General features: G+C 36.4%; 1 protein-coding gene across 1 annotated transcript; it reads left to right on the forward strand.

Annotated features, from left to right (window-relative positions):
• The first annotated feature begins 3,285 nt into the window (after positions 1–3,285).
• Positions 3,286–70,741, forward strand: LOC139731506 (receptor-type tyrosine-protein phosphatase S-like). Its single transcript, XM_071642389.1, has 29 exons — positions 3,286–3,382; positions 8,208–8,516; positions 13,811–14,098; positions 30,447–30,584; positions 32,390–32,542; positions 33,733–33,870; positions 35,169–35,204; positions 36,427–36,723; positions 37,160–37,474; positions 39,129–39,202; positions 40,148–40,391; positions 41,039–41,135; positions 42,087–42,178; positions 43,301–43,383; positions 45,452–45,539; positions 47,566–47,642; positions 48,999–49,035; positions 49,708–49,805; positions 51,751–51,876; positions 53,077–53,249; positions 55,132–55,267; positions 55,888–56,037; positions 56,812–56,923; positions 57,811–57,881; positions 61,400–61,534; positions 62,426–62,554; positions 67,837–67,985; positions 69,056–69,191; positions 70,676–70,741. The coding sequence occupies exons 1-29, from the start codon at positions 3,286–3,288 to the stop codon at positions 70,739–70,741; spliced, it is 4,044 nt and encodes a 1,347-aa protein (XP_071498490.1).
• The last annotated feature ends 73,438 nt before the right edge of the window (positions 70,742–144,179 follow it).

Genomic DNA, 144,179 nt, shown 5'->3' on the forward strand with positions numbered 1-144,179 from the left:
TCCTTATATTGTTGTTCAGAAATATTTGTATGTGAGATGATTTGTTATATAACTAACCTATACACATAAGAATCAAATGTGATATCTCGAACATTTTTTTTTCCGGATTAACGAACCTTCGGAATAACGAATCTTCGAAATAACGAACCTTCGGAATAACGGATCTTCGGACTGAAGAACCTTCGGAATAACGAACCTTCGGAATAACGAGCTGTAACCCTTTCTCTTTGCCACAGAAGTGACGATCAGGAAACTATAGATCAACACAAGTGAATTCAACATGCTTCGCACAAGTCCTTTAACGGAAAGTTACTAACATGCATCATTCTCATCAAGTGTTTTCCTCCTGAAAACACTTAAAAAGGATATTGCATCTCTCCAGGCAAGTTACTATTTACTTCCAGATAGATATTTGCAAAACAAAAATATTTGAACACTTCAATGAAACTATATAAAACAAAGGTTAATCATCTGGGTGAAAGTAAAAGGGTCATCGTGGTGAAACTAAAACTAAAAGGGGAATAACATCATGAACTAGAGAAGCGTGACTCTGAGAGCGCAGACCTCCGGCAAGCATGCAGCCTATTTCCACCACTGATCTTGTTCTTCCATAGAGATATCGCCCGGTTTCCCAATATAGAAGTCTTTTGAATACGTCATAAACCCTCAGCTGCACGGCGCGCCTAAAAAGTTCTTGGATTACGACCAAAAGTTAATTCTTTGTTACTTGTGCCATTCTCAACCTTTCCTGCAAGTTTCATTCCAATCCGTTAACTACTTGTTGAGTTATTTTGCACAGGGACGAACAAACAAACAAACCAACGGTAACGGAAACATAACCTCCTCCCTTGGCGGAGGTAAATATCAATGAAAAGATGCAAAAATCAAGTCCAGCCTTGTTCCACATGAACAACAACTTTATTAACGGTACAGCAGGGGATGGAAATCAAGAAATTTTCATCGCAGGAAAAAACAGATCTTCGATATGAAAAGTGTCAAGGCCTTTTTGGCTTTATTCAAGTTCTCATTTTTCATTTTCACTGTTATATGTAAATGATTGATTATCAGTCTTTTTGTTCTGTATTGTAAAATTCAATACTGTTGTATTGTTTTATCCGAAAATGAGATGAATAAACGAATTGAATTGAATTGAACTGAATTGAATTGAATTTCCTCAATAGTATGAAATCACGGAAAGTTAACTGAGCCTGATCATTTAAATGCTTTCCTGATACATGTTCAAAGATACTGTAGCCTACGTCTCTATTGGTAAAATATGAGTGAAAAGATGTAAAATCAATTCCAGCCTTGTTCGTCATGATCAACAACTCCACCTAGGACTAAAACACTGGAAGAAATCAAATAAGTCTTTTCACAGGGAAATATCCTATGAAAAGTGTCATATCCTTAATAGTAGTTGTTTGTCCTGAAAGCCGGAGAAAGAAGTAATAATTTTGTATTTCTCTATTCAGAATTGCCATCTATTTCCAATTCTATCAACTATATATTTTACAAGAAAAAAATCAATAACACTAAATAAAGCTGGAGATTACAATCATGAAAATCATAAGGGATGTAGCAACATGATATATCAGTGCAGAAGAGACGCAAAATCAATCTCAGATACGAGATAGATACGCAACTTCACAGGCAGTACAATAGGAGCTGGATATTAAAACATCTTTTACTGGGAAAAAATGAATACATGAAAAGTGTCAAAAAAAGAGGGAAACAACGTATCAAAGAAATCAATATCATCCTTGAGCCATTCATCCTTATCATTCGTTTCTCTTTCATTTCTCATTTCTCATTCATTCTCTGTCATTTCTTTAACCCTTTCTCTGCCAATGAGTCAAATGTGCACAAATTTCACACACAGGCCTATGGACAGGTAATTGATACGGCATGCAGAGGGTTAATAGTATCCAGTCACTCTGTTATCTTGTTCACGTCAAACATTATTAAACAAAAGTGACTACATGTGATTAGATGACAATTTGAGAATGGTTCTGCATGCCGAATCATATTAAGCCCCCATGCAATCAGTACACATTAAGTAATCTGAGCCAAGTTCCAAAGAGTCTGGGTTTTACTCGAAATAATGCCGATACTCGTATCTAAAAATTAAAATACATACAAAAAAAGTTACGATCATGATTCATTTCTACACAGTATAGTTATGGTGCTATTACAAAGAGAATAAAAAAGTGATATACCGATGAAAATATTCAAAATCAGCTTCAGCTACGAACCATCGGATGCACGTCACGAGTTCCATACTCAAGAGTTACAAAGCCCATGACCCCGACAATAGGCAAATAGGGCCCATGAGTCAGACACTAGGCACACAAGGCCCACAAGTTTGACACTATTAAACAAAAAGACCCACGAGACCGACACATTATTAAGTCCCGTGATGTAGGGTAAAGACTTCTTCCTCCGCAAATAATTTTATTTGACTATTAAGATTGTACGGACATGTAAGATAAGCAAGTCAGTCAATCACGCACAAAAAAAAAAAAGAATATTGCTTTTGCGCCTTGGTACCTTTAGATTTTCGCGACAGGGACGTTCGGAGGGGAAAAAAAAACTGTTCTGAGCATGCGCAATATCGCTTATCAAACTCGATCTACAATGGATTTAGAGCTTGTGTCGTCTCACTTTGTACTACGCTTTCTGAGCTATTTTACGTCCGTCCACTTCACGACGCTGAGAGCTACTTTCATGTACCAATCATGGGGGCGCCATTTCATTTTTTTTTTAAGGCTGCGTCTCCGCGTAATATAAAGCGTCTTTCAGTACGACGCAGGGAGAGAGGAAAACGTCTAACGTCTCAAACGTCCGCGCTGTAAAATCTAAACTTCCCTAATGATGTGAAGTTGACGAGTCATACTCTTTTTTTCACTTCCTCATCTTTTTTTTTTTGTGGGGGGGGGGGGGGAATGGGGAGAAAAGAAAGAAAAGTATATTCCCTTCTGTAAGTTTCCGCGTATGGTGATATGTATACTTCCTATTGATTTATTCATCACTATTGATTCTGAGTTAGTATGCTATACCAAAGCTTCGGATGTCGGAGTCTATTTGCAAAAGTATAGCCGGACCTCTTGGTAAGATCATATCAAATACCATATCCAACTAGAAGAGGACAGCACTTTTAGACAAAAACATAAGATTTCTGATGCACCTCTGGCACTGTGACAAAAATCCTTGTGACATTGGAAGAACTGCACATTCTTGATTCATTATTTGGGGTGCGGAGACACCTTCTCTCATCCACGCGCAGCAATGTCGCATGGAAACATCCTAGACTTCCCTGTCAAGGCTTTGGCATCACACGCGATAGTTGCGACGGTTGCAATCTTGTGTGTAAATGTGGTACAAGGTAAGAAGATCAACCCTATTGGTGTTGCTCAAATTTGTGGTCAATCCTAACGGTGCTATAACCCTGAAGTGTGCGTGGTTGTGCTGGTATAGCCGTGGTGAAAGATTGATGATGGTGGTGACGATGGTGAAAGAATAATAATATGGATTATTGTTTGGTGATCGAATGATATTGACGTTGATAAAGAAAGATTGTAATGATGACAATGACAGTATTAATGAAAGAAATGGTCGGAAGATACTCATTGTAATAATTAACAAATCATAGTAGGGGAATTAGTGGTCTTGATAAACATAATGATAGTAATGTTGCTTTTAATAAAAGAGATAAAAAAAATCAAGTGATGATGCTAATTGTGATAAATGATGAGTGCTGATGATGAATGTTATTGGTGATTGCAATCTTCTTCGTTGCATGTCACAATATGCCTGGCATTAAATCATTAGACCTATCGGGTGCCGTTCGTTATTCCAAAGGTTCATTATTCCGAAGGTTCGTTATCCACACAAAAACACAAATTTCCTATACCTATAGAGGTTCGTCAATCCGAAAATGAAAAAGGGTTCGTGAATCCGAACATTTGTGGCGTTATTCCGAAGGTTCGTCAATCCGAAAATGAAAAAGGGTTCGCTATTCCGAAGGCTCGTTTATCCGAAAATGAAATAGGGTTGGTTATTCCGCAGGTTCGTTGATCCGAAATGATGTAGAGTCCGTAACGAACCCTTCGAATAAAGAGCTTTGTTTCATTTTCGGATTGACGAACCTTCGGAATAACGAACTTTATTTCATTTTTGGATTATTGAACCTTCGGAATAACAAACCTCATCACATTTTCGAATTAACGAACCTTCGGAATAACGAATCTTCGAAATAACGAACCTTCGGAATAACGAATCTTCGGACTAAAGAACCTTCGGAATAACGAACCTTCGGAATAACGAGCTGTAACCGAACTATCAATACAATTAATAATACGATCACTTATACAATATGATAACAGTCGGATACAGTAACCACTAGTTCTATGATAACCCATGTAAATGTCCGAATCATGATACTAGACAGATGCACACCTGGGGGGCATTTCATGAAGGAACTTGTCGGATAAAATATCTGACAAGTCAATTATATCCGACAAGTTTTGAGAAATTCTTTAGTCTGATTGGCTGATTTCTCTGAACTTGTCGGATATAATTGACTTGTCGGATATTTTATCCGACAAGTTCCTTCATGAAATGCCCCCCAGAATGATCCTCGATGTGCTGATGATTAATCCTCGATGCACAGATCAATAATACGCTCAATGTGCACAGGTAATCCAGCATAAATCCAGCGAGTAGAGTTGACCATAGCTTCTATGTATAGCAATGCCCATAAGCACGTATATGAAATGGATTCGACCACAAAATGTAAGCGGTTCAACTCTTCACAGTCAATATGTCTTCCGGGCCTTATCCCCACAAAATAATATTTGTATATAACAGATCAGCAGGCAATGTAGGACTAACTACCAGGTCTTAACATTTGAACTTGCGACTTGCGAACTTGATGTGCTTCTATGTTTATGTGGAGCGGTGAATCGGCTTGACGCTTGGATGGTTTGCCCGTTTTGGTGTCTACATTTTGAGAAAAGCTCGGACCTTTTGTAGAGCGCGTTTATGTTTCGAATGATAAAATGACCTTCTCATCGAGGCAGAGATTGCACAGGCCACTCTTTCTTAGGGTTAGGTTTGACTGTTTTTGGATGTCCCACGTCAGCGTGAAATTTACTGCAGCCTTTCAGGCTGCAGATCTACTTTGGGTCTCATTTCTGTATTTTTTTGTGTTTGATTTGACGTGATTTAACATGATTTAACATGGTTCCTGTATCTATCTTTGAATTTACCCATGCCAGTCCGTAGTAGATTTTCCCCTTCTGACGGTTGCATTATACACAAGAGCCGTTTCTATTCATCTTTCTCTCAGTGGGCATTGATCTTTTTGGTATTTTTTGGTCTTTTCCGTATTCTTATATATGATATATGATATATATGATTATATATATATTTTTATATATATATATATACATAAATACATATGCTATATATACATATATAAATAAATACATATATATAGGCCCTATATAAATATAAATATACATATATATATATGCAGTATAGCCTATATAATATAGATATACATAATATACAGTATATACAAAATAACACGGTAAAAATGAGCTACAGCTGCATGAAAAACATGGATGCAGTCACAAAATCCCACAACCAAAGAGTTGTCAGTAAATCCAAGTCACATGACACGCCATCCAAGCCCAAATGCAACTGCTGCCAAAAAGACCAATGCCCGATGAGAGGAAGATGCATGGAAACGGCTCTTGTGTATAAGGCAACAGCCATATATTTGCATACGCAGGACCCATGTACATACGTGTATGCAGGAATGTATTCATTGTACAATGTACTTTTTTCTAAAGAAGCACGTGACAGAAGTGTGCATTTGATTGACTTGTTTAGTTGTTTTTTGTTTTTTTTTACAAAGACCACATAATATTTGTAGTGCAAAATATCGCAGCATCATGGCCGAAGGATTGATTTAGGATTCCATTCATAATGCACAATTCAAAATGTCACAATCATACAGGTGTCACATGGTATGATGGCCAAAGGAATAGACTCCTGCACTACAGGTCAACGATCCTTTGGGTAATATTAATCACTTCTGTTTTGAGTTCTTTATTTCATATGACATTATATTTCTATTCTCGTAAGAATTTCTCTCATAGATACTGTCACAAATGTACACACTAGTAATTATGTACATGTATGATGTACTGTATGCATAGTTGTTTTAATGTGTATGTACACAGGCTGACCAGATTAGTGGAGAATTTTCTAGGTGGTATACAATGTAGCTACAGTACATGTATGTAACAGGAAATACATTACAGCTCACTCAATTTAGAATGATTTCTCACCAAGTCCAGAATGTTCTAGGAAGTGCTTACATGTTTGGCTGAGTGATGCACTGTCCCTGTAACCCAATGTGATTGGTGGTTATTTTTGGTAGGCTGTTATGTACATAGTTAGGCAGTGAGTCAGCTAGGATTTCTGGAACAGTCTTGAACTTGCAAATATGTGCAAGTAGGTAGAAGAATGTGGCTCCAGGTTGGCGCAGATTACAAAATGTTCAAAAAAGGGGGTGAATGGATAGTATATAAGCCGGGGAAATTCTGAGGTAGGCAGAGTACCCAACACCTCTGCTCTGAGAGTTACGTCACTTCTGGCTCTGAAGTGACTTGTTATAGTCAGTCCTGTGTTACCTGGTGACCTGTTATGTTTGTGGAGATTCTAAGGCCTGGGAGACATTTTGCCTGCAGAGAATTAATTTGCCTACATTGGAGATAGACTCCATTTTTATGTCAATGGACATTGCTACGGCAAAGCTGTGACGGGCTGGATTCCTCGCTGAACATTATAGAGTGAATCATCATTCAACGCATCGACTGGACGCGATCGTCAAAACGTTCGGATTCTGCACGCTTCGCTGTGAACGTATACCTCGGATCTTTACCCTGGATCTTTACCGTGGATAACCTGCGCCTCTGGATTTACGTCGGAGGAATCACTCATCGGTGCATCAAGGATCATTCATCTGTGTATCGAACATCATATTTGGACATTCCCAGGGGATTACATGGACCTTGTGATTTAAGATTTGGCTGTAATGCGTGTAAGTGATGCCATTACTGATTTATAATTGTTTCTATTCATCATTATTATACTGATGTGAAAACCGATTTTACACGAGTCTGTACCCACAATATCACTGTTAATAAACTGCCTGAACATGAGTTAATTGTTTCTTTTGTGCGATCATTCTCAGAGTGATTTTGGTCGTAACAATACATAATTTACTGATATTTGTATAATGACATGATTTTTACAACTTTTATTCTTGAGTGCTGTTCTTCATAATTGATCATCATCATCAGCTCAATCGACAATGTTTCCGGGCCATTTTTAAAAATAATAACCAGAATCAATAGTGCAAAGCGTCAAATAGACGGCGACATCGTACACTCTATATAGAGATGTAACTGAAATTGATAAATATGGACAGAAGTCTTTCAAGTTAGTTTTCCCAGGGTTATGAAAGTAAATTTAGCCTTGCTTTCATAATTGTATAGCAATGACGTGGTATCTATAGTTTGCTTCTCTTCAATGGCACTGTGCTTGGCCTCATAAAAGCAAGAATGCTGCAGGGGCGGATCCAGGAATTCTGTAAAGGGGGGGGGGGGGGCGCAACTGTTATTTCTGGTGCCACTTCCGGGTTTCATTTCATTCTTTTCTTCTTATTTCTTTTGTTTTTAACGAAAAATAAAGGGGGGGGGGGCGTGCGCCGGTTGCGCCCCCTCTGGATCCGCCACTGCTGAGGGGAACAATCCCGGATCTGCCATGAACAACACGTCAGTTATCAATGTTCTCATTTACAGTTGTATTTTGTTTAATACACTGTATACTCATGCAGTACTGAAAAGATTTTCAAAGATTCCTTATATTTGGGAGGATCGAAGGGATGTCATGTATCCATTTGAACAAACTGAAACCTTATTTCCACCTGGGGATGTTATCTGCCAGGTATAGATAATATCTGTCTAGGTAGGTTCAGAAGAAACAGAAATTATATGACATGCTCATGTATGACGTGCGACGCACATAACGCACGCCAGACGATGAATTATTTTGCGAACGCTCACTTGAGCCTTGGGTTCAGGCGAGCTAAAAACCAAACCAGAACTGATTTGAGTGTATTTTTCACCATACAGGTCAGTCACCTTTCATATCAACAACCAGCCGATGGTTCACAAGTGCAGAAAGTAGAGAGTCGTACTTCGCCTGTTATCGAAGTGCACCGGATCTTGATGCAACTGTTTCTACTGGTCGCTATGTCTACACGATGAATGGACAAGAGAACAATTTCATTCCTCCTGCTGCAGTGTTCGTTCGTTCAAGACAATATCAACTGACACGTCTCTCAGGTACTAGTAACCACAGGTCATTTGGAGCATTTTATTGTTCAGCTACTAAAGATGGACAGTCCACGGTGGTGCCAACAATATTTCTGAGGTCTGCTGGTAAGTGTGAAAAAGTCACCATATATTCTCTCACATTGACAAAGGATTCAGCTGATATTACAATACATACAACGATAAACAACTTGTCGAAGTGGACTGTACTCATGTTTTACAGACAGGTATGGCTGTTAGAATTCGTTTAAAAAGGGTTAGATTTCTTGTATAAAAATCAAGGAAAAAAAAACACAACAACAACCCAAAACAAGACTGAGAAGAAAATGCAACCCATCAACATTAGTTGACATCACAGTCAGATAAATGAAGTATATTATTACCTTGATCAGGAAAGTATCATAAAGAGCAGGGAAAGAGAGAGGAAGAGAAAGAGAGATAGAGAAAATCGATGTTTTCATTTGCTATTATTAGCATTGCTACAGCTCATATGTCATGTTTACTTCAATTTGCTTGATACTTCGTAGGTTTTTGTTACCAAGTACAGGAATGATCAACGGAAAACTCCAGATGATTTTCAGACTTGTGCATTTGAAAATCCATGATTAGTTGTGGGTACACAGCTGCAGAATTTATAACGACTGGGATAAGTAATGAAAATAATTTCAAAATTTATAACAAATCACAGTGAACAAGGATGGTGACACAGCAGCTTCACATGAGGAATGTAGAATTAGGTGCTCATGAAAGCAGAACATAAGAAGAAAAGGACATGAAGTCTACACAGGTGAAGTTGTTAAGCAAGTGGTATTGTAGTAGATTTACATTGCTAAATCACTGGAACATGTGAGTCTCCTACAGACCAATTCAGTTTGCGTACTGGTTTTTATGGTAATTTATAACTCGGGGGATTCAAGTATGCCTAACAAAAGCGAAGTTATGCACTGATAACCAATTGACAGTGCTTTTGTTCTTCTTTTGAAGTTCCCCAGTTATGGCCGCCATAAGTTACAGTGCTCAGAAGTCAGATTCATTTATATGTCCTCATCCTTGTTCAGTGTGAGTGTAATTTGTTTTCTGTTTTTCAGAGTATTGGTTTATCTGTTCATGGACCACAATGAATTCCACAAATCTATGCACAGCACTGTTGATTTATGTACTTCATGATATGAAGTATATCGGCTGGAATTCCCCTTTAAGGAAAGATGTTGCAACAAGTTGACATTCTGTCTTGTTTACCTTGGTCTTTATTATTATTACAATTCAGTGGAATTATATATATATAAATATATATATATATATATATATATATATATATATATATACTTAAAGAAATTAGACTGAGGCGGACGTTGCTCTCGATCTTGAATCTCCCTTTTAATCAGTCGAGCTTTCGGCCACTTATCAGGCCTTCCTCAGGATCTAAAAACAGAATAGTTATTATCTTGATAACCTGATGAAATCATGTCATAATATGTAATGCAATATCATATAATGCCAATCTTCTGAAATATTACCTTTATATACACAAATCAGAAATTCAATTCAATACAAAAATCTAATCTAACCTGATCTCATCATCAAAATAACATCGTATATCAAAAAATGTATATGAATAGATTCTTATATCGAAGTGCTGAAATGTAATAACCATATTTTCTCATAATTCTAAGCATAGTATAATTACAAACAAAATAACATTATAAATATAAAGATATACATAGCTCATGTGTCTATTTGCATTGCATATGATATGTATACATATAAGTACACACACACACACATCCACATGCATACACACATATATTCACATACACACGCACACGCACACACAACTACGGTTAATATAATACTATCTAAATCAACATATCACATATATTTTCATATTACCGAAATATAATAACCTTAACCACTGCCAAAATATATCAACTCTTATATCAGATATATAAACAGCAGTAACATTGTACAAATATTTCGGTTTTTGTATTGAACTGAATGACTGATTTGTGTATATATAAAGAAAATATGTCAGAAGATTGGCGCTATATTATTATATTACATATTATAACATATCAGGTTATTCAGATAATAACTATTCTCTTGCCAGATCCTTGATGACTGGGCGAAATCTCGACTGATTAAACGGGAGACTCAAGATCGAGAGCAACGTCCGCCTCAGTCTAATTTCTTTCAGTATATGGGCAATTCCGCCATTAGGTGGACATGTCATGGATAAAAGAAATGTGCCTGGTTATCTTACTCTTTAATTTAGGTAACAACTTATGCCATGGATGTTCACCAATCATTAAGGTCTCTCAAATTCAGTAGATTTTATTTTTCGTATTTATTGGTTTTGCGAGATCTGAAACCATCATTTAAATGTATATATGGGACTAGGGATGCTGAAATTCACTTAACTGTAAATTACAGTGGGTTCCTTACATTTCTTTTCTCAAAGTTTTGCTAAAGGGTAAAAGATAAATACATTTAGATACTCCAGAAGTCATGTGATATTTCTTCAATTACAAAAGGGTGAAATGACCTGCGGAATTACTACGGACAAATGTAACGTACGGTTATTACTAACCATTGTTTTTGGGGTCTAGCTAATAAATTATCGGTCGAACTGCTAAAAATATTTGCGTGAACATTTGTCATGATGCAATAATTGAAACTAATGCAACACTTTGTTTGAAGTACCTTGAATTTTTGAACACTTTTTGTTACAAGACACTGATTTTTTTGTCATGTCTTTTTTTTAGGTAACGTTACTAACCTGCCCTTTTAGTTGCCATAGCAATTCTGATATTTATTGGATTGTATTCATTCTTTTCTATATCATAAACATGGGAAGGATGAACATGTTTTTAACAAGTTTTTGACTAGAAAGGAATAAATGGGGATTTAGTAGTAAAAATAAATATCTAAATTTGTTTAAATGTAACGTTACTAACCGCGGAATTGCACATATGCTACCCACAATAAGGCACCGCGCACGTTTGGGAAGGGAACTATCTCTCGCACTATATGCATATGTATATATAATATATATATATATTATAGATGTATATATATATATATATATATATATATATACATTTATATACATATACATCCAAAAATTAGTTTTGAGAAAATCCCTCTCACCCACAACCAGTCAGAGTGAAAGATTAACAAAATTTGGCTAAATATTGCATTTCAATTTTAACTTCAATTATCAGCAACTTTATTTAACAAGAATCTACAAGTTTTGCCTTTTATTTCTTATTTTTCGTTTTTCCTTATTTTGTTGATCAGATAAGAAAAAAAATGTCCTTTTTTCATAAATCATATGAAATATACATTATTTACGTCACAAAATAAACATTTAATAGCATTCAATGATAGCAATAATAACCGGCCGTCTGATCCCTTTTCGGACTATATTCTCTAGCACACGTTAACATCAATAACTGTAGAATCGTATACACAGAAAACGAGTTTTTAGGTAAAAAAAATATCCCTTATATTATTCTGCACTCAATGTTTTACCCTTTCAATTCTTACCTATAGTACAGTGTACCCTGTTTTTTTGGTACTACTATTGTCAGTATGTTTGGATCTCTTTCCTTTCATTCAAATTGTATGTATGTGCTATTTATAATGTTTGAGATGAAGTAAAAGTAAACGAACTTTCACTTTAACGTAAATTGCATTGGAATCTATAATACAATGAGAAGAGAAAAGTGAATATAGGTAGACAAGAAATTATAGTGTGAAGGGGTATATAGGAATCAGCGTGATGTTGGTCGGGCGGTCGGTCGGGCGGTCGGTTGCAAAATCTTGCGTCGCGAACTCCTACAGTTTTGAAGCAATTTAATTAAAATTTGAAGTTAATGATGATATTGAGGTATAGATATGCAAGACTTTTTTTGTGTGTTTGTCGGACAATGCGTTGCCATGGCAACCATAATTTAACCAAAACCTTGTGGATTGAATAACTTCCAAAGTATTTGAGCAATCAATTTCCAAATTGGTATCTATGATGATCTATAGGTGTAGTTATGCAAGACACTTTTTGTGTTTGTACTTGACAAAGCGTTGCCATGGTAACCGCATGTTTTTTTTTCGAAATCTTGTGGAGTGAACAACTTCCAAAGTTTTGAAGCAATTGAAATCAAATTTGATTAGGCATTATGACCTTGAGGCATAGATGTGAAACACATAATTTTTGTGTTTGTCGGACAAAGCGTTGCCATGGTAACCATAATTTTACCAAAACCTTGTGGATTGAATAACTTCCCCATCATTCAAGCAATTAAGGTCAAATTTAGTATGTCTGATGATCGGGAGGTGTAGTTATGCAAGACACCAATGTGTTAATATAAGAAAAATGTGTTGCCATGGTAACCACTCATTTTTGTATGAAATTGAACCGTTTAGTCTATGAAAGTGAAATTTTGTGTGTATGATGCTCTTTAAGTGTAGTTTTGCAAAATGTCCTTTGTATTTGTATCGGACAATGCGTTGCCATGGTAACCGCGTGTTTTTTTTTAATCCTGTGAAGTGAACTTCTTCCACAGTTTTCAAGCAAATGAAACCAAATATGGTAGGCATTATGGCCCTGAGGTATAGATGTGGAACACATAGTTTTTGTGTTTGTCACACAAACTGTTGCCATGGTAATCACAATTTTACCAAAACCTTGCAGATCGAATAACTTTTCCATCTTTCAAGCAATTAAAGTCAAATTTAGTATGTATCATGATCTAGAAGTGTAGTTTTGCAAGACACCAATGTGTTAGTTTAAGGAAAATGTGTTGCCATGGTAACCACTCATTTTTGTATCAAAAGAAACCATTCAAGCTATGAAGGTCAAATTTGGTTTGTATAATGGTCTTTAAGTGTAGTGATGCTCGGGGAAAGCATGTTTCTATTTGCTGTAAGTTTTTTACTCAGTGTCAACTCTGCAATTGTACAGTAAACTAAAATTATTCTGTTTCCAATTCGACAAGTGCACAAATTGGTATTAACGTCATTGCCCTCACGACACACATACTATAAAGCAACACTAGGGGCGGAGGTATTAATCACCTTCAGTGATAATTCTAGTTAGTTGTTGTCCACAAGGAGACTGCATTCCAAACAATTTCAGTTTCAGTGTATAGTGTTCAGAAGGGGCACAGTATTTATTGTCAATTTATATTTTTATTTGCCTCTCCTACAACATCGTAATGATTTTGTGTTTGTATGTGTATGTAAATGTTTTGCACTGTTTGAAATGAAATGAAATAAAGTGAAATGGAAGGAAATGAAATGCGTGACAGTGCAGCCATCCCAGTTGATAATATAATAATGGTGATGTAGAAATTCTCGAGGTCATTATAATAATTTGTCGAATGCACATGCTTGAATTATTGCAGCTAGGTTTGTTCCAGCAGAAGGAAGATTCTCAAAGACTGTGAATGCTGGAGATGTGAATGTGATAGTGGACTTCTCACCAGTGGGGCCTATCAGTGATGAAGCGGAGAGAAATTGGAGACATAATGGAACGTACGATGTCTTTGACCTCCTCTCAAGATACACTGGAGCAGCATCGAGTTATACCATTGCGGGAGAAGTCACACCAGCAAATGGAGGGGTGTATGAACTCCATCTGGCAGGCGAGAGAGCTTCGGCTAGAGCTGGCTTGTTGCGACTCATTGTGAGAGGTAGGGCTGATCTGATCATGGCTGCAATGCCTGATCGCATAAGCATAGTTGATCGACCCCATTGCGTACAAGTTTGAGAACCAACAAACTGAGACCATATTTCTATACAATGTACAAATATCATAACACAGGAAAGTGTGTAAGAGCAAGTGCCATACCATTGTTATCTTCAAGTTGGTGAAGTTGTGTCCTCGTGCCAGTCTTGTCTCATGGATAGCTGACTCCCTCACTGACGCAGTGTGTTCGATAACGTAGTAACCTTTCTGATTTGACCACGGTAGAAGGAGTATCCTTGGGGACCAAATTGTGCCCAGTGCTCTTCCTTGTTTTGATCAATGATGTCCTTTAAACGTCATAGATAGAGCACTGGAAGTATACAGTGATGATATGAGTATCCAAATGGAGGACGCGGGGTGCGGTCAGTGAGATATAACCTACACTAGACAATCTCAACGAGTTGTGTGAAAAAAAATGAACATGGTTACATTGAGCACTGACTTGTCCATACCCTTTTCTTCTCCAAGTTTGTAGAAAAAACTAGAAATGTCGCTATGGCGACTGGTATGCCTCCGCCATAATGCATGATTCTCCTTATAGGTCTAGATAGTACATGTGGACAATGTGTGATTACATTTTCATAAAATTGGCAAAATAATAAAATGACAAGTTTGTCACAAATGTGTTAAATGTTCACCTTCCTTGACCTAGGTTTAATTGGATGAATAGGAGAGCATGTATTTGGCGTTTAAGGACTTTAACTTGACTTTGACCCATTCATACGTTCATGCATTGAGTAATTTTCAACAAAGTGCAATTTCTGTATTGAATAGTAAATTGTTGCCATTTTCATCTGGCCTTTGACCCTAAAATTCATGAGATAATCACTGTCAGGCAGAACATGCATAAATATGTAGTACGTTTCAAGATAACTTGAGCCACTTCCAAGATAGGGAGCAAAAAATTAGTTCAGCACTTTCACTAGATCTTTGACCTTTTGACCTTTGAGGCAAAAACAAAAGAAAAAAAATCCAGAGAATCTCTATTAGGTAATACATGCATACACCAAATCCTGCTGGCATTGCGTAAACATGAGGGAAATAGTAAAATTTTGAAGTGTTGCCTTTGACCTTTGACCCCATGAACCCTAAATTCTCTAGATAATCACTGCCAGTCAGTACACGTACATGTTACTATGTTCCATGAAGATACCACAAACAATTTCCAAGGTACAGAGAAAAAAGGTGAAGTTTCAATATTTTTACTTGACCTTTTGACCTTTGACCTCATGACCCAAACTTTCACCAGAGAATCTTAATCGGGTAATACATGTATACACTAAGTTTCAAGAAAATATCTTCAGGCATTGCATAGATATGGTGGAAATACAGCACTCCTTGTAGTGAAATTTTATGTATTTGACCTTGACCTTTTGACCTTTGACCCTTTGACCTTTGACCATACGACCACACGACCTAAACTTTCACCAGAGAATCTTAATTGGGTAATACATGTATACACTATGTTTCAAGAAAATATCTTCTGGCATTGCATAGATATGGTGGAAATAGTGAAATTTTATATATTTGACCTTGACCATTTGACCATGACCTTTGACCTCATGACCCAAACTTTCACCAGACAATCTTTGGGTAATACATGTATACACTAAGTTTCAAGAAAATATCTTCAGGCATTGCATAGATATGGTGGAAATAGTGAAATTTTATGTATTTGACCTTGACCTTTTGACCTTTGACCTTGAGCATGTGCACCCAAAAGTTGATAGGCACAAGTTCACCCCCTAATACACATACATACCTAAGTTTCATTAGGATACCTCAAAAGGATTTGATAGTTACCCTGTCCACAAAATTCATTACGGACGGACGGACGGACAACCCGAAAATATAATGCCTCCGGCACCACTTCGTGGCGGAGGCATAAAAAAATCTTGACGAAATCCCACATGTGCCGGATCTGTTAGGCATCATCTATATATATATATATATATATATATATATATAGCAATAATAAAGTCACAACAGAGGAATGCAGGGAATGCATTGATAGCCAATCTTGATTTAATGAATAATCCGAATTTTCGAGGAACCTTCCTCTTCTTCAGGGATGACAGTGCGAATATTCACAATGAATATTCACAATATTCGCACTGTCATCCCTGAAGAAGAGGAAGGTTCCTCGAAAATTCGGATTATTCATTAAATCAAGATTGGCTATCAATGCATTCCCTGCATTCCTCTGTTGTGACTTTATTATTGCTATTTCTAGTACTGCCAATACGCGGAACAACTACAATATATATATATATATATATATATATATATATATATATATATATATACATAAAACAACAACAACAACCAACAGGACGAACCTTACACACTACCTCTTGAAGCTGCATATTGCTTAGGCCCTAGTTGAGTTGGTCTGTTGGTCCTCAGTGATCAGTGATACTGGGCACTGGTTTGATTATGTACTTGCTGAGAGCACCAATGAATACCAAATTAAACGTAAGTGTACTTGTTTTAAGTAGAATAAAGCCAGCTCGATCAGTCTCACTCAGATGATGTCATCCTGAAAAATGTGAATCTGGAAGATTTTACTTTTTTAAGGGGGGGGGGGCAGGTGGAGCTTGGCAGGGTTTACAAAATTGACAGATTTTTCAAAATGCGTTATTCTTAATAATCGTATCCATTTTAATGACTAAAATAATAAAATGTAATTTTTATTGACAGGGTTCAACTCGTGCATTATAGGTCCTCTATAATATGATTGTTGTCCTTTTGTCACTTCTGGATGAATCTGACCAAAAAAAAAAAAAATGAATTTTGCTGTCATTATCTAAAATTAGCCAACAGTTATTGCTAGCTATCTAACATAGAGAAGCAGAGCAATCCTTTGATCACTTTTACATTTAAAGGACAAGTTCACCTTCATAAACATAAGGATTGAGAAAATGCAACAATATTAGTAAAACACATCAGTGAAAGTTTGAGGAAAATTGGACAATCGATGCAAAAGTTATGAATTTTTTTAATTTTTGTGTTAGAACAGCTGGATGAGGAGACTACTACAGCTTGTGAGTCATATGCGTACAACAGTATAAAGAAAATGTAAAAGAAAATTCAACATATTTTCACTTTTTTCGCATAATAAAAGAGCACTTGACTTGCCTCTTTCTAAAGGCAGGGGGAATAATATTACCCATAACATTTGTCGGTAACGAGTCAGGGGAATGTGTACTTTTTTCAAAAGATGGAATTTTGTGAAATTCTCTTTATATTTTCCTTATATTGTTGTACGCATGTGACATCTAAGTTATTCATACACTGCAGTAGTCTTCTCATCCAGCGGGTACTACACAAAAACGTCAAAAATTCATAACTTTTGAACGGATTGTCTGATTTTCCTCAAACTTTCAATGATGTGTTCTACTAATATTGCTACATTCTCTCAATCCTTATGTTTATGAAGGTGAACTTGTCCTTTAAATTTTATACAATTGATTGGATATTATTATGTAAGCTTGGTCAAAATACCTCTTCACGTCGGATGAAACTCCTTGCTGTTTCGTTCAGTCTTGCCCGCTGTATGTGGACTTCTGTTACCCTCTTTCATCCAGGGGAGACATGAGGCAACGCCTGCAGTGCTAAATATAGCTCTTCGTTGTGTCTGAACCACATTTAAAAAAGACGAGAAACTAATTCAGGGTTTAAAAAGAGACCTCCAGATGATTTTCAGATTTTTACATTTGAACAACTATAAAAAAATCGGAGCTTAGGTATTTGTTCCATGTTCATCGTGTCACTGCCGGCCAGCAGGGACAGCCTGGTGGTAGTGTCTGCCCGGAAAGCAGTAGATGACAGGTTCGAGTCCCACTATAGTTCCTTTTTTCCGACATGTTTGTTAATTTATACAGATCAGCAGTTGCGATCTAAACAGATTTAATTTGTAGAGGGAGACAAAGTGAAGAAATTCGCATCTGAACCTTCACCACTGGCGTAGCCGGGGGGGGGGGGGGGGGGGCGATGGGGCGATCGCCCCCCCCCCCCTAAGATTTGGACCGGGGATTTGGGAGGCGGAAAAAAAATGCGTGTATACTGTATGCATGCACATGAAGCGGGTCTCCTTTGCAACCTTTCATCAAATAAGATATTTTTTTTTAATATTTCACTCAAAGTGTGCACCAGATCGTTGAATTTCAATTCAAAATATGCAAAAATTATGAATAATTCTGAGTGCACAAGACTTATCACTTATATTCCGAAAACTCAGGGTTTCCTCATGTATAAGGGGAATTTCCCCTTTTAATTGACCCTTTCCTCCCTCAGCCCCCCCCCCCCATCAGTCTTTTTTTGTGTGTGTGTGTGTGTGTGTGATTTCCCAAATGTTGATTCCATCAAATATGCGTAGACGAGATATCTCAATTTCAACCTTAAAAAGGCAAAAGCTCCAAGGGTGGGGAAAGGTGGGGATAACACTCGCCCACGCCTTCTCCCTGCTCGCCCGCCCCTCCCCCCCCCCCCCTTCTGCCATGCATAGAAGTAGACTGTGGCTATACCCAGATCGCTTTATTTCAATTCTAAAAACGCAAAAGCTCCGGGAGCGGGAGGAGGAATCCCCCTTCCCCTATAAGCTCTACCTCACTAGACTTTATACATACACACAGATGGTGCACATTCGGAATAAGAGCTTAATTCCGTGATTTTATCACTTCGATGAAAAAGTATTGCACCAAAAATTTGCGACAGATCGCTGAATGTCAGGTCTGAAAACGCAAAATCACCTTCGTGTGGGAGGGGATATGCCCCTATCTACACCCTCGTGTGCATGCTTTTTCTGTTTGACTGCTGAACAGACAGTGTTCATGATATTCAGTGTAAGAATTAATACAAGAAGATTATTTAAATGATACCATTTTATAGGCAAATTGTTCAATAATAATGTACACTAAAATATACTGCAACTTTAATTAAGTGGGACTGTTTCAACTCGTTAAAACACGCAAAAACATGCATCAAATTGCACAATTGCAACATCAAAATACAAAAAGTTCTCACCGTGGGAGGGTGGACATCCCCTACCACACCCTCCCCTCCCCCTCGCTCGCTCCGCTCGCTCGGGTTCAGTCGCGTTCATGATATTCAGTGAAAAGAAAATACAAGAAGTGTATTTAAATTGTACCATACTATAGGCAAATTGTTCAATGATAATCTACATCAAAATATACTGCTACCTTAAACAAGGGGGACTGTTTCACGTCGATAAAACGCGCAAAAACATGCATCAAATTGCACCATTTGCAGCATCAAAATGCAAAAAGTTCTCATCGTGGGAGGGGGGACACCCCCCTCCCACACCCTCCCCTCCCCCTTCACTCGTTCCGCTCGCTCGGGTTCAGTGGCGTTCATGATATTCAGTGAAAAGAATTAATACAAGAAGTGTATTTTACTTATACCGTTTTATAGGCAAATTGTTCAATAATAATCTACATCAAAATAAACTGCTACCTTAAACAAGTGGGACTGTTTCACGTCGATAAAACGCGCAAAAAAATGCATCAAATTGCACCATTTGCAACATCAAAATGCAAAAAGTTCTTACGTGGGAGGGGGGACACCCCCTCCCACACCCTCCCCTCCCCCTTCGCTCGCTCCGCTCTCTCGGGTTCAGTCGCGTTCATGATATTCAGTGAAAAGAATTAATACAAGAAGCATATAACATTTTATAGGCAAATTGTTCAATGATAATCTACATCAAAATATACTGCTACCTTAAACAGGTGGGACTGTTTCACGTCGATAAAACGCGCAAAAACATGCATCAAATTGCACCATTTACAACATCAAAATGCAAAAAGTTCTCCCCCCCCCCTCGCTCGTTCCGCTCGCTCGGGCTCGGTCGCTTCGCTCCCTCGCAGACTAACCGCCCCCCCTAAGATGAAATCCTGGCTACGCCGTTGACCTTCACCCCTCTGAATAATATCTTTCTTTCTTTCTTTCCACTGTAAATTAGTTACACTAAGGACAGAGTTTCAGAATTAGTGATGATTGAGGTAAAGGATATAAGAATATCTTTAAAATGTAGAACAAATTGCAATGAACAAGGATGATGAAATGACAGAGGGTGCGTTTATCAACTCCTTTTCTCGGCAGAAACAGGTTATCCAAACAGCTTTCAAGGAATTTTTAGGAGTTGATAAACGCAAAGCTGTTTTGAAAGCCCTTTAGGAAAGCCTTTACGAAAGGGTGCGTTTATCAACTCTCCTTTCTCGGCAGAAACAGGTTATCCAAACAGCTTTCAAGGAAATTTTACGAGTTGATAAACGAAAAGCTGTTTTGAAAGCAGTTTCGGAAAGCCTTTTCGAAAGCCTCAAATTTGTGGCTATCCGAATAGGTTTCCTAAACAGGTTTTCAGAAACCTGTTTGTAAAAGCCTTTTGGAAGTTGATAAACGCAAAGCTGTTTTAAAACGGCTTTGTAGTCTTGTACTTCAGTACTTGTACTTCTCCTCGGGTCGAATAGCGCAATGCAGCTTTGCAGTGACAGGCCAGTTAAAAAATCGTGTTCGCGAAGAGAGTTGATAAACGCAACTATTTTGAAAGCAGTTTCTAAGGGGCTATGGAAAGGGCTATCGAAAGCCGTTTAAACAGGGGAAAGTTGATAAACGCAGCCAAAGTCTCATGCCGCCACTCAGAAATATTTGAAGTATGTGCTAAACTGGAGCAACCTCACAGATGGGAAGACAATTTATTCATGTGGCATTGCATCATGACTCGTCACTCTCAAAGGAAGATATGTCTTTATGATGGTAATTGCTTTTCGCCGTCCCTTCTTAGAAAACAAGCGGCACATTAATAGTACAGGCAGTCAGGGCTTTGAAAAAGGGCTGTGGAAAGGGCTGTGGAAAGGGCTTTCGAAAGGGCTATAGAAAGGGCTATCGAAAGCCGTTTAAACAGGGGAAAGTTGATAAACGCATCCAATGTGAGCCAGGCGACCAGATGATTGGCATGCTGTCCACAAAAATGTGAACCCAAATTGGCGAATGTCCCTCACTGAAAATCTCTGAAGGGATATTCCCTCATCTGACAATTAGCACGGCATGATACTTTATTTGCATGATTATTTTACGCACTGACGCGCCATTCTGGAATCGAGTCAGCACAGTGAAATGCCCACAAATCCTAAAAAGACCCAAAAAGAAAAACAACCTTCCTGGTGTTTGTGTCGATTTATAAGAGCTATTATTCTGTACATTTGCCAACCAGTATTATTTGTGAAATTATTATTTTATTATTTTAATCTTTGGATTAGAAGTATATTAAAAGAGGATAGACAGTAAATATGTAAGAATCTGAACGAAGATCAAAGACCACACGTCTCTGAGCAAAATTGAAAAGGTCTTTGAAAATTACTGTTTCATGAAATAAAGACATCCACTATACAAATTATGAGAACATTAAAATAAAATTAGCTCTATATGGGCGTGGTTAGTTTAATAGAAACAAGTTTTAGTAGAGCAAAGTTTGCACGGGCGTATTATAGTATTAAGAAAAGTTAAGCTTCCTGAACGATGTAGAAAATATGTATAAGAGCTTCAAATTTAAGGTTTACTGTTGATAAGAGCAAGTGTAAATGCATTACCAGGACAGAGCTTTGTTTTATAACTCGAAATAGGTCAACAGTCTATGATTATGATTCAGAAGTCACTTTAGTTTACATCTTTTTATTTTTTGTGAGAGAAGCGGAAATGTAAGAAAAACAGGTTTAGATCAGGGACATTCTCTGTACAAATAGGATCTGTTCTCAAACCAATACTAATAACTCATCATGGCGAATTGGTGCCTACGTTTGTAGCACATACGTTCCTCAATCCAAATATTAAATTATAATGCCAATATCTTGTGAAACCAAACCCATTAAGTACTGATGAGCAAAGATGTTTACGTCAGAGGCGTTATACGGGACGTTTTACATACTAGGTGTTTCAAAAAACATTTTCCACTTTTGACTCTTAATAATTCATAAACTATATATCAAATAACACTGTCATTGATATGAGTGATAGCTGAATAGTGTAAAATTTTGTTGAAGGTAGTTTAAATATGAAAGCATAAATCAGTTTCATGAAATCCATGATTAATTTCAGTTAGGTTTCAGATTTTGCTCTATTTTCAACCCTCTGTACAAAACTTTCACTTTGCACAGGGGTCAATGGGTGTGTATGGGAGTGTGTGGGTGTGTGGTTAACACCCTCACATTGGTCCTGAACAATGGCCAGGGTTTGAATGCTTCATTATTTATTCATGAGAAATTCCACCATTACGACTAGTCTTTATTCAGCCTATGGCAGTATCTGTAAAGTCAAACGCCTGCAGATACTGTCGTTGAGTGGCGAAAGTGCTCTCCCTACTTCTGAAAAAACGAAACTACAATGAATACCTTCTGTTCTAACGTAAACATGGTGACAGGAAGAAAAGAAAATCAATATAGAGTATACACTTGTGTATATATATGGAGCCTTAAATAGATATACTGTGAAACAAATCGCCCAATGAAAAATGCTGCTGAGCTCTTTACCAAAAACGATCTCATTTTATCAAAAAAGGGACAAATTTGTCAGATTATTAGTAGACAGTTGTATTAAAATAAAGAACTCTAGATTATTTATGCTTATTTATATCCCAGATTTAGTGATATGGTGAAGCAATATTTGAAAATGATTGCCAGCTGGAATGAAATGTGATTGCGAGCACATGGAAGCATGTGCTTACTTTTTCCATGTGCATGCATTTAACCCGTTACCGTGAATGAATTCAGACTAGCAGTGCCCAGGGCAATCCACATGAATTATTGATTAAGCATTCATGTGCCTGGGGCGCGAGACTGACGCCTGGTCAACAGGTGGTTCAGGCATGTCCATTGTTTAGGGCCATTGTCAGCACACACTCACATACACATCATTGGTTCCTGTGCAAAGTTCATTTTTGTGCAGAGGGTTAAAATTTGACCAAAATCTGGAACCTTACTTCAAAATCAATGTTAGATTTCATGAAACTGATTCATGTTTTCACATCCACATTACCTTCAACAATATTGTACACTATTCAGCTGTTACTCTTGTCATTTACAGTTTTATCGGATGAATAGTTTTTGCACTATTAATGATCAAAAGTGGAAAATGTTTTTTGAAACACCCAGTATTTTCAAGTACTACAATTAGGAGTAGATCTTTCATTATTACTGACATCCTTGGAGGTGTCATCTGTTTATGTAATAATGATTATCCCAACCCCGGTTCCAGCTAGCAAGCGACGCTGTCGGTACCATGCACTGGACATTGAATTGAGGACATCGAATACCAAGTGGAGAAGAAATTGAGTGTTTTTAATGCACATCACTACGTTTGCTTTGAACATGTGAAATTTGAGGCTTACACGATAAGAAATAGAGATTCAAATGTGCGCACAACTTGAAACAGCAGCACACCTTCAGTGCACACTTGCACCTTTAATTGTGCTTAATTGCACCTTTAATTAACTGCCTTTTCGAAGTTTTGCTAATTTCTGCAAACAAGTTCTCGTACAGTGGATAAGATTAGGCCTATGCAAATGAGTGAGCTAACCATGTCATAATCTCACAATTTTCCATTGATCGTGTGCAAAAAATAACGAAAATTCAATGTCTCTGCAGTTAAAATCTGAAACATGATGCTATTCCCGGTTGATTTCCTTCAAAATAGTGATCAGCTAGGCATGCCCTGATTTAAGCCTCGGGCATAATTATGTTTCAATGAAAAACTGGAAATTTCAAAATGTTTATGTACAAACGTTATGGCAAGTTGTGAGGGGATGACATTCTCACTTTGCCATTTGTAGATTCATAATGACCATTCAAAAACTCTTTCCTTAAAAGTTAGCTAAATCACAGAATTTTATAACTTTCTTACAGTTTGTTGAGCCTGTAAGATTTAATTCTTTCTTACTAACTTATATTTCGGCTGAATTTCCCCTTTAATGAAGCTTTTTCCATAAGAAGTAAGGTGAGATATTCTAGTGATATTTCTGAGGTTTGTAAGCCAAATACATGAGACAAGGAAGAATACTAACGTATGTGATGAGTTTGCTGTACTCTACTCATGTATCGCCTTTTCGTAGAAGGATTAATAATCCCCTATAATGTGACAGGTAAAATGTGATATTGTAATGTTATCATTGTCAACCTCTTGAAACAGGTTTTCAGTTCATTTTTGGTCAACAAGCAGTTGCTATACTACACCGTTGATATTCTTTTGAGCATGGTGCTGTGGCAACTGCATTACATTGTTTACCATTCATATCTGCCATATAGTATACAAAAAAAAAGAGCAGCGGAATTTGATGCTTCTAGGATGAGTAAAGGTTAATTACAGCTTTCTGAGACGACATCATAACAGTGGCCCGGGTACGGTTCCTAATAAAAATCCGGACTGGCCTGACATACACATGCAATCACAATTTTAGGCATAGTGGTCAAATCAAATTAGTATTAGTAAATTCGTGTTTACCTTTGTTTTAGATTTGGACTACATTTGAAACCAAAAATATAGCGTGTGGGCACACCTGCGTATACATCGGAAGGTAAAATACAAAGTAGTGGCCATCATAACCAAACACAATTCTTGACATATAGGCCTAGGTAAATGATTTCTCAATGAATGTGGAATGTTGAGTTACGAGCATATCTAAAAAAAGGGAGTGTGATGTTTAATTCTAGTGATGACTTACAGCCGAACCGTCCCTAATGGAAAAGCAAATGTCTCTGATATAAACGAGGAATTCCGTAAAGTAGTCAAAATTGCAAGTATTTCATGTGATTTTGTTGTCTGTCATTCAGAAGTGTTGTAAGATCTAAATCATATAACAAGAACAGGTTTGTTGTTGATTTCTGGCGTAGAAATCGAAATTCCTCTTACAATTTGGAGGTCTGTAGTTACACTCGATTAGTATGAAAAACAATTCAAGTTAGAATTATCATTCTCAATTGGTGACAAAGATTAACATGTGTTTAATAAAAGAGTAATGTTGTTTGTTCACAAAACTCTTAATTATAGATCAAAGGACATCGTTTTAATTGCCTAAGTCTGAGGAACGCCTGAGTGAAACCTGAACGTCTGATCAAAACATGGCTTACTTTCAGCATCTGTATAGGGCTTTTGTGGTGATTTGATCAATGCAATGTAATAAATTCATTATTAGTATCTACTGGACATTAACATTTAAATAAATGAGACCCCTGTTATATGTTTTGTTCAAACGAGGTGAAAGCGCAGATAAGAATACGAAAAACTCCACTTTTTCTTTAACTTCCGTGTGTATTAGCTTTTGTAAACTTCACAGGAGGTAAACAATATTTTAGGAACAAATTAACACAGTATTCGAAAGGATGAACAAGATCAAAATATCTTCATTCGAATGTTTTTACCCTTCATTTGAATTTTCACTATATCAATGTTCATTTTAGTCGGAGACACTCGCCAATATGTCACAGTTCCATTTAACCTTGAATAAAAACAACACCCTTGGAGATATCCTAGTATAATCGGGTTTGCAAGAAAGCTAACATCAATGATATTTCACTGAGATAAATTTATATCAGTGAGTCACATGTTTTGATTTTGACCCCTGATTTGTCAATTGTTCATCGTTCAACGTTTTCACCCTTGTACTATAAAAAAGTCACCAGTTTTCTTATGCCTATTTATAATTGATAGAGTCTAGGCCTACACAAGTAAAGTCCCAAGTGTTCAGGGAAATTGAAATCACCCATGATAATATGCACTGCATTACGGTACTATCTAACAAGTACAACTCAAGGCCCTAAGCCTCTAGTCTGCGTGTAGGACCTAACAGCGTGCTAAAGTAGAGTAGAAATTTCTAACGTTCGTAGCAGCCATGCATAAAAGCATTGCATTCACCAATGGTACGATCATATGGCAAGCCTTTTTTACAATTAAAGTTAATTTCTGATATCACAAATTCCATTTTGTGATATCAAAAAATCAAATTTTTGATATCAAGAATTCAATTTGTGATATCAAGAATTAAATTTGTGATATCACAAATTCCCGTAAGTGTAGCACATGAACTTAATTTGTGATATCAAGAAATCGAATTTGTGATATCACAAAATCCATTCTTGATATCACAAATTCAATTTGTGATATCAGAAATTCGAATTCTTGATATCAAAAATAGGTTTCACGTGAAAAACCAATGGTAATTCATGATATCACAAAATGATTTTTTGATATCACAAATTCGAATTTGTGATATCACGAAATAAATTTGTGATATCACTAATTTGAATTTGTGATATCAAGAATTCTTATTTGTGATATCACAAATGCGAATTTCTGATATCACAAATTCCATTTTGTGATATCACAAATTGAATTATTGATATCACAAAATCGAATTTGTGATATCAGTAATTCACAGGGAATTCGAGCGTTAGTTTTGCGCTGAAATTCAACTGTGAATTCGAGCGTTAGTTGAGCGCAAAAATACACGGGGAATTCGAGTGTTAGTTCAGTCAGTAAATCCCTGTGATTTCGAACGTTAGTTGAGCGCAGAAATACAAAGTGAATTCGAGCATTAGTTTTGCGCTGAAATTCAACTGTGAATTCGAGCGTTAGTTGAGCGCAGAAATACACAGGGATTTCGAGCGTTAGTTCAGCGCAGAAAATCGCTGTGAATTCGAGCATTAGTTTAGCGCAGAAATACAAAGTGAATTCGAGCGTTAGTTTTGCGCTGAAATTCACCTGTGAATTCGAGCGTTAGTTGAGCGCTGAAATACACAGGGATTTCGAGCGTCAGTTTAGTGCAGAAAATCGCTGTGAATTCGAGCATTAGTTTAGCGCAGAAATACAAAGGGAATTCGAGCGTTAGTTTTGCCCTGGAATTCAACTTTGAATTCGAGCGGTTTTGTTTGTTTTTATTTTAACGCAGAAATACACAGGGAATTGGAACATTACTTTTGAGCTGATGTTCAGATGGACGGTAGGCCTATACTACTGCTAGCTTTTTTTAGAACAATGTTCAAAATACCAATAACTATATATGAAAGATTTACACATCCATCATTCCCTAAATGATCGTCAAGGTATATTCGATGAATTATTGATACAAATCAATTATTTTGCAACATGTTATCATGAATTCAGTGATACTATGTTCACTTAGGGCCTACATTTAATTCATCGTTTTGGTCCTCAAATTGTCATCTATTACTACATTATTGTTAATTATGATACATTTTTCATGTGGTAATCCCCTTTACAGTAAGACTCTTCCACCAAATCGATGATAATTATGTGTGGTTGTATGTGTATGTGTGTTATAAAAGCATATACCATGTGTTTGTATTGCGGAGGACCGACCGAGGGCAATCAACCCTCTGGTCTGTGTATGCAGGGAGGTTCACCTCCCTGGTATATGTCAGCAGCGGAGAATAAGAGAGAGAGACTGTGATTCATGCGGGGTGCGTGAGGGAGTCGTAAACTGGTGTCGGCTGGTGGTCACATAAAGCAACGTGCTTTTCCTAAAGACATTTTCTCACTCCTCAAAATCAGTCCTCCAGAACAAAGGGGTGTATCCATTAAGACCAATAGTGTTGGGTATACAGTTTGCCTGCCCCAATATGTTTATGATTTTGTAAAATGATTTAAAGTGTAATCATATAAGCAAGTTTATTCAAGAACCAAAATCGGGGAGAACAAAACTGGAATGCACAAGCCCAAAAGTCTTCAGACCAGATCAAGAAGAGTGAAGATATCCAGATCTTATGAGGAGTTTATGCAGCAGTATGCATGGCAAACAAACAGTTAGAATTTGTAGTAAGAAAAAGCAGTGGTACGAAGGACTTTAGTTTTGTTAATCTGCGCAATGAGAAATCTCTCTTATTAACTCGGAGGAGTAACAGGGGGGGGGGGTCGGGAGAGAGTATCTTTCACATGACAGAGTAAACCTAAAGAGAAACGCAAACAAAAGTTGTAAGTCAACCAGTCTCTGCCATATCAGTGGCGAGAAATGGAGAAAAAAAAAGAATATAATAATGACTTTGAAGTAATTGACAACATATCAATAATAGCATTTTAGATATGTTGCTAAATGATTTATTTCATCGATTCTTTTAAAACCAATTCCTAATCACTTTAAATGAAGACGAGTTGGCAAAACTCTTCATTTAGGTTTTTTTGTAACTATCGTTATACCTGAAATTCCATAGGAATATCTGCGCTAAACTAATGCTCAAATTCCCTGTGTATTTCTGCGCTCAACTAACGCTCGAATTCACAGTTGGATTTCAGCGCAAAACTAATGCTCGAATTCCCTGTGTATTTCTGCGCTCAACTAACGCTCGAATTCACAGTTGAATTTCAGCGCAAAACTAATGCTCGAATTCCCTGTGTATTTCTGCGCTCAACTAACGCTCGAATTCACAGTTGAATTTCAGCGCAAAAACTAATGCTCGAATTCCCTGTGTATTTCTGCGCTCAACTAACGCTCGAATTCACAGTTGAATTTCAGCGCTAAACTAATGCTCGAAATCCTTGTGTATTTCTGCTCTCAACTAACGCTCGAATTCACAGCTGAATTTCAGCGCAAAACTGATGCTCGAATTCCGTGTGTATTTCTGCGCTCAACTAACGCTCAAATTCCCGTTGGTTTTCTGCACTGAACTAAAGCTCGAATTCCCTGTGTATTTCTGCCCTCAACAAACGCTAGAATTTACGGTTGAATTTCAGCGCAAAACTAATGCTCGAAATCAAATTATTTCTTTGCGAAAGATATGTGCTGAAATTCCATGTAAATTAATGATATCACAAATTCGAATTAGTGATATCACAAAATGTATTTCTTGATATCAAGAATGTGAATTCGTGATATCTCGAATTGAATTCGTGATATCACGAATTGAATTTGTGATATCACTAATTCGATTTCGTGATATCAAAAATTGGTTTTACGTGATAAACCAATGGGTATTTGTGATATCAAAAATTGAATTTGTGATATCAGAAATTCGAATTTTTGATATCACGAAAGGGAATTCGTGATATCAGAAAATCTTTTTTAAAAGTAATATGGCTTGCCACACGATCATAGACTTAACGGTTTGACGGGGAAGCCAAGGGGGGGGGGGGGAGCGTGGTTCCACCGTTTTTCAATTCAATTCAGTTCAATTTTATTTATTTTCATATTTCTCAATGGAGGAATGTAACATCAAAATTAAACGAAGGTAATCATAACATCTAGTTTGGATGCACAATAAATTAATGTAAACATATAAATCATGGCGGTCAATCTTTGTAGGTTTGACGCTTGGTTTATACAACATATTGTTTACCTAAAATTTCATCTAAAAATTAACCATAATAAGGAAATACCCCAAGCAGGCCCTACCGTTAATTGGCCTTCTTGATATCAGCAATGAAAGGTTGTCCCATAATACGTGGAGGTTTGATAGGCCTATGTCATCTGCGCTAGGCCATTTAAATTTGCATTGGCCATTGCACACTGCAGACTGCACAGGAGAGCTTTGCTCCCCTAATAATAATGTTCCCGATGCTATCCGATCTATAATCAGGGGCGGATCCAGAAATTTTGTGTAAAAAAAAAAGGGGGGGGGGCAACTAATATTTCTGGTGCTACTTCCGGGTTTCATTTCAATTTTTCTTTTTATTTCTTTTGTTTTTAACGATCCGCCACTGATAATGTACGTCGCATTTTAACGATCTATAACCAAATATCACCCTGTTCCCCCGTCCAGAAGCCTTAAAAATTCCCCGTTGTGTCCAGAAATACCCCGATACGACTGCGATTCTTAATCAGTTATATATTATTGGCAGAACACCTCGGAGAGACTCCTCAGCTGACGGGTCTTCTGCAGCAATTTATTATTTACTAAAAATGTGTTGATCTTTCCAAAGATTTTTCTTGTGTTGTCCTTGCTTTTATTGTCAGCCTTCTTCCTGTTGGACGTATCTAGATGATTTAATCTATTCTAAAAAATTATACCATTCCCATTTCCCTGGTTAGCCACATACTCCATTAAACACTTTTCACTTATATTCATTTTTGTTCAGTTTTGAGTATTATATTATTACACAAAATGCACAGAACAAGAATCATCCAAATCGCATTATCGTGTACAGTAAAAGATGGCAGATCACATCGAATATGATACTAAGGTATAATAAAAAGATTTTCATTGCATTGACAAGCAAAAATATTTTTCAATGTGGAAACTAAGTGTTAACATTGGTATGTGCTTTAACTTCAATAGATTGTCCAGCTGGTCGCTACGATGTACTCGGTGGATGCCTTCAGGCCTGTAAGTCATGCTACAATGGAGGCATCTGTCACAGTAAAACTGGAGAGTGTGTTTGTCCCCCTGGTTTCATGGGAGATCAGTGTGAGCAGAGTAAGTAAAACTGCTAATATGTACTTTTTAAAACAATTATTTCGCTCATTTCATGTGTCTTCTGTCGCAAATGATTTGCTTATATAAACTCATATCATGTGGTTCGGTCTAAAGTTCAAGTGATGGACAATGACTTGGACATCGCGATCATGATAATTCAATCATTCATAGGATATTGCACTGTCATGCTTTCTACAAATTTGTGGGTTTATGTGTATATTAGCACTATTGAATAGAATGTTTCTTAACCGCTTTTTTATTCACTTATGTCGATTTTGTTTTCCGCTTGAGGTATGTTGGCTTTAATGGTGAATTGTAAGGGTACAATTAGGAACTTGTGACAAAAATATTTGGCATTTCGTAACTTTGTAATATCTCGTTACTAGATCACCTTGGTTATCACTGCTAAGTCATTACACCGTGGAATAATGAAATGTTCAGGACAAAATTTCTTTCTGTATGATTAATCTTCAAGAATCATGATCACTGCTACCATGTTTACATGCAACTTTAAGAACCTGTTACCTCCATGACAGCATGTGACTGTAAGATGTATTCATTGTTTTGTTTGTTGGTTCTGTATTGTTTCTGTAAGTCGACTAGGGTATGGAGTAGCTTATATATCTGTTAGTTAGAAAAATAGTACAGGTTTGGCAATTCTTGTCTTGTTAAAGGACAAGTTAACCTTCACATACGTGCAGATTGAGAGAATGCAGCAATATTAGTAGAACATATCTGTGAAAGTTTGAGGAAAATCAAACAATTCGTTCAAAAGTTATGAATGTTTAAGCTTCTTCACAGTCACTGCTGGATTAGAAGACTACTACAATCGAGATGTCACATTCAATTCAATTCAAATTCAATTCAAATTCAAATGTATCTATTTGGAACTTTCTGTATTTAATATACATATTACAATGAAATACAGTCATTTCTTTTTATTTTCATGAAAAGAAAACATACAGTGTGTACATCCGAACATTAATTACTGAGATATACTTGTACGTGTACCTATTGAAGAAGAGAGTAAGAGAACACGTCAATTGAGAACCACTCGGGATTTATAAGTGAATCAAATGATCTGACAGAATTACAGCGAATGTATTGGGAGTGTGGATGCAGAAGACTGTCGTCAATTAAGCATATCATCTCCATATAGCGGATTGATGAATATGAAAATCATTTACTTTTCATATTTTCAGTTTAAACAAGAGGATTGGTACGAGCTAAATAAGGTGAATGTGTACAAATTCGGACGGCTTTTTTTTCTGCAATGAAATAACAAATCAATTTGGGATCTATTACAGTTGCCCCCATACAATATTACAATAATTGATATGCGGTAAAGCTAAAGAATGGTACATAAAGTTAATGAACGTTCTTTGTAAAATTTGGTTTCAACCTATAAAGTATACCAATCGTCTTTGAAATCGTAGAACGATATGAGGAAAACATAAAGGGAATTCCACAAGATGTAATTTTTGAGAAAAAAAAAACACATTCCCTCTACTTATCACTGACGTATGTTAAATGTAGTATTATTCCCCCTGTCTTCTGAAATAGACAAGTGAAATACTCTTTCATTATGTAAGAAAAATTAAGTATGTTGAAGTTTCTTTGTAATTTCTCGCCACATATGTGACATCACAAGCTGTAGCAGTTTCTCATCCGGCGATTAAACTTCAAAAATTCATAACTTTTGAACGGATTGTCCGATTTTCCTCACGCTCTCACTGATGTGTTCTACTAATATTGCTGCATTCTCTCAATCCACATGTGAGGTGAACTTGTCCTTTAATATACAGTGTGTGGAGGTAATCGTTTTGGGCGTAATTGTGAGTATCGCTGCAAAGATAACATCGACGACCAGACAGCATGCAGTGGTCTTCAGGTGTGTGTTCCAGACCCCTATGGGTGCTCGTGTACGCCTGGATACAAAGGCATTCATTGTACAGAAGGTGAGGCTAATTCTAACTACACGAAATGAGTGGCTTTGCAGATGTCAGCAATGATTTCTCACACATAGGTCAAGCGACTATAGTCAATCAAAGCCTTAAAAAGAAATTGGTGGTGATAATCCATATTTGTACTGCTTAGAATATATAGCTGATCAATTCAGTGCTTATTTATGTCGATGTAGGGTATTTTGTCAATCAGTTGCAATGAAAACATCTCGACGAAAGAACTTCATAATTTGAATTAGAATATATAGCTCTTAAAAAAATTGTTCCACGTTGCTTTCATTTCTAAACCACAATAGAATGTTTTTTCGATTGGTCAGTGTGGATATTTTCCAGTTTCGCATTACATTAAGGGGAAGCTAAAATTCAATCAACATGAATTCAATACAACCGTCGTCTGACTTTAGAGAGACAGGACCTATATCTCTTCCACACTGTTAGGCAACAAAGCTTAGTAGTTTGTACGCAGTCTCTTGTGCACAAAGAATATCATGACATGTTCAGAGTATATTAAATTAAACAAAGTCTTTCCAGGAAGAAATGAAAACATATACAAAAACTACCACTTACATCCTACCACTGCCATTTGGTGTAGTTCAAAATAACAATCACACTGAATATTATAGTACTAATATGTGAACAAATGCACATAAACTTTTCTTTTAAAAAACTGGTATATTTTCACCTGGTCATGATGATTCGGTACTATGAATGATGACTTATTTCCCTGCTTCCAATTGAATGAATGTGATGGATTTCCAATGCTCTACACTGGCAGCGCAAGAAGTTGGGAGAGCTATATTTCTTCGCGGAGTTATCACGTGATTGTTTTGTGGAGTAAAGAAGCTGACTCTTCATTTTTACGTCCTGTCTTTTCGTAACTTCAGTTATTTGTTTGATATCACAATTAAGAACCGCACACTGATACAAAGATGTACAGATTTTTGTAGTTTACCTCTGAGGAAGGAATATTAATCAAGAAAGGAGTTAAATTCAATGCCCTGCATTATACGTAAAGCATGTCATTGGAAGCAGTTGCGGGGGTGCTTGAAGATAACATAAGTTTAAATGTGTGTTTTCTGCAAATGTATGTGTGGCATGATATCGACACATGGTTAAGGGGTGTGATGTAAAATATCTCTTTGATAATTATCCTTTGAACTGGGTGCACCTTGTCGTAAAATTAGAGTGTGGTACCAATGAGTTTGGAGCCAGCTGTACCCAAACCTGTCACTGCGTGTCGGGCGAATGTGATCCATATACTGGAGCTTGCACAGGGAGTTCAACTGAGTGTCGGCCAGGCTGGACAGGCTCAAACTGTCAGGGTGAGGATTGCTGTTTATGTAGAAGTCCATTTCCTAAAAAGGATATCAGGATATGATGCCTTGTAGTAATGGGTGATCGACTTACCATCATAAAATATAATTGCTCCCTCTCAAAAGAAGACATCCAGGTTAATGTACGATATCAGTAGTTTACTGACGGAGAGTTGATTGCATAAACACACCCTTTACTCAGTAATATGATGTTTAATGTCCATGTGTGCCAGTGTAAGACCTAATCTAGTATCAAAGGTACTCTTACGTTAGTTTTAGGTTTGTGCCCTACCCATTTTTTTAATGTTCCTATTTTTTTTTTTGGGGGGGGGGGGGGGAGGGAGGAGAGCAAGAATTGTGACACCAACAATGCCCCTAAATTTGTGTCATTCTTACACAGCCATAACTTCTGTTTCATTTAGTTAATGATGAAATTAATTTTGATATGCGTCACATAAAACAAGGCTTATGTGTTGCTTGAAGTTTTGCATGGTGAAGTAAATGAGACAGAAAGGTTTGCGATGACACCATGTGTATAGAGTCCTAGAAAGAGGAGAATTGAAGAGGGAAGCGACATATGGGGGGTTGTAAGGAGGGCAAAAAGTGAAGAGTGGGGGACAGTAATGGGCTGGAAGTTGAAGGTGCACTCTTGAAGACGGTAGAGAAGGGAACAGGGAGAGTGGTAAGGAAGAGTAGAGTGAGAATCAAGTAAGATGTTCGGACATCGTTTAGGAGGAGAAATGTGAAATAGAAGGGAAGAGGAAGAGGGAGGAGTTGAAGATTGGAATATCATGGAGATATGAGAGAGAAGTGAAGATTCATTACCACTCTCTCTGTTCCCTTCTCTAGCGTCTCCACTAATGCAACTTCAACTTTCAGCCCACTACTGTCCTCAACACTTTACTTTTCGCCCTCCTTAGAACCCCCATTGTATATCGCCTCCCTCTTCAATTCTCCTCTTTCTAGGCTCTTCTTCTGCGAAGCAACGATCTGGTTAGGGACTACATACACATGGTGTCAAACTTTATAACAGATACGTAAGACACTACCAAGGACCCACCGGTATAAATGCATACAAATATGTATATACATAAACATGTTTATTTATCTATTTATTTTTTAATCTATATATCTACTTATCTATTCATCTATCTATCTATCTATCTATCTATCTATCTATTATAGCTAGTATAATTATTATAGCTAGTATTGAGTATAGCTTGTATGTTTCCTAACCAATCTACCTCCTTCCGTTCTTTTTTAACTCCTGATTTTTCCCATTGTTTCTCTTCTTCACCAACATGAAGAATGCACCGTGGGAAAATACGGCACGTACTGTGCAGGTAGACTGTTGCATTGTGCATTTTCCAGCTTCATGAATTTTCCATCTGCTTTCTACTCAAATGATGACTGATTACACAAGCTTTATGACTCATTCCAAGCAACGTGTGGGCATTGCTATAATTGCTAAGTTTAAAGAACTAGAAAACAAGGATATTGATAGATTCAAGACGGTTTACTATACACCATGTCTTTTCATAGTCCATTTTCTACTCCTGTACAGAGGATTTCTCAATTGACTATTTTCCAGTTTATTGTGTCATAGAGTAAGAATAACTTCTGACAGCTTAGTAAAGTTAAAGGTATAATAGCCTGAAAAAGGCCTCCCGGGTATATTGGCAATGAAATCATAATTGGGCATTCTCATTGAGTTGAATCGTTGTTGATGATAAAACTAGATTTGAACTCGTTCCGAATTTGAGACAGCATTGTGCGAATCTGTTGCTTTTCAGCTACATCCATTGAATAGTGAGCCATATTTAACAGTTGACACCACGGCTCGTTTAACTATAGAGCATTTCCGTGTGTGATAGGTATTTCAAGCTCTATTGAGATAAAGGCCCATATTTTAGCTTAAGAGGAAATCTTTAAAAAATCATCTAGCAAACGTACGTTGAAGTTTGTTACTTGTAGAACTGGGGATAGTAACCTTGGTACCAATAAAAGAAAGTGCACATTTTCGCTTTCATGTTCCTAAAAACGCGCGGAAATTTTCACCAAATTTAGCAAGTGATGGAATGACAAATTGTCATGGACACCATGCCCACAATGGATGTCCCCGGAAACCACATAAAGCCCAATATTTTCTGAAGTTTATAAAGCACTAAAAGAATACGCCTTAAAAAATCTTTCTGTAGAACCAGAAATGACAGTCAATTTCTTTGAGTATATGCATTAGTAGGTATACCTTCAATTTTATGGTAGACCCCGTAGTGCCCCCATTGAGGCTAGGAGCGAATTGGGCTGAGTTTTCACATTTTAATCTTAGTTTTTAAAACGCATGGTCACATATTCTACAGACTTGGCAGGTATTTCTCCAGTGTGATAACAAGATGCTTCATTTGTTCGGTTTATTTACTTGTTTTTCTTGTTGGATGAATACATACCCATTGCAGTCTACAAGGGGCAGATAGCAATGACCCACTGAGTCTATTGTTTTAAAGAGGAATTTTATACACAGTAGGACCTAATGATTCTTGCCCTTCGCTGCCACCATTTCTTCAGGGACTGTAACAGTCAACTACGAGAAGCCGAATCAAGGGCAGCCAGCAAGTGTGACCTGTTCCTTATCTGGAAGCAGGTTTCTGTCATTAGCAGACCCCATTGTTAAGCTACAGAGAAAGCACAGTAATGAGTCTTTCCATGAGAGAGACATCGAGCTGGCGGACCGTGCAAGACTTTACTCAGATGGGTACACTGCAGTCTTTATCGTGTCAGATGTCCAAGATGAGGAAAAATTCCGATGTATGATGTCAGACGTCACCACTTTCATGAGCCATGAAGTCATAGAAGGATTCTATGGTTTGTATTCCGAATGTATGAATGTTTTTAAGTAAATGAATACATCATTCGTTATCTGATTTACACTTCTGAGTTTCAAGATGACAATCGTAATATATGCCATCTTATTAAAGTAATTCATGTTTATTAGCACTATCTTAGAATCTTGACATGCGTATCATGCATAATTATGGTTGCTCTGTATTTCAGTCAAAAAAGACAATTTTTTTTTTTCAGATCGAGTTTCATTTTCACAACGGCAATGAAGGTATCAAATAACCAGATTTATATTTCTCACAGAACTTCTGTCTTCTTTAGCTTTATTTATAGGTCTTTGTTCTGCAACTTTTATTGTGTTAAAATCTCATAATTTTGCGTCGAAAGTGAAGGAATTTTACTAATAAAGGTAAAGGTGGAAATATCTTGATGTCTTTACATTTATATGTCATCCCGCAAGTTTTACCACAATTGCCGAGTCCCCCCATCGTGGATGTGGCAACTAACAACTCGGTAACCCTCGCCTGGGATGCCTGGAATGAAGAGACAGATGTTGGTGATCCTCCACTGTCTGGATACCAGGTGTACTACAAAGAGAAGAACATTCCTGGGGACTTTATTCGGCTTGAGATGAGAACAGATAGGCTGGCGCCCTCAGAAACTATCACAAATTTGACACCAGACACAGACTTCATTTTTGCTGTCTCAGCTGAGAGACCAGGTGTCGGTGGCATCGGCGATAAGATGGAGGTAGAAGGCAGGACACTCTGCTCCCGTGAGTCTCTAAGACAGGATATATGGACCATATTGTGTTTTTCTTCACCAAGTTGTCATATTTTGTGGTGTGCATAAAATAATAACAATAATAATAATAGCCAATATTTGTATAGCGCTTTTTCTAAACAGACACAAAGCGCTTCAACAATTGTAACAAAATACAAAAAATCAACAGTATTTACAAATCAAAACAGAAAAAGTACAAAGCAAAACAAATAAACAATGACTTCACACTTGTCAGATCACTAGCAGTGGAGGCCTTACTTCTGGAACAAATAAGTTTTCAACAGTTTTTTTAAATTGATCGGTGTTAACTGCTGATTGGACATTTGTAGGGAGACTGTTCCAGGATTGTGCCATGTCCCTTGATTGAAAAGCCATGAATAAGCGTATAATCGCGTAAATCCCTGATATATTCACAACGTGCCTTTCGCTGAAACCCACTTATAAAGTCAACATCTCAGCGTGCGGGTTATCATGCGTACATCATATTCACTCTACTCAAAGAAAACTGATTTTTTTTTCTTGTAGTGATTATTCACTCTTGTAATGTACGGATAACAAAGTTCTGATTTCCCTCCACATTTCCCTTTCTTATGTCATGATAATATATGTTTTCTTTCAAACCTGATACTTGCATACATGTATTTTCTATTCAGTTTCATTGTATTGTCTATATCATTGTATGTATAACACTTAGTCCATGAAATGGAAATATAAAGGAGCACTATGTCTACAATGCCTATCATACAATGGCATGTGCTCATGTCTATCAGATGATTTTATTCTGAATAGATGAATGTTTTCTCCTGTGAATGTACATCAAAGCTTATGCATACCTGACTTTTTGAGTTATCGATTTTGTAATCATACTAGGGGCATAACGTCAACAATACATGTTGCCTCATAATACTCAAAATGCCCCCATAGTTCTATACCTCCTCATAGTACCCAAACTACTCTGTAGTATAAAAAGCGCCTCATTGTAATAACCTATAATAGGGCTATAATTTTACCCTCAGTTGGTATGTCGGCAGGACGTATGTTACACGTGTAATGTCAACGCTTGACTTACATGGCGCGAGAGGTAACTGTAGTCCTTACAATGCAATCACGTTTGAAATGACAGGGCCTAATATGTTAATTTTTTTTTTCATATGGGATCATGATCGACCAAGATAATTTTCAGTTGATATTATTCGGTATTTAAAACAGACATATTGTGATCTAAACTTCACGCAATGGCCCTCCGAGTAAGCTCCTTGAGTCATTGCGTTGAGACGTCTCGAGTAGGGCAGTATAAGCAAAAGTTTCTGCCTACAAGCAGCTGATTATAAATACATGCGCACAACCAAGAAAATAAAATGAAATGAAATAAAAGATTTTGCTTTTTTCACCGATCCAGAATGTATTGAAGGGCCTACATTTCCATTCGTACGACAACAACAAACACAACAACAACAACAACAACAACAATTAAAGAAGTTAATTATAAGAATACAGGGCAAGATTTAGCAGGATATCCTTGTGTTATCTTGGTTTTGTAAAAACATATTTGGGATGACATTACAGAAACATAATCTGATAATCTGTTAACATTTTTCCTTGCCTTCATCAAGAATAAAATGTCGTATATATTTGAATTTTTTCAGCTCCATCAGAAGGGCCTTCTTCAGTGGAAGCTACGAATGGAAGTAGGGCAGGACAGATAAAAGTCACATGGCAGGTGAGAACAAATTAGATGTTTAGATGCATGACTCATTATCCCATGTCAACCTGATAGAATCACAGATATTAGAATGTCATTAGACAGCCAAGTGTAACTGCTTTGTTTAGAGAATGACATGAAAAGTGGAGTTTCATATTCTACATATCCCGTCCAAATATAACAATTTGAAATGTTTTCTTGAGATCTACTTTCGTATACGTAACTGAGGTATTTGAATTGACCTTTTCTGTTCGCATTCCTAAGTACCTTCATGTGTGACTGATTTCTAACGTTAGAGCTGGTTTTCTCAACACTGCTATATGTGAGGGCTGGCTGTTTTTTGGAAATATACTGGGACAAATTATATATCAATTTTAAAGTTCTATAGAGTTTTGAAAACGTAAAAATACCACAGTAAAGACATGCACAACTTTAAAAAGTTTCTGCCGCAAGTATAGTTACCCATTCATTCAGACACTAATTCCTACACACTTGGACTTACATATGCAAACACTTCTATTTTTCAGTTCAATATTTAGTGCACTACATGGAACTTTTTGTGGTATCATTAGATATATTGAAATTCTGTTAAAGTTGTAAACTACGACCAAGCACAGAATTATAATGAATTGTCATATCATTATGTCATATACAACTAAGACTGAATATTTGACATTTTTTACATCGAACCTTTTGTAAATGAAAAATTAAAAACCAAAGTGTTAAATTTACCTTTTTATTTTTTAGGGTCTATACATTCAAAAGAATGAAGTAAATCCACAATTTTGAAAGTTAGATTTAACACTTAATACACAAAGTTCGAGGAGTGACAACATCAAAAAAAATGTTTGATTTAACATTTCATTTTAGAGTATATGTAACTCACTGTGAAATCAGCACAGGATACAAGCGAAGAGAAGTTTTAATTTGCAACTTTCTTGTGAAAACTGGACATTTGTGTAGAATCCAATAAATGGATCCAACTGTCGAAGTGGGTTCACTGGAATAAGGATTTACTATGCCATCGCTGGTATGGCGTCGGCCGATATGCCTGAGATGTACGAAGATGTCCCATTTGAGTCTCCCTCCAACCACACCCTCACTGGCCTCAAGCCATCTTCACAGTACACCATCAACGTGGTGGCACGGAACCAGGATTCAGAGAGTTCAAGGGGTCAAAGTGTGGTTGCTTTCACCCCAGAACAAGGTGAGTGTGTAATTTTTGTGTCTAATCTTATTAATTTCTCTATCGAGTGTATGATGTACTATAGTATAGGAAGGTTACTTCTGCATTAGAGGAATGATGAAAGTTTGATTCCAGAAAAAAAAAAATCACGTTCATCCAGGATTACTCCAAAGCCAAGTTATAAGTTATATCTATAAAAAACGTCACCCCTCACAACATATAGTTTAAGGTCCATCGACCTGATTTGTCTACTTTTGAAGATACATTGAGAGTATTTGTTAAGAATAATTTGATTTTCATTGTCCATCTATTATGTCCTTTAAACCCCTTTGCTCCTCTGGCCTTCAAATAATGGTAATTGCTGGACGTATTTGAAATTAAGAAATTTCAGCAGAGTGGTGAAAACAATTATTCTACTTTACCCCTTGGACTTTTAAAAAGGAATATCTTTGACGGTCATATTGTACAAACTACTCTCCCAAATGGTACATTAACTTTGTCCAAAGTTGGAGTTAGCTCCCGTTAGTTTTTTTAATTAGAATCTGAAATAGGAAAGGTTAACATAGTAAGATTGTAACACATTTCCTATTGATGTGTGCTGGAAAGCGTGTAGCTGATCCCTGGTAACTGATATAAATTTTCTTCTTTCCAAAAATTTTCCCCTTCAGATCCTGCTTTTGGTAGATCAATCGTGGCTGTGATTGCAGGGAGCCTTATTGCCACAGTTGTCCTCATAATCGTTTCTCTCGTATTCAACATTGCACGGTAAGGAATAAACAATTTTGTTATATTTTGCCATCTTAATTTCTTGAGTCCATTTCGTCGTATCAAACAGAACTAACAACAAAAACATTATTGCTTTTAATTTTCCCAAAAACATCTAGCGTGTTAATATTGACTGATAATGATGGAGCTGCCAAACCAATGTAAATACAATCATTGCATTAAAAAAAAAAATCAATTTTGATAAAGTGTTTCATGGTGCAGGGCGGAGATTTCTGGTTTCGAAAATGGTGGGAGATGCATATTTCCGATGCCATTACGATAACACAAACGCATCCTGACAGTGTAAGACATGTCAAAGGAAACTGCATTTATTTTTGAATTATAGTATTTCAATATTCATTATCTTTTTGAGTATAAGACTCTAGTGTGTGTTGGTGTTTTTTATACTCGAGCTTTGCATTATCATACTTCCATCCTGTTCTGTCTAGCATAGTATACCGCAACAGTTTTATGTAAGGCACCTATTTACATATAAAAACTCTCCTTCTGCTTTTGGTTTGGTGTGACCGAAACTACACGAGCTTTGAATAATCATACTGCCAATTCTGAACTTAAAACATACGAGGAGGCCCTGATGTAAAACATTATGGTGCAACATCGTAATGCTTACGCAGCACGTATCCAGAACTCTTATACATGTAGTGATTTTGGTTGTAACCCCAACGAGGCCAAAGTATTAAAAAATCTTGAACAACTGGCATATATGTCCATGAATATGGTTGAATAAAGATCAATTAAAGATCACTTTGCATCATCGTGAAAATTATGTCGCAATTGCATGAACTGTAGGCGCTACATAAAAATGTGCTGGCATAACAACATAACCTAATGAAGCCGAAATTTCTTCTGTCTATGAGACTATAACTATTAAGAGACCTGATAAACTTGATCATGTATGGTATGCTTTTTTATCTATTCCACTTGAAACAGGAGGAGGAAAAAAGACAGGTTTCCAGGAGTTTTTACTTATAATGTGGGGAGTGAATTAATCACCAGCAGTCCACCGCATGCCAGCAGATCAGGTGAGTAACTATTTTTAAGATAAACCCATCTTGATTGACAATAATAATATTGTGTTTTATCAAAATACTACCGTAATTACTGGTCAGCGATTGGTCACAATGTAATCACGTGACTAATGCAGCGAGGATGGATATCATTTTATTGCGAGGAGTGATGTCATGTCATTATATATATATATATATATATATATATATATATATATATATATATTGCAGACTATGATTGGCTGCGTACGGAGTTAGATTGAAATTGCGTGTTCTCATGTACATGCATACATCGTGTTATCTGTATCAGCAAACATATTGTCCATTGCAGTAATATGACAGGTGACAGTCCCTTGAAAGTTATTTTGCCCTCCAGACAAAGCACTCCATCAGCGGTTACCTTTACAAGAGAATAGAAATCTGAAGGGAGTGGTGTAAGTCCTGTAAAATGTGATATTGCACCTCCGAATTGGCAGTATCTCTGTGATATTGTCGATTTCCCCATGTATCAGACTGGATTTTCCAGTTTAACTCGGCTTAACAGCTATGCAAGTCTTTCTGCACAGTGTTGCACACTAGTAACCGTATGTATGTAAGTATGTATGTATATGTGCATATACATAATGTACACGCAAGTTTACATACCAATTCCCTTTTTACCAATGTCCCACACAATCCGGTGCAGTCCGGGGCAATCAGTGCGGTATTTAATTTTTCCAAACAATTGAACTATTGTCGCTCAAGCACACACAGTCGAAAGTCATAGCTTCTTAGTTAAGATAGTTAAGATTTAAACCTTATGATCATCCTCTATTGATAAGAATGTATTTGTATTGGTAATGCCACGTAATTTCACGAGCTAAATCTATATGCATGAAGTCTTATTAAGAATGCCGTATATTCTCTCTGTTCATTAGACTATAGTATTATCTTTACGGAAAACAATATAAATTTAATATTTAAATTCTACCAAACTCTCCCTTATACGAAAACAGCATGATGCCCCATCTCATCGAGTTACATAAATGCTCCATACCCCCTCCCCATCACATTTTCGATGAGCATTCTCACTACTGCACTCTGTTGAAAGAGGTTGGGGCAAAATATCGCGTGTGGAAGTACTTTTATTTCTTGCAGGACCCATCGCTGCAGAAAGCCTAGAGGAGTATGTGCGGTGTAAAAAAGCGATGCAGAAAGATGGCTTTTTGTTCGATTTTCGGGTATGTTTGATCTTGAGATATTTTCGCTTTGACGTATTTCCTTTCCTATTTTTGCACCTGGCGAATGAAGGAACACCCCATAGGCCTACCGTCTTTGCATAGGCCAGGTCATGAATGTATTAACTGGAAGATGTAGTTCGAATTCAGGATAGTTTCATATGCAAACAATAATATTCATTTTACAAAATAATGTACAGGCCTATAACAAAGCACTTCATTTTCATAAAAGTGAAAAGACGATTAAAAAGTCACGCGTGTCAGGGAATCGATATTATCTAATTTGGCCTATTAAGGTCAATTTCTTTCAAGAGTTACAGTTACATTTTAAGTAGATATATCAATAGCCCCGCTTAAAGAACTATCTAGTGCTCTTAAAAAGTAGGCATTTGTATTGCGCAATTTTATATCATAATCATTACATGTACCAAATTTTATATGAATTGCATATAAAGTGTGTTGGGGGGGGGGATCTCAATCGCGGGGCTATTCCTTAAGTTAGAGGCCAAATCCTATTTCTTCTTAAGAAATGAACAATTAAGTGCTTTTCTTACAAGCTGTTAACAATATGATTTATTGAATTAATACTTTGTATCATTATTACATTTTGTTGGTTGGAAATAATGCACAATTGTATTGAATGTAACTACGCAGCATTTTCCTGAAGACAATGAAAACCTTAACCCTATTAAGCCCAAGCTATTTTGACCCCTCGCAGGCCCAAGGGGGGGCACATTGTGCCCCCCCTATATAACTTTTTTAGTATTTGATGTATCATCGTCATATTTGGCACGTGGGTAGAGTAACTCATACTCTACATGACCGTACATTTGAATTTTCACAAGGTCACCCATGGAGGGCGCTATTTACAAAAATATAAAGAAATACATAGGAAATATGCTAAAAACATGATTTTTCGGTATAATTTCTTTATCCCCATTATATATGTCTTATTATAGACCAATCATTTTCATATTTGCCACAAATGATAAGCAAGTGGAATTTTATTATTTGTTATGTTTGAAATTTCTCAAGGTCACCACATGGGGGCACTATTCATATCAACATATTGATACATTATGAGACCTGAGATGAAATGTTTGGGATGGGTACATGTATAGTTATGACATTTCATATTTGCATAATAGTGGAATTTTGAGATTGCAAATTGATAATATGATAAACTAATGATATTAGAGGCATAACTTGGGTGAAGGAATCAAAATAACTCAAAATATAGGGGCTCTCTGTAGAAAATATCATTGTTTTCAATTATCTCTATTATATCTATTGTTTTATGCCTCTGTCACATAAAAACAAAGGAAATAATAAGAAAAACTTTCCAGGACCATAATTACTTCAAATGTTGCTTCTTCAACAAATTTCAGCCAAGAAACACCCATTTCATACACTGTAATGCTGTTAAATGAAATGGGAACAGAAAAAAGATGCAAAATCTCACTGACATGGTTGTCAGTTTATGGTTGCCATGGCAACCAGCAACATCAAATATAGCTAAATTATATATCAAAATGTTCGCAATAAGATTTTAGGAAAAGTCACCAAATTTGGTTGAAATCGGATCAAGGACGAAGGAGTGGCAAACGAAAATCTGGTAGGGGGGGGCACAATGTGCCCCCCCCCCTTGGGCTTTATAGGGTTAATAAAGAAAAGGATGACCTTATAAACGCTGAATTTATTTAAGGCTATACGAATACCCATACTGATTTCCACAGAAAAAACAACTCAATGTTCATATATGTTTGTGCATATATTATATATATATATATACATATATGTATTTGTGTATTTTTTTTTTTTACTTGTAATTGCCAATACCAAAAGGTGTTAATTTTCTAAAACAGGTTCTAGCTAAACCCGTGTTTACAAAATCATCTTGAGACATTCCTTGTCTTCTCTCAAACTGTGTAGCATTTTGTAATCTACATATAGCCTTTCTCAAGCTTCATTGTTGTCACAAATATATATACTGTAACTTGAACAGAGTTTATAATTGACGTGTCCTTCTGTTTATGAGGTATACTTATTGGAAATTGTATCATAATTTCAGCTGCTGCCTGTGGATGAGCCGATTCCACAGACTGTTTCGTCAAAGCCTGAGAATAAGACTAAAAATCGCTTCAAGAACATTTTGGCCTGTGAGTGATCCATAAATCTCTCTGTAAACTAGAATTTAGGGTTATTAATGAAAATCATGCAGTTTTTTCCTTTTAGGGCTCTGGTGGAGAATATTCAGTGGTAGGAATGAATTTAGACAAACACACACACACACAAAAATAACTACAAAAGGAAAAGAAGTTTCTTTGCTAATAGCTTACATTTTTTTCAAGACTAGATTTTGATAAGCAATAAAAAATATATCACATTAGATGAAATTTGATTCATCTTTCAACTGTTTAGGTGAATAAGGGACACATATGTACATCAGTGAACACAGTCATACAAGAACATGCTCCAGTGTGCAATAGAGAAAGAGAAAATGAAAAATTGCTCCCTGAAAGTCTAATTCATTGAAATTCAGTCATATTGCATATATTTCATCCAATCTACTTAGATCCATTTCAGATTTTGCTCAGTAGGAGCTCAAAAATATCTCTCCTCCATACTTAAACATGTTGACAAATGTTATGCATGACTGAGCATGAACTTTAATGCGAACAATGACAAATTGCACTTTTTCAAAGTTTGCATGTTATTGTGTAGAACAATGCATCTCTCTCTACATGGATGAGATCTGTCAATGAAAGTGATCAATCATCAGGCCAGTCTGCTTGACTGCAGGTTTGTGTTTCGTGTTTTTTTTCTAACCTTTTATGGTTCATAACCTTCAACATGGCCGCGTTGTCGACAACTTAACTTGGTTCGTCCCATAAAGGCCAAACCATTAAAGGGATGGTACAGTATTGGTGGAGATGAGAATTTGGCTATTAACTTTTTGCAAGATACCAAGAAAACACTTATGATATAGTACAGAGCATACCATTTTAAGAGGAATTCAAAATTTATTTAATGAAAATCGGGTTTGGAATGACTGAAACATCCAAAAACAGAGTAAAACAAAGCGATCGTAAGAAAGTGTGGGTCCCACACTTTATTAGAATCGCTCTTTTTTGGATATCTCAGCCATTTCAAAACCAATTTTCATCAAATAAACGTTGAATTCCTCATAGAATTACATGCTCTTTCATATTTCATAAGAGGTTTCTCATTATCTCACCAAAAAATGTTAGAAACCTGAAATAAGGTCTGAACCAAAACTGTACGATCCCTTTAACCATTTCTATTTTTACATGGTTTGTTGCTGCGAGCTTTATTGTGTTGAATATGAACAGAGAAAAAATGGACTGTGTGGGTTGGTCTCTGTCGGAGAGACCAAGTTATCGGACAGGGTGGCCACGTTAAAGGTTATGGACCATAAAATGTTAGGAGAAACACTAAGCACAAACCCTAAACACAAACCTGCAGTCGTACAGGCTGGCCTATTTGGCCACATTCATTGACAGATCAGATATTATCCATACAATGAGACATGCATCGTTCCTCCACAATAACAAGCAAACATGGAAAATGTACAATTTGTCATTGTTGTCTTTAAAGTTCATATGCTCAGTAATACAAAACATTTGTGAGCAAAATTAGCTGACAAGTATGAAATCGTAGCCCTCCAAAGTTGGATTACCTGTTCTTTTGATACACACTGTATTTTATTCGATTCTGTTGCAGTGTTGAATTTAAAATCTGAACTTGAATAAGTGTTTACTTTCTTTTTTGCCGAGTGTAAATGGATAACACTGTCTGCGAATGTAATACAGGCACCAATGATGCTGAGAGAGCAAAAGATCAATAAACGTTTTTCAATTCAATTGAATTCAATTCAACTCAATTCAATTCAATTCAACTTTACTTTCATTTTCATTAAGATAAACAGGGAAAATTATACACAATGCAATAGCAGAACATACTTGTAATAATTAAAAAAACACACGTAAATTAACAAAACACATATGATCATGAACGACAAGATAATCGTAATTTCAGGTATATATATATATATATATATATATATATATAATGATGGGAATGGAAATGGAGGGTTTGTGAAGATTTAGGAAGAGATTTATGTTTCTACCCCTTTTCTTTCTACTCTATCTGTGACTGCATCAGATGATCACTCTCGGGTCATCCTGGAAACCGTACGGGATGATCCTCACTCAGATTATTACAACGCCAATTTCATACGTGTAAGAAAGAAGAACTTTCTTGAGTGATATCAACTTTTCTATTTATTTATTTATTTTTTTAGGGGGTGTATCGTAATGCAATACACGTCTCATAGGATGTTGAAATTGATTGTTCTCGTATACCATCTGCGTAGGTAAATCAGGTTTTGAGATTTTAAGGTAATAGCTGGTTTCCTGTTTCACGAGTTTCGTGCAAAGAGAAGACTCATCTCTTTTTATTTCAAAGCTACAAACGATTCCGTGCAAAAAATATAATGTACTAACATAGTATCCATCTTTAAAGCATAAGTAGTCACTGAGGAAAACTTTACATAGTTTATGTGACATCACTAAATTACTCTCTTTATATGTCCGTAGATATTATAAAAGTCAGGAAAAGGGCAAATAGACTGATGTGGCCCCCAAGAATAAAGAATTTTGATATTTGTATAAGCATCTGGTTTTCTTAATCATTCTTTTCCCGTGTTTCATTTTCTGTCATGCTCTGAAGTTCGAAACTTTGGAGACTTTTATGGACTACACATTGCTATGTTGCTTTGAACTGACCTAATGTGTTTAAAATGCCTGATTCCTGTAGATTTGTAATATGAAGTGGAAGAAAGTTGGCGTATACATCACAAGAAACTTTTTGTAACAGCCTGATGCTTTGATGGAAATATATCAAATATGTAATTAATGCATTTAGGCCGTACTTATATACAGTCGACAGTTACAATCTTACATCAATGTACATTGACTACTTAGCATGAAGCCAAATTCATCTGTGAATGAAAGAAAATCTCGGTTTCCTGGAAAAGTGGTTTCAAAACTGCTGGAAAGTAGAATACATTGGGAACTCAAATTAATGTAATTGTTATTATTGTTATTATTATTATCATTATTATTATTATTATTATTATCATTATCATTATTATTATTATTGTCATTATTATAACTATTATTCATGAGCGATGGTATGAACATTTTAATTCTATGATTGATAGTAATTATTCATATGTAATGTCATATCATTTTAAGAAATGCCAACTTTTATTCGTGTTTGCAATATTTTGTTATGCCAGAAATGATGCAGGTTTCATTTTAAAAAATGATCAATTTGTATTAGTTTACACATGTATATTGCAGAAAGGGTGAAATATTGTTTTCTTCCAACTCAAATATGCCTTTTCAGCCTTCAGTTCAGCTTTTCTTGACCTGACGCTTGATAAAGGGTAAAATGTCAAGGACAAATAGTGTTTATGTCTATTGAATCATATTAAGGACTAAATGTTTTTAAAAAATGAACAAAGTCGATCTAAATATTTTGACGCATATCTTAATATTTTGAAATTGTGTCAATTATATTTGTCATATCAGAACCACAAAGGAGAGAAGATGTTTATTGCCTCACAAGGTAAGCAGGTTCAAGCACTCACTTAATTGAGGCTGTGACTTTGTTTGACTCTGATAACATGTTTGAGCGTGTGAGTGTGTATGCTTGTTTATTCGCTTGCATGCTCGCTTGTACTTTTGTATGGCCAGCGTGAGACACCTTCAATGATAGACGTAGGAACCGGGTAAGTCAACCAAACATATGCAAAAATTAGAACGAAACTCACCGTCAAAATATAGGACTTGAAAAAGACAACGGGCAATTAAATGTCCCTGTTATTTTACACCAACTTGGAACATCGTGAAGATGTATATACGTATATATATATATATATATATATATATATATATGAGTGTGTGTGTGTGTGTGTGCGTATGTGTGTACATATTTATAATCATGTACATTATAGTGACGAAACACATATATCATTCAATTTCAATTTCAAATCCAATTTATTTTCATATTTCTTGATGAAAAAATACATCAAATATAACAAAATTTGATAATACATGATACCCAGCTGGGAGGCATAATAGAATATTGCAAACATATAGAAAATAGTGGTCGATCTATGAAAGGTGGAATCTGAGAATAAATGGTAAAGAAATATAATGGAACATATACTTAGAAGCAAGCTTGTTGAGCGTAGGTCCCATGCTCTGACTTATGACTTTGTCTTTTTTTTTTCTCCAGCCCCCAATAGTGCTAGCATTCAAGACTTCTGGCGCATGATCTGGCAATATAGAGTGAACATTGTCGTAATGATTAACAACACAATCGAGGCTGGAAAGGTAATAACTAAGCATTGTTGATACTGTAAGTTAATGAAATTACACATCAAGGTGTATCATATGCAACTTAAAGGAACGTCAAAAAGAATCATTACACTTCAAAACTAAAAAAGTAGAATAAAAAAAGTTGACAGAGGATTAGATGTTCATTAATATATTCAATCTCAATCACATGTAAGTTATTAATTCATAATTCTGGATACTGAGTGTTAAAAACAAACTTGCTGAAACAAGCACTCACACTTGAATGGTTCTTTCACATGTCTGTGGTGATGGTAGTGCGTCAAATTAATATCCATGTATCATGCATGCACGGCGGAACATAATGATACCATACCATACAATACGATACCATAATTGCAATACAACATAATACAATTATTATATCATTTGTATAGCGCCCTTCAAAACTATAAGTTCCTTGACAGCGCTTTACATCACATCTTCATCTACAGAGTGAAAAAAACAACAGCTTACACTCAGAAAATAGCAATTTGCTTTAAGGGCATCATACACGTTTTGAAAGAGTGTTTCATCCTTTAATAATCATTTGATATTTCTTTGTTCTTTTTGATTATTTGATTTTATTTATTTTTTGCTCAGTATGTCTTTACGAATCGATGAGCAGGAAGCATTATTTGCAAGAGTGCAAAAATAAACTCGAGCAAAAGTATGAAGTGAGAACTGGGGCCTGTTTCATAGAGATTGATTTTACGCTCGATTGATTGAGCGTAACTCGTTGAATCGAGCTTAAGTTCAATATTGAGCTTAAGTCCTTTTTCATAAAGACAGGCTTGATTTTAAAGAAAAATCAAGCGTAACTTTCAGGAGATTGAGCGTTACTTGCGATCAATCGCAAAGTTGTTTATGAAACGCAATTTGTGATTGATCGCAACTTACGCTCAATCTTTATGAAACAGGCCCCAAAATTGAATGTGAGATGCATGGCATATGCTTTTTTCAGAAGCAACGTTTCACACACACAGATTTCCAAATATACTTGTAACGATGTTTCGAATTAGAAATTAAGCCATTTACAATTATCCAACAAGGCGACAAATGAATTCCATTTACACTTTTTGAGAACTTTGCTGGTTCAGAACACCTTCATTTACGATGGAACAAGGTATTGGAACTCCCTTCATATCAACAATATAATAACAACTAAAACTTTGAATTCTTTGAAGAATACATTAAAATTATTTTTCTTGAAATCTTATAATATGCAATTGGGTTCGTTTCATCCTCTCAATCAGGTCATCATTTCTTTCAACTTAAAAGAAAATACACATAGATCATTCTTTTTTTTTTTTACAAAAATAGTCTGTCAAACACGAGTCCTCCTCAGATGCTCCTGTTATTGTACCGTATACATAATTGTGTCTATTCTCTCCTTCTTTTATGTCCGCTCTTCTGCATTCTTTCCGGTGTATGTATACAATTCTTTGCAATATAGTCAATCCAGGTTGCATTTTATCATTTTACCAGTTTGCTTATGTCCACAATGACAGGTGTTGCAGTTTCATTTTTTTTCTTCTTTTTTCCCCTTTTCCTTCCTAATTTGATCTCATATCAGTTGCCTTTTGATTTTGTTTTATGTCTGTTTGTAGTTTCATTAATTCATTATTCGTTTTCTTACATTCTAAGGGTCCCATATTATTGTCGGGCTAGCTTTGCTTTATAGTGGGACCCTCCATTTCCATTATCATCTTTACGCATACATATGTATATGCATTAAAAAAAATATAGTTAAGCTTTCTGCATTTTGTTACTCATTATCACATGTATTTTGTTAATTTTCGCCTTTGCAATTATTAGAAATATATTCTGCTTATACACTGTATATGATTTTGTCTGTTTATTTGATGGAAATGAAAATAAATCTGAACTTTGAACTTTGAACTTCGTTTAAACTTATTGCTTTGCGGGGAATTCAAACTTGTAGGATCGCTGCACAGTGTACTGGCCAGAAAAGATGAGTAGCAGCATCCAGTTTGAACAGATGGTTGTGACTCTCAGGACAATTGTGGAGAGATCAGGCTCCATTCACAGGGTCATGGATGTACAGCAGGTGCGTCATAACGTAACGGCAGGCTTGTCGGGGCAGGTATATAGTGTGATGGCAAACATTTTTGTGAGGATCTACATACATATGAGTGGCCACAAAAATGCAAATTCGACACATTTGGAGACTTAACTGACGATATTCCTACCATTAATTATGACGAAGCTATTGTGTTGTGTGCACAGAATACAGTGTAGTGCCAAAAACAGAAAATTTGCCATCATATTTTTTTTTTCACCAGAATTAAGTCATGTGAACTACTTGAAACATGCCATCTTTACGGTGATCGGAAGACTGATGGTTGAGAAATGAGTTTGCAAGAAAAACCATTGAAACTAAGATCTTAATTCAGAACTTGTGTTCCGCTTGGTCCTTCCCATTTATGACGTCATCCAGTAGGCTTACGGTTCCCTCCATGTTGAAGAGGATTGCGGTCATGAGTTCGCTTTGTGGACTCCTAAGCCGCATACCAGCATCCGTGTACTCCTAGACACCTTCCATGAAGTTGGTGATAAATGACATTTGGATTTTGTCATCGTTCAGCCAGTGTTACTCGTCTTGTATAAGTAGCTTCATATCTAATCGAAAAAACAAACAATCAATCAAACATTGAATGGTAGAACAATATGGCACAAAATAAAAATATGCCTATAAAGAGAAACTTGAAAGTTGTGATATAAGCAAGAGGGTAACTGCTTTCTTGGCTAACTTGTGTAAATCAACACACCTGCATGCTGATAACAATGATGCATTTCCTTCTGTAAAGACTCGGCGTATTGATGTCTGAAAAAAGGCTACTTCACATGAAAGGGCAGGGTGCTACACACTTAAGCATACGAAGGATCAATCGAATTATCGGCATCGTAAAATCAAGAAAACCTTATTTCAATAGCAACAGTTACACAACTAAAATATTTTATCAACCATTCATTCTGTCTTTTGCATTTAAAAAAGAATACAAGATTAAATTAGTTTCAAGATTATCTTATAAATTCAGCAAGACATTGACAAGGAACAAATTGATGTAATCGTTACACAGGAAAGCGTAGGAAATGTGTGGAATTATGCGCGTATGTTAACTTTGATTACATAATGCGCTGCGAATTTCGATAAAGCTCATGTAACTTGTAATTTGGTGCCAGCTGTGATCTGCTACTCTTGGTATAACGAAACATTTGATTGTCATAATTTTCATGCCACTCATAGGTAGACCGGAATGAAGTCTTGAAGGTTCACCAGTTTCACTTCCTGGCTTGGGAAAATCTGAAATCTCCCGAGCACCCCACCACTCTCCTAACTTTCACCCGTGCTGTCAAGCAAGCTCACCAGAAATATGAGGGAGGTCCAAGTGGATCAGCACCGATCCTTGTGCACTGCAGGTTAGTGAGACAATCACCCAAAGCCTCATGAAGTGCAGACATCTGATGATAACAAGAAAATCTCCACCACGCACATTTGCGCTGATAAGAATGATAAACAATAATTCTATAGCCAATGTGCTGTTAGCATAGCAATATATACTTCCGACTATTTGTGAAAATATGTCTCGCACAATTGTACATCATATTCGCAATGCACGGAAGCGAAATGTATATTGCATCTTGCAAACGTCTGTGTATTGCAGGCCTGTAGCTAGGACTTTTCGCGGGGGGGGGGGGGGAGAGACAGGCAAAATATGTTGGATCTGGGGGAGAGAGCGAGGAAGGGCAGGAAGGGTGTTTTAATATCGACAGATCACGGGAGGGTTCGGGAGAGGGAATGTATTCCCACTCCCAAAGGTAACTTTAATTGCATTTTCAGAGGTTTTATGCAGTGATATGGTGAACACATTTGGTGGAATGTTTTTATTTTTTTTCTGCCCCCAAAGAAGAAAAGACGGTACATTCTCGATCTATTTCAATTGCAAAAGAAAGAAAGAAAGAAAGAAAGAAAGAAAGAAAGAAACAAACAAACATAATTCTAACAATGTTTCATGATTGATTTCTCATTTACTAATCATATCATTTTAAAAATCTGACATTTAACGAGAGAGCATGAAGAGGGAGGCCGTGGAACGGGAACACGAGAGAGTTTTATGCATTTTCAGATTCGAAATTAAGCAATGTGATGCACACTTAGGGTGAAGTATCATAAAATATTTCAGTCGGAATTGTAAGACGACGTGTTGGTTCAATTCAATTCAATTCAATTCAATTCAATTCAATTCAATTCAATTCAACTTTATTTTCACTTCCATTATTTCAGTTGGTTATTTCAGTTCCAAAGAATGTTTAAACATATCAAGCGGTCACGCCAATGGGATTAAGCCCTGAGACCCCTGTCCAGTCACGTTCCCGTATTGTACAATTTGACTGAAATGAGTTCTAAACGATCCATAGTATGAAATAAAGAAAACAGGCTGTGGGTACTCTTTATGAGCAGGGCTGATGAATCGTGATAATTTAGAGTGCTGGAGGCGCGTGAGCCGAGAAAATACATTCTAAAAAGGCTGATTTCTCCCATGCATGAATTCATGCAAGCCTACAAAGTACAAAGCATCCCAGCTTCAATACGAATGAAGGTTTCAGAGTCAACAATATCGGATAAGGCAAAAGGAAAGCCATTCCCTTTCATTTGAAGCACATGATTTAATAGTATGTTCAAAAATGCTCCTGTCTTCCCGTAAATGTCACGTAGCAAATTTCTAATCAGCATCAATGATCAAGCGCCACATATACACATCCAACACTTTCTCCTTGCTCCAGCACTTGTACAAGTCTGAATGTGACCAATCAGCAGTCCCGACTAAAACAAAGCAGTTTGGGTGTGCAATAAATGTGTGTTCATTTGCCAGAAAATGGGGGAAAAAGAATGATGTTCATAGATAAAGTCACAGGGTAACAGTTGGAGTAGGTCTACGTTCAACGTTTTTATCTGTTGTGCAGCCAGCCATTTCCACAACATTAAATGAAAATCATTCCAAATAATATGAGTGAAAATGGACACGTAATACTGGCTTCATGACGTGAAATATTTCAAACAATGCTATTGCGATTTCTGTACGTGGTACTTTAAAAAGCTGTGATAGTCTTGTGAGAATTTCATCGTTTGCATTGCATATCTTCAGCTAGTTTTTTGCGCAGAGACCTCATTTAAAAAACGTAAAGATTTTGATTTTCAGGTCATTTCATTCAATCCGTGAAACGGGGGCTTCCTATCTTTTGAAGATGGTATTGTAATCATAACATTTGTTTTGAATTGCTTGCCATGGTGACTGTGTAGTGCTGGAGTTGGTAGGACAGGGACATTCATCACCCTTTACTGCATGCTGGACCAGCTCCAAGAGGAAGGCAGAGTCAACATCTTTGACTTCATTAAACAGATGAGGGAGGACCGACCAAAGATGGTTCAAACTGTTGTGAGTATTCTAGGCACTCTACACATATCTTGAACATCTCCCGCAGTTTCCATTAGTAATTTGCCTTTACAACGCATATAAGATTTCAGAGCTCAAAGGAAATTGAAAACCAATCACGTGGTTATGAAGAATGTCAGTCATTACCATTCATCTGTCAGGCACTAACCTTATTGTACTTGATAAGCTTATCCATTAGCATTCAGTAATCCATCTAACTTGACCTATATAGTTGTCGATTAGCAAGCCAACATCACAGCTAAAGTGATGCCGTTCAGTCCCTGAAGACAGCTGTGTTGAGACAAAAGGAACTAATAGGAGAAGGTACTCTGTTTCTTGAAATCGCGATAGTTTCTATAGACATCTGTGCCAATCAGCGAAAAGGTACTCCAGCGTGTGTGTCTTCCTCTTTGTCAATCACCGAACAGAGCACATTAAGGATTTAATACAGAGTAAAAAATGAACTTTTTCTTATAGGTGCAGAATGCATGTCTGTTCAGTGCATCTTTTGTATCTTTTTATCATTTTGAAGATGTGTAAGACTACTGATAAAGAGAGCAATGAAAAAAAAAAACAATACAGGAATTCTTTATTCTATTCTAATCTCGTGTCATCTGCTTCAGGACCAGTACATATTCCTCCACACCGCCCTTGTAGAAGCCTATCTGAGTGGGAACACAGAGATCCCCGTCAGAGAGTATCGGGACCATTTGATGTGGCTCCATCAAAGGGATGCACTGACAAACAAACTCAACATTGAACTGGAGTTTGAGGTATTGCAGTTACAATTTGCATCCATTATCATAAAAAAAGAACGATGAGGAAGAATCCTAGTTATTCTTCTGTATTCTCAAAACAAAACGACTCTCTGAGCTTGTTTTTTTTTTCCAAAAAGCTAAATGTGTTGGCATTCATAAACCATATGCGTCACTGTGTTTATAGAATATAATGGATTCCTCATAAAATAATGTAGATATAGTTATGATGGAAATATCATGAAAAATAGGTTGCAGGAAAATGCCTTATTTAACTGCGAAGAGCATGGTGTATAACACGGTGAAGTGGTCCGCTCCATGCAAGTTAATGCAACTGGACCCCATCGATGGAAGACCAGCTATAGAGTGCAGCGGAATAAGGGTTATCCAGCGATCTCATCAGACGGAAAATGAAAACAAACATCCGAATAAACAGATGTCTTTAATAAACAGATACGTCATTTGGTGATATACAAAAACAGTTTGAATGTTCATGTACTTGTACAGAATTTCCTAAATTTTTACCTTTTCTTTGTTGCTATTTCTTATAATGTGCGAATTTTGATTCGTGGAGCATTTCATCATTCTCTCTTCTTCTCTATTTTTCGTCCATTTCTTTTTTTTTACTGCCTTGTCCCTCAAACTGGTAATCATCACAAATTCTTATCCAGGAATTCCGTGAAGGCACCCCCTTCATTTAGTTTGTTTTTATTGTATTTTTGTTTTAAAAAACGGGTGACGCCACTGTTATCATGTTGTATATTGTGATCTTTTGCCATCTCTAATGTCCAGAGGCTGATCAAACTCATCCAAAAGTCCAGCAATCACGATCAACAGAATTTGAGGTCTGCGATGGAAGACTGCAACAGCGATGTCCTGCCGGGTGCTGTTTGTTGTTCCGAAGGTTCGTTTTTCCGAAGGTTCGTTATTCCAAAGGTTCGTTACTCCGAAGGTTCGTTAATCCGAAATACACAAATTCCATATACCTAGAGTTCGTTAATCCGAACATTTGTGGCGTCATCCTGAAGGTACTTTAATCCAAAAATGAATTATAGGATTCGCTATTCCGAAGGCTAGCTCGTTTATCTGAAAATGAAATAGGGGCCGTAACGAACCTTCGGAATAGCGTCGTACCTCATTTCATTTCGGATTAACGAATCTTCGGAATAACGAGTCTTTGGAATAACGAACCTTCGGAATAACGAACTGTAATCGTCCTACCAAGAATGTCAATCAAATTCATGAACGGTTCAAGGGAATGAAAAGCTTATAATACAGGAAATAATAGGGTAATTTCATGAAGCAAATTGTATATACGCAATACCAAGCTTGAGGAGATAAATACATTAATTTTCTTCTCTTCATCTCTCTCTTTCTTTCCCTTCTCTTTATTGCGTATAAGTGTGCACGCACGCATGTCTGTGTATACGCGCGTGCATAGAATGTGTGTGTGTGTGTGTGTGTTTGTGCTAAAAGCTTCTTTTTGAGGGATCTACCTCCAATATGATACTCTAGACTATCAAATTTCAATGCATTTAGTAATCTAATATGCAAGTTGAGCCTGTATGCACGTAATTTTCACATCTTGTTATTGTTCATTGATCTGTATGAATATTACAAATGTATATTGTGTGGAAAATTGATAAATGAAATGAAGTGAAATGAGATAAAATGTGAATATCTTCATTTACAAATACACATATCTTGGACAGTTGCACGATAGCACGGCTTGACTTATCAACCATCTTATGTCCAGTTACATACAAACTTCATCTGATCTAACATTTGCAGTGGAGGGGAACAGTCTTGAGACAATGTGGTATGTGGAAATCAAAGACTGCATCAAAGCAACATTCCTCAATGTAAGTAGTTCACGTCATCAGATCAGATGGCTATTTCTTGGACAGCAAACATCTTCATGTGAACTGTGTTTCATGTAAACTCATGGGCTTCTTACTCTGGGAATCTACACCATACAAGCAATGCTTTTATGTACATTCTTCATATATTTTACATGTTTAATTGTCTTTTTTATGTTTATGGTTTATTTGTTTCAGCGTGGAATATGGAACAATAAAACAAACAGAACAAACGAAACTCTCTCTTCTCTCTGTCTTCTTGAAACGGTTTAATACGCCATAAGTTAACTGTGATATCTAAATTTGCTCCATGAATTATTTGAAAGATAGCATACCTGCACGTATAAATCAGAAATCATTTTATTACCACTTCACGCCAATATGTTTTTCTTTTTCCAGCTTTATGAAAAAAAAAGTACTTAACTTACCTTTTTGGTAAGTATGAATGGAATTATGCTACCCGTAAAGGGAAAATCCAGTCCAAATACAAGTTAGTCTGCTAAGAAAGAGTAAAATATTACGAGTTTAACAGTATAAATTTGGTGGAAATCAGATGAAAAATAAAGAGGTTTTGACATTTTGCTATTTTGGGCGAAACATTTCTTGAACAGTCAATATGAATATGCAAATGGCAAAGTGACCATGTCATTCCCTCACAACTTACCGTATAGTTTGTACATAAAATTGTGAAATTTCCAGTTTTTCATTCAAACGCAATTATGCCCAAGGCTCAAATCCTCGTATATCTCACTGATCACTATTCTGAAGGTATTCACCAGGAATAACGTCATGTTTCAGACTTCAATGACAGAAACGTTGAATTTTCATCATTTTTTTTTGTACATGATCAATGGAAAATTGTGAGGGTATGACATGGTTAGGTCACTCATTTGCATATTAATATTCACTGTACAATAACTGATGTGCAGAAATCAGCAAAATGTCATAACATCCTTTTTTTAATCCAATTTCAGCCAAATTTTTACCGTTGAACTCGTAACATTTTACTCTTCCTTTATCAGACTAACTTATATTTGGACTGGATTTCCTCTTTAACATTATGTCAGTATCAACAGGAAGAAATGCATACCTTTCATAGAGTTTTCTCTCTATCTTTTTTTTTACTGTTGTCCATGCGTCACTTCAGTAACTGTTGTAGACTTCTCAACCTAAGATGGCCGCCCTGAAAGTTTATAAAATCAACACTTTGGAATGAATTGTCCAATTCTTATCAAACTTTAATGATGTACTTCAGGGATATTGCAGCATTTACTAAATTCCCTTTGATTAATATTTTTGTTTCAGTTACCATAAGATTGCTAAGACAGCATCAGGGCACAGATTGATAGTGTTAATGTTAATTGCTTAAAGATCTATGAGAAAGCCAAATGTGAAGTGAATCAATCAAGGTATACAAATCACATTTTGTTGTTATACTTTTCCTATGATGTAGCAGATATAGGTGTGTGCTTTATCTTTATGAAGAGTTTGCAGTTTGGCATTTGTACTAGAATGTGTATCTCTTGATTTCAGTTTATTTCCATGTTTCATGTCCTCGTATGTGCTTTTTACCCTTCTCTTTGCCAGCTCTACATTGTATTGTAGTGCTACCTTTGTACTATATATGATTTGTTTATACAGTGAAAAGTATTTCTTTTCATTTGTAAAAAAGAAAGAAAGAAAGAAAGAAAGATATATTGATTTCTCGATTGTGTTTGTGTTTGGAATGTCCAATTTGGTTCCCTCTTGATGACCCGATACAATTATTCTTGATATTTGTGGTTTGTTGTGAAAATGTCAGTGATAAAAATATCTCAGGTAAAAATGCATATTTACCATTTCCAAACAGTTGCAAATCTTAAGATATTAATATATTTTACTGGACATAGTATTACATAGAAACACATATTGTTTTATTAAAGGCTGGCATAGAAAAATGGAGGAGCTTGCGTAAAAAAAAGAGAACTTGTGATAATGCAGAGAACAAAATAGAGTGTTGATTATGTTCATCTAAACAATAATATAATTTGTGATGAGACACCGGATTGATTTTTAGAAAGATCTTAAAAGTAGGAAAACGTAGATGGATTGTTTCTATTCTATGGAAATCTTTCATTTCAAATTCATTATCTGTACTTACGTTTTTTTACAATATTCTTTTTCCTATGTTTATTCATATAATCGTTAATCAATCTTCACGTATTGCGCATATCATATTTGGCAAAGTCAAGTTTCTATACTATTAATTTTTCTTTGAACGCAATATCTAAGCTTGATACTTTTATACACTGTATATTTCCTGTGTGATTGTTTTCATTGTTTAGCTTTAAAAACACATAACAATAAAACAATTCTTGTTTTTGCGATTAACTGAACGCAATAACGACTTCGTAACCCTCGGGAGATTTGCATTTCGCATGCACTTATGCGGGTTTATTCTACCTAATGAATGATGGAAACATAAATATCTGACAAATTAAAAATTTTATTGTGACGAATATCATAAGGTACATTTATATCTTGCAAAATATACGCTTGACACCCAACAATTTCTACCAAGACTCTTAAATCCGGACCTTGTTTGGAGGTGTGAACTTACGTTTTCGTTCATGATTTTGTATTTGTTTTGATTTCTATACGGGAAAAAAAAATTAACGCAAATTATTGAATATGGTCAGGTATATCTTCAATTACAATGCCACGGTCATTTAAGGGGCAGAGCGTTGTGTAACACGAGTCCGTTTTTAAATAAATGGTGAGAAATGTGAAGAAAGAGGAAATTTGTGGGTGTTCATTACATATTTGAATCAATACTGAAATCAGCAGTTTGTCTTTAACATCAACATCATAGCAACATTATGTGTAGTCACATGATGCTGTGTAGACCAATCCTTGAGTAGGACTTCATTAATGAAGAATGATTTGTGTATCAACTCATCTTTTTTTCTGTAGTTTTCACTGCCCTGTCTCTTTCTTATTTGTATGTGGCAGGGTCATATCACCCTATTGTCTGGAATTATATCCTCTTCCTTACACCTTATATGTAGGCCCTACCTATTTGTAATCAATTGATGTTATGTCTTTAATATCTGCATAATTCATAAATTCATCTCGTTCGCTTTCTCTGTCTTTTCTGAAGATTGTTCTTTTTCTCTGTTTTTTCTTTTTGTCTTGACTGTATACTCATCGATTTGAAATCTCATGTTTCCTTTTTCTGAAGTTTTTTGTAATGTATTTCTTTCCTGTGATTTGTAATGACATTGTCATCTTTTTTCTCTTTTCTTTGATCATTGATTTGTTATGCCCTCTCTGCCTTCGGTGCCATGACATTTGCTCTTGCGACAATTGTTGCCATGAATATTCGCGCGCTCAACACAAATTCTACCCATTAACCCTCATCCTGACCCTCACTTTAAATTAAACCTTAAACCATGTCATAACACTAGCCCTCACCATAAGTACATCGATAAAATAGGATTGGAGAAAGTGTGTAACATTTCATCTATCACCCTCTCCGCCAGACGTTCATGAGGAAAGATGCATTTGTGGCAACACAGACACCTCTCCCATACACAAGAGGAGACATCTGGAGGTTTATCTACGACTGGAAGTGTCCCGTCATTATCATGCTCAATCAGATGGACGAGAGTGACGAGGTATGTTATTTTGTCCCAAATGATATGAACTCCATTAATTGAACGATGAAAAAGAATATGACTTGACTGAATTGATACACTTACACAAGTACAATCATCAGTATTGATAACATGAAAAAATATATGAGACCAGTCAGTAGTTGTCTAGTGGACTGGGTTGGTTTCGATTCTCACTTATATGCGTAAAGAGAATATAGCCAACAACAAATTGATCTTTATCCAAGGTAGTCTTTACAGTGCTGACACTATTCAACAAGAAAGCCCTGTTATTGTTACTTTTGCGTTGCCAGGTACCCAATTATACTAGTATATGTTTACATCTGGTCGTGAGGGACATGGTGGGTAAAAACATCCTGTGCAAAGATGTATAGTACTGGACAGGATTCCGAACTTGGGTTTTCAAATTAAAAGTCAGGAGTCACATCCAATGTACCTTATTAAAAGCCCTTAAGTTACTTTTTGATGAAGCCTACTGATCTGACCAATCCTCTCCGCTCAAAGAAGTGATTTACAATTTGTTTTTATCCGTGTCTAATAATAACGATGAACTTTTGGTATAGATTGTATGACAAAAAAGAAAATCTTTTGTCCCATTCCATAATGCAATTACCTAATACTATAATCCATATTTCTTTCTTATGGCTTATTACCGAATAACAATAACATTTGCCAATTGCCATTTTTGGCCCAGGTAATGACTCGAAGACACTTGGAAGCAAAATCACACTCGCCTTAAAACAAACCCCAACAAAACCACTGTAACTTCATTATTCTCCGTATCTATTTTCTTTGTAAAGCAGAAACAATATATAAATGTATAGGCTTTAATAGCCGTAAAGGCTTTAATAGCTGTAATGGTGAACTCACAAACTTTTTCTTTCACTCAACCAGACTTGTGTCCAGTACTGGCCCGATCAGGATTGTGCAAATTTTGGCCCTCTCTGTGTCACCATTACCTCAGGTGAGGTCAGCCAACAAGACTACGCGGTCAGAGAGTTTCGTGTGAAAGGAGAGAAGGAGGTGAGTTGGGGCTTTAGAACATCAGGGTACCGTTTTATCAAAAGATATGATAGATTAGGAATTTCCTTACTACACAGACTGTCATAGACTTATCATGGAAGGAATAATCAATTATTACTCTTCATAAAACAGGGCCCAGGTAATGTCATAATGTGGAACATAACTCATTAGCTTGATTCTGACGTGCCAATCAATTCAAATCAATTGCTGTGTTTGTGTGAAAGAGAGAGGTAAATCATCTCAATCCTTAAATATGTCCACAGAATTTTCAGCCAGTTTCAACTAGGTTATAATGCAAAAATGTCAGGTGTAATTTAGAGTGAAGATGGGTAACTGTTGTAAAATGAGATATCAAACATGCCATCAACTAAATTTAGGATGTTTGGGCACTTCAGCATTGAAATAAGGTTGTGCAAAAGCCTAAAATAAAATCTGCCAAGACCAACACGGATAGAGAAAAACTTCATGTGAGTTACAATTGAAATTAAGTTGTCAAAAACACGAACATAAAGCAGCTTTTTTTTTTTCAATGCCATCAAATCCACGCTGCGATGCAAATTTAACGTGCATGTGTAGACTCCAAAGAATATCCAACACCAGTACTAAGAGATAAAGATTTTGGTGTATTTTTGTCACATGCAGTGAAGATCAGTCTTCTTTGATTCAACCCTTATAGTCACACTATCAATCTTTATGGTCTAAACCTGTCCTTCGGATAGCAAAGATAGGATAAAAAATAGCCGTCCCGTGCATGAGAGTAACAACCCACGCTTTTCGTTCATTCATACAAAGAGTAGGGTCCATAACCAGTTCAAGTGGTCCCCCAAGAAATCACAACTGAATCAGCTGTATCTGCACTATGTTATCATTCTGTTTGATTAAATATGACAACAACGCCAAATAGCACCATTCTTATCTAAATACGCATCTATTTATTATGAAGGGGGGTAGGGATTCAACTGCACACAAATGACGAGTGGACTCTGGTGCTGCAAGGTGACTTGACGTTTATTGGCACGACGTACTTCAGCCGATCAAAGCAAGTCAAAAACAGTGCAAACGATCAAACAGTCCCTGCATACAGACCAGAAAAATCAAAACACGGTTAACATCATGGATAGGAACAATCCAACATTTTTCCATCGACAACTTGTTCAGGATGGCAATATCAACTAATAAACAATTGTATCATATCAATGCTCAAAGAACTTCTCTGTCAAATATCTATCTCGGAGCTAGACTGATCTCACATCCCTCGCCTTTCACAATAGGAATATGAAATTACATGTTTCTCATCTGCATAGTGTATAGGATGGCTAGAATATCATGCATCAACGTGAAACATATTCTTAGGAGTTCTATATCATCAGCGTATCTGAGTTCAAGTCGTCTAAACTCTTTCAACTGCTATCGCAATACCTGCACAGATCATATCAAAGAAGAAACTGCAAAATCTTCTTGGAACAGTGAAACATGCCAAAACAGTCAATGGATAGACCACTCAATCTCTCTCATTTACTGTTGACCTTCACTCTGTTGTCGATAGACTAGACTACAGTATACAGTTGTGTTTCTTTTGAATACAATAGAAAAAGAGTAGGCAAGCCAATTACTGCTAAAATGCCTGTCACTGCACATATAGTCATTTCCAAATAGTAACATTGTTCTCAGTTACTAGAACAAAACATGTCAGCATATTACATACCATACACATTCCTTACTTTAATAGAGTTTGATCCTGAGTGGTAGCTATGTGCACTTGTAATCACTTGCTCCGCACAAACAGTGAGCATAACATTGAATTAGACTATCAAAGTGTTCCACTTATTTACTGACTAGTCATCGACAGCCAACTGAGCGTAGTTGTGTTATATGACATGAATGTGCACACAAAGAATACAGTATACAATAGTTGCTATCCTTGTTTGAACTCGCCGATCCAATACTCAGTCCATCTAGAGTACAAGTTGTACGTACAGGTAGGAGACAACCTCTAGGTCCTTCGCTCAATTATCACTGCTTATGCTGTGACAATAAACATAACAAATGCAATGAATTATACTTGAGGTATATACACACATGTCAGTGCATAGGGCTATTTTTCAACTTCAGCCCTTAAAGATAATATACAGTTTAGGTACCTCAAAAGTTTCCCTGAATTTCCTTGTCTTAGTTTGTCTTTCAGGTTAAAGTACCTTTCATATAACTAACACTGTGAGACTTACTCGCCCCAAAGTGTTCTCATGTCTTAGTAATCATGCAATAATAGTTTCGTACCAGAGCCGCCGCCGTTCGACGGCGCGGCGAGGTAGTACACGTATTGTACGAAACCTGCATGATAACTGCGACCCGGGCAGCGTGCAGCCCCATACAAAACACGTGTACGCATAGCTAACTGCGACCAGCAGCCCCATACGCATAGCGTAATGGGGCTTCGCATTGTAGCATTCAGGATCATGACAAATTTAGTATCGCGGGTAAATATTAACTTAAAATACACAAATTTCTTCAATTTGAAGACTTACCAATTAAGTTAAAGTATTGAAAACAGGCTTCGGACAACGTTGAGTTCTGCCAATAGTCCCTTTCTGTTCAAATTGATGACTGAATGTGACTCGGCCGAGAGGACCCTGGGAGAGCTACATACACTGAATACTACGGCCAGCGCGTGCGCACACATCACATGCGCACAAATTTCAAATCCATGAACGGATAAGATGTTTGTGTGCGCATGCGCTGGCCGTAGTATTCAGTGTATGTAGCTCTCCCAAGGTCCACTCGACCGAGTCGCATTCAGTCATCAATTCGAACAGAAAGGGACTATTGGCAGAACCAAACGTTGCCCGAAACCTGTTGTCAATACTTCAACTTAATTGGTAAGTCTTCAAATTGAAGAAATTTTGGAATTTTAAGTTGGTATTTACCCGCGATACTAAATCTGTCATGATCCTGAATGTCACAATGCGAAGCCCCATTACGCTTTGCGTATGGGGCTGCTGGTCGCAGTTAATTGCATGATTACTGAGACATGAGAGCACTTTGGGGCGAGTAAGTCTCACAGTGTCAGTCATATGAAAGGTACTTAAACCTGAAACACAAACATTCAGAGAAACTTTTGAGGTACCAAAACTTTATATCATCTTTAAATTTCCTCTCTATATGTCAATATAGAACACATATACAGGCATCTACTACTAGACAAAGCCAGAAACATAGTTACATCAAACTATAACAATCTAGAACATTGACTTGAATCTGCTCTAGTCTACACTGCATCTTCTGACACAGCCTGTATCTCCTTGACTGAGTGACAGCTCTAAAGCTCTAGTGAATTATGCCTGAGAAAGCACACCATTACTTTTTGAACCATTCATCTTTGTGTTTGATTACCACTTGCTAGTAGCATTAATTTTCCATCATCACCTTTTACCCAACTTACCCTGGTAATTACAGCAAAAGAGCATACTATACATCCAAGCAGTCAGAATACTAGGTCTACCACATAATCTGACCTGATGCACATGAAATCATGCTTAATTTGCACTCTTTGCCTATGCAGTAATTCTATTTACATACTTTCCTTGTCTTTCACACATGGTATGTGATTTAAAACATAACTGTGAATGTGCATCCAGCATTAGTGCAGGCCTGGCACACACACACACACACACACACACACACACACTCCTATCATATAAATACACAAGCTAAGGTACTGCGTGTGTAGAGCAAAGTGTTTCCAAGGTAGGCACAGTTAAACTTTCACGTGTGCATAAGTTTGGAGAGGTTTGCAAAATGCTACCAAAATTATGTATTGCCTGTCATAACATCATGAAACACATCATAACCTAGAGTTTATTACATTCATGAACACTTACTCATATCAGTGACATGAGATCTCTTTCTTGTGAAGGTGGAATTCGCCTCAAACGGAGATCATGATGAGCATGCTCTCCATGCTATTTTCATGCCAAATAGCATGAAAATTGCGTAAGTAATTCCTATTTATAAGAAAGGGGAGAAGGATGATGTCAATAACTATATGATAGACCCATATCTTTATTATCTTCTATTTCTAAGATTCTCGAAAGAATAGTTTACATCGGGACTGGACGTTTTCTTAAAACCTGCGACATATTTTCAAACTTTCAATTTGGATTCAAGGAAAAATCACAGCACAACACACGAACTACTCGCCCTCATCGACAAAGTCACGCACGCACTCAACACATTTTCACACACAGTAGGTATCTTCTTGGACTTCTCCAAGGTCTTTGACACGATTAACCATGGAATACTTCTCGCCAAATTATCTCATTATGGCATACGTGGAAAGGCCTTGGAGTGGTTCACGAGTTACCTATCAAATAGATCCCAATTTGTACATGTCAACGGCTTTGGCTCTTAAAACAAAACAATTACATGTGGTGTTCCACAAGGGAGCTTACTAGGCCCATTGTTATTCATTATTTATATCAATGATTTTCATAGATCCTCGGAGATACTATCATTCATATTATTCGCGGATGACTCTAACCTTTTCTTTTCCCACCCTGACCCAAATATCTTAACAAGAACAGTAAACGAATAATTGAAAAAGGTTATACAATGGATATACGCAAATAAATTGTCATTAAACATTTACAAAAAATGTTTTTTTTTTTGTAACTCTATAGAAAGCCTCCCAGGCAATATAACATTAACTCCCCTAGAAGAAGTTTCTTCCTTCAAATTTCTTGGTATTTGTGTTGATAACAAGCTTTCATGAAGGAACCATATTGATAACATAATTATGTAAAACTATTTCACGTAACATTAGCGTAATGAAGAGATTGAAATATTATCTTCCTTCATCTGCATTATTAACTCTTTATTCTAGCTTGATACTACCTTATTTAAACTACGGGATCCTTGCTTGGGGTAATACATATCAGATATTACTTGATAAACTTTTTTATTGCAAAAGAAAGCGCTTAGAATTGTTTTCTCTAGGACTAGAAATGGGTGAGCGTATGCATCAATGCTTTACGATACACAAGTATAGTGTGTCCTAGGATCAATAGCACTACATTCTGGTTTGCTTGATATTATACCGTTCAATATACGTCTATTGCACCGCCATTAAGAGTGAGCGTGGGATAGCTCATTCTTGTGAGTGTACTGTGACCCGCATTCATCTGATCAGATGACAAGGATCTATACATGTGTTGTATAATGGAGGCTATGTGTTACAGGTGGTGAATCAAATGTTATAATTTTTTTTTTGTTTCCCTCAACAATAGGTGTTGGTAGTGAAACAATACCAGGTCTTTGGATGGTCAGCAAGGAAGGCAAGACCGTTATTCATCAAACCACTTCTAGCTGTGATGGATGCTGCAAATGAATCAATGAAGAAATCACGTTCCTCCGGACCAATTCTTTTGCACTGCATGTAAGTCAACACATTATATGCAATGGCAATTATACCATTATGTATAGTGTGAGCTGTTTTCAGATAGGACACTTTTATCATCATAGTTTGCAGACAAGGTTTATGTGACAAAGTTAAGTGAACCTCATTCATTTCATGTCATGAACATACATGTCAAACAAAGACTTAAGAGTGGCATGATTGAGTAACTAAAGGATAACATGTAATGTAATGTAATGTCCTCTGCATCAGACTCCTGTCTGATTAACCTCGATCTCTCTATGTGTGATAAACTGCCAAGAATCTGATTTCATTGTGAAAAGTCTCGTTCGTTTTAATTTTCAAACCTATTTCATTTCTATTCGTTTCTTTCTATTGTATCAAACATTGAACATCCTTCCACTGAGTTAGCTTTGGTTCTGATAGTTCGAATATTTCTCACTTGAATGATTTTATCTTCAAGAACTGCACTTTCTTTTCTGAATCAAGCATAAGGACTACCAAAATCGTGACATGCTGTGTTGGGTTTGATCTAAGTGTGTAATACAAGAACTGTGTTCCTTTTCTTCATCTGCTTAACTGGGGTCACTGTTTTCTCTGTCTATGTCTGTATGGCTACCCTGAGAACAAACCTAGCGACTTAAAGGACATTCATAAAATGCCAGACCACTCTCATTAATACAGACTTAGTAATTTGCCAAGTTTGTGATGTTATACTTTGCCTACAGATGGTTCTCCTCACATGACACTTGACAGTCCTGTTCACAAGCTAATCTTGCAATGTAGTTTGAGTTTATAAGCAGTATCAGATGTGTGTAATATTCATGAAAAAGAGTTTTGCAAAGCTTTATACATGCCAAGTATTATTTGAATGACAAGTTACTATAAAATCTAATCCTTCTACAATAAAAGTACCAATTTTGTAGGTGACGTGATAACTATAATGGTGTCTGTAAAGTTTTAAGTATTTAGAAAAAGGGATTACATCAAGTCTGCCAATATATTGTTAATGATATTTCAAGATAATGGTTTTGAGGGCGTCTGAAAATCAGTCAAGCACGTTATCTCCTCCCATGGACTATCACTATCAGGAATGGCATCGGACGTTGTGGTGTGTTTGCAACTGTCTACTCCACAGCAGAGAAAATGATTTCTGATGGTACGATTGACGTCTTCCAGGCAGTGATGATGCTGGGAGAAAACAGAGGCAACATGGTGGAAAGTCTTGTAAGTACTTGATGTCAGTTGATGTCGTGTCTGTATTATCACACCATCTCCCAGACAGTATTTTATGATCAGCAGCCTCACTTACACTACATTGGTCAATGATTAGCGACTGACTAGTCTAACCAAGGAGGAACTATATAGTACCTCCTTGATCAAACTCGACTGACCAACTAATTTACTGGTCCATCTCCACTGAATATCCAGTAATTTTGTTGATCTTCATCGGTCACTTAGTCAATCTCCATACACTGTCAGGTCAATCCCCTCCGCCCCCTCGTAATCCTGTACTTAAACTCCCCTTACTATGTGATCAATCTCTGTTGAGCACCTGGTTGGCCGACGCTGAACACCTGGTGTGCAATCCTGCTCTCTAAATTCCTTGGATTGGAAATCAATCTATAAGATTGTGGTGAGGGACAAATCCAAAATTAGACTTAGAAATTGGATGGACTTCTAAATCTCTCAGACTGAGATTCTTAATTTAGTTTTGGATTTGTCCCTCATTTCTACCTAGAAAGGAATTTAGAGAGTGTCGATCGCATGATCAACCACTTTCCTCTAACCACATGGTAGACTCTTACATACTAATGATGCCTCTTTGTCTTAATTGTGAGTCATGTTTTCTTTTGTACTGAATTCATAGATGTGACTATCGGGACAAAAATTAATGATTTTCTTGTTAATGTTCACTCATACTCTCAGATACACTTATCTTGTTCACATATTATCAAGTTCAGGTATACTTGTCTCAGTTATTGCTAAGTTGTCTTAACAGTAAAGATAAATTAGTATTTTCCTTCCTGACGAAAGGGGAGGCAACCTGAAATTTGGAATTTTAATAAATACAGATTGGCAATAATGCATTTCTCTATCGTGTCATTCCTACTATGATATAAGCAGCAATAGGCTTAAACTCCTAAACATGGTGGGATGGTGAAAGGCGACTTACGCATTGAAAATAAATCTATGTTGTCGATACGTATATTACTTAGTATATGTATATTATATATACATATATATTTTTTTTTCATGTGTATGTTTATCTTTATTTTCATACGTGTATATATATATATATATATATATATATATATATAAACATACGTGTGTGTTTACTTGCAGTTCATGTGTAGACCCACAAATTCTTTGTTTTTTAAATCGGGTATTAACTAAGTCTCAATCGCAAAAAAATATTTGACGTCATGTGAGATGAACATTAGAAATTCAAAATGTATGAACATTGCAGCATTTGTTTTGACAAAACTCTTCATCAGGAAAGTGTTGGAGATTCTTTTAACGAGAATAGGCTTTAATTACTGTGTCAAAATGAAAACGACGATGTAAAATAGTATGGATTATGAAAATGTGTGAACGTGATATTTGCCATGTCAACAAAGTAGGTACCAAACTGTACATGCGGCTGTAGATTATATGATTTCAAAAAATGTTCAATATGACAGAATGAATTAAAACCTTGTTTTTAACAGGAGCAATATATGCTGTGCTATGACGCCTTGGCTGAACACATGAAGAAGTTTGAGAAATACCGATGAATACTTCCATCTGGACCTCTAATTGCTTACAAGGATCTCACCCAACAGATCACTGAAATGGTTTGAATTTCTTGAGTTCTTGAATCCCGTGAAAATATGTCCTTCAAGTATGAATGACAACACAAGTTTTGAAGGAATTTCCATTATAAATGTTGCATTGGAAAAAGAACAACACAATGTGGCAAGTGTGGAAAGCAAAAGTTGTATTAACGTAGTAGTGTAGTCGTTTTTAACTTAAAACGGTATTGTATGGTTGTATTTCAGAGTATGGTTCAAAATATGATTGTCATGATTGTGAAGGCTTCAAATGTTTGAAAATAGGAGATAGTGAGTAACACAAACTTTAAACTGAACGAATGGTTGTGATTTAAGAAAGTCAGCAAGGTATTGACAAAGGCAAACATATATAAGTGAAATAGATTTCTGTGTGTTTCGTAGAAATTAAACAGATATATTATCTTAGGTTCTTGAAACTTGATGAATTCATCGTGAACACAGAGAGGATCTGAGAATTTTTAGACATCACTGAAAATTTCTATTAATTCGTTTCTCTTTTCAAAAGTTTGAGAGAAGCAAGTCTTCCCATGTTGATAGCTGATGTTCACCCTTGTACGCACTTAGACATTTATGTACTTGTAAATCCCCATTTTTCACATGGTTCGAACTTGTTTAATTTTAGCTAGGATATCTCTATAATTATGTACCCTGAAGAGGTAAATGGGGTCGTTAATGCATTGGCTTATTTTTGTTCCATGCCCTGGGCACGTATGATCAAAAGTAAAACAGTAGATTATTGAGATATCAGCTTGTAAATATTTAGGTCTATATGCAGAAAAAAGGCGGAGCCATGCATGTCAAACTTTAGCTCAACATTTCGTAGGTTTACATCAAATTTTTGGATTGTTTTTTTTTTATTTGAACAGTTTGTTGAATGCATACTTCCAAAATTTGTATCGCTTCTATTGAAATGATTATCATTTCATTACTGTAATTCATTGAAATAAGAAATGAATACTGAATGTATAGGTACGTGTACAGTCATTATATTATGTTGCGGATATTCTGATGGTCGACCACACAGCACCCCAGCAGTCTTTTGACACACATGTGTGTGTTTGATCAATACACATACTATGTCAGTTTTCTTCTCGTAATGAAAATCACACGATTTCATTGGTTTAACCAGTTTCTGTTCCCTGACGTCCCGGTGCCCGCTCCATTTCATACTTCATTGGCAGCTAGAGATTTTGATGTATATCGTAAAGTACAATCCCTGACCCCTGGTCATGTGCAAAATCACCTACTTCTTGCAAAATATCTGGTGCATATTTTGCATTAGCTTGAAATGGATTTGCGTAAGGAAATCACTTTACATTATCCTGGTAACAAAACAATAATACAACTGCCTATACGTGTCTTGTTATGTCAACCTTTAATTAAGGGAAGCAATGGCGTTCTCAGAATTTTACACGGTTTTCTGATAATTGTATGATAGTCGACCACACAAGACCCCAGCAGTCTTTTTAAACACATGTGTGTGTTTGATCAATACACATATTGTGTCATGGTTTTCTTTTCTTATTCCAAATCACACGATTTCATAGGTCTAACCAGTTTCTATTCCCTGACGTCCTGGTGCCCACTCCATTTCATATATACTTCATTGGCAGTTAGAGATTTCAATGTTCTTCGTAAAGTACAATCCTTGACCCCTGGTCATGTGCAAAATCACCTACTTCTTGCAAAATATCTAATGCATATATTTGCATTAGCTTGAAATGGATTTGCGTAAAAAAATCACTTTACATTGTCCTGGTAACAAAACAATGATATAAATGCCTATAGGTATCTTATTATGTCAACCTTTAATTTAGGGAAGCAATGGCGTTCTCAGAATTTTACACGGTTTTCTGATATTGTGTGTTCAAGTAGATTAGAGTGCATTTTGGTTGCGTAGAGGGATGATAAAAGGGCAAAGGTACATATCCATTTCTACAAAGTTAATGTAACCCATCACACCATTAAAGTTCATCACACAAACAATCGTTCACACACATTATCTGCAAGGGTGGCTGCAAGTGGTTCAGGAGCTATGGTATGAACATCAACTAATTGCAGCGAAATGCAGCTGCTGTAGAACAATACCTTGGAGATGCACTGACAGGCTGTTACAGTGAGACTTGCCGTCATATTAAGATAATGATTATTGAGCTTGTGGCATCTTCATGACATTTGTACGAAGGATTGAGGCAAATGTTGTGAATAACATCTTCTTCAGCTCGTTATAGTGTACGAGATACCAGTCACAAAAATATACAAACTGCTCTTGAATTTGTAATGCACTTTTGGGAGCATAGTTTTGCAATATCTCACTAGTTCATTTGTAACGGTGTTCCTATAACTGTATTGTGTATTATCACGTAGTGTGATTTTGTTGTTGCTGCATGGCGCCTATGGAAAGCAGTTTAATTAAATTCTACAAATGACACCATAATAACTTTTCTTTCTTTGTTGGCTACGCATGTGTGGAGTCGGTTAGTGTTGTAGATCAAATATCTTGATTATGATTATATCTAAGCATTTTGTTGCCTATAGGGAATTAGGGGAATATGTGTAGATTATCTGTCGCTAGTTTCCGACAAAAGTAGGTTCTTGTTTGTTTGTGATTTGTATGTTTGTTTTGTTTTGAGGGAGGACTCTTTCTCTAACAGCTGCTGCTGGTATTGACAACGGTAACATTGATAATGATAAAAATAAATAAATATAATGATGACAAAAAATGATATTATAAAGACGCTAGTATTTGATAACAATAATTCTAATGAAGACTCATTTCATATGCTGATTATCATAACTGTTAATATCATTTTACTGTCATTGTGTGGGATTTGCAAAGGTATTTATTTCGAATCGCTTAAATGGAACGGTGTATGTGTTCATGCCTGTATTTAACTTAAGGCCGTGTCACACCATTCCGGGCAAGCTACGCGGGCTTGTGGTGAGGAGGTAGTTTCCAGCACGTAGAAGATTATCAGCGGGCGAACAAGAATGTTTGCAATTTTCATTCATGCGTTGTCATAAGGTACGGGGGAACTTCTGCGGCTTGACTTGCGGGGAAACAAATTTACTCCCCGGAGCTCTCCGCAGTTGGTCCGCACCTGACAGTATCTAGCGCGCAGTTGCCCGGAGGTGCTCACGCAAGTCCGATTTAACCGCAGCCGAGTTTTGAGCATGACCAAAACTTTTTTCCGGGTGAGTCGCGGGAATGCCCGTAGAGGTCCACGCAGAACGCTAGTAGGAGACCCTTAGCGGCAGTACTTCCCAGGCAATTCCCACGCAGGTACTTCGCAGTCCCGTATGCAGCCAAGATAATGAAATTCTGTGAGATTTCAGCCATTCCATTAGAGGAATTCCTTCACTGAGTTGTCAGCCCCCACGCGACTGGTACAAAGGTCACACAGTATACTCGCAAGTATAACGCGTCCAGCAAGTAAGACATTAGTCTAGCGGGCGACGTATTTTTAGCCTAAATTAGTGATTGGCAGTCAATAGAGGGCGCGACGATGTGGAAGTCAAGTTGGCTAAAAATCCGTCTAGTAAGAAACCTCCGAATAGAGGCGTGGAACCGGGTGTGGCAAGACAGTTGTCAGTCGTCAACTCTCGAAGTTTTATTGGCTGAGCATCGGATGTCAATCAAAACACGTCGCAGAGCCCGAAGAAATGCTAGTCTACTCTCCTAGGTATACTACAGATAATCTTGCAATGAAAATACAGTTTGCCTGTCTCTTTCAGCTTACTACAGTATTTTTCATTCTTCTCCATTCTTTTTAAGGTGTATTACATCTTACCTTACTTCAAATAGAAAATAATAATGGTATTCAGTGTTAACTGACTTCAGTTGTAAATCTATGAGGGTTTTGCACGTGGAAACTACGCCCAAACTACTGCCGAATGCAAACCTTCAATTATTGGAGTAAAGTCTACTTGATATTTACTTCAATTGTATGTTTCGGAAATGTATTTGATATCACCACTCCCCTTTATCATTTTTAACCTTGAGTTGCCATATATTTTTGTATTAAACTTTGAATGATTTTTGCTTAACATGAATAAAGCTGCCGTCAATACATCAACCCCTATATCGGAGAACCGTAGACTTTAAACAGGCATTTTCTGTCGTGTTCACGCATGATCACACTGTCACGGAAGAACTCGTCCGCGGTAACATGGGCGTCCAACGAGAAAACAAAGAGGAGCTGCGACACAAAAAGATTCCTGCAAAGCCAAAGGCACAGGTGGAATATGGTGCATTCTTTGCAATCATGAAATTACGAGATGCCATCTACGTGGTCCTGGCAACAAGTAATGATAAACCGATTGAATCTGATTCACATTTCATCACAAATGCATATGAAGACATCTTTGTGGCCATTCTGTATGCATACGTATGGATAAATTGAGTATCATCAACAAGCGAACAACTGTGGTAAAATACAAACACGTGTGGCTCTGCTAAATAGTCTTGTACCATTTTCGCCTGGAACCTCTCGTTAAGAGGTGAGGCGTGGTTGTTGAAATAACATTCACTTGATTCGACCTGTCAGAAATGAATTACACTCGTATTTTCTGACAAGATTTTAGAAATGATTATGTTCCTTCATGTCCTTTCTGGGATTCATCATTCCAAGGATCGTTAATCTGATAATAGAATCAGTTTCGTTATTCCGAAAACGAAATATTCTTCTTTTAGTTACAAAATACGTTGATGTGACAGCAATAATAAAAGGCTGAATATTATGCTGTAAAAATTGAATGAAAACGCGCACACGTACTCATGCCTACACACGTGCACACACACGCATTGACACACACAAAGACAAGCATAATGACAAACATACAAAAAATAAAAAGGTCAAAAATAAAGCACTCGTGTATGTGCTGATAATCCCCTTTGAAATACGGCCCAAATCAGATCAGCCCCTTCCCACTCTCATAACTTAAATGCATCAGACATGCAGTTGTAAACCAAGGACGACAGAAAAAGGCAGCAACGGCGACGAAATTAAATCAGCCCACAATGTGCTTAGCTAATACCTCAACTTATTTTCCACTTTGCTTAGAGTAGCACGCTTCTGAATGTGCTTTATCAAGACGTCTTGTCCAAGACACACGTGCTTTGGATTGCAGGGGTCAAATACCTCAGACAGTTGTAGATAAGGGGTGACGAAAGAAGGCGGCAACGGTAACGAAATCGATTCAGCCACAATATTCTTAAATAATCCATCAACTCGTAATTCAACATTGCTGAGAGTTGCATGCTTCTCAACGAGCCAAATCAAGACATTTTATCCAAGAGACGTGCCCTTTGGATGAGAGGCTCAAATACTTGAAGACGTTGTAAATACAGGATGACGAAATATGGCAGCAGGGTGCCAAAATCGATTCAGCCAACAATATGCTTAGCGAAGATATCAAATCATTCTGCCACTTTGATTAGAATTGTATGCTTCTCAATGTGCTGTATCAAGAATTTCTCTCCAAGTGGCATGAGCTTTGAATTAGAGGGCTGAAATGCATCAGACAAGTAGACAGAAAGGGTGACGAAAAAAGGCAGCAACGTGACAAAATCGAATCAACTTGCAATGTGCTATATGGTAATACAGTATAATACCAATTTGCTAAGGGTTACATGCCTCTCAATGTACTATATCAAATTTTTTTTTTTCAGGATACATGTGATTTGGATTAGAGGGCTGATATACATGACGATGTTGTAAATAAAGGGCGAAGAAAAGAGAAAAGGAGAATGCTGACGAAATCGATTCAGGCAAACAATACGCTTGAATAATACATCAAATCGTTTTACGACTATGATCGGAGTTGCATGCTTCTCAGTGTGCTTTACAGTGCATCAAGAAGGTTTCCCCCCAGTGACGTGTGCTTTGCATTCTAGGGCTCAAATACATGTACATGAAACTAATTGTACATGAAGGGTGGTGAAATAAGGCAGCAATGGTGTCTAAATCGATTCAGTCCACGATACGATTAGCTAATACGTCGAATTGTTCATTTTGTTCACAGTTGCATGTATCCCAATGAGCTTTTGATATGGGGACTCAAATGCATCAGAAAGTTGTACATAAAGGACGAAGACAAAGGCAGCAACTGTGAGAAAATTTAACTAATCCTTAATGTGATTAGGCAGTATATCAACTCGTCATACCACTTTGCTGAGAGTTGCATGGTTCTCATTGTGCTACAGCAAGACGTTTTCTCCAAGAGGTATGTGCTTTAGATTAGAGGGCTCAATTGTATCAGGAAGATGAAAATAAAGAGTGACGAAAACAGACAGCAACGGTGACGAAATCGATTTGGACCAAAATTTACTCAAGTACTACTCCTCTTTATACCTTTCTACAGAGAGCCGAATGGTTCGTATTATGCTTTATCAAGGCGTTTTTATCCAAGAAGAAGGTACTTTGGATTACAGGGCTGCATGCTTCTCAATGTGCTATATCAAGAAATTTATAAAAGAGACGTGTTTATATTAGAAGGGTCGAAAATACATGATGAGGTTGTAAATAAAGGGTGACGAAGAAGGCTATCAGGGTAACGGAAGCAAACAATGTGTCTAAATGATGCTTCAAATTGTTATACCAAACTACTTAGTGTTCCATGCTTCTCAATGTGCTACATCAAGACATTTTCTCCCAGAGACATGCTCTTTGCATTCGAGGTCTTAAATACACGATGCCGTTGTACACGAAGGGTTACGAAAAAGGCGACAACAGCGACGAAATCGATTTAGTCCAGGATATGATTAGCTAATTCATCATATTGTTATACCATTTTTTTACAGTTGTATATCACAATGTACTTTATCAATATTCTTTTCAAGTGGCATGAGCTTTGGATTAGACAACTGAAATGCATCAGAAAGCTGTACGTAAAGGTTGACGAAAAATTCTCCCAGAGACATGCTCTTTGCATTCGAGGTCTTAAATACACGATGCCGTTGTACGCGAAGGGTTACGAAAAAGGCGACAACAGCGACGAAATCGATTTAGTCCAGGATATGATTAGCTAATTCATCAAATTGTTATACCATTTTTTTTACAGTTTTATATCACAATGTACTTTATCAATATTCTTTTCAAGTGGCATGAGCTTTGGATTAGACAACTGAAATGCATCAGAAAGCTGTACGTAAAGGTTGACGAAAAATTCACCAGCTATGACGAAATCAAATAAGATCAAAATGTGGTTACGTGATATATCAACTCGTCACGCCACTTTCATGGGAGTTGCATGGTTCTCAGTTTGCTAAATCAATACGTTTTATCCAAGAGACGTGTGCTTTGGATTAGAGGGCTTAAATGTATCAGACAGTTGTAAATAAATAGTGACAAAAACAGGCAGCAACAGTGACGAAATCGAATCAGCCCACATTTTGCTCAAGCAATAAATCCACTCGTCATATCACTTCATTGAGATACGCATGCTTCTCAATGTGCTTTGTCGAGGTGTTATATCCAAGAGATGTGTCCTTTGGATCAGAGGGCTCAAATGCATCAGTCATTTGTAGATAAAGGGTGACGGAAACAGGCAACAGCGGTGACGGAATCGAATCAACCCACATTTTGCTCAAGTAATGAATCAACTCGTCATATCACTTTACTGAGAGCTGTGTGCTTCTTATTGTGCTTTATGAAGACATTTTATGCAAGACATGTGGGCTTGGATTAGAGGGCTCAAACGCATCAGATAGTTGTAAATAACGGGTGACGAAAACAGGCAGCAGCGGTGACGGAATCGAATCAGCCAACAATGTTCTTTATTACTTGTACATCAACTCGTTATACCGCCTTACTGAGACTTGTATACTTCTCAACGTGCGATATCAAGACGTTATATCAAAGAGAAAAGTGTTTTGGAAATATGGCTCAAGTACATCAAAGAGTTGACAGACAGGGGAAAACCCCACAACGAAGAGCTGTACGGTTCATATGCAGTGACTACATTTTCCGCGATCCAGACTGTACAACGTGCATGAGGGAGAAACTGAACTTGCAAACTCTTACCTTGGGATGCCAGGTCCGGAGATTAAAATCATTCTTCAAAGTGGTAGAGGGGTTGGTCCCAGCCCTACATTCTGGAATGGTTTTCACTAAAGTAAGACCCAAGCGAAATATTACAGCAAAGAAATATAAAGAATGTAACGTAAGAAAAAAAAATGTCGAAAATTACGTTACAAATCAAACTAAATGTTACACAGTAAGGCACTGTAACACATCAGTATACCGATCGAGTTTCACTCTTTTTTGTGAAACCGATCCTGGTTTGGAATTAACTTCCAGCTGAAGTCGTTAACAGTATATTAAGGAGGTTTTCAAAGCAAAGATTGAGCAAAGTCTTCTTCACTTTGACTACCAACGCTTCCAACGTGCCCTCTCTCACCCGGTGCCTTATACCGCAAGGTCCTGCACCGTACTACATCCAGAACCAGACAGGATGACGAAAAAAGGCAGTAACGGTGATGAAATTTAATCAAGCCCCGATGTGTAGGTAATGCATCAACTCGTAATACCACTTTGCTTAGAGTTGCAGGCTTCCAAATGCTCTACATCAATATGTTTTCTCCAAGAGACAAGTGTTCTAGATTATAGGCTCAAATACATGATGACGAAGTGAATAAAGGGTGACGAAAAAGGGCAACAGCGGTGATGAAATGGATTAAACCAACAATAAGCTAAAATATTACATCAAATCGTTACACCAAGTTGTTTAGACAGACATGATTCTCAATGAGCTATTTCAAAACGTTTTTGTCGCAGAGATATATGCTTTGCATTCGAGTTCTTCAAGGATAAGTTCACCTTGCTAGACATGTAGATTGAGTAAATGCATTTCTATTTATGTATAATATTATTTAAGCATATTGTTGCCTCAGTCGATTTTGTCACCTCTGCTGCTTATTTTCGTCACCCTTTACTTACACCTCATCATGTCTCTTGGAGAAAACGTCTTGATATAGCGTATTGGAAACCAGGCACCTCTCAGCAAAATGATACAACGATTTGATGCATTACCCAACCTCATTAATTCATTGATAAACACTGCAATTTTGTCACTGTTGCCTCTCATTTTCGTCACCCTATAGGTCTATGTACAACTGTTTCATGTATTTAAAGGACAAGTTCACCTTCATAGACATGAGGGTTAAGTGAATGCAACAATATTAGTAGAACACATCAGTGAAAATTTGAGGAAAACTTGACAATCCGTCTAAAAGTTATGAATTTGTAAAGTATCTGCACAATCACTGCTACATGAGAAGACTATGATGTCATATGCATAGAACCATAATTATGACGAAAATAATGACAGAATTTCATAAAACTTCGCTTCTTGAATAAAGTGCATATTTTCTGGACTTGTTACTGACGTATGTTATATGAGTAACACTATCCCCCTCGCCTCTGAAATAGAGAAGTCGATTGTTCTTTTGTTATGCGAGAAAAGTGGAAATATGTTTGATTTTCTTTATACTTTTTTATATTCAATTCAATTCAATTCAATTCAATTCAAACTTTATTTCATTTTTCGAAAAAATCAAACATTTCACTTTCATTGGTAACAGAGAATAAGGTTACATAATCAAAACAAAGTAAAACTGAAAAGAGGACATAATTGTGGAACCTTGAAGTAACAAATAATGTTGTAATGAAAATTGACTGAAGTGATATAGACGATATAACATTACACAAAATATCGAAAAATGGAGGGACCCACTAAAAAGGCAATGCTTGTAGAATGTGGGCCCCTCAGGTACAGAATGTCAGTAGAAAACGAACTGATGCAAAAAGGGGAAAAAAGATCGGGAATAAAGTCGGATTTAAAAAAAAGGTCTGGAAGCCCAATAAGAAGACAGAGTAACGGACAGACACACATACACAGGCGAATGAACATTAAACGAGACTGAGACGACAAAACTTATGAAAGGGGACTTCAATGCAAGACAGAACGAGACAAGGTTGACATATAGGAAGACAATACAGCGGACAGAAAGAAAAAACAGATCCAGCGATCCTCGACAGAACTATGTCGAAAAAATATTGGGATGCGAGGAATGGATACATAAATATGGAAAAATAGAGAGAAATAGATGCGGAGGTACTACAAGTAGAATTGAATCTACTCAGTAAGAGTCTCAGGACAACAGGGACGAGAGAATATGTGAGAGTATATTATTGGTAATCATAATTCTTCGGAAAAAATTAAAATGAGCCAACAGGCTTATTCACTTCTGTAGGAACATAACATTGCAATAGAAACAACTTTAATCTCCTTTTAAATGAAAATATAGAAGGTGAATTTCTTATGTCACTATTCAGAAAATTCCAATATGTTGGGATATTGCTGTACACATGTGACATCACAAGCCATAGTAGTCTTGTCATCCAGCCATGACCGAGCAGAAACTTCAAAAATTCATAACTTTTGAACGGATTGTCCGGTTTTCCCCAAATTATCACTAATGTGCTCTGCTAATATTGCTGCATTCACTTAACCCACATGTCTGTGAAGGTGAACTTGTCCTTTGAATACATGAGACAGTTGTACATATAGGGTGACGAAAATGAGAGGCAACAGTGACAAAATCGATTCAGCCAACAATATGCTTAAATGATCCACTAAATCGTTATGTATAAAAGTTTTCTCCAAATTACAAATGCTTTGGATTTGAAGGACACGCATGAGATAGTTGTAAATAAAGGGTGGCCAAAAAGGCGGCACGGTGACGGAATTGAATAAGCCGACATTATGCAAAAACTAAGCATCAAATCACTATGTAACGTTTTGGAGAGCTACATGCTTCTCAATGTGCTACAAGAAGTTTTCTCCCAGAGATATATATTATGCTTTGCATTCGAGAGATCCAAAACATGAGAAACTTGTATATAAAGGGTGACGAAAGAGGCGACAACGGTGAAGAAATCGATTCTGCAAACGATATGCTTACATACATCGAATTATTATATCACAGTATTTAGAGGTGCATGGATCTCAATGAGCGTATCAAGAATTATTCTCAAAGTGACATGTGCTTTAGATAAGAGGACTCAAGGGCATAGGACAGTTGTACATAAAAGGTTACGAAAAACGCAGCAACGGTGACGAAATTGCAGTGTTTATCAATGAATCAATGAGGTTGGGTAATACATCAAACCGTTGTACTGTATCACTTTGCTGAGAGGTGCCTGGTTTCCAATACGCTATATCAAGACTTTTTCTCCAAGAGACATGTGCTGTGGATTAGAGGCTGTACTACATGATGAGGTGCAAGTAAAGGGTGACGAAAATAAGCAGCAGAGGTGACGAAATCGATTGAAGCAACAATAATAATATGCTTAAATAATAAATCAAATCGTTATACCACTTTGCTTAAAGTAGCATGCTCCTTAGTGTGCTTTAGCAGAAAGTTTTCTCCCAGAGACATGTACTTTACATTTGAGTTCTCAAATTCATCAGTCAGCTGTAAATAAAATAGATGGTGACGAAAAAAAAAAAGCATCAACGTTGACAAAATCTATTCGGCCCACAATCTGCTGAAGTAACACGTCAACTCTTCGTACCACTTTGCTGAGGGCTGCATACTTCTTACAGTGCTTAATCATGACGTTTACTCAAAGAGATAGGTGCTTTTAGAAAATTGAATTAGACGGTTCAAATACATGATGAGGTTGTCAATAAAGAGCGAAGAGAAAAGACAGCCACGATGACGAAATCGATTCAGTCAACAATATGCCTAAATAACAAATTAAATCGTTAAATACCACTTTTCCAAGAGTTACATCCGTCTCAATTTGTTATATCAAGAAGGTTTTTCCGAGAGACATGTGCTTGCATTTGAGGGCTCAAATACACCATACAGAGGTAAATAAAACAATCTCAAACCCTTTTGGAGATATATTTTATTGAAACGTCAGGACAGAACCAGCATCCCCATTCAAACAAATACGAAGACCGAATTCATGACAGCAAAACTAAGGCTCAGACGTTACTTAAAGAGTTCAAGTCCTTCTTCACGAGAGTGTCTTATCTGATACCAGACATAGTTACTCCATCCTCCATGAACAGCACACCGCTACACAGTCAACGGTGTGGAAACCCTGTTCGGGAGAATAGAGGTTTCGAAGCCACAGGTCTCGACCCATTACCTAACACAGTGCAAAAAGAGTGTGCAAAGGAGCTGGCTCCAGTGCTGGGGAATATCTTTCTCTTCAGTTGTCAGTAGATACAGGCAACTTGTCATCTACAGTAACTGGAGGTCTGCTCATGTCACACCAGTGTCGAGGAAAGGAGATACACATCAACCAGGAAATTACAGAACTGTTTCCCTGACATCCGTGATGTGTTCAAAACATGAGCAGATGATATGTAAGCATTCTTGCAACATTTGGAGAATCACAACATCCCGTCGCCCTTTGATTATGGTTTTAGAATAGTGATTGAACAATTGCCCAGCTCCTCACAACAATGTATGATCTTTTTCTTGCCCATGGCAAGAAGATCCAGACTGACACCACCTTTTCGGGTCTCCAAAGCTTTCGATACATTACCGAACAGTTCTCAGGCGGTTACTATTTTTGTGCTGAATAAACGACCTACCAAATACCCTCAAGTCCCAACTCATTACGCCTTTTGGTAGATGACTACCAATTTAAAAAATAAGTCAAATCTCAGCGCGATTATCTCAATTAAAAGATTTATTTCAACTGAAAAAAAAATGGGCATCCGACTGGGGAATGAGGCTCAATGGTGACAAATGCCAAGTTGTGAGCACTGACGATAAATCCTCATACTTGCCCCAGGCCACCATAGACAAAATTATCACTGAATGCAATGTACATATGACCAAGAATGAATTTCTCAGGAGGTATCACTTTTCATGTGCTGATATAGCGAAGTATACATGGACACCTCATTACACTTGTCTGGGAAGAAGTGAAACTGAGCTTTTATCAACAGAGTACATTGAACTTGATGATCTCACGTCTGAAGATGGCTCAGATGTTTGGCCTATGAACGAGTATGCTGATGCACAAAAGGGAATAGTGACAGTGATGATGATTAGATACGGGAGTAGATCAAGTTCAAGAAACTTAACTGAATTAAAGGCATTATTTACCATGTGCAGATGAAACAAAAACCCAGCTTAAGTGCTTCAAAATAGTTCTAAAATTTGGATTAAGGATAGAAACGACAAATGTAAAAATTAAGTTCTATACTACTATGTATTGTTGAATATACAAATTGGGTACAATAGTTATGATAAAAAATTTAGCTAAGTTATAGTTTATTAAGAAAGGCTTTATTGGTTGGGGCTTTTTTATACAATGCATCAAAATTGACATGATAATTCGAACATTTTTAAATCACTACTCCCAATGGTAAACAATGTCTTTAATAATCTGCATCGCCTCGTTAAATGTTTTTTACTGCTACTAATAAGTATTTCGTCCTGTGCACAACATCCATCTCTTTGTCTTGGATACACATCATTTCAATAACATTTTCTATAGTTTTTAGGACTCCTTCCAAATCATCTGCTCTTATCGTCAGGGTTTGCTCGCATCTTAATAAAAACCACGTTTAATTGGTCTTCTTGTTTTTGAAGGGATATAAGCAACATTATTATGAATTATGATCAGTGCATTTCAATACACAAGGCCAGCGCACTTGAGCAAACTGCAACCCACTGGTAGAATTAAAACTAACTGATCACATTGTTATGTGTACTATGACTGAACTGCAAACCGAATTTGGTTCACGTGAGTGAACATGTTTTACACAATATAGGCCTATTTGAAAATGTAGGCCTATTGGCATAAATTTCCAGTTTAGAAAATATGAGCAAAAATAGCAAGATTGAACAACCTTATTGCTTTTCTCAAAGCCAACATAACTTTAATCCCCTTTGCTTTCTAATATAAATGCTATCTCGACTACATCATGGCCATTTGAGATGAAATATTGGTTGTATGGATGATTAGACTGTAGTCCTATTATTATTATACTGACCCATTCGTCTTGCACGTTATGGTAGTACAATACAGAAAGCGTTTCAGCGCCTCTGTCACAAATTTCCATCATTTATCCATAAATCACAAATATATTCATCTCCCAAATTCATATGTTATAATGATTATCATAGATTTAAGTCATTTTCACCATGATCATAGAAATCGTTGATGCTATTTCTCCATAGTCATTAAACGACTCTTGGCGTTTTATGACAGCATGTTTTACAGTAGTCGTTGAGATAAGTTGTCGGCCTATTTGCACATAGAATGCAAGGTTTCACTTCATATCCATTACTCGATAAGTCATTACTCTATTGAGGCACTTCCATCATGACTGGTGATGTATGTGTCGCTGGACAGAATCTATAGCTTTAAAGAGGATCGCATTTCCATGTTTCGCTATTCGAACAGAGTCACTTTCTTTGTCAGCTGAATTGGACATTGTGAAAAGTGTCTTTTTTCAGGCAAACGTATATCAAAGCAATGAAAATTCTGTTTTTCCTGCGCTGACCACTAACGCAAGTTATTTATACAGATATTTGATTGAATAGATGCAGAAAATCATGGTGGATACAGCTTGATAAGAAAACTATAACAGTGTGCTGATAAAAGAGATAACAGGGGTTTTCACGAAGCGTAAAAGCGGTATCGTGTTTAACATCTTCTACGGAGTGAGAATGGTGAATCTCCACATGCAAGCGAAGCTTCTATCTGAAATCGTTCGTCACTGCATTCAGAGCAACAATTTTGAAAATTCCAATTCAGATGTCCTCATGCTCACTCGAGGTGCATCCATATTTAAAGAGTATGCTTTACCCATTTACGCCTATACTTCCTAGTCATATTTTACACTTTCAACAAAAATATGAAAAAATACCGCTGGCGCTCGCTCATTTCCAAACATTTACCTAATGTCTATACTTTGTGATGCCACGTTGACCTGTTGTACACCTGGAAATATAACTTTAACTTTTCAACCAATGTATAACGTCCCTCGAAGCTCTTTCTGAGATATGAAAACCAGGAAAATAAGGAATAGGAATTACCATGAGCTACCAACTATATAAGCATGTACAAAAATTATTCGTGGATGTTTGATTTGACAACCGTGAAATTGGATCAAAAATGACCATCACTTGTCTTTTCCGGCGCTTTGGCCATGGTCACATATCGTGCCTGTTATGCTTCAGTTTCGTAAAGTAGGTCGTGCTTTCTTTTTTCTTCCTTTGCGTGTGTGTGTATATGCATCAGCCACATTGGTTAGCTTAATTTGCTGCATTGGCATGCATTCGAAGTGGTCAAAAAGATGTCATCATTTGCATTTGTAAAGAAATGTGAATCAGATTTAATCGGTTTCTCCTTACTTGTTGCCAGGACCACATAGATGGCATCTCGTAATTTCATGATTGCAAAGAATGCACCATATTCCACCTGTGCCTTTGGCTTTGCAGGAATCTTTTTGTGTCGCAGCTCCTCTTTGTTTTCTCCTTGGACGCCCATGTACCGCGGACGAGTTCTTCCGTGACAGTGTGATCACGCGTGAACACGACAGAAAATGCCTGTTTAAAGTCTACGTTGCTCCGATATAGATATAGATGTCTTGACGGCACCTTTATTCATGTTAAGCAAATATTATACAAAGTTTAATACAAAAATATATGGTAACTCAAGGTAAAAAATGATAAAGGGGAGTGGTGATATCAAATACACTTCCGAAACACACAATTGAAGTAAATATCAAGTAGACTTTACTCCAATAATTGAAGGTTTGCATTCGGCAGTAATTTGGGCGTAGTTTCCACGTGCAAAACCCTCATAGATTTACAACTGAAGTCAGTTGCACTGAATACTATTAGTCTTTCCTATTTGAAGTAAGGTAAGATGTAATACACCTTAAAAAGAATGGAGAAGAGTGAAAAAAACTGTAGTAACCTGAAAGAGACAGGCAAACTGTATTTTTATTGAAAGATTATCTGTAGTATACCTAGGAGAGTAGACTAGCATTTCTTCGGGCTCTGCGATGTGTTTTGATTGACATCTGTTGCTCAGCCAATAAAACTTCGAGAGTTGACGACTGACAACTGTCTTGCCACACCCGGTTCCACGCCTCTATTCGGAGGTTTCTTACTAGACGGATTTTTAGCCAACTTGACTTCCACATCGTCGCGCCCTCTATTGACTGCCAATCACTAATTTAGGCTAAAAATACGTCGCCCGCTAGACTAGTAAGACATATGCGCTGACTCGCACAAATCCTTTTCCGCCCTCAACAGGAATGTCCGGTATGCTAGAAAATCCCTACACGTAACAAGCCCGAGTAGCTTGCCCGGAAAGGTGTGACAGGGCCTAAACACGGTTGCGGGTAAAAAAAATATGCGTGCGCACCTCCGGGCGACTACATTACTTTTGAGATACATGCTAGGTACTGTCATGTGCGGATCATCTACGGGGACCTCCGGGTAGTCAAAATTGTTCTTTGCAAGTCGCACGCAAGGCTGGTGTGACACGGCCTTAAAAGTGTGTGTTTGTCTATGCGTGTGCGTGTGTTTTATGTCATCTGTACACTTACGTGTGTGTGTTGTGTGTGTGTGTGTGTGTGTTTGTGATTGTGTGTCTGTGTGCCTTAAAGAGAGAGAGAGAGAGAGAGAGAGAGAGAGAGAGAGAGAGAGAGAGAATGACATCAATATACATGTATATACATACTAGGTGTTTAAAAAACATTTCCCACTTTTGATCATTTATAATTCAAAAACTATTCATCCGATAAAAACTGTCATTGATATGAGTAATAGCTGAATAGTGTACAATTTTGTTGGAGGTGATTTGAATGTGAAAGCACAAATCAGTTTCATTAAATCTCAGATTGATTTTGAAGTAAGGTTTCAGATTTTGGTCAAATTTTAACCCTCTGTACAAATATTGAACTTTGCACAGGAACCGATGATGCGTTTGTGAGTGTGTGCTGACAATGGCCCTGAACAATGGACATGCCTGAACCACCTGTTGACTAGGCGTCAGTCTCTCGCTCCCAGGCACATGAATGCTTGATCAATAATTCATGTGGATTGCCCTGGGCACTGCTAGTCTGAATTCATACACGGTAAAGGGTAAAATGCATGCTTGGAAAAAGTAAGCACATGTTTCCATGTGCTTGCAAACACCACATTTCATTCCAGCTGGCAATCACTTCCAAATTTTGCTTCACATATCACTAAATTTGGGATATAAATAATCATAAATGATCAAAATTTCTTCATTTTAATGCAACTGTCTGACAAATTTCTGACAAATTTGTCGCTTTTTCGATAAAAAGAGTTCGGCAGCATTTTTTATTGGGGGACAAGTGTATACTCTAATTGATTTTCTTTGCTTCCTGTCACCATGTAATTTCGTTTTTCAGAAGTAGGGAAAGCACTTTCGCGACTCAACGACAGTATCGGCAGGCGTTTGGCCAATACCCCTCACGAAGAAGCATCAGAAACATCATCAACAAATTTACATAACATGGGACTATTTTGAGAAGGTGGAAACATTATTCGGGTCGCAACAGGACAGCGCGGAATAATGATACACAGAGACAAATTCAGACGATTTTAGATGAAGGCAGAGTATCCTTTTTTTAGGGATATGGCATATCAATTGGGTGATATTTTCATAAAGCTCAGTTAGGAGAATCCTTAAGCAGGATATTCATGCAAGGCCCTATCATCTTCAAGTCCTCCATCATCTAACACCAGATGATTTGCTTAGAAGGGTTGCATTATGCCGTCAGCTTTTAGCGTTTGTTACTCCTGGTAATCTGCCTCATTTCACCATGTCTGATGAAAGTCGATTCCATGTGGATGGGCATGTTGCGACCCACAATGTCATTATCTGGGCAACACCTGACAACAAACCACAACACCATCATACTCAGACAATGTTAAATCCTCTCTCAGTAGTTGCGTGGTATGTCAATATCTGCCTCTTTGCTGATAGGTCCGTTTTTCTTTGACGGGAATGTAATGGAGAAACATATCTCCAAGTGCTGCAAGACCAATTTCTCCCAGAACTCCAAGCTTTGATGGGAGAAGATATCGCGCATGCTGTTTTCATGCAAGATTGAGCAACACCACACCGTACTCGCGTAGTTAGGGCTTGGTTGCAGGAGACATTCCCGGAAAGAACTGTTGGTCTTCAGCTCCATAGAGAATTGCCCCACGAAGTCCAAACCTCATATTTTGGGACTTCTTTTCGTGGGGATATCTATAGGAGTTGGTGTATGTTCGATGGCCATTCCAGGACCTTGATGACTTGAGTCAAGCAATTGTTGATGTTTGTGATGGGCTTAGAGGGTGTCCTGACTTCATGCAAGTCTTCCTTTACTTTCAGTGTATTTCGCCACAGATTTCAAAGGTGTATTGATATTGGGGGAAGACAAGTGGAGAGTGGGAGGTTTTAAATGTTAGTTCTCTTAATCCAGTTCATAGTGAATTTATTTTTACTATTTCAAATTTTATTTTAGTTGCATACTAGCGTTATAAAGCCAAGATAGGAAAATACCGCGTGTCCCAAAAAAGCGGAACGGTGGATTTTCAGTACCTTGCGTTCTAAAAGTGATATATTTTTTGACATCATTAGAAAGAACATCTTCCGCAGAAGACCATGATACCAAAATCATTAAAATTGGTTCAGTACTTTTTATTCTACACCAATTTCTGTAAATGCAGTCATTTTCAATTTTTTGCGACTTAGTGAGATAATAATTTGAGTGCGACACGCGATCCATACAGTGAATATTGTGGAAGCTCGGTGATCCATTTCAGCAAAATAAACAGCTTTCACATTGGGCACGGGCCAGGAAAAAACAGTGTGTGTGTGTGTGTGTGTGTGCGCGCGCCCAATATGAAACCGTTATCTTTTGTTGACATGAATCAACGAGCTTACACGATTCACCGTATGGTTGCAAAAATAAATCTTTGATCTGTATGATATCTTTTAAGCCCAAATGATCAATGAAGGCTAAAAATAAAGGAGGAAAGTAAAGAATCTTATGTCAAATTTGAATTCAAATGAAATAAAGAAATGTAATAATTAACAAAAGTGGTAGAAATTTGAGTTTTTTTTTCAAATTAGGAAATTGTATATAAAATTTGGTTCTTGAGTTTGTCTCATGAATTCTTAAACCACTAGATCAAAAGAAATAAATAAAGAAATTCTGCTCATTTTATCATCTGTATGCTTATTATTCCCTATGTCACTTGAAGTTTGATTTGACAGAAAATTCTTATTTTCCCCCTTTAATTTCCCATTTTGCTTTTCTTAGAGGTTATAAAGAGATAAAGAGAATGAAAACTTGCTTTTGCTACTTCACTCATGTCTCTCATTGTGTTAAACTGGTCTTTTGTTGTCAACGTTATTGTGAAAGGCATTTGCCAATGAAAGAGAACATGCCAATTTTTGCAATTTTTAATTTTGTGCTTTGACGGACAAAAACGAATGGGCTCACTCATGCGTAAAGTTTTCTTTTTTATCAATCTATGAACTTAATAGCCAATTAAATTACCTTTAATAATTATGGTACATAATACATTGATTTTCATCACAATCTTCTATGTAAAATATGACCTCGAAAAAGTGTTTACTTTCTTTTTTTGCTGAGTGTATATATAAATCCATTCAATATATATATATATATATATATATATATATATATACATATATATATATATATATATGACTACGCGTCATTGGATGCGTCACTATGGACACTGCGCTACCTCCATCTGTTTAGCGCAGTGACTTCTTTGAAAGGTGAGTTTCAAAATCCGTCTGCCCATGATCAGACGTGTTTTCATGTCTGTTTCAGAAACGGGTTTGATTAAGATCTTTTGTCACACCATGGGCACTGATGAAGAGTGTGACCTTGCCTTTCAGTATTTGAGAGCTATGCTCCGTTTTACAGATCTTCAAGATCTAGGATTTATTACTATGGCGATATAGTTTTTGTTATTGTTTGTTTGTTTGTTTTCGTACATATTTTGCAGATGGTCCCCAGTTACTCGCGTCATAGCATGTTTACATGTAGGCCTATAAATACTATTTGACGTTGTCAACGTCTGAGCCATACCTTACAGTGTATGTCGATGTTACTTTCTTCGCGAGCGAGCGAAGCGAGCGAGCGCTTGAGAAAATTATGTATACATTTTCCTACAAGATAGAATACTGTTCAGCTCTGTTACCTGTCTGAAGGCCGGCGTACAAACGTCATGCAATATGCCAAAATTGATACAATCACATTTCTGCTTCCTCCATTTTTTCCCTCAAAATTCAGGGGGGGGGGATGATTGTACAGGCCATCCCCCCCTCCTCCATTTCAGGGGGATATATCCCCCCATCCCCCCCCCCGGGATTTACGCCCATGGCTTGGATTATTGCAGCTAGGTTTGTTCCAACAGAAGGAAGATCATCAAAGACTGTGAATACCGGAGATGTGAATGTGACAGTGGAATTCTCATCAGTGATGCCTTGCAGTGACATTGGAGACACAACGGAACGATCAATCCAACTGATCTCCTGTATAGATCCACTGGAGCAGCATCGAGTTATACCATTGTGGGAGAAGTCACACCAGCAGATGGTGGGGGTGTATGAACTACACTTGAAAGGCGAGAGAGGGTTGGGTAGAGCTGGCTTGTTGCGACTCATTGTGAGAGGTAGGCTGATCATGACTGCATTTACAGATTTATGAGTTTTGGCCGACTAACCCAAATGATTGCTGAACTTTTGAAATCAATCTGTAAGACACTATATCGTATTCATCATCGCACAGTGGAGTGTGTATTAATAGAGGAAGCCGGGGAAAAACAAGGTAAGCATGATATACTCTTTATACATGATGTTTTGATAAGGCAATTATTGAAAAAAAAAAGCAGAGGAATCTCTGCCTGATTACACAATAATAATAATGATAATAGTTATAATGATAATAATCATTATTATGATAATAATGACAACACAGTGCTTATAAATCACTACCATATTGTCCCTGTCTCCTTCAAAAGGGGAAATTCAGTCCAAAAACCTAGTCTGATAATAAAGAGTAAAATCTTTCGAGTTCAACCGTTCAACGGTGGAAAATTTAACTGAAATTGGATGAAAAGTAAGGAGGTTATGAGATTTTGCCTATTTTTGAAAAACAGTTCTTGTACAGTGGATATGAATATGCAAATTAGTGGCTGACCATGTCATAACCTCACAATTTCGCAAATTTTGTCCTGATCAGGGTGACCTTTGACCATATAAAAGGTGGAACAGTGGGGGCAGCAGTATCAAGATGTAAATATGTCTAGATTTTACTATTATGTTTACATACCAAATCTATAAAAAAAGAAACACAGCCAGGATTGTACACACAAACAGACCCTGAAATATTCATCGCTTCGTGTATAAAGACGGAACAAGCGAGGGCGTACCACCAAAAACAATAGGCATCTTTATTTCACTATAATGCAACCTTTTTGCAAAATTTGGAAAAATCTGATAAGAAATGTGGCTGATCAGCGCACACAAGAAATGTGACATGGCATCCAAGTCGAGATACTGAGAGTGCCGTCACCTGTCGTGTCACTCACGTAGAATGACCACCCATACACCTGCTTAGCAAGTCTGAATAAAATCCCTTTAGTTATTGCATGAATAAGCACTTTTGACTTGATCAGGGTGACCTTTGACCCTGTAAAAGGTGGAACAGTGAGGGCAGCATTATCAATAGGTACAGGTGTATAGATTTGGCTATGCTACATTTACATTCTAAATTTGAAAAAAAAAATAGGTCAAGAAACAAGGCCAGTGTTGCACACACAGGCAGACCCTGTTAAATTTACCTTTTCATGTATAAAGACCGAACAAGCGAAGGCGCTATCACCAAAAACAATATTAGGCGTCTTCGTTTTTATCATAATACACCTTCCTGCCAAATTTGAAGATGATCTAAGAAGAACTCTACTACTCTAGCCAGTAGAGCACTCACAAGAAAATCTCTGCGGCGGACGCGGCGGTGCGGCGGCGCAGCGAGGCCAAATCCATAAAATCCTCCGAACACTGTTCGGGAGATACACGTGTACAAATATAATTACTTTACATTATTATGCTTACAGTTTGTTAGTCTGATAGTTCGTAATTCGAAAATGGAATGAGGTTCGCTAATTCCGGAGGAGGGTTCATAATACTGAAACTGAAATAAGGTTCGTTATTCCGAGCGTTCCTTTATTCGGAAATTAATAATGCCGGGTTCGTTTATCAGAAAAAGAAATAAGGTTCGTTGTCCAAAAATAAAATCACAGGTTCATTACACCGTAAGTTCTTTACTCTGAAAAAAAGTGAAATAACGTAAGTGATTCTGAAAATGAAGTCAAACCCCTCTAGTGACAAAAAAGATGTTGTAATAAAAAATATAAAATGCTACGATATTGCGCAATGAAAATTTAATTAAACTATGCACATACACGCACCCACACACATAGGTCTACACGCGGACAGACCTGTTTACAAACACACAAGCATACACGATACCCTATACAAATTTGGCTGATAGGATACAAAGTTAATTGATAAGTGTAATAATGATGGAAAAAGAAGTATTTTCGTCTCCTTCACAGTATGCTCCCTCCTCTTCTACATCATAATGAGGATGAGTAGAAACAATGATCTTCAGAAGCCACTCAAAGGCAGAAGAAAGAAAGTCACACATGTTGTCTGCAGTAGATCATCTCCTTTGAAAGAATCCTGCTTACCCCCTGGTCATGAGAGCTCAGACCCCCCTTCCAACTCTCATAACTACTCGACAGAAACTGCGAACCCCCCGTCCCTCCGGGTTTCGCCACAGATCATCTATTAAAGGTCGATTAAAGGTCGATCTGTTTACCTTTGGGAGCAGTGACTTAAGAAAAAAAAAATTGTTCCAGATATCACTTTTAATGCTGTTTAAGTGAATTGTATCACAAAACATTCTACCATATATATAGATATATATTTTGCGATAAAGCCTAAAATATATATAAGGACATACATGTATGACTACTTTTTTCATTTAACCGTAAGTGTAGACGGTTTTAATAGTCTGGAAACATTTTTATTTTAACTTAATTGTTCACATGTTGTATATATTACAATACTGAACATCGATTGTACTGGTTCAAATTTTTGCATTGGTTGTTTCTATACCTAAGTCACATTTTAGAATCATCTTAAAGAACTAATGCTGGGTTTCTGTTTCATCTGCAAATCGTAAATTATTCCTTCAGCGAACAATATTTCATTTCGGATTAACGATATAATGAAATATGAAAATCAATGAAATATGAAATATAAATGTCCTACTAAATCATTTCATTTCATTTCATTTATTTCCACATTAAAAACAACAATCATTACATTTCAAGTCATAGTATAAACATATTCATTGTGGGGGACCAATTAAAGCCTTTCAGGCTTGTTGGGAATAGGCCCCAAAGTAAATACAAGACTTTCTCAACTTACAATATATAGATACAAAATATATAGAACACAAATGGTGCACAATCAAAGCAGGATGAAGAAGGAAAAAGAAGAGAGTAAAATACTGGCAGAATATACAAAACCATGTTGCTATTACATACGGAAAGTGCGTCTAAAATTGTTTCTGAACTGCTGTAATGATTTGTAGGTTTTCAGTTCTTTTGGTAAAGTATTCCACAAAATTGGACCTTGATAAAAAATTGTTGACTTGGCTAATTCGGTTCGATAAAGGGGAGGATGAAAATTTTGTTGGTTTCTTGTATTATAAGAATGGATACTGCTGTTGAGATGAAAACATAGTTGTAAGGGGGCTGGTAATGCACCAAATAAATACTGTTGCATAAAAATTCCTGTTTGGAAGGAGATTATATCTTGAATTGGAAATATATTCATTTTTTTGAATAATGCAGTAGTTTGTGACAAATAATATGAATGAGTTATGATACGAATAGCTTTCTTTTGCAACAAATGAATACGTTTCACATTCTTTTTAGTTGAATGGCCCCAGACGAGAGTACAATAACTCAAGCAAGTCAAGTGAGATGAAATGAAAGAATGATATACAATTTCAACACATGCTTAGGTAAAAATTTCAGTTTTCGCAATATACCAATATTTCTCGACAGTGTGTTGCAGAGCATATTGACATGACTATTCCAAAACAGTTTATCATCCAGCATAACACCCAGAAACTTTATATTTGTTACACGTTTAATCATATCACTATTATAATATAAAACAAAATTATCAGTACACTCACGAGTCCCAAATATCATAAAATTAGTTTTTCCTGCATTCAAAATTAACTTATTTGCCTGCATCCATGTATCTAATTTCTTCAATTCTGTATTCATATTGTCAAATAATAATGACAGATCATTGTTACGCATAAAAATATTTGTATCGTCAGCAAACAATATATAATTTAACAATTGAGAACAGTTTGGTAAATCATTTATGTAAATCAAAAAGAGAAGAGGGCCAAGAATGGAACCTTGAGGGACTCCACATTTTACAACCTTATAATCCGATTTGAAACCTTCTATTACAGTATATTGCTGTCGATTATATAAATAACTTTTGAACCACTTAAAAGCCACACCTCGTATACCATAATGACTAAGCTTATGCAATAAAATATCATGATCAATAGAGTCAAAGGCTTTTGACAGGTCAATGAAGACAGATAAAGTAAATTCTTTGTTTTCAATCCCTTGGATGATATTTTGCATAAATTCTAATACTGCGGAACAAGTGGAGTGCCCGTTTCTGAAACCATACTGATTTGGGATGAGTGTATTGGAATCTTGAAGAAATGCGGTAACTCTATTGTAAATACATCTTTCGAATATCTTAGCAAATGTATTAAGAATAGATATGGGACGATAATTACTCATGATACTTCTATCACCTTTTTTTATATATTGGGATTACACGTGCTATTTTCATATTAATTGGGACTATACCAGTTGATAAACTTATATTGAAAATGTCACACAATGTTCTCACAATAAATGGTATAACTTGTTTCACAACCCGGATACTTATGAAATCAGATCCTGCACTAGTGTTATTTTTCATCTCAGAAACAATAGAAAAAATTTCACCACATGTGATAGGCTTAAAGAATATTGATGAATACACAGGGGTGCCTAAGAAGGATATAAACTCACCATCATCTTTAAAACCTTGATTCAATGACAAATTATGACCAATGGTTGAAAAATAATCATTGAACACATTTGAGATTTCAGCTTTATCTGTGACGAACTCATTATCTATTTTTATTCCGTGTGAACTTAAATTTCTATTCTCATTATTTTTTAAGAGCCCATTTACACATTGCCATATTTTCCGAATATCATTCTTCACAATATCAAATTTATCAGAATAATATTTACATTTTGCTTTTTTCAACTCATTCGTAACATAATTTCTAAATTGCTTATAAACATTTCTACGGTATTGAGTTGGGTTTCTCAAATACTTTTTATACAAAGCAGATCTTTTCCGACATAACTTCTGCAAATGAAAAGTCATCCAAACTTTCTTATTCTTCCTTTTACATTTATGTTCCTTTAATGGAAAACACTTATTATATATATCTGTTATCTCTTGCACATAGTTATCATAAGATTCATTCACATCATTTGTGATTTCTACTGATATACTCTGACTTTCAACACAAAATTTATGAAGAGTTTCATTATTGATGCATCTTGTGCTAAAACAAATTTCAGAGTGATCCTTTGAAGGTAACAATTCAGCCATAATGACAAAGACCGGCAGGTGGTCACTAACGTCACAAACAAGTATACCAGGTGTATAATAAGTATCTGTATTGAGGAATATATTGTCTAAAGTAGTTCTACTTTTGTTTGTAATACGAGTTGGGGAGCTTATGACTGGATAAAATGAAAAACATGACATACAATCAAAAAAGGCATCAACACTTGGATTTTGAGTAATTTGAGATAGGTCAATATTGAAATCCCCCATAATACAGCAATCAAACTTATGAATATCAATTTCATCAAACACTTGCATTATTTCTTCAACAAAACCATGAATGGAAGCATGTGGTGGACGATAAATTATTCCAATTAACCTGTTCTTGCCTTTACGTGGTATTTCTATGAATAAACATTCAAAATTATTGTACTCTCTCGTCAAATCTAATCTCACAACATATCGAACAGATTTGAGGATATACACTCCTGTTCCACCTCCTCGTCCATGAATTCTATCATTATTTTCAAAAACATAGTCTTGCAGTTGATACATTTGTAGAGGAGATGACTTTGTTAACCATGTTTCTGTCAATCCTATTATTTCAAATTTATATTTCAAAGTATTAATATATGACTCAAAACTCTCAAATTTTTTTGCAATACTACGGCAATTGAAGTGAACAAAAGAGTGATGCTGATATAACTGATCAAATTTATGATTAAATTCATTCATAGTATAATACTGTTTAAATACATTTTCATCCAAATCTTCATTTTTCAATAATTCTAACAGCTCAGAATTGTGAGTGTTATACTGTTTGTAATCACATACGACATACTCAAAGAATGAAGCACATACATCATAATACTCTTCATTTTCTGCGGTATGATTAAATGGAAAAATATTACCAACACAATTAATGCAAATTAATCTTTCTTTACTTTTATCACACGAAAATTCAGATAAGCTCAGATTCAACAATCCTTCATCACAAAATGAATCGCAGTTATAACATAAAAAGGTTGTCATAGTGGAGGTTCCATATCCTTATACGGAATAATCTGATCCCACACAGATACATGTAACATATGTGTACCGTGGCGCACAGAGAAATGGTAGAATGTACTATATGTGCCAGAGTATAGAGAAGAAGTAGGGACAGGACAATGAGATATATCAACGGAGACATCAAGGTTCATACACTTGATCAGCACTTGATATCCACTGTTGAGCTGGTTTGTTGTAATGAAGTCGCTTTCGGTTCCACATTCCTGATTGTTTGGTTCTTGGAAAGAGGAGTCCCGAGCTGTCTTCTGCGCATCGTTGATGCCATCGTTCATTGTTAATGTTATCATTTTGACGCTGGGAATAAACAAGGGTGCCCCTTGCAAATCTTTAGCACACACACACACACACACACACACACACCATATAGCAAGCAGAATATGAAAGGAGTCATTACATCTCTTTGTGAACACTTCTAAAATAGCTATAACATCGCTTTTAAATCCTGTGATTATGAAAAAAAGGAGCAAAGATTTCTATATCAATCAAGTTTGGAGTAAATCTTCTCTGAATGAATTTCACAAAGTGTCCAAGTATTTTTTAAAGACAGGCGCAATGAAATTACGAGTGTATTTTTTTTTTTTTGGGGGGGGGGGGAGGAAAGTTACTAGAATGTGATTACATTTCAAAATACCTCATGCAATTTGCTTTTATATTTTTATGAAACATTGAGGTGTAAGACACACACTCCTACCATATTTCCTTTAGCTTGAATTATGTTTGTTGAATGAAACTACTTCATCTGTGATAAACATAATGCAATCCAATCAACATATAGGCCTATATATAACTATATGAATATTTACTATGATTCGATATACTATATTATTGTAGAACCTGCTTTCCAATAAAATGTGCTACATTTTCATTGCCATAAAATCAGTAATCTTGTCCAACACCATTGCCATTATGTTTCGTTTCTGTTGTTGCTTTTTTCCATTCCTAGTTCAAGCAGATACGAGTGAATAGGAGGTCACGTGAAAAACCATGTCCTTGGTGCTACGTCCTTCCAGAATCCCCTTGCATCCCCTTACTTTGAATCATTCACGAGGCTTCCACCAGAAAATGTTACCACTTTCAGTTTTGATGTTTATTCTTGACTTAAGTCGTTAACTTCCTGAAGTTGCGCATCGAGATATGATACAATTATTGCAGCAATAATTCCTCTGGAATCGCAATAAAGAATTAAAGTTCTCGCCGACTCCCTAAGGAAAATTACTCATTTTCTTCATTCCTCTTGTCTATCCGAGGCAAGCGAAGGACATTGGTCAACCCTTGAAATCTTGTCATTAAAATATACATGATAGGCTGCCTATATAGTGCGCATAGTAATTTACATATGTTAAAAAGGTCATGAACATTTTTTGATGTGGTGATTATGTGACAATTCTGTTGCTTTTAAACATCTGCTTATCTAGATAGACGCTGCGATGACACGTCTTTACCGTGGTTCTTGGTGCTGAATGAAATTAAAGATGTGGTGACCCACTGCTTTTCCATAACTACACAGGTGCGTTGAAATTTATTGCAGCTCTGTTTCTTTCCTTTTCCTTCTTTTTTTGGGGGATGGGGAGATCTGATGGTGTCCGACGGGTTACTGAATTAATTTCACTGATAAAACATGCCATGTAAACTTTACCATACTTTAGCCAATAATGAAATCGAGGTGTGAGATCCGATTTTTACCCTTACCATTTCTATTTATCTTCGATTATGTGTGTGAAGGAAACTACTCCATCTGGGATAAATATACAAGATATACAAAAGCCCAAAATGATATTATGAACAAAACATCTTGTTAATATTTCCAATGAATTCGTTATGCCATGTATTTTCATCTGTGATAAACATAATGCAATCCAATCAAAATATAGGCCTATATGTAATTATATGAATATTTCGTTATATATTTCGCTATAATTCGATATACTATATTATTGTAGAATCTGTTTTCCAATAAAATGTACTACATTTTCATTGTCATAAAGTCAGTAATCTTGTCTAACACCATTGCCATTATGTTTCGTTTTTGTTGTTGCTTTTTTTCCATTCTTAGTTCATGCAGATACGAGTGAAGAGGAGGTCACGTAAAAAACCATGTCCTTGGTGCTACGTCCTTGAATCCCCTCGTATCCCTTTACTTTGAAACATTTCCAGGAGTTGCACATCAAAATATGATACAATTATTGCCGCGATTTACTCCTCTGGAATCCCAATAAAGAAAGTTCTCGCCGACTCCCTAATTTTCTTCCTCCCTCCTGTCTATCCGAGGCAAGCAAAGGGCATTGGTCAACCCTTGAAATCTTGTCATTAAAATATACATGATAGGCTGCCTATATCATAGTGCGCATGTATATATATATATATGCATATAATTTACAGAATGTATGTTACAAAGGTCATGAGCATTTTGTGATGTAGTGATTAAATGACAATATTGTTGCTTTTAAACAGCTGCTTTTCTAAATAGACGCTGCGATGACACAACTTTGGCGTAGTTCTTGGTGCTGAATGAAATTAAAATTGTGGTGACACACTACTTTTCCGTAACTACAGACAGGCGCGTTGAAAGTTATTGTAGCTCCATCTCTTCTTCTTTTTTTTTCTTTTTTTTCGGGGGGGGGGGGCGGGGAGGAAATAGTGTGCAACAGGTTAGGGAATTAATTTCAATGCCAAAATATGCCATTAAAAGTTTACCATACTTGAGTCAATATTGAAATCGAGTTGTAAGATTCCTTTTCCATTTCTATTTAGCTTAACTTATGTCTGTTGAATGAAACTACTCCATCTGTGATAAATACACACGATATATAAAAGCCCCAAATTGTATTAAGAACAAAACATCATGTTAATATTTCCAATAAATTCGTTATACCATGTATATGGAGAGCCTGCCTTCTTTCCCAACAAGTATGCCATACATTTTTATTTTTATAAAATATACATCTTGTTCAACACCACTGTTTTGAATATGTCGGTTTTCCTAATGTTCATGCAGATATTAGAACAGAGAAAATGAGGTTCCGTGATACAATATACCTTCAGGGCTACTTCCTCAAATCTCGTCGCAGTTTTCCCTCTTCAAATCAATTACAAGGCTTTCCGTCAGACGATGTTACCACTTTCACTTTTGATAATGAAGTGGATAACTTACGGATGTTTCGCTTCGGAATGTGATATGTAATTGTCGGGGTTTTTTTTTTTTCTTTCCTCTGAACTCTCAACAAAAGTTCTCGCGGATTCACAAAGAACTAAACTCTGCTGTAAAGAACACAGTGTCTCACAGCATTGCACAGTGTGAAACACAATATAGTAAATTTACATTGAATGCTACATGAAATAGGGGAGGATTCTTTGAAATAATTTCGACTTCAACAATTTGAAAGAACTATATTAATTACTTATGAACATATACGATTTCATCATTCTGCCTCGCCTGCCAGTGTGGTGAAACCCTGACGCCTATTACAACAATGTTCCGTCTGAACTTTCCCGACTTTTCTGCGAGGGTTTGGTCATATCCAGCGATTGTTACGATTACAATTTTGTGCGCAGCAGAAGTACACGGTAAGGGAGACAACTGTCTTGCACAAATTTATTAGCATTACCGATAATGATGCCGCAGTGATGTTTCATGGTTTTGATCGGTAAAAGAGAAGGGATTGATATGTGATGACTTTGATGATGCATGCTGGATGAAGCTTGGATTTGAGCGATGATGATCTAATGAGTGCTTATTGGGTGTAGTAGTAATGGTTGACAAACGATGGGATTGATGATATTGATAATGAATGATAATTCACGAGTACTGATGATAGTGGTATGCCAAACATTATTACTGTATACCACCATTTGTTAATCATCAATAGAAACATCTTCAATCTGGCAGATGTTGTGATTTCTGTAGAAGCTTGATGTCTGATGATGGTGATGATGACCCTGCTGGAAAGAACGCAGTGTTTCACAGAGTGAAACACAATGTGAAACTCAGTGTGAAACACAATGTAAAACACAATGTGAACACATTGTGAATACAATGGGAATTCTTTTCACAATGTTAAATCGAGCGTTTTAACATTGTGGACACAATGTGAATCATCAATTCACCGTGTGAAGCAAGACATTACTATGTGAACTCTCTGTGAAAAGCCACACCACATTGTGAAATCATCTTCATACTGTTAAACTCGAGCGTTTTCACATGGTCGACTATGTGAACACATTGTGAGCACACTGTGGGACACTGTGTTTTTTTCAACAGGGGAGGTATGAATTAGTAAGAAAGGAGACTGTGAAAAATTTTGATTGATGATGATATGATATGAAAGATGTTCATTGACAAATGGTGATGGGGTGATGATGTTTAATGAATGATGGTTTAGATGATAATCACAGGGTGAAAATAAGGATAGTTATGATATCAGTGCATAATGATAATGATTGGCTTGGCGGTTACACAGTTATTTGAAGTGACTGTTATGATGTTGCGAGTTTATAAAATCCGAACTGCATGCCGTAATATTATACCAATGTCTCTTGCACAGTAAACTGTGTAAAAATGGACCACTTCAGAGGACTGCCGCTGTCCTATAGTGATCTTACTGCGAGTTGTCATTTATAGATTATGGAAGAGTTTGGTGCATGTATTGTATTTGTTATTTTTCCCGAATTTGATACGATTAAAGATATTTCTAATTTTTCTGTGTAAACACATTAAGCTGACCCATTTCTACTTCCGCAAAGATGTTTTCAACTGCGTGTGGGAAATGTTTGAGGAAGTTGGCTGTTGGAGTGGGTGCCGCGTCCGTTCAGTCTCACTGGGATTCAACACTGGCTCATTTTTCTGTACATTGACATGATTGAGAAGGCTTTTGAACATATCAAACATTCCGGAAGAAAAAACTCCTAATGAAATGCTGAATGTCAGTGTTTGCCTTTTTCGATGCAAGCACTGAAGAAAGCAGACTTCTCTTTGATGTGCTGTCTTTCGAAGGCGATGATCGGAACAATACAGTTGCAAACCACTTTCTCAGTGGCGTATTATAGCTATAATGTCTCCTCAGACCCGAGAATGTTTTGGAAGCCGTTGAAGTACGTTTTCACTCGTCAGTATCGATGCGAAGTGACAAGTTGGTCCAGAGAAAGGTCCAAGCCTCCCAAATAGTCAATTGATGACTTCTTGATTTCCCACTTCAGGAGTAAGGTCTTTATCCTGACGAGAAAAGGGTACATCAACATTTGCCATCACGTAAAAGCATGTTTCTGGTGATCGTCTTCTGCAAAGTACATTGCAGCTAGATTTAAAGATACCAGAAAATTAAGAATGTATAGAGACATAAGTATAACAGTCTAACGGCAGTTCTAAAATATACTTGTTATAAGCATCAGAAAAGATTACAAAATGAATTTGTGACAGAGATTTTAAAAGAATTTAATCATACATAATGCTCAATGAATATAGGATATTGGCTCTTTTGTCAGTACTTGTTCACAATGGATAATGAGTTGTCAGAATGGATGACTACGGTCGTAACAATCTTTCCATTTTGATCTAAATGAAGTTTCTCACAGATACATTTTCTCTTTTGTTCTTCCCTCTTTTCCCACCATCTCGCAGATTCCCCCTAGACAAACAAACAAACAAATAAACAAACTAGAGAGGGGCCGTCAAAGGCGGCAGACCCACGCCTTGTACAAAGTCGGGGTAAACATACTGTGCATTCGGTCATCTACCAGAATTCGGTCACTTAATTGCCAGTGTCCTTTATCACCAGCCAGTGCGTTCTACCAAAGATCGTACACTGAAGTGTACGATCTTTGGTTCTACAGTCACATCACACGCAAATCACATCATTTCACATACGGTAACACTCATTCACCACAGGAAAGTCCTTTAGTCTCCTCCAAAAATCCATCGAAAATCCCAAATTCCACCGTCAAAAGTGCAGATTCGGAACTTTTCCAAGCGCGCGCGAATTAAGTCCAGTTTTAAGAGTATTGTCTACGCGACGGGTCGCCGAAAAAGCGCTAAAAATCGAGAAATACGCCGTTTTCTTGCGGGATATTTTGCTTATAGCAAGCCGAGAGTGTGTTGATATCAAAGGTCGTATGAGTGTACGATCTTTGATGGTATCCACAAAAGCGCAAAAGAAAAACAAAATTTACGTACCCCCTAGGCAATTACCCCTATTAGTCCATGGGCCAAGACCCGAAAAATGGGTTGTTGGTACCATCTGAGGTGGCACAACCTTTTTGGTGTCAGTTTGTTTGTCGGGCATAGATATGCTTATCAAGCTATGATAGCATTTCCAAATGAGTAGCTTAGTCATAATAAATGAATTTTTAACCAATTTGGTCTCGTATTTATATCCCTATACTTCTGAATCGAAACTAAACCGCTATACAAAGAAGAGCACTGCCTTATGTATGTCCAAGGAGGTGCTTGCCTAGTACCTCCTTGGTATGTCCACAGGTGTTCTGTTGTAAACGCGGTGCGCTTAGTCTTTATTCAAGGCAGCGAAGGGAATATCCAAAGGGTTATGATGTCCACAGCTGTCACGCGGTGCGCTTAGTTCTTTATCTAGACCAATGTACCGTTATCATATCTAAAGTTCCTCATAAAAGGGATTATCTATACTGTTTTTATACTACCCTATCAACAAATACATCAGTTTTAAACAAAAATCACTCTGTTCATTTACAATATCATTCATTATAATGTATCGTAGTGTACCGGTACATTGTTTTTGCATTATCTTATATTGTTGGAGGAAAATAAAGCGACATTGGCGTGGTATCAGCGTTTTCACCATAGCGTTTTCGCCGGAAAATGATAAATAATTGAAAGATACGGTAAAATTCACGAGGAATTGCTTTTGTTGTTGTTGTTGTTTTTAGATAAAAGGATATACACTGTATCATACGCTTTGGATATTCCCTTCGCCGTCTAGAATAAAGACTAAGCGCTGTGGACATCATAACCTTTGGATATTCCCTTCGCTGCCTTGAATAAAGACTAAGCGCACCGCGTTTACAACAGAACACCTGTGAACATACCATAGAGCTGCATTTTACAGCTCTATGGAACATACAGAAGACAGTGCTCTTCTTTGTATGGCGGTTAGTTTCGATTCAGAAGTATAGGGATATAACAACGAGACCAAGTTGGTTAAAAATTCATTTACTATGACTAAGCTACTCATTTGGAAATGCTATCATAGCTTGATAAGCATATCTATGCCCGACAAACAAACTGACACCAAAAAGGTTTTGCCACCTCAGATGGTACCAATATCTGGCCTGGCCCATGGACTATATGATTAGTGTCTACGGGAATTATTCAATGCAAGGGTTAAATGCAAATGTCTACTGCACCAGTATTCGGTCACCAACGAGCGCCGCAACGTCCCCGATGCTATTTTGCACCAACAGGGTAGAGCGCGATGCATTTTCAGTGGCCTTGCACACGCATTGACACTGAGCGCGCATATCGTGCAGTGTGACTGCGACCGAGCAAATGCTCCTCCAACGAAAAAAACAATCAATTTTAATTTAAAAAATCATCAAAATACGGGCCAGTTTGTGACGACGGAGAACGAACTTTCATAAATCCAGAAGGACATAGTCCTTCAAATAGGCCTAAACGTAAATTTCGGAATTCTTACGAACATTTGAGCAGCGAAGTCCGATCGTTTGGGAGTTTATGTTTTCGTATGGTAGCGGAAAATCGCAAAGTGAGAAACGGGATATTTTCGGAGTGGTCACTATACCATGGGGTCAAAACTTAAAGGTCGCACAGAATTTGCAAGGGTCAACCGATTATCACCAAAATCTAATCGATTCTTTCCTGTCATTATCCAGACATCCCCTGAACATTTCGTGCAAATCCGTTTACCCGTTCTCTTGTTATCTTGTACACAAACAAACAAACAAACAAACAAACAAACACACAAACAAACAAACAAACAAACAAACAAAAAAACAAACAAACAAACAAACAAACAAACATACGGAACCCTTTACATAACCCCCTGCCGATTTTCATCGGCGTGGGTAACAAGCAAATGAATAAACAACGAAACATTGATATCATGTAACAATATCCTCATCTACCTACCAAATTCAATTTATCTACAGTGTCATCTCTGGAATAACTGGGATATCAAATGTATAATCATATGATTGCATTTTCGCTAGTGTTTTCCCATTATCTGCTATGTAGTCAGTGTAAGACATAATGCATTAGCAAAAAAAACAAAACAAAACTCTGTTGATCGTATATAGAGCTATTCATGGTACAGCACCAGTGTACATACAGGAACTTGTATAGTTAAAATCATCATTTCAAACATTCTACCATCTCCGAAGTTCACGGGATCAAACACTATTGAAGTACCCATTAGGGAAATCAAAAGCTTCTCTTGGTGACAGGGCATTCTTATATGCTGCTCCAATTAAGGCAAGCACCCACAGTTACTGAGTTTAAGACCAGGTTAAAAACTCATCTTTTGATCAATGCATTCTATGTTGGAATTATATATGTCATGATTATTACTTTGTAATGCGCCGTAGTGTATGTTATTATAGCAGCTGCGCAATATGAATGTAAATCATTATTATCATTACTATCATTATTATTATTATTATTATTATTATTATTATTATCATCATCATAAAATGTGTCTAAAGTTTTGCATAGCTTTTAAATCCTTAAGTACAAATTAGGGGTATAGAATAGAGACTTGGCTGGTTCAGGCGTAATGTGTGTTAACTCATTGGGAAAAAAATAAAGGTTGAAAGACAATACAAAGTAAAAGATTCAGTACCTAGCGCTAAATGAATTTATTCGGCCTATGACATTTTCATTTCTTGAGTGGAATTTATCAGTAGATGTTGTGGGTAATACTAATTTTCTCTTTCTCTTGAACTTTCTGCGCCTTTATTGTCGTGATTTTGATCTCCGGAGTACTTTCTTGATGACCCCTGTCTGACATGTTTTACTGTCTGCTCTGTTTTTCTTTAACTACCCCATTTTTACTAGGTTCTTTCATTTTTGTGTGCTATTTCGTCTTCTATCCATATTTCTCCATAATGTATGTGAGCATGAATGAAAAGTACTTTTGTGTGTATGTGTCCCCCTCTCTTTTTCATCTTTTTTTTTCTGCCTAATAATACTTGTGTATAGTAAGCCTCACATGTAAAGTCAACATCTCATATGAAGTCGACAAAATGAATAGTTCACCTTTTTACTAATGTAACGTTACAAAATTCTTATATGCATTGGTTGACCTGTACAAGTCGACGAATTGCATACGTTAAAATGATTTATCGTTTGCAAGCAAACGCATATTTTTGGTTGAATAACTAAGAATAAAACAGAAAAAACTGGAGTTGTGCTTCAAATAATCTGCAGCGCTGATGTAGGCCTACGCCTGCAAAATGAGCATGTAGAGCACACAATTACACTTGAAGCATATACACTAGTACATGTACTGCAAAATGCATGTTTTTGTGTTTGTTTTTTAGTTTATTTGGCATGCACCTAAAATTAAATACACTGTAGATGATCAGCTGTTTCTGTCTGTTAAAAAGCCTGCAGTCAAACAGGAGTATGGGGGAAATTAATTTCTGTTTCTTCTCCATGAACACCATCAGCAGCGGTAACAATGATTTGTATCGACCAATTGGATCGCTGGCCAGGAGAGTTTATGGTTTAGTACATAAATTGCCACTTTTCTCTCGATTTTTAGATGAATGCATTTCCTATTCTCTCCCCTTCCACTTCAATGCACATTTCGTATGCAGTTTGAGTTTTAATTTTGGTTTCTTACGAACGGATTATGCAAATGCTTTACAAATCTGTTGCCATATGCGCTTCGTTCTGTATTTTTTTTTAAATCTCTAAAGTGATTGTTATTCCTTCTCTATGCCATATCAGTAATAAATTTTATTTGAAAAACAATTAAGCCTCTTTTATATTTTCAGGGTTTGTTTTCATCATTTCTAAATTCCTTGATGTTACATTAGTCATTATTACGATTTATATTTTCCTATCTTCTCACTATAATATTAACAGAGTAGTTCCAATGTATGATGGTCAGAAATGAATGTCACAAAAGGAAGCAACAGGCAACCCCTACTGAATTGAATATATCTCTCCCTTTGCAGGTCAGTCACCTTTCATATCAACAACCAGCCGATACTTCACGAGTGCAGAGAATGGAGACTCGTTCTTTGCCTGTTTTCGAAGTGCACCAGACCTTGATGCCACGGTTTCCACTGGACGTTATGTCTACACGATGAATGGTCTGGAAAACAACCCCGATCCTCCTGCTTCACAACTCCGTTCTCTTAGTAGTATCCCCTCGATACAATTTTATCTAACACCTCTCTCAGATACCACTAATCACAAGTCATTTGGTGCCTTTTATTGTTCAGCCACCAAAGATGGACATTTCACAGTGGTACCGACAATATTTATAAGGTCTGATGGTAAGTGTGAAGAAGTCATCATATTCTCTAATATTGGCAAATGATGTCATATTTATATACAATAATAAATCACACCATGTTCAAGTGTATTCGTTCATTTTTTTTAAAACAGACCTGACTGTTTACACTCTTTACAGAAAGGCAAGATTTCCTGTTTTTGTAGTGAATATCCAGGAACCCCCCCCCCCAAAAAAAAAGCAATACAAGAAGAGAGAGTGCAATCCAGAAACACCTTTTGGTTTACGTCGAAATATTTAAAAACAAATGAATTACAGTTTGCCTTGGATCGGAAAGCCTCACAAAAAAAGAGAGGCAGAAGGACACGTGTACAGTCGAAGCAAAAGAACTTTATTGGAGTAATCGTTCACTGAATTAAGGATAACTTTGAACCTTTTTTTTTCCGGAGCATGTATGCTTTGGCTTCCATACGTAGCAATACAGGCGTGAATATCACCCAAGCAAGCACAACTGCCCGTCCTCACAAAGAAAAAGAGGTTAAACTCTTGCTGAAACACTCGAAAAACATATGGCAGGAAACTGAAACACTTCCAAGTTTTCTGCACAGCAAACTCTATTGCAAATTTAGGCAGTATGATCATAAGCAATGTACACAGAAAAAAATCCACAATGTTCTAGAGGCAGTATGTCTTTTGTGGCCATTGCATTCAAGAAATAATGCTTTATTTCAGGTATATTAGCGATCAAGATCGTGACCAAAATTCGAAGTTTTTACTATGTGAACAGAAATAACGCATTATTTCACGAGATATTGATTGCCATCCAAATCGTTATACATTCACTATTTGTCCATTCATCTTTTTTTTTTTGTTTGACAATAGACACGAAGTTGTACAGTGAGAAAAGTGAACATTGTTAAATGTGATATCCCACAATGGACTGCGCATATGTCTCTCCTTGCTATTCCTACCAGATGTTGCGGGCCACGGTGGCATTGTGACATAATAAGGGTACCAGTCATTTGCATGCGCAGGTCAGCTCTTCGAATATCAATCTGATCTAAAAGGTTTCGAGATTTTTTACTCGCAACCCTGGTCGCCACCAAAATTTCGAAAATTTTTCAATGAGAATGGCATTTTTCCGTCCATCCCACCCAGATCCTCATTATTGCAATCCAAGCCAAGGTTTGCTACCTGAGGTGTAGATATCAATCAGATTAAATGTGGAGGTCAAGTTCAAAGGTCACCAAACTGTGGCTAAAATTGGCATTTCCGCTGTAACATATCAGCTAGGAATATTAAGTGTCTATAGTTAGAAAGGAACAGTGTATTAAAATGAAAATGAAAATGTCCCGTGGTGCTGAAGCATCCTAAACATATAAGTTGGTGGAAAGGGGAGACAGGAAACTATTATGAACATGTTAAGGTGATGTGCAAAGGTATCTGTGCTTCGCTTAAAAATGTGATTTTCATGCCAAAACATAAGCTAGAAATGTCCAATGACTATTGAGTATAAAGGGATAGAAATGAATGCATTACCTAAAAAATATACAATGATATATATATATATATATATATATATATATATATACATTCTAGGTCACCAAAATCAAGCAGTATATTACCCCTAAATGTCATTTTCAGTTATAAAACATTCTAGCAAAATCCAATAGTGTTATTTATCAAAACAGATAACATTAAGAGTTGGAATAATTTCCTGTGTGTATTAAGGTTTAAAGGTCAATCCATGAGGCCAATGGTCAAGGTTAATGAACTTAATCAGACTATTAATGAAGGGCCTTGTACTTACAATGGAAAAAGAATGTGTGTGAAAATGGATGCATCCCTGTATCAAAGGAATCACTAGTTCTTTTATTCATTTGTCAAATGCATATGCTTGAATTATTGCAGCTAGGTTTGTTCCAGCAGAAGGAAGATTCTCAAAGACTGTCAATGCTGGAGATGTGAATGTGACAGTGGACTTCTCACCAGTACCACCCATCAGTGATAACATAGAAAGAAATTGGAGACACAATGGGACGATGGATCCACATGATCTCCTGGCTAAGTCATCTGGAGCAGCAGCAAATTATACCATTGAGGGAGAAGTCACACCAGCAGATAGTGGAGTGTATGAACTGCACTTGGCTTTAGAGAGAGGCTTATCGAGAGCTGGCTTGTTGCGACTCATTGTGAGAGGTAAGGTGATCATGACTGTAATGCCTGATTTACACGAGTGTTGGCCGACTAACCCAATTGATTACTGAAATTCTGTTAGACACTATATCGCATTCATCATCGCACAGTGAAGTGTGTAAGAGGAAGCCGGGGGAAAACAAGGTAAGCATGATGTACTCTGAATACATGATGTTATGATAAGACAATTCTTCAAATAAAAGTTGAAAAAAGAGAAGGATCTCTGGCTGATTACACAAGTCATTATCCCAACAAGATTTTCCGTGTGCCAAAAGGAAAACAAGAAATCTTCCCATATGGGAATGCTACGATATGAAATGGTTGACAATGTGATCTACTTTCAATAGATTGTCCAGCTGGTCGCTACGATGTACTCGGTGGATGCCTTCAGGCCTGTCAATCATGCTACAATGGAGGCATCTGTCACAGTAAGACGGGAGAGTGTGTTTGTCCCCCTGGTTTCATGGGAGATCAGTGTGAGCAGAGTAAGTAAAACGCTAAAATGTTTACTGACATTGTTGGGTCCTTTCATGTTTCCTTCTGAAGAAAATAGATGAGTAGGCCTGTCACATTCATTTAACTTGGTCTGGTTGTAGTCACTACACAATTCAATTCTATAGGAACATCGCAGTTATATGATTCCTGTAATCGTCATGCATCTAGAATCTGAAAGTTTATTAGGTTTGTGTTTGTGTGTTATTGACTTAAATGTTTATTTGCTGATTGATTGGCTTTGATTGATTTCGTTTGTTCTTATTTTCTACTTGAAGTACCAGCAGTACATGTGACAAATCAAGTTGGGTATTTTGTTACTTTGGGCATAGTATCACATTGCTAAAGGAGCTAGATGTGTCAAGTATCATACGGTTAATCACATGATCTCAGCTTTTACGGACTGGTTTACAATCATAGCAACATCATAACTGCAGGAAAATAAGCTGTACACCATGCCATATGCATGCACATAATATAATAAACTGAACAACAAAATGCCGACGGCCTAAGCAGAACATCGAGAATGATGGTGACCTTAACAGGAAAGAAACAACGTGGGCTGAATTTCCACTCTTGTGCTCAAACTTCTGCTTTGCTTAGTACCTCTCTTGGGTTGGATGATTGCTTGAGTGTTGAGATGGTAGGCCTATAGCTGCCTAGGGAATAATAATTTTAGGTTTAAATTACCTTCATTAGGCTTAATGGAGTAAAAATCCACTGAACAGTGTTTTTCATAAAAAAAACGACAAAGGGAGTTAGGGAGTATTGATTTTACACACAGTGGCATTACGCATAGTCACATAAGCAACTTACTCTATACCATCATTTCTAAGATAAAAACAAAATTCATGAAAATTAATTCTAGTGCATACAATTTTGATGTTCTATAGAATAACATCATTGCTTAGTCACAACTCCGGAACTATGTGATGTGTAGGACGTACCCCTCCCCCCAATTAATCAAATAAATGACAGTTGCAATGATTTGTCGTCAGGTCAATGGGAAACTTGTAAGGCAATGAGTGTATCTGATAATAGTATTACAATGCGCTATAGAAAAAGAAACCATTAAAAAAAGTTTCTACAACTTTCTTGCCTTTGTGTGACCGTATAGAACGCTCGTTGTTCTGATTGTTGGATCTGTATTTGTGGAAGCTTACATGAGGATAAAGTGGGTGATCTCTTGATAAAAAATAGGAAAATACCGGTTTGGTAATTCTTGCCTTGTTCTGTGTACACATGCAGTGTGTGGAGGAAATCGTTATGGGCATGTTTGTGAGTATCGCTGCAACTATAACATCGACGACCAGACAGCATGCAGTGGTCTTCAGGTGTGTGTTCCAGACCCCTATGGGTGCTCTTGTTCACCTGGATTTAAAGGCATTCATTGTACAGAAGGTGAGCGTGATTCATATTTTTTTCCACAATAGAAAGATTAATTAAAGGATTTTGGAGTTGTTCACAAAAGTGTCCAAATGATTTATTACAGAAGGCGAGAAAAGTAATGGTTAAGCGCATACTTTAATTTGTTTTATACCACAATTGGGAAACAGTATTACATTTTGAAAGACTTGACTCAATGTTGAGGGCATAGCAAGAGAAGAGAGGAGTTGTTCGGAAATAGTCTATAAGTATAACACGATTGTACAAGTGTACTAGAAATCAAAACTGTGGTAGTCATGATGCTCTTATAGAGGGTGGTCAGTGACACACACACACACAAACCCCCCACACACACAAACACACACACACACGAACACACACACATATACCTATGTATGTATATATGCATGTGTGTATACGTGTTTGCATGTATTAGCATTAAAGGGCCTACTGTATGTGCTAAAAATACATGTATACATACATAAATACTCTTTTATTCGAATCTATGTTGCACAGTCATTATTATGTACTGAACTACTGATTGATTAGTTTATTATCACAGCAACGATTTAGATAAACTTTTTAAGGAGTGAGGGTCCTTCTGCATCATTTCAATTAATTGTGGGATTACGAAAGTAAATCATGAGAAGAGTGTAAAAGACAAGCAAAGCTTTGAATACATATTAACATTTAAAACTCTAATCACTGAAAATTTCAGAAGTGAAATTAAAGATGTGATTCAATCATGGAAATAAATCAAGGAAGTATGTGATGTACCCTTGTCGTTAAATTAGAATGTGGTGCCAATGAGTTTGGAGCCAGCTGTACCCAAACCTGTCACTGTGTGTCGGGCGAATGTAATCCGTATACTGGAGTTTGCACAGGGAGTTCAACGGAGTGTCAGCCAAGTTGGACAGGCCCAAACTGTCAACGTGAGGATTGCTGTTGTTCCATGTAGAAGTCTATTTCCTAAAACGGGATGCCGCGCTTACGCTTTGTATAGCTTGATGATTTTTGTTCCTGCTGTAAAAAACAACAACAAACAAACAAACAAACAAAAACAAAAACTTACAGGTACAACATGAGTGGGATACAGCGGAAGTACCAAGATCTTGTATCTGAGGAATTTGATTACTGAGGTTTACCAGGTTGAGGTTAAAGGCTTACCTCAAGGAAAAAAAAAAACACTTTCCCTCGGTATTTTTTTTTTCTACAAATCTCCGAGGATGCTTGGAAAATGCACCTGTCAAGAGTTGGACCTATTCAGTATTTATTTTCACGAAGATATAAATAGTTTAGAATATTATGTTCTCATTTTACGAATTGCTTCGTTTAAAGTAGGCCTATTTCCGACCCGTAAACGTATTTTTCTCTAGTATCCGACAATGCATTACACGGAATTGTACTTAATAATAGTATATCTCTATCTCAACTACTTTTGTATCGTTTTAATCTTACATCGTTTAACTTGTGTCATCTTTTTCTCTTGTGTCACCAAAATGAAGAATGCATCGTGGGACTCTATGGACCACATTGTACAGGTAGACTAGCATATTTGGGTATCTTTCAAATCATTTGTAAATTTTCAGCTACTCAGTACGTGGTTTCGGTTCATAGTTTTAGTTCGTTAATTTGTCATTACCCTTTGTTTTATTTTTTACCGGAATAATGACCGTTTAAACAAGTCGGATGCCTCCCTTTATGCCCTTACTTCACTGCTAAAATGAGCAGGACTAGATGTGGCAAAAAGCAACAAGAATATTGGGTGTATACCTCACCAATGCTTTGGACTGTGCATGTTCATTTAATAATATGAACCCTCGAGATGTTTTCATTGCACTACTAAAACACTGATCAATTCAGTGCTTATTTACGTCGATGTAGGGCAATTTGTCAATCAGTTGCAATATTATGAACCCCTTGGAGATATTCTCATAATTGACTATAATTACCAGGCAGCTGCCACCTCCCGACAATTACTGCCAGTGTATTGTATCGAGGAGAGAGATTAACCTGTATTTGTTCAGGAGCACCTATCCAAGCAGAACCAATTTATAATAAGGTACATGCCTGATGACTTGTAATCATGATTTGACATTCTCCTTCGGTTGAATCATTATCCACAACAGAATTAGATACTATGTAGCTTCACGTTTGCTACGTCATTGTGTAATGTTGTTATGGAGTTAAAAAAACACACAAATGAATGGCAAAGCGAAACATTTTGACCAGTTGCCACCGTACACTTGTTGAAAAGAAATATTCCCATATGATAAATCCAGATTTGTTTTGTTTTGTTTTTGGTATATATGTCCAAGAAAAATACGTTTCTTGCCCCTTACCAACCACCCGTTTAATTTAGGGACTGTAACAGTCAACTGCAGGAAACCAAACCAGGGGTACCCAGTAATGGTGAGCTGCTCCTCATTTGGAAGCAGTTTTCTGTCGACTGCTGATCCCATTGTGAAGCTTCAGAGAATGCACAGTAATGAGCCGTTTCATGAGACAGGCATTACATGGAGTTCTGCAAGTACCGAAAATGGATACACTGCTAGCTTTATCGTGTCAGATGTCCATGGTGGGGAAAAATTTCGATGTATGATGTCAGACGTCATCACTTTCACGACCCAAGAAGTCACAGAAGAAGGATTTTATGGTCAGTATTCTCAATGTATAAATGTTTACGATACGTTAATCATGAATTTATGATCTAGAATATGCTCCTGATTTGGGAGACGACACATGACCTCAAAGAATGTCTGTATATTAGAAATAATCCTCATATATAAATGCAGTTGCTGTTAAGTTCTGTAGAAAAAAAGTTCCACTTTCAGTTTACATGTGTCACATTTCACAACTACAAGGAGGAACTGAACATTCGGTTTCATGTTTGCATCTTAATATTTGATACTTATACCTTTACTTAATATGTCTTAAACGTATATCTTAATTATTCCATTGTTTGTATTGTTCCATCCTGTGTACGTGCTGTTTTTGATGTAATTTGCCTCTATAGAAATTTGAAGGAATTGAACAATAAGCTGGAAACTTACTGTCATGTTTTTACATTTCTGATAACACTATGCTAGTGTTACCACAACTGCCAAGTTACCCCGTGGTGGATACGGCCACCGACAACTCGGTAACCCTCGCCTGGGATGCCTGGAATGAAGAGACAGATGTTGGTGATCCTCCACTGTCTGGATACCAGGTGTACTACAAAGAGAAGAGCAACCCTGGTGACTTCATTCGGTTTGAGCTGAGAACAGAAAGGCTGGCACCCTCAGAAACTATCACTAATTTGACACCAGACACAGACTACCTTTTTGCTGTTTCAGCTGAGAGACCAGGTGTTGGTGGAATCGGGAATAAAATGGAGGTAGAAGGCAGGACACTCTGCTCCCGTGAGTCGAATGCAGGAAATATGGCGATGCACTGATTTAATTGGGTAAAATATTTGCCAAGTTCAAAGATCACTCTATACTTTCGGTAAATTGTCTTTTTTTTCAGCCAAGAGTTCAGGCGAGTATGTCCACTGGTAGTGAAGAACTAGACAATAAAGGTAGTTGGCCTTTAAAGATTTCCGATTTTGATTATCATTTATGCCTGGGACAAACACCACCCCTTGCACCATTCTTACTGCATTAAGCTACAAACCGATATAAAACAAAATAACATGGACCACTTTTTATGTCAACTGACATGAAATCAAATTGGGAAGGAAAAAAAGAAAATAAAAAGAACAAAAGAAAAAAAAGAAACTGCAGGACTTCCATCGTGGACGCAAGCAAACTGGATTCCATGGTGTAAGAGTAATGATGAAATACAATCTGGACTGAATATGATGCCAAAAAAAAAGAATCATAAATAATAATACCAGTAAGAACGCAGAAGAAGGAGAGAATAGACACGTTCGTATATACGGAACAATAAGGAACATCTGAGGAGGACTTATGGTTAGATAAAGTTAAAGCTGAACATAATATTTTAGCCAGAAGAATTTTGCCTCTTGAAGATTTAATCAGTATACTTATACCTATCAGGACCAAATACAAAGAAAAATTCACTGAACAGGTTTTTCTAAATCCCGACAACGAGATCGACCTTCTGTCTTACACAAAGAGAAGTTAATTATTTTTTTCCTGGCCAGGTTAAAAGAGATCTGCCAGGAAAGATTTGTGAAAACAGTTTAGATGAACGTTGGGTAGTAGAAGGCTTCACGGTGCACCACGTATTCTTTCTGGAGTAAGTGAGTAAGTAAGTAATCCGGGAAGCCTTCAAAGATTTCAGTTTAGATGAAATTACACGGAAATAAGCTCATTATCTGTATGCACTGCATTTATGAAAAAGAAATACACATTGTATCTCATATTTTTTTAACTTCCTTCAGCTCCAGAAGGCCCTTCTTCAGTAGAAGCCGTGAATAAATGTACGGCAGGGCAGATAACTGTCACGTGGCAGGTAAGGTTATTGTTTGTCCATATATGGCAAAACGTTCAGAAAAGTCGACATCTTTCTATGAATATGTAGTTAAGAATTGATACTAAAAAAGGAGATTAAAAGCCTTGAAAAGACATAACTCAATACAGATAGACTATTCTAACCCATCTTAACTATGGACAGAAAGTACACTCTCTGACGAAATTTTTTTCGGAAGTATAAAATAGTCTTTGAAGTTTTGGGTTATTCAAGTGCTTTATGATTTCACTCAGCATTGCTCTGCGCAACGAATGGAACAAAGAACAGGATGTTTGGTTCTAATAGCCTGTATATCAATCCGTCTATGATGGTTTCAGAATTCACCATGGAACAGGTTAGGTTAGCACACTTTCAATGCCATACAGTAGTACATCCTGTTGCGGCACAAATTGTCGCCCTGCACAAATTGTCGCCCCCTGAAACCGGCGACAAATTATGTAGAGAGCTGACAGCAGAAATTGTCGCCTGTCCTCAAGGCATATTTAGGGGGTAATATCATTCTTGACATAGGCATTGGAATACCAAGACATAAATTACATGGCTACTTCCATGCAAAGAAGTCATGTAAAAAGTAATTCGAGGAAGTGTGTAATTTGAGTGTCCGTTTGTCTGGAGTGGGTGGATGTGGGTTGGTGGGTGGATGATGGGAGAGTGTAAGGGAAATGTGTGTGTGTGTGTGGGCTCGCGTGTGTGTGTGTGTGTGTGTGCGCGTGAGGGATGTCTGTTTGTGTGTGAGTCCGTGTGTGTATGGTGTTATGAATCATGATAAAAACGCGCCATGAAAAATTATCATTGACCCCTGCCTGTGACCTTTGACCTTGAGGCGACCTTCCTGTTTGGTATATTGTGAACTTTGTATAACCGCCCTTCCCTCCAAGTTTGATTGAAATTGAAGCCCTGGGTACAGAGTTATTCAAGTTTTTTTGTAACGTTACGCTAAATACGGACAGACAAAAAAAAAAAAAAAAAACCCGCACACACATGTATACACACACACATACACGCATACATACGCAAATACATGCATACATACATACACACTTACATACACATCCATACATACGTATATACACGCGCATGCAGAGAGAGAGAGAGAGAGAGAGAGAGAGAACCACCACCACCAACACAGAGACTCCACCAAACAGTAACACGCACACACTAACCACAGGCTATGTGTACCCCTACACATACACACCACTCATAAACCCGTACAAAAAAGACCACGATACTCATAACACGAACACACACACAAACACACACAGTAAACACATACGCACTAAACACATACAAACACACAAATATCCAAACACAAACACACACACATGTACGCACACACGCACACGTATGCACACAGACAAATAAACCACTGCCACTATACAACCATCACATATACACACACAGATTCCACATATGAAACTCCAAACACACACACACACAACTATGCGCACACGCATAAGCACGTCACATACGACTATACGCACGTACACACCATACACAGCACATACCATGCACCCCCCCCCCCCCCCCCACACACACATATAAACTTAACATTTACCAGTCATACAGGCCCAACCAAAGCATAACACAAGTACACCCTCCCCAACAATATAATTCGTAGGGCATCTCAGCATTATCTTTTGCACATTGAAGACAACGACCGGCGATAATTTGTGCAGCTACGTTTCATTTTTACCTGCACAAGTTGTCGCCATTAAGGTCAAAAATTGGGAACTGCAAGAGCAGCAAAATTTGTCACCAGGCGACGAATTGTGCAGATGCCGTCACTCCCTGCACAAATTGTCGTCCTGTGCCGGGGCGACAATTCGTGCCGCAACATACATCCTTTCTAAAATCACCAGGGTTGAAAGCTATGAGTATGTACAGAGTTTTATGTACTCAGTGTCCGTTAATCTGGGAAAGCTTACGTCAGACTAGAGAGTATTTATGAAATACTTCAATAGAAAGACGATGTTCCTTCCATTCGTTTTATAACTCCAAATATTAAAAGTTTAGAAGTAGAATATTTCAGAAAATGCAAAAAGTTTAATTTTCATCCACTTTGAGTACTCACATAAAATCTGGTCGTGGGTCTTCTTGTTGGTTTTGTGATGCACAGTCCCATAGTATGGTGCACTGCCATGTTATTCTAGCGAAATTTAATAGAATGTAAAAACTTAGAAAGCTGCCAAGTTTGTGTTTGCCTACCCCCCCCCCCCATAAAAAAAGGAAAAAATGTAATGAGGGACGCAAGAGTTTTCTTTGCTCCTTTTCAGATATGAACACATTTACCTCTTCCAACTTTGTGCAATATTCCATTCAATGGCATTTCTCAAATTGTGATCAAGCATATAAATACTAAACAAAAAGTAAGTGCCCCCAAAACAAACCTCTGTAATTTGAATCGGGAACTTTTGAGGAAATCTGAATACAGGATCATGTAGCTGTATTTCTCAGCTACCTTTCATGTGAAATTCAGTGGATATCACTTGGTCACGCTTGAGTGAGCATGACTTAAAATCCAAATGGTCATTTTTGAAGTTCAGTCCAATCTTGCAACTTTGATTTGGTGATATCTGAACAAATTTCCATTTTTCAGGATAAAAAGGCATGCAACGTTTTAATTTATGTGCTTCTTATCGTACCATGTGACTTGTACACAAAATTTCACGGTTGAGTGAGCACTGGGTGAAAATTACCAAAATGGCCGATTTTGACATGTTTCTTGTGGTAATTTCTATCAATCGAGATTGAATTCGTGTGTTGAACAGTTTTCTACACACAATTCACGTAATTTCACGGTTGAATGAGCACATTTAAAACAAAGAAAATTAACAATTTAAATGGTGCAGTAAGAATTGCGATAACTTTGCGCATTGAAATCAACTGTATGATGCTTTTTTTATATCGTGCTAATACCCACACGCATATCAGTGACCACCTGACATTTCAGTCACGCTTCAATAAGCACGTGAGGCTCGAAACCTTTTTTTTTTTCTTTTTTTACCATACATAATGAAAAATTGGCAGGTTGGCCGTAATCCCCATGCTAAGTTCGTGTGAAGAGGAGGAATTTATGTTTTTGAAAGCTAACAATGGCCTTTGCATGCAAGGTGGTTTATTTTACGGTTGAGTGACCACATTATGAAACAATGATTTATCTTATTGAAATCATCCAGCAGGTGTGGCATTGATATTCTGCGTTTAAAGTCAACGGAAAAACATTTCATTATTGCGTTTTAGGACCGATATAAATGTCTCAGTGATCCTTGGCATTCCTTCAAAATTGTACACGTCAAAGGGTACATCGGGCCGGAAACCCCTCTTAGAATTCATGGCTACTTTTGATTAAACATGGAAGTATTCGTGGGAAATTGATCTGCCTTTAGTTTGATGAAATCCCCTTGTTGGAGCAGAGATGAGAAATTATGCAAATTAAATCTCTGGGCATTTGTTCTCGCTACTGAATACTAATTTTGGCATTAAGTTCTTGATGCCTTAGTGACGCCATGAAGTCATGCATTAACTCAAGGGAAAATAAATGCAATTAATCATTGACATGGTACCAAATTTCACTTTTGTTAAACATCAATATCCTCCCGTGCTGCAAATATGCACCGAGAGTCTTGAGACAGATATTGATTGTGGTGAGATAGTGGCCTTTGTTGTTCATGTGGTGTTGATGATTTTGATGGTGATGATAGGTGCTTAAAATGTTGGTTGACTATTATGCGATCGTTAGTTCAATATAACACAGATTAGGTAGCATCTGCACTCACTTTTTAGGCTCTATCCACTAACACGTCTTCATATACAAAACAAATGTAAATCTTATGGGAATTTCAGCCACGAATAATGATTTGGACCTGCACACTTTGCTCTTCTCATGTTCTCACTGAAGCATGTCACAATGTCATTTTTTATTGAAATTTTATTTTTTTTCATTGAAATCAGAGTAATTTCCCAACATTTCAACTATTAAACATAAAAAAATGAATATTTTTTTTCATTACATAGGGTAAAAAAGGGGTTTTCCAGCCCCACATGCTCATTGAAGTGTGACTGAAATGTCAGGTAATCACTGTATGCACAGTGGTATTAAACACAATACAAAAAGCATTAAACAATTTATTTCAATGCGCAAAATTATCACGATTCTTACTGCCCAATCTAAATTGTTATTTTTGTTTGCTTTTAATGTGCTCATTCAACCGTGAAATTACGTGAATTGTGTGTAGAAAACTGTTCAACACACGAATTCAATCTCGATTGATAGAAATTACCACGAGAAACATGTTAAATCGGCCATTTTGGCAATTTTCACTCCGTGGTCACTCAACCGTGAAATTTGGTGCACAAGTCACATTGTACAATAAGAAGCACATATATTACACGTTGCATGCCTTTTTATCCCGGAAAATTGAAATTTGTTCAGATATCACCAAATCAAAGTTGCAAAATGGGGCTTGTGAACTCCAAAAAGTGACCATTTGTGACCCTGCATCACAAAACAAACAAAAAGTCGCCAGACGTGGATTTTTAGTTAAGGGCAGATTCTGAAAGACCAGACTCTAAGCTTTAAAATGATGTATAGCTCAATTGAAATGGACTCTCCTAACCTATCTAAATTTTGGAAAGAAAGCAGGCCACTCTGGAAAAGTGTGAACCGAGAAAAGAGGCTCTAAAGTGTTGGGTCTATCTGTCTATTCAAGCGTTTAATCTTTAACAAACCGTGCTAGCTGTGAGAAGAATGAGACAAAAAATAGGATGTAAACAACTGGGGCAACAACAATGAAGGGATTATCAAATTAAGCTGAAATCAAGCATGCTATATCAACACATTCTAACAATGATTAATGCCAACTTTCAAAGCAGTAGCCTTATCCCTTCAAAAGTTATCAGACTTGAAAGTGTAGAGTGTGCAAAGGGTTATCAAGAAATGAAAAGGGGACTCTAAGACACGCCTGATCTCACTACTCTACAAAAAAAGAGTTGTAGAAAAAGTGCTGAAAATGCACTTTTCCATTCATTTTATGATAACAAACTTAAGAATAATGTAGAAGAAGGGTAGTTCTTTCAGAAAATATGAAAAACTCAATATTGACTTAGTTGACCCGTTTCACCTTTATTGAGTCCTCATGTAAAATCAAGGGGTGCGACTTTTTGTTCGTTTTGTGATGCACGGTCACATTTTGACTCAAGCGTGACCAATTGATGTTAAGTTAAATACCCGTCATCTTTCGAACGTGTAAAGCCAAAAGTAAGTGCAGACCAAGGCCATACATACTGTATTTTGTAAATGCAAAACTTGTTTATCTCTCCAAAAGTAATACATTTTTTAGATAACATCAACTTGGAATCTTTTTCTGAAAACTTGGCTGTGGTCTAGAATCCAACAAATGGAGCCAACTGTCGAAGTGGATTCACTGGAATAAGAATCTACTATGCCATCACTGGCAACCTGACTGGAGGGTTTTCGTCTGTACGGAAGCGGGCAGCAGATATGCCTGAGATGTACGAGGACGTACCATTTGAGTCTCCACCCAACCACACCCTCACCTTCCTTGAACCATCCTCACAGTACACCATCAATGTGGTGGCACGGAACCAGGATTCAGAGAGTTCCAGGGGTCAAAGTGTGGTTGCCTTCACCTCAGAACAGGGTGAGTGGGTCATCTTTAGTATAGCTTTCGTGAGGATATGGCGCTGGTTCCTACCCCATCAGTAGGAAAATGTATTTGTGCAAGCTGGAGTCGAGCAAACTTTGGATCAAATTAACCCAAGTGAAGTAAAGACAGGAAATCTACTTGAACACTATAAATGCCATGATTCCTCATAAATTTCAAGGAAATAATAACTAGGATTAGTAGAATACACACTTTTTACGGGGTTGTCCGTCCGTCCGTCTGTAATCAATTTATGGACAGGGTAACTTTAAAAAGTGCTTGGGGTATTCTTATGTATGTATGTATGTATGTATGTATGAGTGGAGGAAGTTATGCCTATCATAGCACCCATGATATAGTTCCGCGGACAAAGGTCAAAGTCAAATTCTCAAAATGTTACTATGTCTCTCATAATTTATATCTAGGCAATGCCTGAAGGTATTTTCTTTAAACTTAGCGTATAAAATTAATTCATTACCCAATAAAGATTCCTAGTTGCTTTACGTGTAGTAAGGTCAGAGGTCAAAGGTCAAAGGACAAGTGAAAATGCTAAAATTTCACTTTTTTTCTCGATAACTCGAAAATGGCTCAAGGTATTTTCATGGAACTTTATGCATACATAATTTTTAGATCGTGGGTCAAAGCTCAAGGGTCAATATAGTGTAGATCAAATTCTCAAAATTTCACTATTTCCCCATATCTATGCAATCTATGCAATATGTCAGAAGATATTTCCTCAAACTTAGTGTATACATGTACTACCAGGTTAAGATTCTCTTGGAAACTTTTGGGTCATTATGTTATAGGTAAAGGATCAAAGATAAAGTAAAACTGCTGAAATTTCACTTTTTCTCCATATCCCAGAGATGGCTCAAGGTATCATCATGAATCTTAGTACATTCTCTGCATGTACTGCCTGACAGTGATTCTCTCGGGCTTTTTTCGTCATGGGATCAAGAGACATGTCTAGCAATACAATTTTTTAGTATTAAGTATTTAGTGAATTTATATAAACATACGATATTGCCTCTTCAAAGCATGGCTTTTCATCTTAAGAAAAAAAAATCATATGAAGCCAATATAAACCGCAGAAAACTGCAGAAAGCCACTTCGTATCATATAGAAAGAATCCTTTTTTTCTGACATTTTGCTGGGTCAGGGCCAATGGGCTGGTGGTGGTGTCAAGGTTTAACGAATATCTGATTTCCTCTTCAATATTTATATATGTATATGTAAATGTATATATATTGAAATTGCTCCGCGTATTGGTAGTACTAGAAATAGGAATAATAATGTCACAATAGAGGAATGCATCAATAGGACTGTCATCCCTGACGAAGGGGGGCGCGCCCGAAAATTCGGACTTTGAATGTACAAGTATACATGTTCAAGTGATTAACGATGTTGGTTACAGAACATGATCCTCAGAGAGAACCCAAACAGCTCAGGTTGGTCAGTGAAACTGAGAGATAGATACCATAGTAAAAAAGTAATGTCCATCGGTTTGATTGGTCTATTATGTAACGAAACATTAATAATGATTAAACAGCTAATACAGCAATCATGCATCTATCGTAACCTTTTCAAATTCGTTTGTCTGCCTTGTGGAGATATCAACGATTGGTGTGTTTGAAGCTTTAAAACAGAATATATTCGGCTTATATCGATGTCCAGACTTCTTCCTCATTTTTTTATTTAAATTTTGAAAAAATTGTAATAAAGAGTAAGATCGTAGTTATATTGAATTAAATATTGATATGATATGATAAAATCTAATCGAGGAACGAGACTCTTTGATATAGATGATTTAAAATATAAATACGTCGTATGTAATCAGTGGTTAAATCGATGCTATACTTGTTTTAACAAAATGATGACAGTAAGGGGCCTCTGAGACATACCTAACTACAGTATTCTTCAACAAACTGCAAACCACCATTTCCAATTGTTTTATGGGGTTATCATTTGTCACTTGGTACAATTACCAGCTGGTCTATAATTCCCAGTTCATGTAACATCAACGTGTCTAAACTCATATGGTCTATTATATTAGCCATTTCGTCTGATGCATGTTCGGTCTAAGACTCACTCGATCAAATGCCTAGTTTAGCTGCTTGTAATGTTGCCTATAAATCACCAGATGTTCTCTTTGTCATTTCGTCCACTTTTCGTCATTTCGTGGGTTTTTTTCTCATTTCGTCTAATATCGCTTGGTCTTATATCAGTTCTTTTACAATCTATTTAGTCTGTCTATCATGCTTAATGACAGTTTTACCTAATGACTGCTTGGCTCACGGTCCGATCGGTCTACATTTCACCAGGTGTAATAGGCAATTGGCATACCCATTTCATGTCATTTTGATTAGTCTATTTCTAGTTTAATAGACGACAAGCCAATTCGTCTAATCAGCGTTCCGTATCTTAATATATATATATATATATATAAACACCTTTTAGGCTGACTACCTTTAAGTCCAAATTTCATCTGGTCTAATTTCTACCAGTGCTACTCTCATTTCGTCTACAAGATGCATTTACACACACAATGTACATTGTCGAGTTGGTTGGCATTACAGCGTGCGTTTGTTTCTTGCGTGGTATATTTACCAGATTAATTGCGATTTCATCAATGTCTATAGTGGGAATAGTTGTGTCTTACAGTCTGTTTAATATTTCTTTAAAAAGCCGTCACACACTCTTCACTATGATAAAGCCTGCATTGTCAGATCTAATCTCTTCTTAACTGAAAATCAATATCTCACGACTTTTTGTTGGTTTTGTGCTGTAGGGTTATATACATTTTTTTTTTTGCAAGGGTCAGCATTTCTATTTTTTTTTTGTATTATTATTATTATTGCAATATACACGGGTAAAATCCTTATATAGCACAATCTGATATAGATTTCATTTCCTATTTCTACAAGTTTTCTGTAAATTTATCCTTTACTTTATATGATGAAATTTATGCACTGTATTCAATTTTTGTAATATATTTATATGTTTTTGTTGGAAATGAAAATAAATGAATGAATGAATGAATGAATGAATAGTGTCACACCATTGTAGTGAGAATAAGACGACGATATCGTCTACAATGATGCGAAAATCTTTTTTTAACAAATCATATTGTATAGCATGTAGGAGCATGTGCTTTATGGAGAATCATCACAGTCGGGGGTAAGCGTCTGAACAAAATTGGTAGGGCAGACCTTGATAATGACAATTATCTCTTTTACCTATCTCTTATCAGTCTTCATAGTTCATCCATGCCTATTAAGCAATATAGCCAGTGCAAAACGTTAATCCGTGTAATCAATGTTAAGAATTGTTAGATATGTTGTTTTGTTTCAAAGAAAAAAGAAAGAGAAAAAGTGGGGCCCTATAAAAAAAAAAAAATGTGCCCGGAATTATCAAATATACAACATGTGAACAATCATTACGGTAAATTGTTTGTAGAATAAACCATTGACAGTTTTGGTTTATTGGGGAAAATTGTCATATCTCCTTATATTTTGGGTTGTACTGCGAAATTTTTATGTAGGAGGATGTATTGTGATACAACTGAACTACACATATGCATAAAATCATACATGCTCCCTAAAGTAAAACAATACCTTGAAGAACAAGGAAATTTCGTTTGTCCTAGCTTAGAATCATGTGATCTACAGTGTGCGTACGTTGAGGACTTTCCCCACGATATTCTAAACAGGAAGATATCTTACCTATTAAAATGCACGCTAGACATGCTAGATATTGATAAAGGCATTTTACCATTTGCAGATGAAAAAAAAAAAGCTTTAGCGCTTCAGAATAATTTGAGTTAGGTATAGATACAACGAGTGTAGGAACGTTAATACTTATAATCAATGTGTTTTAAAGGGAAAAAAGGAGAAAAAAAGGGGCCCTGATACAACTAATAGTTTGTCCCAAATTGTTAAATATACAAAATGTAAACAATCATTACGGTAAAATGTTTGTAGAATACACCATCTACAGTTATGGTTTATTGAGAAAAATAGTCATATCTCCTTATGTTTTGGGTTCACTCTTTGCGTGATCAGGAAGTTCTCTCTTCACAAAAGTATTTGCTTTGATGAGATATGGATTACATTTCAAAAGAGCATATGTGACCCTGCATCACAAAACGCACAGAAAGTCGCCAGACATGAAATTTTAGTTAAGACCGTATTCTAAAAGAGCAGACTTTAAGCTTTAAAATGATGTATAACTCAAATCAAACGGACTCTCCTAACCTATCTTAATATTGGAAAGAAAACACATACTCAGAAAAAGTGTGAACTGAGAAAAGAGGCTCTGAAGTGCAGTGTCTACTCAAGCACTAAATCTGTACCAAGCCGTGCTGGCTGTGCAACGAATGGGACAAAAAACAGGATGTAAATCACCAGAGTAACAACAATGAAGGGATTATCAGATTAAACTGAAATTAAGAGAGCTGTATCAACACATTCTGTTCATAATTCATGCCAACTTCCAAAGCAGTAACATCATCTTTTCAAAAGTTATTTGAGTTTAAAGTGAAGAGTGTGTTGGAGGTTTTAAGAAATGAAAAGGGGACTCTACACACCTAATCACACTATTCTACCAAAAAAAGTTCAAGATAAACTGCTAAAAAACACACTTTCCTGCCCATTTTATGATCCCATATTGTACCATACTGTAGTAGAAGACTTACTCCTTCAGAAAATATGAAAAAGTCAAGATGGGTAAGGTTGACCCATTTCACCTATTTTCAGTCTCCACACAAAATCAGTGTGTGCGACTTTTTGTTCGTTTTGTGGTGCACGGTCACATATGGTTGTTGGGGTGACAGAACCTTCCATCTCAAGTTGGTGTGAACATTTTTTTTCTTTTTTTTTTGACGAATCGTTAGATAAGCAGCTAAAATGGTGTTCTTTCCAAATCCTAGTTGTGTTACTTCCAAATTAAGCCACCACAGCATGCCAAAGAAATAGAAATCCGATTCGTAATAGTGTTATGGCTGTCTTTTTGTTTTATTATCAGATTCCGGTTCTTGTGAACATTTAAAGGCACATTATACCCGGTGAATTAGTCGAATGCGTACGCGGCAGACGGCACAAGTTTCGTACAGACACCTAAATGCTATCGACTCTTGTTTAGCGCTTACTCTTTAACCAATTTCCATAAGTCCGACTTTAGAAATCGATCCACTGTGGTGAGTGGTCCGATCACAGAGCTTTCGGCTCATGATTCGGCTGATGACAAAGACAATGACAATGTTCCTTATTTTCTTATGTCACCCAAATTATGGGTATTGGAGAAAGTATGGACCAACATCGTACTGAACGGATTAAATTAGTTGAATCGAATATATATATATATATATATATATATATATGAATAGTTTGTTCGCAAAAACCGATAAGTCCATATTTGCCAAATGGAGATATTTGCGATTAAAGGTCAAGAAAAATAAAGAGAATGATAAGAAAATTTTTGCTTTTTGACCATAACTTCAAAAATGTACCTTTGAATATAGTGATTAATATATCATTTAAAAGGTATTATTTTATACTTTATGACAGAGACCGTACTTCAAAATCTTCAAAAATGGACTTATTGGTTATTGCAAACAAGCCCTTCATATATACATGTATATATCAGAAAATTGCATGTTATTTACAAAACATACAGAATGGTGCAGGTTCCAAGACAGAAAGAGTGAAAGAGAGAGAGAGAGAGAAGCAGGACAAACAAAACAAAGTTAGAATAGCAGGGCAACAATAACACAGATAAAAACAATCACAATAATGAAAAGCAAAGTATTGTAAATACAGATGACCGTTCAAAAAAATAAAAGAAATTATAATATAGGAAATAATTATTTCTTATTGATCTTCATTCATTACAAAAATAATTTAGGTAAATCTATCAATTCACTACAATTTTTGGAATTGAATAATTCGGACATTCTATAAGGTGTGCGGTCTTATTCTATAATATGACTTAATGAACTTATTTCTGGCATAAGTCAATGTATGGCACTGTAATGAATAGTGGAATTCATCACCCAGTCTATAAGAATTACATAAATTACAAACTCAATCACAATGTTCAATTTCCACATACCTACCAGTCACAATTGGCAATCTGTTGTTGGCACAACGAAATTTTGCAAGAGTTCGTCAGAGCACGCTAGGAATTTTAACAAGTATGAATCTAAGCACAAATTCGTTTTGAAGATCCTGTAATTGGTAAAATACGTACCGTTTCTTATTGTGCCATTTCTGTACAGATGCGTCACGTTGTCTAAATTTCATCAAACGCTTAAACCACGAAGAATTTACGTTATAAAAGCTATTCTTAACAAATAAATTCCTAACGCATTAAGTGTATTATGAACTTTCAACAACCATGACGATGAATATCATTTTGTAGTTATGCAAATTTGATATAGTTTTTACATACACTTGTTGAATATTTGCTCTCTTTTCCAGTGATAGACTTCAACCAATAATTAAGTATTCTTTCCTTAACAGTACAGGCTTTTTCAAACCTACTCAATTCTCGCAGAGCAATGATATTCATAGTATTGTTTGCTAATCTCAGTAAATGTTTAGAGTATTGAGTATGCACACTTTCTATAGGTACTATATTTTCATATCCCCAAACTTCACTTCCAAAAATAAGATTGGGTACAACAAGCTGGTCAAAAAAAAATTCAGCTGGATATCTATTGGAAGCCGCATTTCTCGAGACTTAACCATTACACTATACATTGCTTGTTTCGCTTCATCAATTTTTTTTAACTTCAGCCTTTCTAAAATCATGTTTATTATTAAACACAACTCCAGGGTAAGTATACTTGTCTACAACCTCTGAAATATTCTCATTAAACTTAAATGGCTTAAATTCTATAACTTTTCCTCTTTGAAGAGTCATTACTTTTGTTTTTATGACATTAACTTGTACATGTAGTAACCACAATTTGCAGTAATCACTCACAGCATTAAGTGCAGATTGTAATTCGTTCTCGCTAGTTGCTAGGATTAAAGTATCATCAGCATACATCATTGAGAAGCGTCTTAGAAATACAGAGCGTATAAAAAAGGTAATCCAAATTTGGAGGGCTGCCATTTCTTAATTGTCAGTTATGAAGAATACAATCTTGGTTGTAAGGAAAGAGAAACTCTTCTTCTTTTCATTGATACCTAATTATGTTGACAATTGTCATGCATGACCGAGCACATGGACTTCAAAGACAAAAATGACAAATTGCTCTTTTTCCAAGTTTGCGTGTTATTGCGAAGGAACAATGCATGTCTCACTGCATGAATGAGATCTGTCAATGAAAGTGGTCAAATCATCAGGCCAGCCTGCACGACTGCAGATTCGTGTTTTAGGGTTTCTTCTAATGTTTTATGGTTCATAACCTTCAACATGGCCACGTTGTCAATATTTGGTCCTTCCAATCAAGGCGACATCATTATCCATTTTACTCTCTTCATATTCAAGACATGGTTTGCCACTGGGAGCTAGGTGCTGAATATGAACGGAGAAAATGGATTGTGCAGGTTGCCCTCTGTGGGAGCGACCAAGTTTTCGGACAAAAGGCCATGTTAAAGATTATGGACCATAAAATGTTAGGAGAAAACCTAAACACAAACCCTAAACATGAAACTGCATTCCTATAGGCTGGCCTATTTGGCAACTTTAACTGACAGATCTCATCCATGCAGTGAGGTATGCATAATTGTTCCTTCACAATAGCACGCAAACTTGGAAAAAGTGGAATTTGTCATTGCTGTCTTTAAAGTCCATGTTCTCAGTAATGTATGACAATTGTCAACATAATAAGGTATCAATGGAAAGAAGAAGAGTTCTTCTTTTCTTACAACCAACATTGTGCTCTTCATAACTGACAATTAAGAAATGACATCCCTCCAAAATTGAATTACCTTTTTTTTATACGCTCTGTATATCTATTCCTTTATCGTGTGATACAACCGACAATTTATAAGGCCAAAATCAACACCATTATATGCGGAACTTACATAATCTTGAAAATCATTTATGAACAATGCAAATAGCAAAGGAGATCGATTCTCACCTTGTTTCACTCCAATATTACAATAAAAAACTCAGAACGCTCTGAATTGTGGAGGACACACGACTTCAGATTTTGATACATATTTGGGATTACGTCGAAAACTTTTCCATGTTTGTTACATCTGGCAACTATATATATTGTATAGCAATGTTCTATCGGCGGAGTCAAAATATGCTTTCTCATAATCTGTAAACGCACAATAAACTTTTTTGTTCTGTTATAAATACAAGTCAATACAGATATGTGATCAACAGTTAAATAAGTCTCTCTAAACCCTGCCTGTTTTTCCCCGATAGCATAATGATTATCAAGAAAATAGGTTAATCTATCATTATACTATTATTGAAGTAAAGTGAATGGAGAAGCAAAAGTTTCTTTTCACATCATCAAGAAAATGTGTTAATCTATCATTATACTATTATTGAAGTAAAGTGAATGGAGAAGCAAAAGTTTCTTTTTGCATGGTACCAATCACTCTTGTGGTGTGGCAATTCTTATAGATAATAGATTTGACATAGATATAAATAAGATACAGTCACAAAATGATGGAAGAACTCTTCTTTTAGATGCTAAGATAGACGGTTATGAAATTATCCTAGTAAATGTCTATTCACCTGCTAAAAGACGAAAACAAATGAAAATGAATAAAAGGTTGAGCTATTATACTTCAGAATATGAAGCCCATCTTGTTGTAGGTGGCTATTTGAATTGCGTACTAGATATTGAGAAAGCTGTACGTGGTAGTCAAAGCTCATATTATAAGACACCACAAAGTTTGCACAAAAAACCAACTTATTGACGTGTTAAACTAACAACTAATGAATTACCATCTGTTTTTATTCACATGTTCAAAAGGAATCGCTCTATCCACTGGTATCCCACTCGCCAGAGTGACGCCTATCACCTTCCCCGTACTCACACATTTATTGGACCCAGATATTGGAATGATCTCCCTCTAGATATCACTTTTTCCTTTATATATATCTTTATTCACCTTCAAACGCAAATTAAAACAGTTATTACTTAGTGGATACACACTACCAAGCTTTTAGCAACTTTTTTATGCTCCCAGTCTTTTGTCCTTGTCCGCAGCACCAAGTTATTCAAGTTATTTCATGGTACCGATACATCTTTTAATAATATAACATTTTTTTTCAAACACTGCGAGATTTGTATGCAGTCTGGTTTGTGCGATATCTATGTGGTTCATTAGTTTATTACTTATCGATTTTTTTGTACTGGTGTAATTTTAGTTGGTCAAGACAAACATATCCGTTCTCCGTGTAAAATTATATGCCTATGAACTCGGGAACCTACTGTTTTACAAGCTTTAAAGCTTTTATGTAGGCCCCATCATATTTCTTGTACATACTAGTGACATTTTCACACGATATGACCATGTACATTTGAGTCAAGTATATTTTTTATTTTTCTTCTATATTCAAAAGACATGATTGTATATATTTTGTATATTTGTTTTGTTGTCAATAATTTTGTAATCTCATCATTGAGAAAATGGAAATATAAAATACATTTGAAATGAACTGAACTGAACGTGTGGAGAAATACTCATGCCGATATCAAACAATTCACTTGGCGAAATTTGTCATAGGTAGCATCAAGACTTGACTACTATTTAGTCAGTAAAAGTACGCAAGCAAAATTTTTGTCAAACGACATAAGACCATGTTATAAAGCTGATCATGAAACCCTTTCTTCTTAAGGAAAGGTGTACGACACATTTTCTAGGTTTAGAAAAATATAAACCAGAAAGAAAAGAGATAAACCAGTTGCTGTCAGCAGAAAAAAAAAATATTTAACTGAGCAAACATAAATACTGCAAGAAATAATGAATTTTATTCAATTCTATATGGGAAATCTGATGTTGATGAAAATAAGCAAAATCAGTATGTCGAATCAGTTCAAAATCCAACATTGAGTCGTGAGGGGAAAAACAAATGCGTTCGTTTGCTAACGATTGTTGAATGCAAGCGTGCGGTTTTCTCCATGAATAAAACGAAATCATGATGTTATAACTGTAGAATGTTATCAAACTTTTTAGGATGAAATTCAATTTGTATTGCTAAATTTCTTAATAAATGTTACATAAACAAAGAAATGTCTGAAATAAAAAAGGTAATGGCCTCATAACATTGATTTATAAAAAAATGAAGTAGTGATATTTAGAACATTGGGGGCCAATTACACTGTTGAACTGCGACTATAAGATAATTGCCGCAGTTTTAGCCACACGCTTGCAATTAATGATTAGTGAAATTTTAGACGGAGATCAAACTGTTTATATCAAAAACAGATTATCAGCTTTTACTATACGAATGACAGTTGATATTAAATACATGAAAAGAAAAGGGAAAGATATATCATGGTGCAATAATGATGACTAATTTCTCAAAAGCTTTTGATGTAATTGAGTTTGATTTTGTGTTGTTGTGCTAAAAAAAAAAAAATTGGTAATATTTTTCAGACATGGATAAAAAAAGAATGTATACAGATATTTACAGTTCAGTGTTAGCAAATGGCTGGATAGAGGTATTAGAGGTATTAGACAAGGTTGCCCACTCTCATCTTTACTTTTTGTACTTGTTGCAAAATCTATGTCGACCGGAATAAGAAATAATAAGTGTATAACTTTTTTTCTTTTAAAAATGGAGAAAAACTTTGAAGTAAAATTACTACAATATGCAGATGACACATTGTTTTTTGTTTCAGACAAACGATCATTAGCAAGAGTAAGTGAAGAGTTGGAATTATTTGGTAACGTAGCAGGACCAAAGTTGAAGAAGAGCAAAACATCTGTATGTGGCTGGGAACTGCCAAGTCAAAATGGTCACTCGATGAGCTTGATTTTATGTGGACAGACACACCCACAAAAGATACGTAGGATTTTATGTTTCATATGATATGGATAAAGCACGACCTTTGAATTGGGAAAAGAATTTCACGAAATTGCAAAGACTTTTAGACAATTGGAGAAAAAGAAAATTTTGAAAAGATTGGATTGAGGGGGTCGGTGCAATAATTATAGTGCTATAAACCCACACGACAGTCATTTTGAGATAATCGCTTTCGAAAGTTTGAAAAAGAAAATCCATAAACCAGGTTGATGACTCGAGAAGACCATTTTCTTTTTGCTATATGACCCTTTACATACTCAAGGTTGAATATTTCCTTGAAGAAATTTATTACATGAATATTTTGGTGGATTAAAGAGGATATTTCAAATCACACTTCGAATATGTGGCTTAGCACCGTATTGCAGCCAAATCCATCATGTATAGAAATATTCTTTATTTGGTGAAAACTCACAAAACTTCAGTACCTCTTCACTCAAAATGGGAAAAAAATGGAATATTGAGTTTCCCTCCTTTGTGACGCGAAAATAAGACCAGATATACTTTTTTTTCTACCAGTCTGTATTCCATAATCTGTGTGAACTTATATGAAGATATACTTTGCATGTATTTCAGACCAGCACAGGGTGAATCATGTAAGCCTAAAGACACCTTAGAATATGTAATAGGAGAAATATCATTTGTCGGGGGGGGGGGGGGGGGTTACGTCTCATTGAGGACGGTATCTTCCGCGTATCCGGAAGTAGGGAAAGGGTCCCTTTCAGCATCACGCATGTAATGCATTTTAGCATTGATAGTATCTAAATCAGAAAAAAGAAATAAAGTGAAATGGTCTTAAAATTATTCCACAGATTATTATGTCGTTTGATGAAGAAAGTAAAATACCATACAATTGGCTTGTTATAGAGTAGATTGGTTTTCTTGTTAGGGTGTCAAAATCACCAGTATAATCCTTTGTATTAGGACGCGAATTTACAAAAAAAAAAAAACAAACAGTGTTGGATGAGGACAGATGATGTATAGGCCTTAATGACTCGCTCCCACCCCCCCCCCCTCCATTCATTGTTGACTGCAGCAGTGTGAAACTATGCAGGAAAAGCTCTTATCACAAAATGAATGAATAACTCTTAATTACAAAAAAAAAGTGGTAAAGATCTCTTTATTAGTCTTATTAGTATTATTAGACTTATGAATTTCTTATACAAAAAGAGTAGATGGTAACTGACAATGTAAGTTTGCATGTATATGACATTTTACCCAAATGCACTATTATAGAACGCATTTTGATCATAAGGATAGTTTAAGAACAATAAACTTCTTATGTCAAAGTGGCTACGATGACAAAATCATACGTGAAAAACTAAAAAAAAAAATCTCTGCTTTCAATAGTTTCATTAATCACAATATTCCAAATTGATTTCAAGGAAGCTTTCTTTTTGTAAGTAATATGGCAAACAAGCATGAGTAATATGGAAAACAAGCATGTGATGAACAATTAAGAAATTTGTGAAAACAGAATACAGCAAAGACATTTTTTCTCTCCATAATGGAAATTTCTTCATAAAAATGCATTCTAAAAGCTGAGTTTAATGGGCAAATTCAATAGCGGAAAAAAGGGAACTTTTGATTAAGAATGAAATTACGAATTTAAGCAAAATTGATTACTCTAAGAATTCATGCTTAAAATTGTGCTTTGACTGCTTTCAACGTTTATTGCTTTACATTGGGTACCCGCAGAGTTATCCACATTGTGGAACTATGACATGTATACGACAGCATTATATTTCACTCAGATTTGAAAAAAATCGCATTTGAATTTATGTTGAAAAGGTAATATCCTTCCAGGATGTCTGACATATAAGTATTGTGTCTCTGTCATATAAGAAACTACACGGAAGCATTGCTGCATTAACAGTGGCTAGGATTGCTTTAGAAATTTGAGGTGAATGAAGCGATTTTAGAAATGTATTTTTGGGGATCGATTTTCTATTGTTGATAGCTAATCACCCAAAATATGGTTGGGAAAGCATAGAAAAATTGCATTATTAACAAGACACAGTTGCAAATAGATTTATGGCAATTTCAAATTTTGTCCACTACTTATCTCACCCTGTGTAAGATTCACTGAGAGAAATGGCACATATCCAAATATTCAGCTATCCGTACATTTTTTTTTTTTAACCATATGAACGTTTTTAGATCACACCTATAGTGCTCGGGGAAAAAAAGTAATTTAGAAACAATACTCTTCTTACAATAAGCCTTTTGGACGATGAAATTACACATAACAAATGAAGATCTATAATTTCAATATGATTCATCAATCTTTGAACTACCAATCAATTTTAAAGAAGATTTCCTTTTGAAGCGAAATGTCAGCATGAATAAAGTGCTAACCCACTAATAAAAATTCAAGGTGCTCGTGCAGACTATGAACGTTGTTTGATTTTCTTATTGGCCATAATTCACAATGCTACAATGCTCCTAAAACCAATGATTGTAGTATTTTTCTCTTAAGTTCAACAAAAATGAAGAAACTGGCAAAAATGTCACGATCAGTAGAATCAGCATGAAAATAGTGCTAACCCCAACAGTACAAAAGATAACAAAAGTTACGCATTAATGCTTCAATATTGTTTATCTCATCTCCACTTTCATAACTTCCAGAAGAGTACGGATTACATTATGAATCACAATCACTCATTTTTCCAGAGGGAAAAGTCTGCTCTCTGTTCTTTTTTAGGTCTTTTTCAGACACACTTCTGTCTGCTGCCATGGTGGTCGCCATCTTGAAAAATGTGGCTTAGCACTATCAAAGTATCAAAGTGGAATTGTATTTTTCAATATTTTTTAAGAATGCTAATTGGATATTTCCTGGAGAAATTTCGGCTCAACTTATACGAAAGAAAAGTAAGCAAACATTGACTTTTTAATATACCATTTGATTACACCAGACCATCCCAAAGTCATGGATAAACAATTAACCGGAATCATGTAAAAAGTTTCATATACGATCATTAGAAATTCCTAAGATAAGAAAAGGAATAAGAAAGGAGAAAAGAAGTATGCAAGATGTTTCAACAAAACAGTTTTCATAATTTTTGTGTACACATTGTCCTGATAGTAACGGGTGTTGTATATATCATGTATATTGGGAAAAGATATTCCACTCATCATTTGATTGGCTGAATATATTCAAAAGAAACATGTTATTGTAAAGAAAACGAATTGAAAGAATTTAGTTTTAAGATTTTGTATCACTTATTACCCACCAAAAAAAATAAATATGTATAGATGGTATATCAAAAGTGATGGAAAATGTGAGCATGGCTGTGTAGAAAATCATCTTCATGCGTTTATTGAGTGTAAATTAAATAAAGTCTTTTCATATCTGACATTTATGGTCAAACTTATATATAATGTTGATTTCGAATTAAACAGAAATGCATTTGTTAAAAGCCCATAAAGAGACCAAATTAGATGGTGTATTTACAATATATAATATTGAGAAATAAAACTTGGACAGAATTTCGTAAAACTAATTTGCAGTATTTGTTTTAAAGAAAATTTGCAAAAGAAGTGAGGAAGATTTGAATAGTAAAAAAAAACCACACATTGTAATTTACCAAAGCAAATGATGTATAATGTGTGTATAGTTTGGGTTTTTTTTTCACAAGAATGTCTTTTGAAATTCAGTATATTTTCTTTTTCCTCTCTTTGTAATGTGATATAAGATTTTGAATTATGGAGGCAATAAATACCCTGTCTGGGTAAAAAAAAAATATTGAAATAAATAATTTACCAATGCAACCTTATAAAGATATTCCACGATAATCATCATTATCTTTATTCTTTATTATTGATACAGAAAAGAGCTATACGGATAATTAACTTCGCCACATTTTTCGAACACACTAATGTCTTATTCTTTTCCAGTAGAACACTTAAGATCCAGGATTTATATCATTTTAATATCGGGTCATTTATGTATCAATTAAACTCAGGTGGTCTCCCTGATGTGTTTTCTTCGATGTTTGTCAAAAATACTGAAGTTCATTCTTACCCTACTAGACAAAAAGATTCTTTTCATCTTTCTCCTGTACGAACCGTATCTGCTTTAAAAACAATAACCACTACAGGACCTAAATTTTGGAATGAGTTGGATAGAGAAATAATCCAATCTCAGTCTTTTTATTCATTTAAACATAAACTTAAACTAGTTTTTCTGAATTCATATCTATAGCTATTCTTCAATCCTCCTCGATATTCTCTGATCATACTTCACATTACTGACATTATCGATTATGTAACATGTGCCGCGCTCGCGATTTCTGTATTATCTCCTGAACTCCCTTTGTACACATTTGGTATCTCTGCTATTGTACACTGCATCTGACTTGTACCTCGCTCGGGTGATCACGCAACACTCAAGAAGTCTGTGCCGCGGACATTGTTTTCATTGTTTTCTTTTTTCTTTTTCTTTTTACTTTTTGGCGTTTATATTTCTCCAATTCAGAAATTGTCATTCCTTTAATTACATACCCAAGTAAGAAATAATCTCACATCCGCATCTGGGAATCTACACCCTACAAGCAATGCTTCTATGTAGATTCCTCATATTTCACATGTTTTATTGTCTTATAAGCTGTACGTGACAATTCATCCAGGCTTTTGTATTGTGATGTTTATGTTTTATGTATTTGTCGAAATGTGGAATATGGAACAATAAAAAAAAAAAAAACAAAAAAAACAAAATTATCATTAACAGAACCTTTCTTCTTTTTTTTTTGTAAATAGAGCGTGTCATACCAATCGTCCTATCCGTTGGAATGATTGCGGTAATCAAAACTTAATTAAAAAGTCATAAATGTGCTTGTGATAGCGGTCACACATGCCATATTTGGAGTTAATTAATCAAAAAAAAATTAGAAAGTATAGGTCGATCTACAAGTTTTTGCGGAAAATTGCCGTTGCCATGGCAACGCATTATGCGATATTACAAAAAAAAAGGCATCTTGCATATTCATCTTTGATAGCGGTCACATATGCCAAATTTGGGGTCAATTGCTAAAAAAAATGAGCGAGTAGTTGGATCCACAAGATTTTGCAAGGCATCGTCCGACCTGCTTGAGCGTGCACTCCGTGAAAAATTGAGCTAGCAAAATGGCGGTGATCACATTTACCAACACAGCCCCTCAGATGTCACGATCGATCAAAGTGATTGTATGTGAGATAACTGCCGATTATAAAGTTCAGAGGGGCACTATACACAGCCAACTTCATGTTCTTTCCACTCCTTGTATAAAGACTGTAATTAGGAATAAGCGCCCTTTACAAGAACAACATTATTCAACACCAACAGAGATTTTTCACAGACTCGGACTTGTGTTAAAATGACAATCAAATTCAAGCATTATATCATTATATTTCTAAAACACCCTTACAATATCCCTCTGCTTTGTCTTTCTTATTCAAATAAACGAAGTCTTATCACTCTAACCTTGACGCGGCTTATTTTGAAAAATCGTCCAGCAAGCAATAAAAAAACGACAACAAACAAACAATATAATATATCTCAGAAAATACCGAAAATTTCGAATGACACTGCATAAATATTACCCACAAATACAAACCCACTCGTAGTAAGCATCCGTTACTCTGGTGTATCTTGCAAGATTTCCTATCGACCATATTAACATTTACAGAACATAACTTTGCTTTCTCGATCTGAATATAAATATCTTTGGGATAACAAGGAATTTGGTTTAGGATGTTCAAGTTTTCTAAAAAAGATAAAAACGCAATCTTGATCTATGTTTGTTCTGTGGTGGTGATTCAACTATCATTGGACACGACTTGGTACATTTAAAGGGATGTTCAGTTTTGGAAGAAATGTGGCTTTAGGTTTCAAACTTTTTTGAGAAAACTATTTGATATAATCCGAAAGCACTTATGAACCATTAAAGAGTATGTCCTTCATTATAAGGGGATTTTAAAGTTTATTTGATTGAAATTGAAATTCCTGAGATATCCAAAACAAAGCGATCCTAATAAAAGGTGGGGACCACGTTTTATGAGGATCGCTTTTATCCATTGTTTTTGGGCATCTTGGCCATTTCCAAACTGATTTCTATGAAATAAACTTAGAATTCCTCTTAGAATTGCATGGTCTTTAACATTGGGGGTTTATAATATCCAGCAAAAAAAACTTGAAGATGAATCCTAACCTCAACCAATACCATAGTAATAATAATAATAATGGTAATAATAATAATGATAATAATAATAATAATAATGATAATGATAATAACAATAACAAAAATATGGATAATTATCATAATATCAACTTATAAGGCGCAAAACATAAAGACATGTATTCTTCTGCGCTGCCAAAGCTTCTGTTGTAATGGATGATAATAAACAGTTAAATCAAAAGATGGGTTTTGAGTCATGTTTTAAAGACTGCTACAGCTGGGGATCTCCTGACTTCTAATGGTAGGTCATTGCAGAATTTGGGAGCTGCACAGGCAAATGCTCTGCCTCCCAATTTTCCTTTTGTTGTACGTGTTGAAATTTGTAACAGAAGAGTGTCCTTGAAACTGCGCAAGTTATGAGGGTATTTGTGAGGTATAAGCACTAATAATTCAGATATGTATCGGGGGTGGGGTGGGGGGCTTGACTGATGAGTGACTTAAATACAATCAACAAAATCTCAAACAATATTCGTTTACGAATCGGAAGCGAGTGAGGTCTTTCAGAATAGGAGTCCATGTAATAACCCATTGCAAAGGTCCAGTTTACTAACAATACATGCGTGGACATTCATTTTCAAACTATTCTCATCGAAATATTTCCTAATACGTCTAAGATTGTAAATCATATGGTATGATGATTTACACACATTTGTGATGTGTGCTTCATGTTCAGATGTGTGTCAGAACACACTCCAAGATTCCTAACATTGGAAGATGACTTTAAAACAGTACTTCCAACTGATATCCCATCAAAAGAAAGTTTAGATATTCGATTGGATGTGCCAATCAATGACATTTCAGTCTTACTGACTTTTAGCGTGAGTTTGCTTTGCATCCACTCACGTACATAATTGAAACATGCTTCCATGTGAGTAATGCTTTGCTGCTAAGCAAGTGCATCTGGTGTGAACGACAAATTCATTTGTGTGTCATGCCATCCCTTTAAACCGACTTCAGTTGTCACTTCCTAAGACGGAAGTCAACGTGTAAAGATCATACAAGTACTTATTTTTTTTTTCTTTTGCTGTTATAATGCATTCTAGTTGCCGTGTGTCCGTGTACGTGTCCCTCTACCGTGTCTACTGGTTACGTTGCCGCACTGTCAATCATGGGAATACTGTTTGCTGTTTCGATAACAGTAATTAGTATGCTGCTCTACAAAGACAGCACATCATCCCGCAAAGGTTTGTAGGAATGTGTTGTTACATGGTTTTTAAAGGTACAATTTATTATGGCAATGTTAGGATATATAGGTGGTATAATGACAGTCCCGCTTGTCCTGATCTGCAGAAATACACGCACACACACACACATACACACACACTCTCACACACAAATGGGCCGTTATGGTAAAAACAAAAATAAATCACGGCAGTAAAGAAATATAGACTACGAATATATTCTATCACAAATTACAATTTATGATCATCGCAATATATTCATATAGAAACTGACATTGGCGAAGGCCAATTAAACTGATGAATTCATCAAGTATATAACGTAAAATAAAACAGCATTTGTTTCTCTTTTTCCTTTCTCTTTTAGTGCCAAATAACAGTGCAGAAAACGTAAGGTAAGAAAAAAACACACAAAAAATCACTTCCTCTTTACATTGATTACAGTTTCCCCATAAATACCCCAATGTTTTGCTGACAGTGCACCAGTAATACGTGTTTCTATACTTTATGCGTTTTCTGTAAATTTCTTTAACCCAAAATATGAAGTTAAAAGTAATTCAATTCAAGCTTCATTTATTCTGGCCTCATTTTTACTTAGGAAAGTCTTATCGGGAAGCGACGAAAACAGCACTTATGAGATGATTGAACGACGAATCGAAGGTAGGTCGTCGCATTTTCACATTTTATATATTTTTTTGTTTTCTTGGTATTTTGATGGCACATTTTTTATCATGCGCATAAACGACTGTTGTTTTTTTATTTGTGATCAAAGTATACACTGGAGATTTCATTTTACAAAAACACAAGTCAGTGTATTCCGTTGTCTTTAATTGTTTCTGTTATAGTATAATAATATATAACTAAAAATAATGTTTTATTATTGATTTTGTGTGTATGTGCAGCTGGTTGAGATTACCTATCTTGAGAGTAGATAAGAAATAGAAATGCATTTTTATACTAAAAGGACTTTTGAAACAGTTAGTTTGACGTCAAACAACGATTTTGCTTAATCCGCATTTCTGTCAAAACAAGGTAAATTTCAATACTCGCTGCTATAGGGCCTACAGCTTACGACATCCTTACTGTTATCGGCCAAAACGTGTCATTCGAGATTGTTCTCTCCTTTGTTTTAAATGTCTGGATTAAGCAACACACTAGCGTATACATATATTAGTAAAAACCAACATTTTTGACAATTGGCAGACAATGCTGTATATCAGCCACTCACACCAATCACCGCTGCTATTGAAGCAGAAAGCTTGACGTTCTTTTCTCGGCTTGGTTCCATCGGCCTGGGGAAGCTTGGCGACGTGTGGAAGGGTAAACTACTCACAGAACATGGACTAACTCCGGTGGCCCTCAGACAGATCACAGGTTATCACTTCATCTGCTGTTATGTTAGATACAATATTATTTTTCCTGATTGTCTTTGAGGTAACATGAATTTGTTTCAGTCTTCAACGAAGTATTGGGTAACATAATGTAATCATCATATTTCACCTCTCTGTATCTTTGCTGTGCACTCACAGAAAACGTTCCAGACATTCTGCAGTTGGTGACACATCTATGTAAACTTCCAAACCATCCAAACATTGTGAGGTGTCTTGGATACTGTGCTGAATATCGTAAGTACTCCGAATGGTTCAGTACCCCCCCCCCCCCCCAAAAAAAAAATGGTCAAAACAAGCAACGAGATAAAAATGAAGACACAAATGGCATTGACTCGTAGATCATTGTATTCATCGAATGTCTTGTAAGATTAAAGGGATGATACATTTTTGTCGAGTTGGGATTTGAGGTTTCCAACTTTTTTTTAATGCTGATATTTTTAGATAATGAGAGACATTCCTATGGGATATGGAGCATACACTTTTTAAAGAGACTTCAAAGTTTATTTGATGAAATTGGTTTTCAAATGACTGAGATATCCAAAACAAAGCAATTCTAATAAAAAGTGGGACCCACCTTTTTATCAGGGTGGCTTTGTTTTACTTTGTTGTTTTTTTAATATCCAATTCATTATAAAACCGATTTTTTATCAAATAAACTTAGAATTTCCCTTAGAATTGTAGGTTTCTTAGCATTTCATAACAGTTTTTTCTAAATAACTCGCAAAAAGGTAAAAGCTGAATTCTCACCTAAACCAATACTATACCATCCCTTAAAGTTTGTCATTACAATGTATTGATTTATATGTCTACATTAGTGCATGTGTGGATGCAAACACATTGTGTAACTTCCTTTCTATTTTATACTTGTAGACTACTCCTCAGGAAGAGAATTCAAGTCAAGATAAATACATATTGCCTAATAAGAAAATTAATGTGTCGTTGAGCACTCGATGTCCTAAATGTTTATGTTACAAATCTCAAGAGTTAAATTACCACTTGGGTTGATTGTTGAAGAAAAAAAAGACCCGTTGGTTCAGTGTAATTGATTACATCGATTAGGTAAAATCATTTCTTTAACACTTGAGCATATTTGTATACGGCCCTGCACCACAAAACCAACTAAAAGTAGCCAGACGTGGATTTTTAGCCAAGGGCAGATTTTGAAAGAGCAAACCCAAAGCTTTAACATGATGTATAACTCAATTAAAATGGACTCTCCTAACCTGTCTATATATTGGAAAGAAATCACACACTCTGGAAAAAGTCTGAGCTGGCAAAAGAGGCTCTGATATACGGGGTCTATTTAAGCGCTTAGTCTTAATACCAAGCTGTGCTAAATGCACGAAGAATGGGACAAAAAGTGAAACAGGATGTAAAGCACCGTAGCAACAACAATGGAGGGATTATTAGATAAAGCTGAAATTGAGCATGCTCTTTTGACACATTTTGTCCATTGTCAATGCCAACTGTCAAAGCAATAGCATTATCTGTTTAAAAGTGATTGGAAAGTTATCGGAAGTGAAGAGTGTTTAAAGGATTTTCAAGAAATAACAAGGGGCCTCCAAGACATACCTGATCACACCACTCTACCAAAAAACAACAACAAACAAACAAACAAACAAAGGAGTAGAAAAACTTCTGAATCACCATTTCCCCTTTCATTTTATGATCCCAAACTCAAGAATAATGTACAATAGTTTTTGCAAAATATATGGAAAACTCAAAATTTACTTGCTTGACCCGTTTCACCTTTCTTGAGTCCTCACACAAAATCAAGAGGTATGACTTTTTGTGTTTATTTTAATGCACGTATAAATAATGTACACATAAATGTGTCATTGGAAATAAACTGGCATTTGAATTTAATCAATTTTGATTGAATATACATTATATACGGGTGTTTGTATGCAAGTGGGTGTGCATGAAATATGATAACAAATAGAAATTATTACATGTCATTTCAGTCTCATCTTTTGTTCCAGTAATTACGTGAACAGACAAGGTATGGCGCACCATTTGCCCAATAATTCCGATAAACTTAGTTTTTGACCGAAAAAGTTTATCGCGA

Source organism: Diadema antillarum, unplaced genomic scaffold (assembly GCF_040938485.1).
Source record: "Diadema antillarum isolate AM-2024a unplaced genomic scaffold, OU_Dant_1.0 seq00000376_RagTag, whole genome shotgun sequence".
NCBI classification, from domain to species: Eukaryota; Metazoa; Echinodermata; class Echinoidea; order Diadematoida; family Diadematidae; genus Diadema; species Diadema antillarum.

Bases quoted from the DNA above. Each gene is read 5' to 3' on its own strand.
- LOC139731506 (XM_071642389.1), top strand. From the start codon at position 3,286: ATGTCGCATGGAAACATCCTAGACTTCCCTGTCAAGGCTTTGGCATCA. The intron at 30,585-32,389 runs GTAAGTAAAACT...TTTAATATACAG, and splicing joins GGGAGATCAGTGTGAGCAGA to TGTGTGGAGGTAATCGTTTT. The intron at 55,268-55,887 runs GTGAGTATTCTA...CATCTGCTTCAG, and splicing joins CAAAGATGGTTCAAACTGTT to GACCAGTACATATTCCTCCA.